This window comes from Akebia trifoliata, chromosome 9, assembly GCF_017979445.1.
Source record: "Akebia trifoliata isolate Shusen 1 chromosome 9, ASM1797944v1, whole genome shotgun sequence".
In the NCBI taxonomy this organism is placed as follows: domain Eukaryota; kingdom Viridiplantae; phylum Streptophyta; class Magnoliopsida; order Ranunculales; family Lardizabalaceae; genus Akebia; species Akebia trifoliata.
In genome coordinates, this window is record NC_141383.1 from 22,150,240 (window position 1) to 22,282,560 (window position 132,321).

The 132,321-nt window shown below is 34.3% G+C and overlaps 14 protein-coding genes and 2 non-coding genes across 25 annotated transcripts; 12 read left to right on the forward strand and 4 right to left on the reverse strand.

Annotated features, from left to right (window-relative positions):
• The first annotated feature begins 3,190 nt into the window (after positions 1-3,190).
• Positions 3,191-7,702, forward strand: LOC147394686 (uncharacterized). Its single transcript, XM_086453721.1, has 3 exons — positions 3,191-3,909; positions 5,327-5,488; positions 5,896-7,702. The coding sequence occupies exons 2-3, from the start codon at positions 5,344-5,346 to the stop codon at positions 7,263-7,265; spliced, it is 1,515 nt and encodes a 504-aa protein (XP_086309847.1). The 5' UTR covers positions 3,191-3,909; positions 5,327-5,343; the 3' UTR covers positions 7,266-7,702.
• A 10,095-nt stretch (positions 7,703-17,797) lies between these two features.
• On the forward strand, positions 17,798-20,127 carry LOC147394687 (uncharacterized). The gene has a single exon (XM_086454835.1). It carries the CDS (start codon positions 18,413-18,415, stop codon positions 19,841-19,843), a length of 1,431 nt encoding a protein of 476 aa, XP_086310961.1. The 5' UTR covers positions 17,798-18,412; the 3' UTR covers positions 19,844-20,127.
• A 4,569-nt stretch (positions 20,128-24,696) lies between these two features.
• LOC147394688 (uncharacterized) lies at positions 24,697-29,551 on the forward strand. The gene is made up of 2 exons (XM_086454292.1): positions 24,697-25,184; positions 28,844-29,551. Exons 1-2 carry the CDS (start codon positions 24,771-24,773, stop codon positions 29,411-29,413), a joined length of 984 nt encoding a protein of 327 aa, XP_086310418.1. The 5' UTR covers positions 24,697-24,770; the 3' UTR covers positions 29,414-29,551.
• A 4,726-nt stretch (positions 29,552-34,277) lies between these two features.
• LOC147394689 (myosin heavy chain-like protein) lies at positions 34,278-43,303 on the forward strand. Of its 6 annotated transcripts, none has more exons than XM_086453118.1 (10): positions 34,278-34,420; positions 34,625-34,678; positions 36,424-36,504; positions 36,946-37,005; positions 38,204-38,306; positions 38,801-39,392; positions 40,604-40,736; positions 41,758-41,925; positions 42,021-42,134; positions 42,898-43,303. In XM_086453118.1, the coding sequence occupies exons 3-10, from the start codon at positions 36,424-36,426 to the stop codon at positions 43,060-43,062; spliced, it is 1,416 nt and encodes a 471-aa protein (XP_086309244.1). In that variant the 5' UTR covers positions 34,278-34,420; positions 34,625-34,678; the 3' UTR covers positions 43,063-43,303. The 6 variants fall into 6 exon arrangements, with proteins under 6 accessions (XP_086309244.1, XP_086309245.1, XP_086309249.1 ...); XM_086453119.1 differs by having other exon boundaries at positions 34,625-34,674; XM_086453123.1 differs by having other exon boundaries at positions 34,326-34,349; positions 34,625-34,674.
• Positions 43,304-46,297: 2,994 nt separating this feature from the next.
• On the forward strand, positions 46,298-52,058 carry SNAP33 (soluble N-ethylmaleimide-sensitive factor adaptor protein 33). Its single transcript, XM_086453125.1, has 6 exons — positions 46,298-46,520; positions 47,871-48,480; positions 50,307-50,400; positions 50,485-50,615; positions 50,706-50,803; positions 51,684-52,058. The coding sequence occupies exons 2-6, from the start codon at positions 47,995-47,997 to the stop codon at positions 51,781-51,783; spliced, it is 909 nt and encodes a 302-aa protein (XP_086309251.1). The 5' UTR covers positions 46,298-46,520; positions 47,871-47,994; the 3' UTR covers positions 51,784-52,058.
• Positions 52,059-53,309: 1,251 nt separating this feature from the next.
• LOC147394691 (calmodulin-binding protein-like protein) lies at positions 53,310-55,052 on the forward strand. The gene is made up of 2 exons (XM_086454534.1): positions 53,310-54,030; positions 54,120-55,052. Exons 1-2 carry the CDS (start codon positions 53,443-53,445, stop codon positions 54,867-54,869), a joined length of 1,338 nt encoding a protein of 445 aa, XP_086310660.1. The 5' UTR covers positions 53,310-53,442; the 3' UTR covers positions 54,870-55,052.
• A 10,281-nt stretch (positions 55,053-65,333) lies between these two features.
• LOC147394692 (uncharacterized) lies at positions 65,334-67,360 on the forward strand. The gene is made up of 2 exons (XM_086454347.1): positions 65,334-66,671; positions 66,986-67,360. The coding sequence occupies exons 1-2, from the start codon at positions 65,606-65,608 to the stop codon at positions 67,027-67,029; spliced, it is 1,110 nt and encodes a 369-aa protein (XP_086310473.1). The 5' UTR covers positions 65,334-65,605; the 3' UTR covers positions 67,030-67,360.
• A 2,829-nt stretch (positions 67,361-70,189) lies between these two features.
• Positions 70,190-70,761, reverse strand: LOC147394693 (LYR family of Fe/S cluster biogenesis protein). Its single transcript, XM_086454348.1, has one exon. The coding sequence runs from the start codon at positions 70,686-70,688 to the stop codon at positions 70,407-70,409; it is 282 nt and encodes a 93-aa protein (XP_086310474.1). The 5' UTR covers positions 70,689-70,761; the 3' UTR covers positions 70,190-70,406.
• A 3,015-nt stretch (positions 70,762-73,776) lies between these two features.
• Positions 73,777-80,065, forward strand: LOC147394694 (Leucine-rich repeat (LRR) family protein). Its single transcript, XM_086454402.1, has 11 exons — positions 73,777-74,003; positions 74,616-74,763; positions 75,199-75,270; positions 75,461-75,532; positions 77,690-77,761; positions 77,872-78,015; positions 78,120-78,200; positions 78,308-78,379; positions 78,487-78,558; positions 79,711-79,782; positions 79,866-80,065. Exons 1-11 carry the CDS (start codon positions 73,919-73,921, stop codon positions 79,954-79,956), a joined length of 981 nt encoding a protein of 326 aa, XP_086310528.1. The 5' UTR covers positions 73,777-73,918; the 3' UTR covers positions 79,957-80,065.
• Positions 80,066-83,841: 3,776 nt separating this feature from the next.
• Positions 83,842-92,076, forward strand: LOC147394695 (putative galacturonosyltransferase 14). Of its 2 annotated transcripts, none has more exons than XM_086453631.1 (6): positions 83,842-84,559; positions 86,611-86,666; positions 86,830-86,985; positions 88,555-89,145; positions 90,413-90,715; positions 91,334-92,076. In XM_086453631.1, exons 1-6 carry the CDS (start codon positions 84,349-84,351, stop codon positions 91,610-91,612), a joined length of 1,596 nt encoding a protein of 531 aa, XP_086309757.1. In that variant the 5' UTR covers positions 83,842-84,348; the 3' UTR covers positions 91,613-92,076. The 2 variants fall into 2 exon arrangements, with proteins under 2 accessions (XP_086309757.1, XP_086309758.1); XM_086453632.1 differs by lacking the exon at positions 83,842-84,559 and adding an exon at positions 84,611-85,329.
• Positions 92,077-96,483: 4,407 nt separating this feature from the next.
• On the forward strand, positions 96,484-101,115 carry LOC147394696 (membrane-anchored ubiquitin-fold protein 1-like). 3 transcript variants are annotated; one of them, XM_086454486.1, is made up of 5 exons: positions 96,484-96,738; positions 97,352-97,618; positions 99,371-99,541; positions 100,713-100,807; positions 100,895-101,115. In XM_086454486.1, exons 2-4 carry the CDS (start codon positions 97,486-97,488, stop codon positions 100,766-100,768), a joined length of 360 nt encoding a protein of 119 aa, XP_086310612.1. In that variant the 5' UTR covers positions 96,484-96,738; positions 97,352-97,485; the 3' UTR covers positions 100,769-100,807; positions 100,895-101,115. The 3 variants fall into 3 exon arrangements, with proteins under 3 accessions (XP_086310612.1, XP_086310611.1, XP_086310613.1); XM_086454485.1 differs by having other exon boundaries at positions 96,484-96,734; XM_086454487.1 differs by having other exon boundaries at positions 96,484-96,734; positions 100,713-100,803.
• Positions 101,116-105,911: 4,796 nt separating this feature from the next.
• Positions 105,912-109,113, forward strand: LOC147394697 (heparanase-like protein 1). The gene is made up of 9 exons (XM_086454815.1): positions 105,912-106,170; positions 106,259-106,295; positions 106,537-106,720; positions 106,920-107,071; positions 107,160-107,393; positions 107,691-107,880; positions 107,975-108,100; positions 108,196-108,295; positions 108,386-109,113. The coding sequence occupies exons 1-9, from the start codon at positions 105,967-105,969 to the stop codon at positions 108,713-108,715; spliced, it is 1,557 nt and encodes a 518-aa protein (XP_086310941.1). The 5' UTR covers positions 105,912-105,966; the 3' UTR covers positions 108,716-109,113.
• On the reverse strand, positions 108,992-109,094 carry LOC147394698 (U6 spliceosomal RNA). Its single transcript, XR_015181903.1, has one exon. It is a non-coding gene; the product is annotated as a U6 spliceosomal RNA (small nuclear RNA).
• Positions 109,114-115,579: 6,466 nt separating the features above from the next.
• Positions 115,580-119,266, forward strand: LOC147394699 (heparanase-like protein 1). The gene is made up of 9 exons (XM_086453673.1): positions 115,580-115,828; positions 115,917-115,953; positions 116,634-116,817; positions 117,005-117,156; positions 117,233-117,466; positions 117,965-118,154; positions 118,249-118,374; positions 118,470-118,569; positions 118,660-119,266. Exons 1-9 carry the CDS (start codon positions 115,625-115,627, stop codon positions 118,987-118,989), a joined length of 1,557 nt encoding a protein of 518 aa, XP_086309799.1. The 5' UTR covers positions 115,580-115,624; the 3' UTR covers positions 118,990-119,266.
• Positions 119,267-119,691: 425 nt separating this feature from the next.
• Positions 119,692-119,793, reverse strand: LOC147394700 (U6 spliceosomal RNA). Its single transcript, XR_015181904.1, has one exon. It is a non-coding gene; the product is annotated as a U6 spliceosomal RNA (small nuclear RNA).
• Positions 119,794-120,175: 382 nt separating this feature from the next.
• Positions 120,176-125,030, reverse strand: LOC147394701 (heparanase-like protein 1). Of its 2 annotated transcripts, none has more exons than XM_086453671.1 (10): positions 124,857-125,030; positions 123,921-124,181; positions 123,780-123,816; positions 123,351-123,534; positions 122,518-122,666; positions 122,197-122,430; positions 121,283-121,472; positions 121,078-121,203; positions 120,876-120,975; positions 120,176-120,758 (listed from the first exon to the last, which is right to left on the reverse strand). In XM_086453671.1, the coding sequence occupies exons 2-10, from the start codon at positions 124,134-124,136 to the stop codon at positions 120,363-120,365; spliced, it is 1,632 nt and encodes a 543-aa protein (XP_086309797.1). In that variant the 5' UTR covers positions 124,137-124,181; positions 124,857-125,030; the 3' UTR covers positions 120,176-120,362. The 2 variants fall into 2 exon arrangements, with proteins under 2 accessions (XP_086309797.1, XP_086309798.1); XM_086453672.1 differs by having other exon boundaries at positions 124,848-125,030.
• Positions 125,031-132,321: the final 7,291 nt, after the last annotated feature.

Genomic DNA, 132,321 nt, shown 5'->3' on the forward strand with positions numbered 1-132,321 from the left:
ACGATAGGAGTGTGATCACAAATGAGATTGGGAGTTGCCAAATGCACCATATGGGATTGTGTTTGAGAAATTTTTCCATCAATAGTTGCACTCCTTTAAGCCACATCTCAAAAATTAAAAATAAATAAATATACAACACAAATTCATACAAAATAATCAAAATTAGAGACCCATTGAGAGGATTTAGTTACAGATAAAGCCAAAGGAGCCCGGATAATTGTTTGGCCGAAGAAATCTTGACAAGAGGTGAGGGGAGTAAATTTTTTATGTGGGTTGTGTTTTCAAGGAAGACATGGAGACCCATTGAGAGGATATGGTTTTCTTAAGCATTAAAAAGAAAAGTGTTCCCTTGCTTTGTAATTATAGCATTTGGATAGTGTGAAAAAAATGAAATAGCAAAGAGACAAACAAATACACAAGGATTTACGTTGTTCAACAATGTGTGCCTATCTCCATGGAACAAAATAAGAACAATTACTATTTTCTCATAAATTTTACAGTCCTAGAGATCTCAAGTTATAAAATCGGGAGTTGCCAAAACATGTAGACTTCCCCCAAAGTAGATATCCCTTAAGAAAATATTACACGATCACCCTTTTCATACTCCTTAAAAAGTTCGGGCCGTGGGCTCTACCCCCACAACTTAGCGCAACATAATACAAGGCATTTACACAACATATAGTATGTCTTTTACATTTTTTTTTTCCTACAATCGATATAGATTGCATGCCTCTTATAATCCTTCTAAAATGTAACTTTGAGGATTATTGACCTCTTCAAGTGTTTCTATAATAGAAGTATTGACCTTAGATAGAGTGGAATGGAGGAAAATGATCATTTAGCCGACCCCAAAGCTTCTATGATGGCTATTTAGCCTAACTAAGGAAATGATTTTTCTTTTAAAACCATTTTTTAAAATATTTTTTCTGTCATTTCGATTGCATTCATATTGATTCTCACTACCTCAACTCATGTTCTTTTTGGTATTCTTCTTGCTCTTTTAGAATTTTCAACTTGCACAGCTAAGCCTCAGATTACTATTGTTATATATAAGAATTTCTCGTTCAAATGGTTTCAACGATTCCCAATTTTTGAAATCCCAATATAGAAATGATAATATCCTAAAGCAAGTGCTCACAATTATCAAAAGCATGACGAATCCTCTCCTTAGGGATTCCTTAACAAGTAGCGAAAGGGGGTTAAATTCCATAACATCCTCTTTGAGTTAGAAAGAAAATGAGACTAGACTTCACAAATTAGCTTTCAATGAATCAGGAGACAATCTACCGACTCTCTCCATCTCCATTACACATAGAGCAAAAATTTGAGACAAATGACATAGTCTAATGTAAGGATTTTGATCGCTCCTTGAAATTTTATGGAATTTGAGAATTTTTTATTTTTTTTGCTGAAAGATAATGAGATGTTGCTTGCAATGTGGATGCTTTATGAAAAATCAGTTTTTTGAATTTGTAGAGTGCTCTATGCAATTATGTTTTGAAAAATAATATATGATCCCCATTTACCCCTCAATTTCAATTGTTTTGGAAAACAATAATAATATATTTTATCTAAAACTAAATAAAAAAAAATCTTATTCAAATGTTACAAAACTTATAGCTAAAAACCCTTGATTTTTCTTTAAAAAATCTGTCATCTTAAAACTCTTCGATCTCTGGGCAAAAATTATTTTTAGCCTATTCATCCTGGTTTTCAACCCATAATCTCCAACCTCAACCTAACCATCTCTTTGTCAAAGATTGTTGATTTTTATATAATTTTTTTTTTAAAGATTGAAGAAACAAAATTTTACAGGGTTTTGGCTAAAGATTGAGAACGAGGATACCTCAAATATTCATCGAAATGTGGAGTGGTATGTTTAAATACCCTTATATAATCTATGGCTTGATCTTGAAATTACATTGAGTTATTTAATGGTCAAAGGGCATAGCCATCATAGTTTTTTCCTTGGGATACACAACCGCACATATTTAGGGGGAGTCAGAAAATCACGATTCATTAAGAATAATTATAAAATGACTCCCCCCTCTGACAAAATCCCCCCAAACTCTCCTGACGTGGTTGTGCATAAAATCATAGATTTTTTCTTCAGGATACACAATTGCACATATTTATGACGATGTGCAATTGTATATCCTGAGGAAAATATATGGTTCTATGCAAAACCACGTTAGGAGAGTTTGGGGGGAGTTAAAAAATCACGGCTCTATCATTAAATAACTTATGAAGAGCAAGGACCATTATTTTCCAAAAACAACTATAGTTATAAACAATAAAATGACCCAATATTGGCAAAAATGTTGCACCATATGCATTTGAGAGAATATTCCTCAATTTAATCCCTTTCATTTACATAATATATTTTGGGTTGGGATCCGTTGACTCGTAAAAAAGATGAAATCCTGGCAATTAAAATACAAAATTCAACGGTCACGATAAATTTTAGGGATACATGATATATCTTAGGATACGTATTTTATCTTGACAGTTGGATTTCACATTTTTTCATGAATCATTGAATCTCGATCCATTTATTTAATCCAAAATACCTTCTAAATTAATTCTCTCTTCAAACTATAATTTGTTGAAAATGTCCTTAGATTTGCATATCGAGCGAAGTCTTGGAAATCATAATTCACATTTAAATTGTTTTACAAATGAATGAGAAATTCCATTCATACAAAACCTATTTTCTAAATAAGTCCAGATCGTATACACCCAGAGAGGAAGATTTAAAACCCTATTCCCACACCTTAAAAATCTAAGCAATTTCCATTTTTCCTATTATATACTTAAGTGCAAAAACATCATTTTGACGGAAAAAAAATGCAAGAAACAAATTTTTTTTTTTTGTTTGTTCCGGTTGATTTCTGATTCTGATTCTGATTATGGGAGAATCACTTTTATAATTCGAACCAAATACAATATGGATAAAAAGACATTGCATCATTTTATTTTACTCGATTCTGATTATGGGAGAATTGCTTTTATAATCTATAAATCAAATGCATCCTAAGGATGGCTCATTAGCCAAATCTCTGTTTTCCGGCCTAATTAATATCCACGTGGCAAAATTTAGGATGTGAAGCACCGAAATATTCAGTAGTCCGGGATATTTTCGTAATTAAAAGAAAAAACTGGCCGGTTTGGGGGATTTAGGGTTCAAGAACATAATATCCGGCTTTCTATCCTCGGTCCGCCCGTTTCAGAATCGCGAACCCTAGCTTTACCCTTTTTGGCCTTTACATCCCTTCCAATTTCCCGGATCTTGATCTGGTTTTTCTTTCGATCTCCAAATAATTTCTTTTTTCGATCAATTCTTGTTCTCCTCTACGTTTTAGTCCCCATTTTGATCTCAATTGTTTCTTAAATCGTGTTCTAGGGTTAGGGTTTCGAAAAATTCCCGTCTTTAATCTCTGATTTGTTTATCCCGATTCGATAAATTCGCTGTTCCATTTTTTTTCGTATTTGTTTCTAGATCGGTTCTTATTGTGCTTATTATTTTATCCACTTTTGTTTTTTAGGGTTTCGGGGTTTTTAATTTCGTTAGGTTTCGTTCGATCTGTAGATCTTGTTGGGGAAAAAGGTGTTTTTGCTGGGTTGTAATTGTTGTCTATTAGGATCGGTCGTAATTTTGCTGATTTCGTGAAGTTTTGAGAATCTAGGGTTAGGGTTTGGGATAAGTGTCAGGTTTCTTTCTTTGCTTGAATTAGCTGGGGGAAACATTGAATTTCATAGGGAAATTGCTTTAGCGTCTCTTGATTAGTCTTAAGTCAGCGTCTTTTCACGAGAATTTAGAGGATCTAGGGTTTCGATTTTTGATCATTCGACCTTCCGATTTTCTTATAGGGTTCGTCTTAAATTCCTTATTTTGGCAGTTTATTGGAGGTAAAATCCACCTCTTGTAGCCAATATTTGTCTACTTTTTCTTATTTGTCATTAATGAGTTTTTTTTTTTTTGTTATTTGGCATATTTTATATTTAATTATTCTGTCATTTTTATTTTATTTAGCCAATACTTCTGTTTAGCTAAATTCTTGCATTTATGAGGCTTTGTGTTATGTAATGAATGATTGCATATTTAAAGCAATCCAAGAAAGTTTGATAAATTTTTCTCCTTAAATTGTATTTTGGATGAAATTTTGGTTCTGTTTTTAAATGGGGTCTCTCTATTTCTTTGTTATTTTGACTCTGTAAAGGTCATGAATTTGTTTAAGAGAAAATTTAAGACTTTTTTTGAGTTTTCATCTCTGGCAAAATTGTGTAAATTATCCTTGATTGTATTACTTGAAAGTGATGTTTGAAAATAGGTTTGGTATTGTCTTTGTTTCATGGGCTCTTCCATAAGGAAACGTATCAGACTAATTCTAGTGCTTGACTTTTGTCTTTTTTTTTTAAAACAAAATATCGATTAACACATAACATGATTACACGTTCTAACATTTCCAATTCAAATTTTCTTTTTAGCAAATATATCATTAATAAATAATCTCTTCTCTATGGGTATGTTGAATCTGACACTTTATAGCTGTTTCCATGCAACGTAAGATATGGATTGTGTTCTCTATGATGGGTTGTAGTAATTTTTTTTTTCAAGATAAATAGTTATTAATATTTAAAGACATTGACACGTGTGACAGTGTCCCGTGTAAACACAATTTCACACACGCATAGATATGTCCATACAGTTTCGTCCATATATTCATTATCTACTGATCATATTTTTAAAACTATTTAGTTCATATTTAGCATGCAATATAGAGAGAATGTAATCAGATGAGCTGATATACATTAAAATCTTGAGAAGGTTTCAGCATTTGAGAACACGGTGTTCGATGCTGCAAATTTTTTAGAAGTGTAATGAATTTCCTAACTCCCCCCTCTGACACATGTCCCCCTATGCCCCCATCACAGAATCATAGATCAGTTGCATTGGGATGCGCATAGCCATAAATCTTTTTCTTGTGTATCCCAAGGCAAATGATCTATAGTTCTTTGATGGGGGTGTGTGTCAGAGGGGGGTGTCATATTATCACGACTCTTTTTATAAAGTGAAGTTTCCTTGTTACATTGTTACATGGTTAGCGTTAACATTGGTTTCAGTCAAGTGGAGATATAAAGAGTACTGTTCTTTATGAAGATGGTTAGGTGGGAGCACCTGAATAAGTGATTTGATGTCTTCTTACACTTATTTTCGTAGACTGTTCTTCATATCGATGTTTCCTTTCTTAACACAAGCTGTAGCCTGCATGATCCCCAAACTAAGCTTTGCCCCTTTTAAGTATGTGACTGTTCCTTTTCGCAGAAAAAAGGAAAGAAAACATGATGTACAAACGGCCTCTTGAATGTGATGAGTCATATGAGATCCCTTCCAAACACCCAAGACAACTAGAGTGTGTCAAACAACTGGCTTCGTTTGTTGAAATTCATCCATGTAATGCTGCCCATCATAAATCTTACACTTCAGGTAAGAAATAGTTATTTTGTTTTTTTTATTCAAGAATTTCCACGTGTCTGACCTCTGTTGGCGGTTCCTATGCTGCTTATGGGATAAATGAATGGTTTTGCTCTAAGCCTCCAACCCTTTGATGGGTTCAACATAGAAGAAACCCCTAATCCAAAATTGACTTGTTTGGATTATCTCAACCATCTGATCTGTAGACTTTGTGCTGGATCACGCATCTTTCTGACCATCCACAATATAATTGGTTGGATGGTTGGGCGCAAATGATGTTGTTGAGTCTTGACATAAGAAATTTCCTAGGTGGGAATAACCGATTGGTTGCTTAACCTCTATCAGTTTGGAGGTGAATACACCGTGTCATTAATATTTTTCTTTGGTTTTTACTGATCGACTTAGCTTTACCATTGAAGTTGATGAAGGTGAAGAGGACTTCAATAAGTCTCAAGGTGAGGATACTGTATTAAGTGGTGACATTACTGATCTTGCAATTGGCGCTTTCGAGGGGTTTGAGACCAATGCTCTTGGCAGCATTTCAAGTCTGTCAAGAGTCGCCGGTAGTACCAGTGCAGAAGATTCCAAGGTAGAGGCAACGGATAACTTATCTTTTTTGCATGGTGTTTTCGAACCGGCGCTATTGACAAGGACATTATTTCGTGATCATGAGATATATTCATCGGTTTTTGATTTACCCCCTCGAAAAGTTGGACCAGATCATCAAGCTGATGTTCCAGCATGGGGCCTATCAGGTATCAAGATCACATCAAACCAAATGGTTGATGATTACAATACGAAGCAGTTGATGGGGACTTGTATCATTCCGATGGCCGATTCCGAGGCGTCTGATCACAATGATAACAAAGTGGGAAATGGTACAGCTGATTGTAGCTGCAAGGATAAGGGTTCTGTCAGATGTGTGAGACAGCACATTGTGGAAGCAAGAGAAAAGCTGAGAGGAACTCTTGGAGAGGAGCAATTCATGGAGTTGGGATTCTGTGACATGGGAGAGGAGGTGGCAAGGAAATGGAGTGAAGAGGAAGAAGAGGCTTTCCATGAGGTTGTCTTCTCTAACCCTGCCTCATCGGGTAGGAATTTCTGGAACCATCTGTCGGTTGCGTTCCCTTCCCGAACCAAGAAGGAGATTATCAGCTATTATTTCAATGTCTTTATGCTTCGGAGACGTGCTGAGCAGAATAGGTTGGACTCATTGAATATTGACAGCGACAATGACGAGTGGCAAGATAGTGATGATGGAGATTACGAGTGTGGAACAACAGAGGAAGATGAAGACGACTCGGTGGTGGAGTCTCTCGATGATCAAGATAATTCTGGTTATGATAATAATGATGATGGTAATGTGGTTGATGAAGGGGGTGCACATAGTAGGAAATCGCTAAATGGATGCAGCTTTGATTCTGAATTTGATCTTTTTGGCAGTAATCCACAGAAATATGGGGAAGATCACGATATTCAGGATGACTCGTGCACCTCTTACGAGTGTCAGCCCAGCAAGGCCAACTCTTGTAGTCCCGTTGTTGTGGTGGCTGCAACACACGAATGTCGAGTTGAGTTTGACCATGACAAACGTCTTCAAGGTAGCTACAATGGGTTAATCAATGGACATGAAATGGAACCTTGTGATGATAAAGTTTGGGATGTTGGATATCATTTCATGGGTCCGAAAACAGATGACGATCTCTTCTCCACGTGCAACATGATTAAAGAGGTGTTTGGGGAGGAAGCTTTCAATAACAAGGGTAGGGATGGTAAAGACATCAACTAATTTTCTTTTGGTGGGTCGGAGGGGTCCACCGGATGATTATTCTTTCTTTTAGAGTCGTAGAAGAGTCGAATTTTCCTTTGTACATTAATGGTGGAAGGAAGATATGGGGGGGACCCTGCCTTGACTGTAAAGAAATAGTGTTTTAGGAAGGGAAGGTGGTTTGGTTGGCTTCCATGATTGTTTAAAAGGTGCTCTTATGGAATCTATCTGCTGTTATTTGTGACAAACCCCCTTACCCACCCCCCATTGTTAGGGCAAATACACACTTTGTGTGTCTTTTTACAGTGACATTTAACTGATTGGAGGGACCATGGGGTTATTACTATTGTGATGGGAAATTTCTCCCTAATGGAAGGTTTATTGTATAAGAGCTTTAATATGTTCTTTTGTTGGTGAACAGTTATTTCTACTTAAAATCATAATTTCTCATTCAATTTGACGATGGGCATCACGAATTCTTTTATTCTTTTTTTTGCTCATTTTGTAATCTACCCACAATGCCTCGGGAGTTTGAAGGGTCATTTCCATGGATAATAATATATGAGTTCTTGAAGTCTGGAGTATGATTCTTTTACAAATTTTTATTTTTATTTTCTTTTGATGCAAACTCCTCAAGGAGATTCTATTTTAGAACTTTTATTTTTGGAGTAAGAGCCTCAGTGGGAAGAGTTGTAAGAACTTCTTCATTCAAGGTTTGCCCACACCCTACGGCAAGAGAGAGCAAACCAACGCTTGTTACTAGTTTTACCGTTGAATTAACCTCCTAAGGATAGTAGGTCTCTTTTTCTATTGGTTTGGGTTTGTTAACTCCTAAGAGTGACTCATAAAAAATAATAAAAAAACACATGATCTCAACCCTTTAAATACGAAACCCCACCTATAATCTAATGGTTGGGATCATGTGTATTTTTTCATTAGTCATTCTCAGGAGGAGTCGAGGGATCCGGACTCTTTCTCTATCATATGATGGGCATTTTTTTTTTTATAGCATAGCCACATTAATTAATATTTTGAAGTTATAAGAATATCTTTAATTAGATTTGTTAATATATTTAAAATAATTTATCATACTAATATAAATAAAATAATATTTTTATTTTTTAAATTTTCTTTGACATGTAACAAAATGTGCAATGCCAGGAGCACAATTTTGAGGAGTCTTACTAGTTTTTGTAATGAGAGAACCATTAGGATTATTAATTGAAATTCACATTAAATATATTTTTTAATATTATAAATTATACATAGTTATTACATTAATGTATTTGAAGTAATTTATTTATTATAAGATAAAAAATGTTTTAGTTAACTTCAAACTTCTTGATTAGGTTACTCCCAAGGGATTGGCTCAGTAGTAAAACTAGCGATAGGGGTTTTCTTCCTTTGATTGTGTCCGAAATTGGATGCCCTCTTGAAAACATTCCAAATTAATTATGATAAAATTCCTGAAAATGTTGCGAATTAATAATGAATTATTTTTAAAAAATCTGAAAATTTTGTTATTGTGCTCAATAGTCTTTGCTCCTCTAAGGTTCAAAAAGGTGTCTATATATATATATATATATATATATATATATATATATATATATATAGAGAGAGAGAGAGAGAGAGAGAGAGAGAGAGAGAGAGAGAGAGAGAGAGAGAATTAAATGGTGTGACCATATCTTTATTTGGTGTGTTATTTGTAATTTTATCAATTGGAATCATAGTAACCAAATTCTATGATTATTATTATTTTTTTTAAATTCGTAAAATTCACCAAACAAGAGACCAATCGATTTAATTGGTGACTTGACGAATTAATCTGTGATTATATAATCATCCTAATATTGTAATAGTTTTATCCATCAACCTTAAAATGTTATCTTCTTCAACCTTCAAATCTCAAAAACGATATAGGGTTTCTCACGAGGTTGAAGATGACTAGCCTGGAAAAAAAAAAAACCTAAAAAACATCATTTGTATAATTTCCGTTTTTTTATTTTAATTTTTGTTCTTCCCTTTCCCGAACTTATACAAACGCGGATTAGTTGTCGTTAAGTGGTGTGGCAATAGAAGCTCTCAATTACAATTATTAGATCAAATTATGGTCCCACACTTGATTTCTTATGGGATGGAAAAGCTCTCTCACATTAGACAACCTTTGATTCTTAAACCCACTTGTCTATGGTCTCTAGGAATGCTTCAAACCCTAACTTATTAGACTAAAGAAAGAAAATAAACCAAGTAGTGATGGTGGTACATAGTGCTCACCCAAACCAACTCCACCTATCCATAAACAAGGTGAGAAATGGGCCCACATCACATAAAGATTTGATTTGAATTTCATTGACTTATTTGAGTACTCTCCAAGCATTTCTGGTGAGAACTTTGCTCACTAACACATGCACCATTATTACTTGTACAAAGGAACACATGCATCTTTATGATTAGAGAATATTTGAAAAAAAAATTAAAAAAATGAGATGGTGGGCTTGCAGTCGCTTGCACATAGAGCTTTTATGTCTCCTTGTACCTACCCTTCTCTTTAAAGAGCATGTTAGTCCTCTCCCCCAAAAAATGCCTTGTGGGACACTCAAAATGGCCTACTAGCACTACTATAGGGACTTTGTTATATTTATACATATATTCAGCTCTGAAAAATGAACAATAATGATGAGAAAAATCGCACAAAAAACACAAGGATTTACTTGATTTGGTACTGTGCTTACGTCAATGGATCAGAACAAGAGCAATCACTATTTTTTTCTTAAGTTTTAGATCCCTAGAGAGCTCTATTTATAGATTTGGGAATTGCTAAAATGAATTTTTCTCCCAAAACAGAACCCCCCTCCTCTCCCAAAATAAAAACTATTACACAATTGCCTTTTTCATATCCTTAAAAAACATAGTGCAACAAAATACAAGACATCCCATACACAACATCAACTTTATTGAAGATTTATAATTATTAGATTTCATAGTGATTATCATTTTTTTTATATAATAGGTATATATCATTAATCGTCTTTTGTAAGTCTATTAAGGTAATGTTTGAATATCATGAGATTAGTGGACTTGATTGAATGAGTTAGAATATATTTTTAGAGCGAGTTTCAAACTTTCTTGTATAAAGAGAAACAAGAAAATTATCTTTTACATTAATGAATTTTTCATTGGAGTTCCACTCTGGGGATTTGTCTCTCTGTTGATTCTTTGCATTTGTTTTCAGTGTGAGGAGCTCGCAATATGCTTGTTCTTGTGGTAAAGATCAATAGTCACATAAGTTCTTATTTTCTTAGAGCAATTCCAGCACACTAGGGTTCGGGCTCTGTATCTTCTCCCAACTGTTATTTTATTAAGTCAGAGCACTTTGAATACATTCTAATGCACTCGAGCACTAGCCATCTAGTTTCAAATATTTTGGAGAGGGAGAAAGTGGGAGGCAAAAGAAGAGAGTGAGTTTCTCTCTCTCTACCGGTTGGTGGTAAAAAAAGATGGCAATTGTAAAATATTTTACTACAATTGAATTTGTGGAGACTCATTTTGGCTAATACGATTGGAGTGAGGATTTAGGTTCCTATAAAGAACCAATTAGACAGGGATTCAATTTGAACTTATCAAATTAGTTCTCAATCATGTATTGATCCAATAGGGACCCAAGTTGATAATATGTAATTCTCTCTCTTTCTTTGGTTGGAGGAGAGACTCCTTATTCTTATTCCCTAATTGTACTCTCGCTTGTGGATAATATTTCAAACAAATCAACCGTACAATGAATTAATTATGCCTCGAAAACCAACCCAAAATTTTTTTAATCCAATTTGGAAACCTTACTTCACTAAAGCTTGCTTGTTTCTAAAGACTCAAGATTGTTTGTTAAAATATTATTTTACTGTAGTTTTTTTAATTTAGTTAGTAATATCAGAATGTACTAATTTTTAGTGACAATGATTTTCATATTGAGAATGGTTCAAGGTATTGTCTTTGGATCCAAATATTGAGATCCAACAAGATCCGATTTGGAACCATCAAATCCTGGATCTGAATTGAGAGAGGTTAAGAATTCTCACTATTTCTTAGATTCATAGACCAAATTCAATTCACCAAGAACATTTTATGAAACTCTTTGACCCTTGAATTTGGAGTATCCTACTTTAAGGCGATTCACTGGGTTCAACAAGCAATCGGTATTTTACTAGCAAAGATGTCTTCTAATTTTGCTTATATCACATTCGGGTCCAAAGATTGAAATCCAATAAGTCGTCAAACTGTCCCAATCGATACCAATGGTTAACAACACCTTTAAACACCCAAATCTATTCTATTTAGAGCTAATAATTGACCAATCTTAAAATTAACACATTAACCAATTAACTTTCTTTTACTACAACTTTTGTTTTCATCATCTTAAGAAAAAGGCCCATGGTGTTGGTGACATGTTGCGTTTTCAAGCATGCTTCCAATATTATATAGATTTGTTTTTTTTTAATTAGGTTGGTCAATTAGGATTGAACCCACGACGACATAGTTGACAACACATGGCACTAACCAATGCATTTCTGACACCACGCCGAGGAAAGATACTACACAATTAGCCATTTGGTGAACTATGGGAGGATCTAATCATCTAGATTTAACTAGAAAAGAAATACAACATCATTGTCATCATCAAAGCTTTATGTCAAATAAATTTAGGCCAAAGTCTTATTCCAAATAATTGATTTTGGTTGAAGGAATCATTTTCCTCATATCAATTTTGTCTAAAATTATATCTTTTGTTAATTCAAGTATTTTCATATATGATTTCACTATCTCAACCCATATTCTTTTATAATTTTTCTTCCCTACATTTAATTTAATTTTTTAAAAAACTTACAGGCTCCTTTTGATCGATATTGTACTCAGTCTATGAATATATGAAGTATTGGATAAATTAATAACACAATGTGAAAAAAACCCATATTCGACGGACTAAGGGTTTGAATTATTCATCAAAACCGTTAAATTAATAGAGGATGGAAAAAATTCGATGGCTCTAATTCCTTGAATCTGAGGAACATTAAGAATTTCGACATCCCTAGACCATCAAAATTCGATTTTCAAAATTCTTAGGTCTTGGCCTGTCAAATTTTTCTATCAAATTCTACATGAGTGGTTAGATTTGGCTAAAGAAAAAAACCCTAGGTGCTAAGAGGAAGAAAAAAAGATAAATTAATATTTGGATAAATTGGTGATAACTCATGCCCATGGTGGTCCTAGGGTTAGGTCAAGGAGGATAAAGGGGTTGAGAAAGCAAGCATAAATGCATGATCCAAGGTTGGGCCTTTTATCTTAGAATCTTATTAGTGTGAAGGGGCATATAGGAGAAGAAGACAAAGGAGTAACCAACCTTTCCTTCCAAGGGTTCATCCTATCAATTGAAGCATCCCTTTTAGAGGGTCTCAACTATATTTAAGTAAAGTTGTTTTATATCAACGTTAATGTATGAAGGAAGGAATTGTATACTTTGACATATAGCTAATTTTGTGTGTTTTTATGCTGATGTTTGCCACATGGCACTTCTTGTCGTCAATCCAAACCTTCCATCTGTTAGTTTACCTTTCGACAAGAATTCTTTTATTTTAAAAATGATTTGAAACTTCTAAAAAAACATTATTATTTTTTTGCTTCTAAATTATATACTTCAGACTTAGATGATTATGGCATAATTAAGATGACGTTTCTTGACGTTCACTGTCGCGATGATGACCAAGTGTGCCTTGTATCAAAAAGTTTGTCTCACACAAAGAGGAGGCCACATGGAAGTAGAGCATAAAGTTTCATATAGCCTCAAAATAAAATCGAAAAAAGATTTTTTTTTAATCGTTGGATTTAAATTTTAAATTTGAAAGTTTGACACCCCCCTTCTGACACACGTCCCTTGACGTGGCGTGTGCTAAAACCATAGATTCTTTTTCTCCTGATACACAATTGCACATATTTATGGGGATGTGCAATTATGTATCCCGAGGAAAAACTATGGTTCTAGCCCATGCCACGTCAGGGGGTGTATGGAGGCGTGTGTCAAGAGGGGTATCAGTAAACCATGACTCTTAAGATTAAGCTAAAGATAAATATTATTTATTTATTTTTTAATGGAATTTTATTTTTGCAAACCTAATCTAGACTAAGGGGTATTTGAACCTACGTGATAGTCCACATGTTCAGAAAGAAGAGCTCGATCTCTAGCTCTACATGATCCTTCGGTCCATGCAACCTTTTGCCATGTATCTATGGTCACTCTGAGGGGCATGACCACATTTTGCCTCTTCGATAAGGCAAAATCATTTATTAGTTGATTTCTCTCTAAATATTTGCCTCCTAATCTAAATTCTTAAACTCTTCTTTGTAGCTAGCTTTTCAAATGTGATATAGAAAATTAGATTATCATAATCAATTTAAATCAGTTAGAATTCTCATCTAATTAATTGAATATGTCTTATTAGTAACCATTTAAAATCAAATATAAATTCTAACTATCTAATTGGATTCTTAACATACCAATTAAATGTGAGGTATAAATGTAGGGTTTTTATTTTTATTTTTTTTCTACTAAATGCCATTTAATTAATTATTAATGTTATTGTCAAAAAGAGAATTAAGTTGAAATAAGAGCCTACTTTAAAATTTAACTACTCTTAAAGAAATATAATTTCTAAGAATAATGTGACTATCTCACGTGGCAAACTCAATCGACTACCTTGATGTGACAAGTTCGAATCGTAGATCTGCACTCCTCGGGATGCATGGTTGCACTTCCCCATAAAAAATATATCTCAAGGAAACTGTGTATCCCAAGAAGCGTAGATCTACGATTCCTGAACTTGTCACGTCGATAGTCGATTGAGTGTGCCACGTGGGGTAGTCAGATTATCACGATTCTTTTAAAAAATTTAAAGAGGAAGTAAACATATACTAATATTCCTCATGAGTCCATATTTGATCAAATGTACAAAGAAGAAGGTAAAATATAAGAATTTGTGCTAGACTTGTGATAATATGACACCCCCTTTGACACATGCCCCCACGGCCCCATCACAGAACAGTAGATCATTTGCCTCAAGAGACGTAAGAAAAGGTTTATGATTATGCGTATCTCGGGATAAATGATCTACAATTCTAAGATGGGGGCGTTAGAAAATCATAACGCTACGCTAAGGATTTTCTAACTTGAAAATTTTCACTCGATCTGTATTCGGTTGACGTGGCAAGGGCAAAAAATCATTGATCTTTTCCTTGTGTATCCCCAAGAAAAAGATCTATGGTTTTGTGCCCTCACCACGTCAACCGTGTAGATCGAGTTAAAATTTTCGAGTAAGAAAATCACGTCTCAAAAATTTAACCACTTAACTATCTTCTCCCACAATTTGCTCTCCACCAAACCAATTGGGTGATGGTGTTCGATACACATGGCGTCATGCAGTCATCCCATTGACTTATCATCTCCAACACATTCTTTCGTTAACAGCAAATATCAATTATATTTCCTTACGTGACTTCCGCACACACATACCCCTAGATTTTGCCTTATTAAACCAACTTCGAAATCACTAAATTATCATTAAGATTGACATTTGGAGATATTTAAACTGATAATCTTTATGCACGCATGCAAACACATACACACACACATAATACAAATGTTCATCAATATGTTGTGCACATTATGATGATAAAAGAAAATAATAGTAATAATAATAATAAAGGAGAATTTAAGCTGACAAGGTGGCTCAATGGCAATTTCGAATCCAATAAGTGGTGAGAGTTCGTAAGTTGTGCATTTAAAACCCAGTATGAGCAATATTTCCTCGGGGCCACCCACGAGGGCATTCTCTCACTTACCTGGTGTGTGTGGCGTGCGGGCATTGCACGTGTCAAGATTGGGGGAGGGTCCCTTATGCCTTGGTTCTGGCCCAAGCTCATCCGCTCCCCCTAGTCAAACGTAAGTCCAGACACGTCATTATAAAATAATAAATAATAATAAAGTAAATTTTGTGCCGCCTAAAGGAAGTCACACAAAATATTTTGATGAACAGTTTCTAATAAAATATTTGCATTAGGACCACGGCAAAGAAATCTGGCTGGATCTCATACAAGGCCGGCAACGTCCCTTGGTGTCATGTTGGCCAACCTGTGACAAGCTTTTAGTGAAGCATATATCAACATCCAAATCTCTTTTCAACACTAAAAAAATAAAAACTTGTCATCCCAAACTCCCTATACAGCAAATGTCCATAAAGTAAGGAAAATCCTAGAGGGATTTTGTTTGTCACTGTGTTTCACACTGCATTGATGTGGTGGTTATATATGTGTTTCTCCGAGATTTGAGCAAAAAGCATCTACGGTTATGTGTGCACCTCATCGTCAGTGCAGTGTGAAACGCAGTGTAAAAATGAAGTCCCCCCCGCATGACTCATAAAATAACTAGGATAAAAAAGTATGGAGTTCAGTGATTCAACTTCTAAAGTACTTAAAGCGCATATGTGTTAGTTATATATAATTAATAGAGCAATAGAGTTTAAAGTGTTGAGGATGTCCATCAAACAAATATTGGTTGGGATGGGAGAATATTCCCTAGGAATTTCCCAATGAACAATTAAGAAAATATCCAAGCCCTAGGTAATTTGTTTCTTCTTATTTGCACCCATCTCGACAATATGTCGTTTGTTGTGTATCAAATAATAGTTTACGATTAGAAACGTCCCTACAGTTGGATTAGATTATGTTTGTCGAATAATTTTCTCTTGTGTATGCTTATGGATACCTCTTGAATTTGGGAGTATGAAGTACGTATATAATTTTCGCAATGGAGAAGAGAAAAGGGTTCATGGGAAATATCCATAATTTTATGTATCGGGATCTAGTAAGGTATCCCGTTCCTATTCGATACGAATGATGTTTACATGGCACATTTTGGTTAGAGTTTAAAACACATCGAATTCCTAACCAAAACATGCCAAATAGACATCATATGTCGCTATAGGAATGAGACACTGCTTTGGATTGTGACTCAATTTTTACATTGTAAAATTTCTATGGTTTCCAAGTAGTATATATATATATATATATATATTAGGTTTTTATTTTATTTTTTAAGGATTTCTAATGAAAACTTAATTTATTTTGGACTTATTTATACATTTTCAATATTAGAACATTAATTTGAAAGAGATGATGGAAGTAATTTATCTTTGTCATGATACTAGGTAGGACTGCAACCTAGGTGGCTGGAATGGTTGGAGGGTGAACCCAGACTCAACCCAAGTGAGAAAACCCTCAAACTTAAGTTCAACTCAACTCGACCATCGGGCCAGAGTTTATTAACCCAAGCTACTAAAATCGGATTGAGCTCGGGTTATCCCGGGTAATTTTGGTAGTTTTAGGATGATGCTTCTCTTCACGCTTTAGTCCTAAATGTTAATACCATTAATTAAATTACTCTTCACTTCAAGAAATCTATGTGTGCTATATATGAACATATATAGCAATGGATTCAAATAAAAAAGAAAAGCGAAAAAGCATACCCTTAGTTATAGTAAAGAATAACTAAAAAATTCTTAAAAATAAGTAAAAATATATAATTAATATAAAATATTTATATATGAAAAATGCCAATGTCCAATACTTCATGGGGACATTAGTATTGTCCAACACTTTTTTCCCAATAATACCCCTCTTCGTTTTGTCTTTTAGTGAAAAAGACAAAGGTGTATTGATCTTTTACACAATAAATATTACAATCATTTAAGTATTTTGAATTAAATATATATATATTTTTAGTAAATACTTTGATAATTAATACCAAGATAATAAATGTATTTATTGTTTAAAAGACTAACATGTCCTTATCTTTTTCACTAACGTCCCCATGAGGTCCTGGACGTTAGCATTCCCTTTTATATATTAGTATATAGTATATAGCTTTGGGTTCAGGTTGAATTGGATTGTTTCAACCCTCAATCAAAATTGAGGTCAGGTTGAGATCTTCCTACTCAGGCTCAAGTCATTTTCTACATAATTCAAGCCAATCTCATCCATTAATTGGGTTGGGTTCAAACCAGCCCATCATAGAGTGCCACCTTATATCTTTACCAAGTATGTGCGAGTGCCTGTACTCCCGTGGTATATTATTACCTCCCACCTTTTGATTATTTTCTTCGAAATTTTGGTCGACCTCTGAATTAATTTTTAATTTAATGAGGTTTTGGCTCAAGTTCTAAGTAAATAACATACCTCTTTATTTGTTCTCCCTCTTTTATGCTCACATTAATTATTTATGGAAACTATACTATCTTGATTTCATATATTTTCTTATAATTAAATAAATAGCCTTTAATTTTTTCAATGAAAATGAGGATTTATATTTTTTGTCATTTTCCTATATTTATAAATGAGAAAAATCCAAAAGAGCAGCGGTTGGAGATCGGAACCTTTCACCTTTGTGTGGGGATTACCTTTGAAGAAGGACAAAGGAAGGAATAGTTAGGGACAGTTGAGTTTTTGTGGGGCTCCACACACATAGGGATGTTCAGATGGACAAATCCTGACCATTGGATGGGTTGGCTTACATTTCTCAGTTGAGTACACTTTGCTTCCTTGCATGGATTTCTCCTCCAAATAGAAGAGAGAGAGAGAGAGAGACCTTTATTTTTCTTCTTTGCCTGTTCATCACTTCATTGTCATCATCATTAACAACAAAGGTGACAACTCTTTGAATTTGATTTGCTTTTCTTGCAAATTTAAACTACTACTCATAAGAGAGAGTGAGAGAAGAGGGACCAAAATCAGTGGGTTTTCTTACTTTTTTATGAATCAGATCTAGTTCTGGCTCAAAAAAAGGTTTGAAATTTAAAATGGGTTCTTCTCTGATCACCTTTAACATCAAGAAACACTACAATTTGATTGAATTTTCTTGTCAGATTTGAGCTTTTACTTGATTTTGTGATCTGGGTTTTTCTTGCTTCCTCTGTTTCTTCATCATTTGAGATGTTTTGATGGAATGAAATCTAGAACCAATCATTCTTGCAGATTTGACCATCAAATTTGAGGGTTTTTTTTTTTTTTTTTTTTTTGGGGTTTTCTGATCTGGGTTTAGTTTAATTTTCTTTGTTTTTAAGTAAAGATCCATGGAAAAAGATCAAGAACTGAAGCATGTATGCAAGTTCTGCAAGAAGAGATACCCTTGTGGAAGGTCTTTGGGAGGTCATATAAGGTCCCATATGAGCAACAACACTTCAACTGAAACAAAGAAAAAGCTTTCCAAGAGGAAGCTTTCATCTTCTGTTAATGGTGAAATCAACAATAACAACACTCACATGGCGGGTTATGGCCTTAGAGAGAACCCCAAGAAGACTTTGAGGTTCTCTAATTCCATTAATGGCACTTTGAGGCAAAAGAAGGTTTGTAGAGTATGTAGTGAAGGGTTTAAGTCATGGAAAGCTCTTTTTGGTCACATGAGATGTCACTCTGAGCCTCAAAGAGAGAAGATTTTCCAAAGCTTGGAGGATGATTCATGGACTGGTGAGGAACAGATCAAGCTTGTCATCGATACCCAATCCGATAACGAGGTTGTTGTGCCTAATCGAAAGAGAAGAACAAATGCTTCTTCTTCTTCTTCTTCTTCTTCTTGTTCTTCTATTTGTGAGATTGAGCAAGAAAAAGAAGAAGTAGCTATGTGTTTGATGATGTTGTCTAGGGATGTGAGGTACTGGGATCGGTTGAATTTTGTTGCGGACTCTTCGGATTATAATTCTGAGGTTTTAGAAGCTAAATCATTGCGAATGGATAAGCGAATTATCGAAAAAGAAGGTAAAAATTTTGTGTGTAATGTTGATGAAGTGATGAAGATGAAGAAGCCAAGAAGTAAGAAGTTGGAATTATGTGTTTTGAACTCGGGAGATATTCGATCTGATAGAAAAAAATCTGAATTTGGTGGTTCTGGTTCTGGGTTTTCGAGGAATGGGATCAAGAAGGCCGAATCAGAAGTTTTTGTTGATGGGTTTATTGGGGATGATGAGTTTAAGAAGCCTGAGTTGGATTATGAAACTGAATTAGAGGTGTTCGATGATGAATTAGGGAAGAATTTTATCAAGGAAGCTGATGATGCTTTGGATTCTCCAAAGAAAAGCAAATACAAGTGCACGACGTGCGACAAAATCTTCCACTCTTACCAAGCTCTCGGAGGTCATAGGGCGAGCCATAAGAAGGTCAAAGGATGCTTTGTTTCGAGGATTGAGAAGAGTGGGAACGGCATTGAGACTGATGTTTCTCCCGATCCTACCAATGACAGTAAGCATGAGTGCTCAATTTGTTTCAAGGTTTTCACATCCGGCCAAGCTTTGGGTGGACACAAGAGGTCTCACTTGGTTGGGGGTTCTGAAGGCAGAGCTAATCAAACAATCGTAATTCAGCAACAACTCTCGGAAATTCACGATCTACTCGATCTCAATCTCCCGGCTCCTAGTGAAGAAGACACCAATGGCAACAACGAGTTTAAGCCGTGGTGGGTTGGAAGCAACCACAAGCGTGTGCCGCTGATGGGTCTTATTTCTAACTGAAAAATCTGTTTGTGGTGAATGAAGATGCAAGAAATGTACAAACAATTTCGTGGATATTATTTCATTAATTCTTTACAGATTCAAGGATATATGACATATAGAGGTAACAGTTCTGTTTCTGCTTATAGCTTCTAAGTAGTAGTGTTTCCATTTCCGCTCTTAATTTCTTTTCTTTTTTCTCTTCATTCTGAAATAATCACAACTGTCGCAAAATTTAAGTTCATCAATTGGTTTCACTTCTGAACTTCAATACTATAATTGAATTTTGGGTTTTGTCTTGCATTGTTTCTTTTTCTGATAAATCTATCAATATGTCAACATTGAATTAAATCACCTTTTCTACCTGGTGTGGATGCATCTCATCGAATTTTAGTTCTTTGAAGTGTGTCTTTGTGTGTGCGTGGTAGGGTGGGGGTCCTCAAAATAGAGAACAATGTTAGATTTCTTTCAAAACTTCTCTATTTTGGTAATTTGATTTTCTTGTGATTATAGATAGATTAGATAGTTATTGGGTTACTTCTAGTTTAAGATTGGATGAAATTGTTTAGCTTTGAAGTCATGAATGAAGTTGGAGATCTTCAAACCATTTTTTTTTAAAGTAGAAGATGGCATGTGAGCCCATGGTGGTGTTTTAGTCACCTAACATATAACATGACAACTCATCTCACTTCTATATGTTGGACGTATTTTTTGTTGGAAAAAATCTGCAGATTTTGCAGATTTCTGTGACCAGGTGGCGTCCACTTGGACACTTAATCTCCTCATCAAAGAAAATAGTTTTAGTTAGTTAGTTGTTTAAAGCCCTTTATGGGTGAATGAGAAATCGGCTCTAAACAATCCCTACTAGTCATGGTTTGTTTTTACGTGGTTTGTGAAACTCTTAAGTTTTGTTAATGAAACTCTTTAGTCGCACATCAGATAGGTAGAAGGAAAGTGTCTAGTTCTTATATAGAATTTCTCATATCACGTAAGTGAATATGAGAGAGAGAGACTTGGTTAAGCTCACAGATGCACAAGGGGCCCATGAGCTCAACAACCCACGGTCTGAAAATCCTTAGTGTGTGAACGGGTGCAGACGGTGCAAATCTGGCTTAATCCAAATCCTACCTTGGTATTGGTGCACCCCTTTAATTCCATCCTTTTTGTTGTTTGTCAGTCTAGAAAAGGGTGTCTCTTAAGAGACACACCTTGGATTTGATTTTTTTTTATTTTTTATTTTTTGCTCTTTTAGTGAAACCAGATTCACGGGTCCTTACATTTTTTTCTTCCATCTCGTTTTTCTTTTAATTTGTAAAGTATTACTCATATATACTGAAAACTTTGGTCCAATATCAAAGACGAACGCACGAATGTACACACACATACGTCACGTGGGAATAATAACATTCAACAAGAAATAGTACAATCAGGTATAAATTCAAGAATTCGCTCGTACTCATGATCTGATGAGCCAACTGCTCCATCGTAGATAGATCTCTATGTTATCAACCTTGGAATTTAATTAAAACCTTGTTTAGGACTTAATCTTCATCTTTTTGGTAGGTAAGACATAGTAGGAACTTCATATCTGACTCTTGTTGGTTGTTTCACTTACTCCATTTTACTTTTGTTATTCAAAATTAATCAGGATTCTTGTAATAATAGAGGTTGTTTGTCTTATAATTTATAGTAATCTCTTGTTTACAGGGATCCACATCTAACTTGTTTAAATTTTATTAGAAAGATGTATCTTTATATCATCAAACCAAAACTTCTCTCATCAATCAATTTTTCTTTTTGTTCACTTCGTTCCTACGCTCCTTTTCGAACCAAAATCATACATACATACATATGAAATGATTAATACTTTTGGTATAGATAGTTGACTTTAATTATATTAATATTACTTGATGTAAAAAAACTCAAGGGAGTCCATTGGAAAGATATTATACTCAAATCTAATGTAATAAACTTATACTTGATCAGATGCTACTATAAATTAATATTTAGGATGTGTGATGAGATGCACCATAGCAATGATATAGTGCATCTCATATGAATTATCATAACGCATCTATAACCAAACAAATTAATATTTGGGTGGCTATGAACAACAACAATAAAGTCTTTTTCCCGACAATGTGGGGTAAGCCAAATGAATCTTGTTCTTCCGATTTATTCTCTCAGGAGCCCAAGTCTTCTATTATGGAAAATGAGTTCATATATACTTTCACTATCTCCATTCATGTTCTTTTGGGTCTCTTTCTTATTTTTTTTAGGACTTCGATTTAAATATTTGTTCTAATTAGAGTTGTAATGGACATTTATTCAACATATCCAAATCATTTTAGTCGACTTTCGTTTATTTTATCATCTATTGGAGTTATTCCTACATTTTTTTTTTCTCACTCATCATATCCATCTCAACATTCTCATCTTTGCTATGCTTAATTTATTAACATGATGATGCTTCTTGACCGTCCAACATTCTATTTCATAAAGCAGAGCAAATCTTACTACCATTTTATAAATAAGTCCAATGGTAGGTGCCAACTTACTTAATTGGTTAAAGGGGTAAAAAAAAAACCTTTGAATAGAAAATGTTTTCTCAAGAAAAATGCGCAATCATACACTTGAAGATCATATTTTTAGGAAAAATAATTTTCTTGACCATTTTGGCCAATATTTCTTTACACACCAAGAATCAGATAGGAATTTGGAAGTGAGGATTCAACTATTCATAATAAAAAGAAAAAAAAATTTGTTCGAATCCAACGTCCAGAGTTCATTATTCAAGCCAAATTTTAGAGGCTACATCCACCAAAGGGAGGAGCAAAAATTAATGGGATTTTTTTCAACTTCTTGCCAAAAATCCTTGATTTATCTTCTCTTGAAAAAAATATGTTACCATTGAATAAGTCTATTTTTAATAGTTGTGATTTTCTTACTAAAATTTTTTCACTCGGTCTATATACAACTGACAGGCAAGGGCACAGAACTATAGATTTTTTCTTCGAGATACACAAGGAAAAAGATCAACGGTTCTATGCCCTTGCCACATCAGCCAAGTACAAACTGAGTGAAAATTTTCCAGTCAGAAAATCATTAGCATTTTTAATAAGATCAGTTACTCCATAAAGACGAGATTGAGACTTTATTTGCTTGGTTAAGTAAGTTGAATAATGAGATTTCATCCTTATTTACGTATGAGCAGGATTACAAATTACTCAATGCAAATCATCATGAGCACTAAACCTAAATGACCACATTACAAAGTAACTCCTTAAGGGCGAATCATTTTGCTTATCTACTTTTGAAGGTGCGAGCTAGATTACTTAGTAAAGTCTACGAGTGATAATATCATAGACCTGGTTTCTTTCCTCCATCACCGAGTTATTGATCACAACTAAAACAAGTTTACAAACAATTTTTTTTTTTGTTTGCCCTGATCATATATAAGTATATACACACTCATAGGGCACACACAACAATATATCACTTTGGGTCAAGTTGGATCGGGCCTAGATGACCACGTCAAACCCTAGCCCTAGTCCAACCCAATTTTTCTACGAGTTTGAGAATTATGAGCTCATTCGTAATTCGAGGGCTCAAGAAAAAGGTCTTCACCTTTTCTAGGGTCAGCGACCGGATCAGTACCACTCCAATACCAATCCAAATTTTTTTTAAACATGTACTCGATCTGATCCGATCGGATTAATGCATATGCGAATCGAATCCGATTTGTTTCATTTTTTCCTAAATTTGAAATCAATCTGATCCGAACACATGCCTTATTTTCAAATTATCAATGTTCAATTTTTATTTTTTATTTTTTTAAAATCCACTTTTCAACTACAAATATAGAAGTAGACCAAAAGACTAAAATGTGTTATCCATATGAAATTAAAATATGTTCAGATCGGATTTTTTCGAAGCGAATTGGGGTAGATCTGATCCATTCTTTCATGTTTTTCAGATTGGATCGGTTCATACATTGGGTATATTTCGAATCATTGCCAGCCCTACACCTTTCTTTTTGAGAGTAGTTATTCGCACTCTAATTTTACTTATTACACCCCAATATCCTAAATTTATTATCACACCTTAATTAAAGATTATAACACACCATTCGAACATTGCCAAAGTTTAGTTCAAGTAATTACCTCAACATTATGAAGCATTATATCACATTCAAACAACTTCAACAACTGTTGACAATTAGGAAGGCCTCTATCAAATCCTAAAACTAGCAAATAGAAATATAAACGAAAAAGAGGGAGAGAGAGAGAGCGAGAGAGTTTCTATTGGCACCCAAACCTTTTTTTTTTTTTATCAGTCACCCCAACCTTTTCTTATTCAACCATTGATTTATTTAGGGATTTCCCCAAAACATGTGCAACTTATGTCAAAAAATTTATTCCAATACAATTTTAATTCTCAAAACATGTGTTTTACAGTGATTTCGTCATTTTTATAATCAACGAATTCGCTGATAAATTACCAACAAAATCATTGATATGGAAAAATCACTGTTATTTTATTAGCAAATTTGTTGATAACAAAAATGACGAATTTGTAGATTATAAAAGTGACGAATTCACTCAAAAAACATGTTTTGGGAATTAAAATGAACAGTACACTAAACTCGAAAATTCGTCATATTCAACGCACGAAATGGAGATTCACCCTTTTTGTACTAATTTAAGTGAAGTAACAAGTAAAAGTTGGAGTGCCAATAGTAGTTTTTTTTTTTTTGGGTCGGGGACAAGGTATTTAGGTCATTTTATAATAGTCCTTAGAGAAGACTGATCAAAAGGTATAATCACCACTTTGTAAATATATGCGTATCTCGAGAACACTTTTGAAAACGTTGGAGATCAAAGGGTTTCACCTGCAGCCAACGAGCTGAAACCCCAACTGCGCAACTCTCTCTCTCTGATGCTCTTTCATGGATTACAACAGATGGGTTGAAATGCAATCAAACCCACCAAAACCCAACCCTGCAATCGATCCGTACGCCCAATACTACAATGCGCAGGCGTTAACCTACACCCAATACCCCTACTATCCTCCTCAACAACCTCAAATCCCTAACCCTAACCTTGCCAACCCCCAAACAGCCCCAGAATACCATGGAATCACACCAACCCAATACCCAGCAACAATGAACTTGTACCACCATCCTCATGTCAGCATCGAAGCCCGACCTATAATAGCATATGGTCATCAGCAGCAGACACAGGTGGGTGCATTAACTGCATCGACGACGACCTATTATCAAGACCCGAACGTCGTCGCGCAAAATTGGGCACCAAAGGAAGTGATTCACCAATATAGAGCTGACCCAGTTAGTTACGCCACTGTGAGTCCTCCTTTTTTAGCTGAAATTTTTAAAAATTTTCTCTAATGTTGCAAATTTTTTGGCTCTGGTGGTATTTGTTCTCCGGGTTTTTAGATTGAGATTTGGGGATGTGTTGTTTATGTATCTGTGAGTGATATTTGCCTCATTGCCTGAAAAATGCTCATATTTATGAGGCTTAATGTGTTATAGATTAAATTTAGACCTGGAGTTGAAAATTTTATAAATTTTTTTTATGGGCTTTTGTCATTTGTTAAATTAATTTTAACACTAATGGAAAGGTTTCTTGCCTTTAGAAAGTGATTGGAGTAAATGGGTTCTCTGGTATATATGTTACTTTTACTTTCTAATATCATTGGTTTATTGGTAATTTGAATCCTTGTATTAGTTCTCTTGTTTTTTATGTAAAATAAACGAATTTTTCATGTCCCACATACTACTTCAAAATTTCGGTAGAACCCTCTCCTTTGGATTACACGTGGCATATCCTAGGAAGTATCCCAAATATTAACTAAAAAGTAGGGGCGTGAAATAAACACAAACAACCACATGTCATTTTACCAGGAGTTCCTTTAAAGTCGGACTCTATTAAGTTCTATGGTTTGAGTAGCTGCTTGTTTGTCTCATTCAAAATAGCAATTGTGTGCGGAAAATGTGATTGGTGGAGTTGGATCCATGGAGGGTTTAGGATTGGGAATTGAGTGAGCCTATTTCTCATTTGCAGTTTGTGGATGATATTTTATAATCGTTTTTGAGGCTTCATATGACCAGCTCAACTCCTTGATTTGCATTTTCTATGTTTTGAGGTAGTTTTAGGCCTTCGCATAAATATGGTGATGAATCAAGTTATTGAGGTTGGGGAGGTTGCCAGATTGGAATGTTATATTTGTCAACTTATGATACCTAATCTAATTTTTCTTCTTGGCATTGACTACATATCTAAATCAAACTATTTTGGATTTAACAGTTGAAAGTATCAACAACAAATTGATTTCTTGCTAGAGGGTTTTCTTGTTCAAGGGAGATAAGGTTAATCAAAAGTACTTTATCAATGTTTGATACCCAATATGAGCATTAATTCCTTAGGGGCCACCCCGCGAGGGCACACCCTCACTTACCTGGTGCATGTGATGTGAGGGCGTTGCATGTACCCTGGGACTAGTCTTTGGACAAGACCATGGTCTATGGATTGGGCAAAGCTCAAATACTGGCCCGGTCCGCTGTCTACTGGGATATCTGATTATAAAAAATAAAAAAAAAAGGTACTTAATCGACCATTTCTACTTATTTATAATCTTCATTATCTATTCCTATGACTGTGGTGCATAGAATACAAAGGCCCATTTGAGATTTTTGTGGGGACTGGTGAGGGAGAGAACATTCTTTCAAATTCCACTGAGTCGAGTGGACAAGGGCTTTGTCTTCCCAAGAATGTGGGCAACCCTATGTTTCATCATTTAGAGGATAGAAATGTGGTTTTATTGAGGAAATGGATGTGGGTGATAGCTAGAAAATATGGGGCTTGGGATATAGGGTTGAACACTTGAACTCCATGTTGTGTCATCTTATGGATCATGTTTATGGAAGGTTCTCAAGGTGCTGAATCTTTCAAACTGGGAAGTTCTTTTTTGGTGGGTGTTGAAGATTCTAAGTTGTTTGGTTAGCTTCCTTTGGTGCAAGATTTAAATCTAAATCTATTCGGAATCCAATGGTTGAAAGAATCAACAACAATCTGGCTTCTTGCAAGAGGATGTTATTATCTAGAGGAGGCAAGATTACCTTACTTTAAAAGTATTTTATCGATAATTCCTATTTATCCATTATCATTAATGCTCTATTCATGTGAGTGGCACACATAGTGCAAAAGCGGAACTGAGGTTTTTGTGGGGAGGAAGAGAAGATTCTTCCAAATTCCACTTGTTGAGCAGACTGAAGTTTGTCTTCCCAAAAATGCGAGTGTTGTTGATTTTTTGGGGGAAATTGTTGTAGGTGATGGTCAGGAAAAATGGGGTTTTGGATTTTTTGTGGAACTCCTAGTTGTCTATGACATCTTACGAATCATATTTATGGAAGGGTATCTCTAAGGTGTTTGAGCCTTTCAACTCGGGAAATCACTTTGTGTTGGGTAGTGGAGATTCTATGTTGTTCGGGATGATGCATGGTGTGGGATAGATCATTGAGAGCTGATTTTCCATCTATCTCTACGAGTAGCAGATCATCTCATATGCCTTATCACTATAGAGTGTATTTCCGCTAGGAATGCTACCAAGAATTAAGGTTTAAAATCTCGAGTCGAGGCAATGTTTCAGTTGGGAGAAAAATCGGACAGTCTCAACCGAAACATTCCTAGATGATACAAAACATCCTGAAATTCTGATCTCTTGCTGAAACCGGAGTGCCTCAAGGTCAAACCATCTTGAATATATCTTCAACTAGATTCTGTCTTGGCCTTTAGATGGTAACCTCAAATACATATGTATGGGGTGGATATAAAATAAAATTTGGTTCTATTTTCTGTTTTGCTTGTGGTTTTTATTAGTAATTTTTTTTCAATAAAAATGCCGCATTTCTCTATGTTTCTACAAACCTCCCTATTTCATAAGTTAGTCCTTCACGATCTCAATTTTCATTGTATCTATAATCTCTTCAATGAGAGTTCTTGTATTTAAACCGCGCAATCCTTATTTGTATGCTTATGGGAGAGATCGTGATAGACATGATCTAGTGGGCCACCGACTCCGACTGACTCAAAAATGAGCGGGATGCGACAGTGATGGACTTCACAAATAGGCGGTGACCACCATCAAGCTTGATTGTTCATTCGCGGATATCCATCATAAAGTATTTCATGAGATCAAGAGGAGTTATTCAATTAAATCAATTGCATACTCTTTCTTCAAAAGACCACGCAATTGTGGGAGGATGTAAGAGAATATAATGCATAAGATACATTGTATCATTATCAATGTATCTCATCACAAAAGGAAGGTAGTGATGGAAAACAATATATGTAGCAATATTAATTAGGATATTCTACATTAGGAATATTAATAAAGTAGAATATTTATATATTATGCTAGTTTTCATATCTTGGTTGATGTAATTTGTATAAATACCCTCTTAGGGTTCATGTAATATTCATTCAAGAATCTCAATAAAATGCAGATTTCTACATGAACATCCATTCGACCTTCACAGAAGTGATCCTTTCACAACATTCTTTAGGATTCCATCCAATTGCGACATATTCTTCATGATCAATGGTAATTGTGGCATTACACAATGAGTATATCACTAAACATTATATTCTTATATAAAATGTCATTATCTGTGTTCTTCTAAAATTTCGGAACCTATATTGTATATGTAAACTTGAGAGTGGCCAGGCATCAAAAATGGCTTTGAATGAGAGGGACTATGGTGCATAGGAAGAGTAAGTTTGGTGAATTTTCTAATGATTATATAGCCATCACTCTGGGTTGTTTGCAATTAATGACTGGAACTTCTCGTAAAGGTAAGAAATTTCATGTACTACTAATTGGTAGTTATTTCTATGAAGGGGTTCATCCCATTACATTACTATTTTAATGTACACATGCATGCATGTCTATTTGTTGTACTTTATCATCTGTCTCGAAATGAAACCTTCATGGTTAATGCAGGCTGGCATAAGGCCTCCAGCAGTAATTGACCCTTCGGTGCCTACAAATCCAAATCCCATTTATTGGACCAGCCCAGCTGTTCAACAACCCAATGGCACCATGAGAAGGAAAGCTAAGAAAGTCAAGGTCAAGGTTGTACAATCCGTGTGGTGCGAGGTCTGCAAGATTGATTGTAACAGCAAAGATGTCCTCGACCAACACAAGTTGGGAAAGAAACACAAGAAGAACCTTGAGAAACTAGAAGAGTCAAAGAGAAACACCAACGCCCCTCCTCCCGCTCCCGTACCTATGATGAACCCAATAATTGGCCCCCAAGAGAACCCGTCAGGTGACAAACCATCAAAGAAGAAGAAGGCCTCCTCAACCGAGGACCTAGAAACAAAGAGAAGAAGGCTCATGGAAAGTGGAACAGCAGTAGATGAAATGAGGGTCTGCGTGATATGCAACATAGCATGCAATAGCCAGACAGTTTTCAATTATCATCTCGCGGGACAAAAACATGCTTCTATGATGAAGAAACAAGTAGAAGGTACCGCAGCTCCTGGCCCTCAAGTAGTAACTGCAACCTGAAAATAATTAAATATTGGGTTTAGGGTCTGAATGTGTTTCTTAGATCTTTAATTTGGTACATTTACAAATATCCAATTGTAACATTTCACTGTTTGTAAGTTTATCGAATGTTTTTTGAGTCCCTTTTTTATTGCAAAATTTCTCTAGATGATTGGAAGAAATTCCTGGTTTGCTTACAATCTTCCTCAGCTGACACACATTCACTGTTCCATTGATTTTAACAATTTGAACAGTGCAATATTGACCATTGAGTCGGACAGATCGTTGGTTGAAGTTTGAATTGGCATCTTTCAATAGTTAAGGTGGTTGGCCTGTTCAACTGACTGCCGATGGGGGCACGTGTCTGGGCTAACCCTTGGGAATTAGGTGAATATGGATTCTTGAGATTTCGGCAATGGGTTGAAGGTGTGGGCATTTTACCTTAGTCTCTCATGTAAGGTTGAAGCCAAGAGGGTACATCATCAGTTCCAAGACCTTGGGCGATTTCTAGTTTTGCCCAAAAAACCAAGGTTTCCTAAAAGTTTTCAGTCCGCCTAGCCTTACTAAGTTAGTAAGAATTTCCCCCTTACTAGGTCCTTGGGCCCACCTTGTGACATCGAAAACCATGATCGGATTGTTTAGGGTTACTAAGGACAAAATTCTATGGACTGTGAAAAAAATTAATTTTTCACCATTGAATTTTAATTTTAAATTTTGGAGTTATGTGGAAGTTCACTAGCATCCATTTTCAGAACCTTGGATCGAACCCAAAAGAAATTGCTTTTCGATGAAACCTAGAGGGTTGGGGTATTGGATTTGCTAATATGATAATCCATATTAGCAAAATGTCCCTTAGTAAGGTTTAAAATCTTTACTAAGTAAGGAAATTGTTTCTCAAAGTTTTCCCTTGTTTTAGTGGTTAGTATTTCCTAAACATTTTTTGTTTGGAAGATTATCTAGGTTAAGGCAAATCCAAACCAGCTACAACCTCAAGAATCGTGAACCACTACGATCTTGATCAAGGATTGACAAGAGATCAATAGGAATAGAGCTACAGTCCAGCACATGGCAGCCAACAACATATTGCACAGACGCAAGGAGGTCAACAACCCTATTAGTTTCTTTGAACACGTAGAAGAAAACAACTTCATGGAAAGAAAAGATTAACTTTGAGATAGCCAAACATAGCTGGTGAACATGCCAAGGTGGATTCCAAACTTTGTTAAGGATGCAAACAACAATAAGTGAATTAGAATGAACTCCAATACGAGAGCACTGATAAGCGGCAGCTAAATGGATTCCTTCAAGGATTCCTTGCAGCTCATAATGTAAGACTGTTTTAGGAAAGTCCATTTCAGTATTTCCTAAACATGTTTTCTTAAAAAGTATCTTTTGCTGTTTAATAACAATTATATAAAGGGGAATGCTAACATCCAAGACCTCATAGGGACGTTAGCATTGTCCAACACTTATTTTTTCCTACAATACCCCTCCTCGCTTTGTTTTTTAGTGAAAAAAAAGACATTTTTGTCTTTTATATAATAATATATTTATTATTCCATTAATAAATACATTTATTATGTTGGTATTGATTGACAAAACATTTACTATATATATATATATATATATATAATTCAAAATACTTAAGTGCTCATAACATTTATTATGTAAACAAATATTTATTGTATTAAAGACCAATATATATTACAAAACAAGGAGTAGTATTATTGGCAAAAAAAAAAAAAAAAAAGTGTTGGACAATACTAACATCCCTATGAAGAATTGGGCGTTAGCATTCTCCTTATATAAATTACTCAAAAAATGTTCTCCAAAAGACTTATTGTTTGAGAGTGGTGGCCACTATTCTAGTCAATCCAAGTATTGCCATGTGGCACGTGTTTCGACCTGTTACCAATAGAAAATGAATGAGAAAATTATTTTGGATTGTGTATCTTATCTGAAAAATTATTTCCCATCCAAGACAATTTTCTTCTTAGTCATATTTTGTTTTCCTGCCTCTTAATGTTATTTTCTCACAATTATGCCACTCTAAAATATACAAAACCCAAAAATCAATTCTTGATTTGACAATTCCAAGTGCAATCAATCGATGAAATTCATTTTTCCATGATCATTTATTGGAGGGAATTATATTCTCCTTAAAATGAAATCCTCGAAAAATCTTAAAAGTTTTGTTTTATGTTAATTCAAACGTCTAGTTATCCATCTTCACTGTCTCAATTGATTTTTTTATAGAAATATTATTGATCTTCATTGCGAAAGATCAAAGTCGTTGTCGATCACTTAATGGGATCACTCCTAAAATTTCAGAAACAATCATTTAAATTTAAATAATAATAAATAATAAAAAGTTGATTAGGCCTAACTCATAAAAACTCTGGTAATATTTTTAAACTATCAAATGAGTCAACTTGGATCTCAAACAAATCAATGCATGATTTGCATTTTAAAATCATGGACTCAACTTGTAAATTATTAATTGATTAAACTATTATAACGAGAGAAGGCCAAGTAGAGTGACTTGACCCCAAAATTTGGAGGACCAAAGCTATCCCCACATTTATATTATGAATGATGATTTTTTGAATCCTCAACCCCCCCTCTGACATACGACCCCATCAAAAAATTGTAGATCATTTGCCTCGAGATACATAAAATTATAAGTCTTTTTCTTGTGTATCCTGAAGCAAATTATCTATGGTTCTGTGATGGGGGTGTATGTCAGACAGAGGGGGGGGGGGGGGCGTTAGATTATCACGACTCTTACATTATACCTTTGAATTATCAAAGGTTATTCACATTAAAACCAATAAAATTACAACCCACGATCCCTCGGTGAAGTTAGGATTTTCATGTAGGGGAAAACTATAGCTAATCAATAATTATTTATAACACTTTTTCATTAGTTAGTATAATAAATAGAAGAGAATTATGTTAAGTCATTTTTTTTTTCATAAATAAGGTACCGTTGAAAAGGGAATTAAAAAAGAAAAACGAAAAAAAAAACAATAAACAACGTATATCCTAATTCTTAGGCAGTAAGTGTTAGTTTTTATGCATTCAAAACCTAGAATATTACTTTAATATACTGTTCTTTATTCCAATAAGATTTAATCTATCGCATATCTCAAATATACTATTTATTCAATATAAATGGAGTTGATAGTACTTACCTTGTGCCATTATGAAATCGTTGATGCAAACGTTGGAGGTGTGCCTTTCTATTCACTTGTTCCTCAAAGATTTCGAAACCCCAATCAAATTGATCCCTTCCTTTTAAACTCACATTTTCCCTTCTCTCTATGTGGATCAATTGGGTATTAGTGATTGATGGATATCACTTTATTAGAACTCTCTACTTGGTGTGTTTTCCGCACTTAATTCTTTATATTCCTATATTCCAATATGGGGTAACCGATCCCTTTTATAGATGAAGGTTGAGGGCCTAGAGTTATTCTTTTACTAAGTTTCCTATCCATCAAGGTCTCAATCTAACTTTAAAGAATATTAACAATTCTAATGATATTGAGACTCTTTAATATTAATATTTATTATGTATATATAATCCTTTTGTAATTAAACAACCAAAAACTGTGAAGCCGATTGAGCCACACGTTATAAAGTTCTCAATAAATATATACTATAATCTCTCTCTCTCTCCTCTCTCTCTCTCTCTATATATATATATATAATATATATATATATATATATATGGGGGGCGTTCAATGGCCAACTTTTTAGCAAACTTTTTGGCAAAATATTTTTCAAAACATGAGTTAGAGGTTTTGGAATAGGCTGATTTTTGGTGAGGATGATCTCTACGGTGAGGAGATCATCATCACCAAAAATCAGCCCATTCCAAAACTTCTAACCCCATCAAAAACAGTTTACAAAAAATGGACGGTCCACGATTTTTCAGCTGGTAAACATGGGTTAGAAGTTTTGGAATGGGCTGATTTTTGGTGAGGATGATCTACTCACCGTAGAGATCATCCTCACCAAAAATCAGCCCATTCCAAAACCTCTAACCCATGTTTTGAAAAATGTTTTGCCAAAAAGTTTGCTAAAAAGTTTGCCCTTGAACGCTACCTATATATATATATATATATTTCAAGGATTCGGTTCTCAATTTTGTTTGGTTCTATACAAGTCTATAATCTAGAACCGAACCAACCTGACTTGATCGATTTTACATTTTTTTTAATCTAGAACCAAATCGGAATTTGTTCCAAATTAAACCAAACCAGCCCAAAACTATCATTTTGATTTGGTTATCCATTTGAACCGGACAAGGTGACAAGGATTAGGTTCTCAATTTTATTAGTTCTATACAAGTCTAGAATCTAGAATCGAACCGACTTGATCGATTCTACATTTTCTTTATCCAGAACCAAATAGCAATTTGTTCCAAACCGAATCAAGCCAACCCAAAGTTATCATTTTGATTTGATCATCCGTTTGAGTCAGACCAAGTTGCACCAATAGGTAGGGATGTCAATGGATCAGATCAGACCCAAAACCCGATTCAATAATTTCGTGTCTAATTCGAGATTTTGAAATCATATAGGGATCCAATCCGATAAGATTTCAATCTAATATTTATTGGATCGGATCCTAATCAACCATGTCCCAATCCGATAAGGAACTGATCTGATAATATGTTAGAAAGTATTTAAATTATATTATATATTTATTGAGATGTACGAAGTTAATTTAGATTTTGTATATAAAATCAGATTTGGACTTATCCGATTGTTAATGGATCGGATTTGGATCTTGATATTTATTTTCGATAAAAATCCGATCCGATATAAACCAAAAAATATTTTAAAGTGGGCAGTTCCAGAAAATCTCTCATATAAATAAAAATTCAAAATTTTTAAAATAAAAAACCTAATCACGCCTTAAGCGCTAACAGGTCTCCATCGTTTCCGAGGTTCCTGACCAAAATCTACCATTTTGTAGTTTTCTTCTTTAATTGTAATAGAAATCCATCGTAGTAATAATGTAAGCTCTCGAAAGACAACCCAATCGTTTATCTCTCTCTGTGTATTTTATTTTATTTTCTGTCTATTTTCTCTTGTTGGATTCTGAATTCTAACATTTAATCTAATCTGCATAAAATTGGTATTTCGAATTGAAATTCATGTATCGTATCTCTTTTAAATGCTTCTTTTCTTCGCTATCTGATGGTATTTTTAATTGTTGCAGAAGATTTAATGGAAATCTACATCGATTGAGAGGTTTTTCAGCCATTTGAGGCAAGTGGGTATTCTTCTTTTTTCACAATTTTTTTTTTAATTTCTATATTGGTTTCAATTATTTGAGCATAGGGACTAATGGTTCGATCAAATTCTGGGTTTTTGTTGGATTATGGCTTTGTTATCTTGTATTATTTGGGATTTGGTATAATTGGTATCTCATGATTGTGCTTATTTTAATTATTAACTATTGAATTTTTGAGTCCCGGCAGTAAAGTTTAGAACTTTGCTTTCAGGTGCACCTTCTACTTATAAAATATATTAATGTTGAGAATCCAACAATAGTGAAATTGTGAAAGAAATTTTTTTATTCCCTTTCCATTGTTTTAGCAACCTTAAATTTTAAATACAAACCCAAACTATCTATCAAATCTTGTTCTCTAATGTTACGACCCCGAAGTGATATGAACTTAAATTTCCACACTACAAACACCTAAATATTTTTAGATGGGTTTGTTTCATTAGGTATCAGAGCCAACACCACGTTTAGGGTTCAAACCTTGAGAGGATGGGGGGAAAAGGCTACCCGGGGCCCGAAAAGAAGGGTACCAGAGTTATAGCTGCCACAAAGTGACACCAGGGGTGTTGGTGGTGCGGAAACTTTGGGGTCGTAATGTCTTCCATCTCGTAATAGGAAAAATCCCTCAATGAAGGCCTAATGAAATAATATTCATTAAAGGTTCATTAACATGGTACATTTTTCATCGAGGTTGTGAGGAAGAGCATCGGGTAGTAATTAGTAAACATCTGTTGTTCATCAAACATATTGATTTGTTTCCATAGATCCTATAATTTCTAATAGGCCCCAATTATAAATCATTTTCTATCATCACTTCAGAAATATTCCATGATGTACCGCGAGTTTGCAACCATGTCATCACTGCAAAACTTTCACACCTTGAAGGATTTGAGGACTCCTTCAAATCCTTGATTTATTGTACCATGTCATGTTTTGCTTAGAACGATGAAGGGACAATGTTCAATATTGCAGGATTATTGTTTGTTTGATTATTTTAATCGGGTCTTTTTACTTGGACTAAGAAAAATGTGACTGATACTATTTTGAACTAAACAAATCCTCCAAGTATTCGTTAGGTGGAGTTGTTTGTAAATAGGCACTTTATGACCATATAATATGAAGATCTTATCAAATATTTAAGGAGAAAATCTGGCTTGTTATGAATTAAAGAAATTAGATGCAGGAAATATACGTCTACTTGATTAATCTAACAAAGTGACTTTTAGGACTGATTAACCACTTTGATTGGGAAAACCTCCTTCCCCCAATATATTATCTTCACCAAACCTATTTTTTCTTTCCTCTTTTTTATTTTGATAACCACATGGAAAAATATGGAATTCTTTTCATTTTAAGTTTCAGAGTTGGACTAGTACCTGTCCCCAATTGTGATTAAAATCCCATAATAGTAACTTCTATTATACCAGCTCTAATTTAACACTAACCAGAAAAGTCCATTATGGCAGTTTTTGTTTTTTGTTTTTTGTTTTTTTTAATTATTATTTTAAATTTGGGATAATAGGTAAGCAAAATTCATATTTATTCTTTACTGTCAGATAAGCGAGATGGATCCTGGAAATTTCTCTTAAAAGCAGCGTTGGTTCTTTTGTTTTGTTTTCGATGAATTTTATCATTCTTAAAAAATTATGATATATGGGAATCTCTACTTGATAATGTAATATTAGCGATGAGATGTTAATTGGATCCTCATTGTGTCTATTTCTTTGCAGATGTCTAGTGGCTTCAGGAGTAATAATGATTATTCTTTCAATGTAGATGAACTCTTACAGTTAGGGACGACGTGTAGCGAGGTATATCTATATCTCTCTCTTGGCAAAAACTATACCTTGAGGAGCTATTTTTGAAAGTTGCAGGAAACAAATGAAGTCCAGTATTACTGTTCTTCAATACGAAACTTTTTCTGAAAATTATAAACATGAACAATACATCTTGGATGACTTGGTAAAAAGAAGTGGACGATGTACTTATGTCTGCTGTAGAATCCATATAGAAATGAAAGTGTTCAATCATGATGCAAACCTTTCAAAATTTGTGTTCTACCAATTTCTGTAATACTTCTAGAAATTTTAGTTGAATAGAGTACAAACGTGTTTTTTTTTTGTTTGTAAATAATAATCTTGATTTTCATTTTATTTGTTTAATGACAGTGGATATACACAAATACAATAATTATCTTTAATCATATTTATTTTGTTGTTTGAAGAATCATCATTTTATTTTCCTTTGTGTAGCTCCGAAAAGAAAACAACATGCTAAGAGAATCACAGTCCAGAAGCACCGAACTGATCAGAGTAATGTTTAATTTTCATACCCTTCTCTGTCATTTAAATTTGTTCATATTTTATATCTGCAATGTTGTGGAAACTCTAACCACTTATTGAAATCTCAAATGAGGAAATTTCTAAACTATATTGAGTTTGGCCTCTTATTGTTTGTTCTATTCTATTTAACAAGGAAGATAGGTAGTGTGGCGTGTCACCCTTGCAGGAACAATTTCCTGATCTGTACTCTTATCTCATTAAAAAAAAAGGGCCCCGCTGAAAGTTTTATGTTTCAAAATGGGAATGGATTATCTTGTGACTTTGGATTCAGAAGGCACCATGATGATTGGGAAATCCCTTTTGTGATGGATCTCATAAGCCAACTTTCAATGATATCCACCACCCCAGTAGATGAGGATTGTATGTTATGGGAAGGTACTCGTGACAAGGTTTTCACTGTTAAATCTTTCTATAGTACTCAAAATATAGAGTACTGTGGTTCCTATTCTATGACTCCAAATGTTTAGCTGGTAATCACGGCCATCTTGGGGAGAGAAAGGGTACTTTGGTTCCTAACCTCTTATACTATGTGTTGGAGCCTATGGAAGGAGAGACATAACTGAGTCTCTTACAACATTTGGTCTCTTCATTAATAAACAAGTCCTATTTTTCATAAGTTATAGTTTTGAATCTGTTATGATTGAGCTTTCGTCATGCTAAGAAGATAATTTGAAGCTTAATGCCATTAGCGATCCTTTGGGGCATTTGGTTAGAAAGAAATGCTAGAACTTTTCAAGGAAAGTCAAAGTCGGCATGTGAGTTGATTAGATCAATTCTTGGGCTCTTATTAATTTTTTTTTTTTTTATGCAAAATCTTAAAAGAGTTTAGAGGGGTCTTTTTTCAAGGATTTTTTTGTCTCGGTGGGATTTCGTTTGTAGCATTGAAATGCCTTAGCGGGTCATTGTCTTTTGGTGTTCTTTTTGTTTATTTTCCTTTGGGAGGGTCATCTTGACCTTCCCCTTTGTATCTTTGTTCCCTTTTTTATCTAATCTATCAAAAAAAAAAAATCTGTTATGAGAAAGCGGTCAAATAAATTCGCTTCCCTGTGTCCCTAGTTAACCAGTGAATTTTGGAAAGTGAGTTTTACAGAATACATACTGCAGATAGTTAAGGCATTTAATGCCGATGGAGAATAATCTTATTTCTCTGGATGTGTGTTCATTGCAGAGGCTAGAATTGGATGTAAAGTTGCTATCTGAAGCTCGCTCAAAAGATGCAAAATACATTTGGGAGTTGGAAAATGATCTCAAGAACTTTTCTCAAGAAATAGGTAGTTATTCCCATTTCAAATACATTTTGAGCTGTCTTTTACTCAGAATCTGATTGAGATTCGAGTGAAACTTATGTCCATATAGTCTTCCCTTGTACATCGGAAGCGCTAGTATAAAAATGGCAACATTTGGATTAAGGTATGGGAAATTTTGGATATAATATGCTTATTATATGGTTTTATTAAAAATACTTATCTCATCTTTGAGAAGTTTGCCTGCATAAGAATTTTTTTTTTTGGTAAAAACCAATGCCAAATCCACTTATTATACATATAAAGTACCCAAATTTCTATGGATGGATGGTTGACCCACAATTTGGAGCAAAAACGGAAAATGTGTTGTGGATGGGACCCATCAAACTATAGTTCCTGAACACATAATGAGTGGTTCGTTGCCGTCCTCCCATCCTGACTTGTGGTTATTTGTTCTGATAATACATCTCTCTTTCACCAAATTATGTAACTTGGTGTAAACCTATTCCAACCTCTCACAGGATACCTGCAGGATCAACGAAACCTGAGGAATATAGAAGCGAATTGTTTGGGCGAGCATGTACACAGCCTTGAGTTGAAGCTAGCGGAAGTCGGTAAATTACACCAGGAGATTGGCCAATTGAAGAAGGAATTAGCTAAGTCCAATTCTGACCGATTTTCCTTAATGCGGGAATTAGAGAACAAAGAAATGGATTTGCAAAATTCAATTTTGTGCATTGAGAAACTAGAGGAAGCAATTTCATCTATTGCATTAGAATCTGAATGTGAAATCGAGAGCATGAAGTTGGATATAACAGCTTTGGAGCAGTTGTCTTCAGAAGCAAAGAAATTCCAGGACAATGCTGCTCATGAAAAGTTTAGGATGGATGAGTTGGTTGAAGAATTTGAAGTCCAGTCTCAGGATTCACAGAATATGATTAGATGTTTGGAGAAGGAAAACAATGAATTGAAGGAGAAACTCGGGATTTCTGAGAGGAATGCCAGAACCTTATGTCGAAAGGTTGAAGAGTACCTCGGAGAGTGGTTGGGGAAACATGCCATATTTGACATTCCTTCTTGTAGAAGTGAACTTCTAGTGTCAAAAGAAATTGGGTATGTTCCAATAGCTTTATTATCTTCCACTCGGCTTTTTTTCCATTTTTCTCCTGACATGTAACAGGTGGAAGGTGGGCTTTTGATCCCAAGTCCAATGGTATTACTAGTATTTGTAGTGAACTATGTTGAATCTTGCAATATAATGGGAAAATGGGATGTAGTTTCCTGTCTAACCTGGATCATCCTGCACATGACACCATGCATTGTTTTGTTGTTTGTTTTTCTATGGGTAAGCTGGACTTGAACCCATGACGTCAAAGTTGCTTTGCAATGTACCAAACCAACTGAGCTACGGGTCTAAGCACACATGTATTGTTGTTGAACCTACCATCTATTGTTTATTTGAAAAACCCCACCTTTTATTCGGTCTTAGTTGGAGATTCACCTGTGACAACAACAACTCAACCGATTGATCCCAATCATCTGACTAGTTGTGTTCTTTTGAATGGTCTAAAAGAATATATTTGTGGTCTAGAAAAGGCATGCACATTGGGTAGTTATCTTTATATGGGCATAGTCTTCTACCTAGAAGATCTCGATGATTGTTTCCCCATCTATCAGTGTTTCATAACTCCATCGATGTGTGCCACATGTATGGCTATTGGCAGGGATGCTTCTTCCCTTCCTCTCATCGTAATGCAAGAATAGCTCTTGAATGAAATATGAGAGCTTCTATTAACACACCAACTTTTACTTATACACACCAATCTAATGAAAACAGCTGTTTGATTTCAAAAGGATTGATGTGTTGTAAGTAAAAGTTGGTGTGCCAATAGAATGTCTCCTTAAAAATTTGATTATGGTTTAATATGTAGCTCACTAGGGTGCTGCTTTGTGTAGCAACTGGGCTGCATATTTAACCCCAGCTTTCTTTCCTTGTGTGCGTGATGGATTCATTTTTCTACATATTATTATTCGAAGGGGGAAATTCTTAAACCCTAAACCTAAATAAATACAAGAAAAAAAGGTGCCAGACTATTCTTCATTAATCAAGATAGTGGGAGTGGAAGCAGGAGTAAGGAAATGGTGCCTCTCACAAATGTTGGGTGTGAGTATGCTGTAAATATACTTTGTTTTCTGACTTGGTAATGTGATACATGTGTGCATTTATTCCCACTCAAATATGTCTATCAAGATTCACATACTGAAATTGACCTTCAGGAATTCCATATTTACATCCTTAGTAATACTTGGTGATATTTCTGAAGCACTTGTGAGGAAGTTTTGGGCCTGTTACTGTCAAAACTGGAAATTGTAGCAGAGGATAAAAATACGAAGGATGAAAATGAGAAGATGTCGCATAAGATCCTCAAGTACGAACTTCTTGTGAAGCAGCTCAAGGTATGAGTTTTATGTCCACTTATAGAAATTTATTTGTCTCTCCTTGAACCGGTGTTTGAGAAATCAATTGGTGCCTAAAACATTGCCTTGTCAATTCAATTTGGTCATTATTTGATTAGTTCAAGACTTGAGGGCAAGTTAAAACTAAAAAGTTGCAGCTCAATTCCTTTAGAACCCCCAGAATAACTCATGAAATTCAATCAGTTTCTTGAAAAACTCGATAATTTTATTGTACCGAGTTTCAAGTCAACATGGTATGGATTCCTGAAGGTGCCAACCTAGCTAAGCTGGTAAGGCATGTGGAGAAGGGGTACATCTTGGTTTGGTTTGGGGCCAAATTGGAACCAAATAGAGATAGGTTGGTTCCATGAAATAAGAACCAGAACCGCAACGAAATGCCAATAGAACCGAACTGAACCAAGCAAAACCGAGTAAGGTTGGTTTGGTTTTGTGGGTTGTCAATATCTTCTAAACTTGCTTGGAAGCAGTACATCTTTAATGAAAAAAATAAACAAATAAATAATAAACGTGAAATTTCATATAATTTAATCTATCCATAAAAAAGTCATTAATCTATGTACTAACTCCTAAAATAATTCATAATAATTTATATATTTATTTATTATATAAGGGGGTTTGGTTCTATACAAGCCTTGAACCGAGAACCAAACCAAATTGATCAGTTCTCCATTTTCTTAACCCAGAACCGAACTGCAACTTGATCCAAATCGAACCAAGCCAACACAAAGCTATCAGTTTGGTTTGGTTCTTGATTACTTGGTTGAACCAAGTTGCACCCTTAGTGTGGAGTGTTGATCCCACGACCTTAGTTCAAAATCCATCGAACCCATCTTCACCTCTGTTGTCCGCTAACCTTGCTTGCCTAGCAAAAAAAAAATAGAAAAAAAGGTGGCATGGGGGTCCTCTATTCAATTTGAGAGCCTTAGGATTTTTTAGCTTGTTTATAAGTCAAATAAGCTTAGCATGCATTTCTTAAAGCAATGATCTTAATATTTATTAGGAAGAGCTAAGAGAAGAAAAGTTGAAAGCAAAGGAAGAAGCTGAAGACCTAACCCAAGAAATGGCGGAATTGAGGTATCAAATCACGGGAATGCTTGAAGAAGAGTGCAAACGCCGTGCTTGCATTGAACAAGCATCTCTGCAGAGAATATCTGAGCTAGAGGCACAGGTATTGATGTTTGGATTTGGGGTATTGTAGTGTCCATTAGGGGTTTCTTTTTCTTTAAATTCCTCAAACATTTTCTTCTCTTCTTTGGGCACAAGGTTGGTAAAGAACAGAAAAAATCCTCGATTGCTCTCAGGCGTTATCACGAAGCACAAAAATTAGCTGAATCAAGATCCATGGAGGTCCATCAGTTAAAAAAAGTGTTAAGGGAGGTAGATTTCTCCTTATTACTATATTGATTCTTAAATTATTAATTTTTATTTTCTTTTGCTTTCTCTGATCTCACATAAACGATGCTTCTTCTTCTCATCCTCAAAATTCAAACTTCTTCTAACATGGATTAAATATTATCCTAGAAAACATCATGTATCACTTGTTTTACATTAAAGTATATTTACGAAGACAATAATTTCTAGGGACATAGGGAAGGGCCCTGACCCATCTCTGCAGTGCACATGGCCAGTCTGGGTATGCCCTTACAATGATACCACCTTGTATTATTTCCTCATCAAAACCCACGATACGAGTGTAAAACAATGCGATAACTCAATTGCTATTAATCTTAACTAGAAGGTGGCATGTGCAAGCTCACTTATATCAAAGGGGCTTATTTGTAATTTAAAATATTGATTAAATATTTGGCAACTTTGAAAAACTAACCATGGGTTGCAATTTCCTTGGTTTTTGACCAAAATGACCCTGATTATATTTAGTTTTAAATGTAAAGGCAGGGGCATTTGTGAGATCTAAAATTTGGTGTCGAACTACTTCTATTCCACCTTCTCTCATTATTATAGTAAAGATGACTTCTTCTGATCGATCTTGATGGCTTTATTTTCTTTGATTCCTTGTTGACCTTGAGCAATGTCAGCCTAACAAATAAATTTCATTGAATCAAATTGTCCAATTCTTGTTTTATAAGTCTACAGGTTTCGGATTTACTGACAATCACAATATCTATAAAACTCTTTCCAGGGACCATGCAAAGATCCTAAGAGAAATGAACAATGCAGCTGCGGAGAGTGCATAACCTTGAGAACAATAGACCGTGTCGATGAAGGGCTTGTAGAAGGCGAACCTATAGAGTTGGTTTCCTCTGATGATGACAGATCACCTCTAGCAACCATAACATGGTCTTAGAGAGGGAAAGAGAAGCTTTGTAACATCGGTTGAGGAATCTTTTATAGGGAAACTATCGATCAGCTTTGTTGTAGATGGGTTATTTATTTTGGTGATTCTATTGTAACCATTCATGAAATTTACAATGTGTGTCCTTTACAAGAAAAAATGAAAAAATGTTGAAATATTACGTCAAATTGAAGAATCCATTGTTGCAATTGATACCAGAGATTGAAAAAAGTTTATTTCTTCCTTTTCTTCATTTGGGTTTGCTTGGTATGATAACTAGTCTGCCTCCTTGAATTGGCTTGTGAAACAAAACTGTCATCTGGGGTTCTCGAAAATATTCAAATACATATCAACGATCCGTGGCTTATTTGCTCCAATTTAATTTTAAAATAAATTTTATTGCACTAATATATCATCATCAGCATCTATACAAAATTATAGTTAAATTTTTAAACCATGATTTTGAGAATTTTACATAGAAATTCTGGTAAATTGGTGAAATAAAATTATTATCAAATTCACACTATTTTCTGTAGCAAACACTATTTTCGAATGAAGATAAAGTGGGGTCTGTTTGGAAGACGAAGTTATTTTCTTGATCATGTTTCTACGATTATGACACGAAATATTACACACAAAAATGTTAAAAAAGACGTCAACTTAGCGCAAAATGCAAGAAAACATATTTCAAAAGCGTAAGAAATGGATCCTACCTTGTTTCGGATTTTAGCCAATTTTAAAATTTAAATATGAGAGCATAAATTTTGCATGTAATCCGAATTAAGCGAAACATCAAACTCTAGAAATTGATTATGAGCAAAAATTGAATTCTTGAATCCAAAGCAAACACCTTTTATAAGTCTTACTTTGTTTTGGATTTTAGTTGATTTCTGATTCTAAATATAAGAGAATATTTTTTATAATCTGAACCGAACATAACTGATTATGGGCAAGAATTGGATTCTTGAATCCGAACAAACACCCCTAATTCTATAAATAAACTAAAACAAAAAATAATGGACTTGAAGTTGGTAGGCTTCCTTTTGACCAACTTTTAATATGGATAAAGTAGATAGCTTCTATTGCCACACCAACTTTTGCTAATGCCACCTTAAGATGTGTGCTAATTTTGGTGACTCCAAATAAAATTCCGTTTTCGATACACTATTCATTTTAATCCTCAAAACATGCTGTCCACTTTTTACGTATCTACGAATTCGTAAGTTTGTCATTTATAAACTTTCGGCTTTGTAGATGCATAAATATATTTTCGTAAATAAAATAAACAATGTATCAAAACCGTAATTAGAACAGAAGTTGTTCATGTTTTCGTAAATAAAATAAACAATGTATCAATACCGTAATTAGAACAAAAGTTGTTCATGTTTTTGTAAATATCTCATTTACATATGAATTGGGGTGGCATTAGGAAAAATTGGTGTGGGAATAGAATATACACTAAAGTATTTCATATTAAAGCTTTTCATAGCTACTTTAGGTTAAGATATGAATCATCCTTTAGTGTAGGGTGGCCCCCAATTGTCAATTGGGTTTGGTCCCAAACTTCGTCTACTTAGGGTTTTGAAAAATAGAAATTGCCTTTGAAAGGGTCTTCTACTTTGTTAGACCAAGTCAAAACAACTACCAAGGAATAAATATTCAGGCTCACGTATGTTTGCGTGAATTTATTAGAGGTCTTGTTAAGCAATAAATCCACTTTGAGATTTTATATCGAAAATACCCTTAATGTCTTTTTACCAAAATACCCTTAGATTCCAACTTCCAAAATGTATTTATTGCACACGTCAAGAGAAATCCCATTTATTAGAAAGGAAACTTTTATAGTCTCACCAACTTTTTCTTATAACCTTTATTATATGGTCCCAAAATTTTTATTATCACACCATACCCTCACTCTCTCTCTCTCTCTTATTTGGATCCTAGTAATAGAAAAGAGTTGTAGTGGACTGACCTCAGTGAGGGACACATTGACATGGTGGCATGCACATGTTCATAAATGCATGTTACTTATATCAAAAAAGAGTCATATTGGCGTGATACAAAGGGAGAGATAGGATTGACACAATGACGTGATGTTGTGCACATTATCGTAAATGCTCTTTATTGTAAATGTTTTTCTGCGAGATATGAGTAAAAAACATTTACGATTATGTGCGTGTCACCACATCATTTGTGTCACCCTTGTGTCTCTGTTTGTGTTATTCCAGCATTTTCCTTCAAATAATGATATTCTAACTTGAAAATTTGCTATAGACTAATGATATTTTGACTCGAAAATTTTCACTCGATCTGTGCTCGATCGACATGATAAGTGCATAGAACCACAAATCTTTTTCTTTGGGATTATCTTTTTCCTTTTGTATTTCAAAGAAAAAGATCTATGATTTTATGCACTTATCTGTTGACCAAGTACAGATCGAGTGAAAATTTTCAAGTTAAAATGTTGCAACTCTTTATCATGTGATCCCTAAATTTTTATTATCACCCTTCTCTCTCTCTCTCTCTCTCTCTCATATTTGGATCCTAATTATGGAGAAGAGTTCTTCAAAGAAATTAGGGTTTCCTTTCTTAAACAAATTGAATGTAATCAAATTGAAAATTTCAATTCCATTATATATAACAATTTTGATTTCATTAAAGTTTAAGTACCGATATGTCCATAATTAGAACTCAAAACTCGGAAAATCATTTTCACTTATATTGAAAAGTAAAATGAAATAAGTATCCAACAACACCCCTAAAAAACTGACCTTAGTCGCGTTGCCCATTATCCCATTATGTAGGATGGTTCGGGCGACTTTGTTTTGATTTTTCAAACAAATTTTAAAGAATCAAGAACATGGAAAAACAACATTTTCTTTGATAATTGACGAAATTCGTTGTAAACAAACATAGATTAAATGGGTTGAAATTTTCAATCGAAGTCACTTTCATTGTCGGCCCCATCGGTCATGAGGTTCTATCAACTTGTGAATAAAATTGGGTCAATTCGATCCAGACCCATTCATATATAATCTTAAGCAGACTGACCCATCCCATCCAAGATAAACTAAGATCCATATCCAACTCAGAATCCAGATATGTTACAGTTACACCAATTGAATTCAACACTCCTGATCCGATTACTAACCCGAATGAGTACGGTTTGGGTCGTATTTGACCCGCTCCATTTCATGCCTTCCTTCCTAGAAATAGAAATATATATCTACGCGTCTCCTTCCATCTGTTTGATATGTTCAAAGAGAAGAAAATATAATAAAAATAACTCTCTGTCTTTCTCTGACAAGTTTTCAACCGTAGACTTGGACGTAGTTTTGTAGACATTTGCGCGTCTGCTCTTCCATTTCTAAGGAGAAGAACCAAGAGACCTTATATGCTTCTCTCTCTCTGTCTTTGACGATAACCTTAGCTGCTCCTCTTGTTCTTTGGTTCCTCAAAGACTCTCTCCTGTAAGAATCTCGGTTACCCTTTTGTTCTTTCGCTCTAATTCTGTTTATTTAGTTATTTATTAATATTTCTTTTGATGCTTTGTACATAATTTGATGTTTTAGATTATCTAGACAAAAACCCACTTTTTGTTTCATAAGTGTTTGATATGGTCTGTTATTTTTCTTGATATCGTCTATTTTTTGAATTTTAGGTACTTTTGTGATATTTTATTGGATTTCTGCTTATTTTTACTTCTGGGTTTTGAAGGTTTGATGTTTTGGATTATCCAAAACAAAGCCCACTTTTGTTTGATAAGTTTTTGATCTGTTCTGTTATTGTTCTTGTTCTTGATATCCTCTATTTTGAGAATTTTAGTTACTTTTGAGATGTTTATTGGATTTCTGCCTTTTTGATTTCTGGGTTTCGAAGGGGTGATGTTTTAGATTATCCAAAACAAAGCCCACTTTTGTTTAATAAGTTTTTGATCTCTTCTGTTATCGTTCTTGTTCTTGATATCCTCTATTTTGGGAATTTTAGTTACTTTTGTGATATTTAATTGGATTTCTGCCTTTTTGATTTCTGGGTTTTGGAGGTTCATTGTTTAAGATTATCCAAAAACAAAAACCACTTTTGTTTCATGAGTTTTCAATCTCTTCTGTTATTATTCTTGTTTTTTATATCTTTAATTTTGGGGTATTTTAGGTACTTTCGTGACATTTTATTGGATCTCTGCCTTTTGATTTCTGGGTTTTGAAGGTGATCCCTTTTCTTCATTTTGGGTTATGTAAATTTGGTATCTTTGTTGTTTCACTGTTGCTTGTATCTCTTATATTTCTAGATTTCTCTGAAGGGTCTGATATCTATTGGATTGATTTTAAATTATCCAATCCAAATTCCAAAACCCCTTTTCGTTTTTTTGGAAGAAAAGCCTTTTTGGATTAGCTTTTTGTTCTTCCTAGTAAACCTCCTTTTCAAAATTTAAAAAAAAAACAAAACAAAAAAAAACAAAAAAATAAAACAAAACAAAAAACATTTTGAATCTGTTCTTGAATTACTGCTCTCTTTTTTTAACCTTTTTATGGGTCCTGATTCTCATTGCTTTGTCTTGTTGTTGTTGGTTTCTGCAATTGATCGTCTTGTTCTTGATCTTACATATCCTTAATGATAGGGCATATTTGGATGGTTGTTTTCTTTTCGACAAACTCAACACCTATTCGGTGCATAATACAGCAATCCAAACAGTCCCTTATTGTTTCCGATTTAACAGTCCCTTATATTTTGGTTCTAGTTTTGAAGATCTCATTAATATACCTTTTAATTTATTGGTGTTTTTCATTATCAACATCATCTCTCATTTTATTCTTGTTTAGTGTTTCCAGGTAACACTACTGAATCTCTAGACATATATTCCATCTTTTCCCTCTTTTGGGTTTCTTTCACCACCAACCATTCCTATTTCCTAATTGATTCTTTCAATCTTTGTTACCTCCCAAAATGTTTGGATTTAGAAAATCACCTGCGACTAAGGTTGCCAAGCAAAACTCGGTTGATGTTTCTCCTACTTCTAAACCTTTTGATTTTGGCAATGAGTCTCATACTAAATCGACCCTTAAGCCCTCAAGACGAACCTCGTCTGAACCTGACCTTCTTACGCCCAATTTAAATTCCAACCCTTTTGATGATGATAATGATGATGGAAGAAGTGCCCCTTCTTCATACTCGGCCGCTTCAGCTGCAAGAAACAAATACAAGAATGACTTCCGTGATTCAGGAGGATTAGAGAACCAGTCAGTGCAGGAACTGGAGGGCTACGCTGTGCACAAAGCCGAGGAGACTACAAAGTCGGTCAACTCTTGTCTAAAGATTGCCGAGGACATCAGACAGGACGCTAGTAATACTTTGGTCACCTTGCATCAGCAGGGTGAGCAAATCACAAGGACTCACATGACCGCTACCGATATTGACCTTGATCTTAGTCGGGTATGGCTCTTCTTCCTTTCTATTGCCATGTTTTATCTTTTAATCGACAAAACTGACAGAGTAAACATAGGGTCAAAAGGGTAAAAGTTAAGATGATAATATATGGGAGCTTCTTCTGCTACACCGATTTTTACTTAAGGCACCCCTTTTCATAATAAACAAGTGCAGCATTAACACATCTCTTGGGATGCTCTAAGTAAAAATTGACTTGGCGATAGAATCTCTCTAATATATACATCATAGAGATTCGGAGACAATTTTCCAATGTGGCTTAAAAGTTTCAGATTGGGCTGATTTTTGGTGAGGGTGAGATCATCCTCACAAAAAATCAGCCCAATCTAAAACTTCTAACCCCATCAAAAGTGATTTACAAATTAACGGTCCACAATTCTAAACCACTTTTGATAGAAGTTTCAGATTGGGCTGATTTTTTGTAAGGATAATCTCCTCACCATAGAGATTATCCTCCCAATGTTGTCTCCTTAATGTTGTTTGCTGAAGGGGACCCTATATATATATATTTGAGAACTAATGCTCTATTCAGACCTCGTTGCATTGGAAAAAGCATGAGCTGGTTCTCATCAATTAGGAAGTTGGATATTGGTTTAGGTCTTCAGATGTTGTCTTAGTTTATTGTATTCTTAATAACTTGGGCAACATGAAAATTCTTGATTCAAAGCATTAGAGCTCCATATGTGAAGATTTACATGTTTGCTGTGTTGGGGAAGCTGGTTCTTTGCTCTCTTGGTGATGATCCCAAGCATGTGACATAAGACGTCTGGGGTTACCCACCTCAAAGCAAGGCATATGGATGGATTCAATTTGAAACTTTTACCTGTTGTATTTTGATGGTCACCTTGACCACTATTAATACAAAATGCTTTTACCGATAAAAAAAAAAAAAAAAAAGAATCTCCCATAAATGAAACACTTCTTATTCAAGAAATAGAAAAACATAGTGAAGGGACTTGGATCCCCAAATAGTAGGGCTGCAACTTGGTCTGGTTCAAACCGATAGCCTTGGGCTGATTTGGTTCGATTTGGAATAACTTGTGGTTGGGTTCTGGGTCAAGAAAAATGGAGAACCAATGAATTCTGTCCGGTTCTCGGTTCAAGGCTTGTATAGAACCAAACCAAACCGAGAACCGAACCTGTAATGACTTCCTACTTTTTAGGGGTTAGGACATAGATTAATGACTTTTTATGGATAGATTAATCACTTATTATATAAAATTTCATGTTTATCATTTACTTTATATTAAAAATATGTTTCTTCCAAGCAGGTTTACAGGATATTGGCAATAGCCCATAGAACGGAACCAAACCAACCTCAGTTTTATGGGTAATTCAGTTCAGTTCTGATTCTTATTTGGTGGAACCGACCTATGTCGGTTTGGTCCCGATTTAGCCCCAAACCAAACCAAGTTGCACCCCTACTAAATAGACATAGCAGCTGAATCATCATTGAACCACAAATAGTCCTTGGCCAGTTTATTTAATGACACCCTCTTTTAGTTGAGTCTCCAAGTCCATTGTCCAAAGTTTAGGTAAGTCATGCCATATTGGGAGCCATTGCTTGATGAGTCAGAAGTCAGACCTTGGAGATCTCCTAAGTTAAGAATTAACCCAACAAAGCATTCATGATTGTGATAATTGTAAATATTATTAAAACACTTATTTAAACTTTTTGGATGGGTTTAGAAAAGCACTCATATGTTTGCCAAGAAGTTCATTTTCTGTGCTCTTATGCTATAATTTTATTTTCTTAAGCGGACTTTTAATTTTAAAAGAGAAACCTTCCCTCATCATTTTGGTCTTGTTATCAGGGTGAGAAGCTTCTGGGAAGTCTTGGGGGAATGTTTTCAAAAACGTGGAAGCCAAAGAAGGGTCGTCCAATTAAGGGGCCCCTTATGACAAGAGGTAATGATTCAAAATTACCTTGTGAGTGGTCATTGGTCCTGGCCTACTTTATTAATTTCTTTGCTTTGTTGGGTTGGTTTGTAGATGATTCATTCATAAGAAGGAGCAATCATTTGGAGCAAAGGGATAAGTTGGGTTTGACACCAGCTCCCAGGGGTCGTTCAACCCCTCGACAATCTCCTTCTGAACCCACTACTGCACTAGAGCAAGTTGAGGTACGTACTAGTTATTACGGATTGAGGATATATGTATGTGTACACATTTGAATTCATAACGTGTATTTATCTGGGATTCTTCTAAAACAGGTGGAAAAGACAAAGCAAGACGATTCACTTAATGATTTAAGTAACATTTTGGGTGAGCTGAAGGGTATGGCCATTGATATGGGATCTGAGATTGAAAGGTCAGTAATTGTAGTCTTTGAATATGAACTCTTTATGTCGTTTGCATCTATATATCTTAGTACACGATCCTTGTTTTCCTCCATTACTTTTAAGAGAGAAAATGACAAAAGTACCTTATTTTGTAGAAATAAACCAAACTCTTGTCAAGATTTCTATATCCATCCTGAATTGCATGCCCATACCAAGATAGAGAGCTGCTATCGGCACCCCTACTTTTACTTATTACACCCCACTTAAAAAAAAAAAGTGAATGGTTGAGAGTAAGTAAAAGTTGGGATGCCAATTGTCTCTCTCTGTCATTGTTAGATTTCTATTTTGTAGGTTTATGATTTTATATGAGCCTAATCCTAATTGTAAACAACTACTGAAATTGTTTGAATGAGTGTTATAATGTTGATTAATAACTTGAGCCCAATCTTTATGATGTCTGTACAGTGTGTTTTAATCTTTAATTGGATGTGCTAAATAATTTAAGAAATTGGGGTGTAATTAGTAAAAGCTGGGGTGCCAATAGAAGATCTCTAAATTTTATTAAAGGACCTTTTCTTTCATTCTTTTACTGAGGCAATAGTTCAGTTATGATATTACATTTCGATCTTTTGATTGCTGGACCCATTGATGGATTTGCTATAACCAAACATTGCTTCAATTGGATGATCTTAACCATCAGATAAATTGCATGGACTCTCAAAATTTCCCTTTTCTTGTTAAGTCAATGAGATTCTCGTTTCATTTGAGAACAATGATTGGAGTCTTTTAGAGCAACAATTTGGCAAGATCTTTCTAAAATGAATAGAGCTCTCGAATCTGTTATTAAGTTCCATTGTTTTCGTTATTCCGAGTATTGTTCTAATTATGTTATCGTTCTTATCAATGCAGGCAAAATAAATCTCTGGATCATCTTCACGACGATGTGGAGGAGCTCAACAACAGAGTGAAAGGTGCCAATCAGCGTGGGCGTCGTCTGCTTGGGAAGTAGAAGAAGGCCTAGGGGGGGTTGTCTTGTCTACTATATGGTTTTTCAACATGACCTTGTTTTCATTCTCCTTATATTCTCTTTCACCATTTCTTTTCCTCCTCTATGAGATTAAAGAATTTGGATTTTTTTCTTTGGTTTTTTTTTTTGATTGAATCAAACACCTTTCATGATATCTTATGGTTTTTTGTACCCTCTGTGTACATATGTAAGAACAATATGAAGATTGTTTTACTTCTTATGACATTATAACAGATTGCTCTTTTTCATGCATTAAATGATTATTAAAATCTTTAATGTTAAGGAATTTTTACCTAATAATTGCACGAGTTTAATGTAAGGGACTGATTAGTTGCAGAGAAATCATAATCAATTACACTCCATCACTTAAAAATTCCCCTTTGCACTGCATTTGGATGATTACACTCTAAAAATAATTTAAGAAAAAATGTTTCACTCTGTATTTTTTAATAATTTTTTGTTTTTGTTTTTGTTCTTCCTCAACTATCAACTGTACCCACATAAATTATTGTTGATTCAGTCATTTTAGCAATAAATATTTTGTCATTTCGGACTCATGTTTACAAAGTTACATTCCCCTAAAATACACAAGTTCACATTAATTTTAAACTAAATTAAAAAAATGGAAGTTGGAGCCAAAGAGATCACGATCAAAATCAATCGTAAAACACAAGTAAAGTAGAGCATGAGTCTAGAATACAAAAGCTATTAGTTAAAATAAAGGTTAAACCTAATCTTTCACAAGTAAAGTAGAGCATGAGTCTAGAATACAAAAGCTATTAGTTAAAATAAAGGTTAAACCTAAAAGATTAGGTATTGGAGTGCAAGCAATAGGTTAAAATCAAGGTTATAAAAAAATAAAAAGGATTTTTTAAGATTGATGTATAACCAATCGATCCATTGGACCCCTTTATTTTTAAATATTCAAAATAAGTGCAATGCTATCGTAACTTGTGTGAAATGGCCAATGTACCATTCTCCTTAAAAAAGATTAATTTTTAAATTGAATTTTTTTTGATTTGCAAACTCCTCCCTCCTTTCACCAAAGGAGATTGAGCAAAAGAACTTTTATCTTTTTTTCATTATTTACTAGTTAAGAGGGTCAAATCGACTTCTCCATTTTGTTCTATCAAACCCTCATCCTTTGCATTTTACGCAATGATAGGTAAGATTTTATACTCCCTATTTGTTTAGGTTATAAAATAAATAATAAATTTTTATCTATAAAATTATTAATTTTATTTTGAATAAATTCTCAAAATAATTTTAAAAGTTTTCGATATTTTTCAAATTAATGTTGACAAAATCTTCAAGTAATATTTGATAATTTGATAATATTTTGTCAATATTAACAATATTTTGGAAATATCAAAAATTTCAGTAATTATTTGAAAATTTACCCCTTTTATTTTTACATCAAATCTTACATAAATTAAAATATTTCAATATAATTCATAAAGTAGATTATAAAGAAATATCTCTAAAAAAAAATTGTTACAACAATACATGGGCTACTTTGTCTGATGAAAAGAAAAAAAAAAAAGAAGCCATTAAAATATACCCATAGTGTTACCCCTGCTTGCCCTAACCCCTCTTTTCCATTCATCCATTTTCTTCCATTACTCTGCTCCTCTCTATCTAATGGGGTCTCATCACCACCACCAACACCACTACCAGAACCACCAACCCACTAACTATTGCTGCTGTTGCAGCTGTACTTCTTCCCATCCCTCTCCACTCTCTCACTCTCAACCCCAAATCACAGACTCCCTTCTTCTGCAAGCCATTGCCAACCATCTCCTTCAACCCTCACAAACCCATCTCTACCCTCAACATCTCAAACCCCAACAACAACAAAAACATCAACATCAACAACAACAACAACTCTACAACCAACGTCAACAAACCCAATCTCTCATCATTTCTCTCCACAATCGCATTAACACCCTTGAATCCTCTTTTCTTCATCTCTCTACTTCCAAACCTTCTCCTTCTCCTCCTCCCCCTCCTCCTTTGTCTCTAAGGGACATAGCTGCTCGAACCATCCAAACCCACTTCCGTACCCTCCTCGTTCGCAGATCGCGTACTCTTCGACACCTCAAAGATCTCGCCTTTATCAAATCCTGTCTCAATGGTCTTAAATCCTCTCTTTCAGAAAATACCCATATCAATTGCGAAGCTCTTTCGCAGAAAGCTATGGATTTGCTTCTCAAGCTCGACTCTATTCAGGTAAAATCGAGATGAATTCTTCGTGGGTTTATCCAGTTTTGGCATTTTCGATCTGGGTTTTGAAGATCTGATGTGGGTTTTGTTTGCAGGGGAGTGATTCGATGATACGCGATGGAAAAAGGTCGATTAGTAGAGAATTGGTTCGGTTCTTGGAGTTTGTTGATGAGGTTTCTGTGAGAAGGCGCGATAATTATTCTAAAGCAACAAAGAATCTGAGGGAGAAATTGAGTGATCAAGTTCAAGAAATTCAGGGTTATGTTAGGGTTTCTGAGGATGATGAGCAATCACATGTGGAGCTTGAAGGATTCCACCACATTGATGAAGATGATGAAGAGATCCCTATAAATCTCAATTATGGGAAGAATGAGATTTCCCAAGCTAAAAATGGGATCTTGGTGAAAAGGCAGTTTCTTCACCCTAAAGCAAAGAAAAATGTGAGATTTGCAGAGAATGGGAATATTTCTAGGGTTTTTGTAAGCACCCATGAGCCATTTTCAAATAGGGTCATCGGCATTGATGATCCGCGAGTTTCAAGTGAGGATCAAAGAGAACTTGTGGAGCATTTATGCAGAGAAGTTGAAGAAATTGGGGGATTTTCTAGGGGCTCTGAGGATGATGAGGAAGAAGCACATGAGGAAAAGAGAGGACCACCTCCTCAGCTCAGTGATGGTGGGAGAAACCCTAGAAAAAATATCAAGACTCATGTCAATTATGGAATTGGTGAGCATTTTCAGGGTCAAAATGGTAATTTTGTATTCTCTGCTCCAGAGCCTGTGAAGATGGAACCTAGACAAGATGATTTGAAGAGAAAGAAGACTGTGAGGATGACTTCATTTTAGAGTTATGAGTTTGACCATCTTATGTATTAGGTGATTTGGCTTAAATGAGTTTATATTGTAGTCTCTTTCCCTCCAATTGGGGAGAGAGAGATTCAACTTAAATGGCTTCATTTGTTGTCTAGAGAGAGTTGTAACTTTAAATTTCCTTTGGAGATATCAAGTGAATTTTGACTTTTTTGACAAGTTCTTTTGTTTGGGTCCTGATGGTTTTGACTTACTGATCTACTGTAACAGATTGGGTCGTGGTCTTACTAGGAGTAGGAAGAGAGTTGTGTTGTTTGAACTTCCTTTTGAACACAAATTTCCACTTTTGTTTGGCTTGCATTGAGAACCAACCAAACAAAGAGAGTATTGTACATAATTCAAGCATGTTTGAGCCCATCTTGACCATCTGCAGTAGTTATATTGTTCCACAGCTTATGCTTTGAGTTCATTAGAAGACCTTTGTCAATGTTCTCCAATGTTACATTAAGGTTGGACTCTCACCTCATATGGCTACTAGTACTCGTTCTTCCCCGTTGAAGGTCAGTCCTTGACAGTGTCGAATCTGTACTACACTTCTCTCTTGTTTCCTTGTATTTTGCTTACGCTTCGTTTCAAAATTATCTAGGAAAATTCGACAAGACAACACCTCACAAGGAAATCATGCATCTTGTGCACCCAAACAAGGCTCAACACTCCTATCGTCTTCTTGAAACTCCTTCCCTTATCCTTCCTTCCAAGTAATTGAAGCTTTGCTTTGTTGGTATTACCTATAGAATTTCATAGGTGAACTAATTTCCCATTAGCTTTCCCCACCACAATCGTCGTGTCAGCCAGCCACATATGCATACGTGTGTGTGCGTGCAACCATTGTCCCATATGGGCTACATTTGCTTCACACGTTCTGTTTATAGACTAAGCGTCTCTTGCAGGTTCTGTATCGTCCAAAGATAGTTTTTCTCGTGATGAATTGTTGGATACCTTATGTTAATTTATTTCTTCATCTAGTTTGATCTCTATTCCTTTTAATTTATTGTTATAGACTACGATTATATTCAAATGTCTTTTGCAGTAAAGCACCTAAGGATCACTTAAACAAACAAAACTATACAAAGCTAAGAGTTTTCGAATCTGTTAGCTTCACAACATGATTTGTTGTAAAAGTATTTTGGGTTCTCTTCTGAATTTCTAATTTACATTGAAAAACACACATATATATATTGGTCACTTGAAAGACCAAGATGGTTCGACCGAGGAAGTACTAGTCGACATGAGACAATGGCGATAGAAACTGAACATTGTATGGAAAATCGAAATAAGCCTAAAACAGTCCCCTAATGTCTTGTTTCAGTCTCCTAATAAACCATCCGGTGATGCACATAATGGACCTTGGCTGCTTATTATTATTAAGGTCATATATAATGCATGTTATAATCAATGCTTTCCTTCTGAGTGAAACCCTAACTCACTAATCTGATTTTAAATCTGATTTTAAATCGTTCAATATTATCTTTTGTGTCAAACTTAGTCTCAAAGATAATCATTTATTATTGTAGTCAAGTGTTTGTTACTCTCTCAAACATCAGAAGAAAGAAAGCGAAAGAAAGTGGAATATTGTCTCCGGTGGTCATCGTAATAATTACTAATTAGACTATTAAGATACCGCCCCAAAAGGTCGGGGCTAAATGAGGGTCCATTAAATAATTTTCTCTTTAGTTTGAAGAGAGGAATTTTTTTATAAAAAAAAATCAGTCTTTATTTTTATTTTTATCAATCAAATCTTTAGTGTTATATGCTCTCCCATCTGAATAGTTGTATCGATGGCCCAATCTTCCGTGTGCCATGATTGAATTAACATGTAATATATGAAGGCCATGTTCTTGGCAAACTACAAATATGTGAAGAATAGTCTCTCTCCCTCTTTTATTATTGTTTTTCAATTTTATTATCAAATTATAAACTATATAGTCTTCACATTAATAATAATTATAACAATAAATTAAAATAAAATATTTCGTTCACTCACAGTTCCTCACATTTCTCACGATTGAATGTCCAAACAGTTCGAACTCATCGTTTTCATCTACAAAAATTGCATTTTGGCATTTCAATCGAATTTCAGAAACTCCATTTCATCATAAAGGATTTTAAAAAGAAGAAGTCATATTCAAAGATTTTTTCAAATATTTTAAAGATGAATATAAAAAACTAAGGGTCTTTCACTTTTTTCTTAGTTTTTGAAAGAAAATCAATCAAGAATGATTTTTTTGGGTTGAAATCATCTAAACAAGTCATTCTCCCAAATTTTTAGTCAATTTTTCCATATATTTTAGTCGGGAAAAACTCGAAAATTGAAAATGGGTGGATTTTACCAATGCCTTTTTTATTTAAAAAGTGATGAACACGACAATAAACAAAAAGTGGTGAGTTCTACAGTAAAATTGTGAACTCAACACTAAATAAAAAAGTATCAACTTCTACAATATATAAAAAGTGATGAATTCGACAATAAATAAAAAAGCTGTGAGTTCACTAATAAGGAGGGACCATCAAGAAATAAAAAGTTATCTAAATGTCCTATCAAGCTACCCCCCAAATGAAGAATTCCCTTATGTAAATTTCACCACACATTTAGGTTTCATCAAGAAAATCCAAGAAACTATACAAGGCCCACAAGAACTGTTAATGGTCATCCAATTGTCCTTATGTGGGTCCTGTACTCCTGATCTCCTTTGCATATCACGTGGCACAATCTCCAAAGTCCATTGACCCATACCAAGAATCATCCTGATTGAAGATTTGTAACCATTGGACTTCAGTTTTTTCATGCTCGATAATGAAATTGTTCATAAAGATCACCCTAAACAGTTCCAATTCATTGGATCGGGTTTGTTTGGATCATGATCGACTGGGAGCAACCCATTAAGATTTGAATTGGATCTTGAGCTGATCAAGTCCTTTCTCGGGTCAGGTTCTATTGAATATAAAGTAGTAGATCCAAATCCAATTTGATGACACTTGGACCTCAGTGTGTCCCCATTGAGATCACTCCAGCATTAATCAAAATGAGTCGTGCTGGAGTGATCTAACGGGGGACACACGGGGACATCTTGACGTGATGGAGTGTTTGTCCATAGATGTGTTTTCTTCGAGATACAAGTAAAACACATCTACGGATATGTGCATGCTACCACGTCAAGATGTCTCATGTGTATCTCCCATCGAGGTCACTTCAGCATTAATCAAAATATAAATCCCAAAGCCATCCATTAGGTTATCAAATCGGGTCATTATCATAATCAAATCATCAATCCGAACCTAAAGTTATCAGAATGGATCAGATCTTGATCCCGGGTGGGAAGATTGGGTCAGGCAAATTCATTTAGGGCAGTTGGCATGCAATTGTACCACGTGTTACACCAAATAGGGTAGAAGTTGGATCTCAATACAACTCCCAAGAGCACAGTATTCTAACTCATGGCCTACCTAAGTCATATTGTTTTCAAACAATTAGTACTTGTTCATGGGTGTCTCGCCTTGCCTTGCCTTGAATTTAAATCATCTCTCTCTCTCTCTCTCCCTCCCTCCTTTAACATCTCTAATCTTTCTTTCTCTTTTCAAACCATTAACGGCATGAAGAGCTCTCACTCTTCTAAAACCATCTTTGGTTCTTGGATTCTCATCTTTGTAGTTCTTCTCCTCCTCTCTTTAACATCAAATATCCAATTCTCTCAAGCTTTTCCTCAACAAATCCCTTCAACCCATCACCACCACCACCACCACCACCATATTATCAAATGTCTTTCCTCTCGAAACTCATCTCCTTTATGTCTTCATCTTCAAAGAAATCACCATTACCCACCACCAACACCATCTCCTCTCGACGAAATTGATCCAAGATATGGCGTCGAAAAACGACTCGTGCCCTCTGGACCCAATCCCCTCCACAATTGAAGATCTTCTTCATAGGTTTTACACCTCTAAATCTAGTCATTATCATCTAAATTTGGCTAGATTTTTTGTTATTTCTTGGTATCTTTGATGAAGTATATATATATATGTTGCAATGTTTACTAAGAGAGTATAGAAGAGAAGGGGTTGAAAAGCGACTCGTACCCATTGAACCCAATCCTCTCCACAATTGAAGATCTTCTTCATGAGCTTTACAACTCTAAATCTAGCCATAATTTCATCTAAATTTGGCTAGATTTTTTTAATTATCTTTGATTTTTCTTGGTATCTCTGATGAAGTATGTGTTGTAATTTTTACTAAGAAAGTATAGAAGAGAAGATTTTGAATGGATAGAGCTATGAAAGGAGAAGAAGAGCTTAGTTAGGTAGAGAAGGATGTCATAATTCAATCCAACAAAAGTTGTGATTTTCTTGTGAAGGGTTTTTGGAGTTCAAGGGAAGCCCATGAATTTCATTAAATTTGAAGCTGCTTGGAGACAATAAGTCAGCATTTCAGTCAGGGTAATATTGTCTTTTTCTGATGTTATCTCCAACTATGCCATCAATATTCATGTGTATTTCTCTTGTATGTATCAATATCAATTAATACTATTGTCTCTTTGGGTTCTTGTCTCTCTCTCTCTCTCTCTTTTTGGTACAATGGTAAATTATCAAAAATCATCGTAAAATTTTCCCTCGTGAAAAATTGCTGTAAAGTTTTGCACGTTCCTTCAATTTTCTTTAAGATATTGCAATATTTTTTCGATCAAAATCAATGCAAAAGATAGTAAAACCATGTGAAATATTTTTTTTTTTTTTCAAATTTAGAATATCAACAGTTTATTTTATTTTATTTTTTCCTGTTTTTGCTAGGCAAAGATCACTTTTCTTAACAGTTTTCGCCGCTTATCATGGGTATCCCCACCCTTCAGGTGAGACTAATCCCACGCTCTCACACACCACCCCCTTGAAAAGTCCTACGTGCAATGGATTAAGTCGAGGGTCAACTGGACCTGAAGGGTGGCCGCAAAGAATTCATTGCTTTGTAGGGTTTTGAGCAGTTGACCTACCCTTCCTAAGGAGCTTATCAAGGCTCGGCTTGCCACTATTCCAACCCCTTGGGGTTCACTTTTCTTAGCATGGGATTGAATTACAAAATCAAATAAATTCATGAATTAAGAGAGTATCAAAAAATAATTGTACAATTCGAGGATGACTCACGAGTCAACTTGGATGAGTCAAATAAAATATATTAAATTTACAAATATTTAAAATATAATTTTTATTATTTAAAATAAATAATAATATTTACCATTAATTCTCCCAGAGAATTATTAACTCAGTCAAATTTTGACTAACTCAACGAGTTTGAAAACTATCGTCAAGATTCAAGACTCAGTATCATTAACTTAAGAGCAATGATTTTAATTTTACTTTAAATCCCAATATTACTTTGATGGGTTTTGATGAATAACTTTTCTTTCACAAATGGTAGTTGATACCCACAAGAAGTTTATCTTTGACATCTATTTCTACAAAACTCCCTCATAAAATAGAATTATATTAAATATTTTGAGGGCAACTTAGACTTTTCACATTTTGTTTTAGGAAATATTATTTATTTGGCTTTGCCCCAGATAAAGATTTTTTCTTCTTCTTTTAGTTAGGGTTCAATAAGGTCATAAGTCAAAACCATAATGGTCACACCCACTCACTTCCACTGTCCACTGGAATTAAAAGAAAATGCACTAAATTAAACAACATCCGCATACCCATTCTGATAATCTAAGATTCAAAATAATTAATGACCCCCTCATTATTTTTTAATATCTCCCCCCAAACCCTACCACCATCACAAACACATCAACATTTCGTTGTTTTTTTTTTTTTTTTCCAAAGAAGAGCCTTGTAATCAAGACATGGCTTTCCTAAGTAATAATTTACGCAAATTTATCAAAACATGCACCACATTTCGACTATTTACCAAAATGGTAAACTATAGCAATTAATTCTGAAAATGATAATTTACCATTTTCGAAATTAATATTTTTTATCAAAACGGTAAAAACAATAAAATATAAATTTGTTTTTATCGAAAATACCCTTTTTTATTTTTTGACTAAAATTATGAAAAAATCCTCTCTTCTTTCATATTTTTATTTAGTGTTTGGAAGATTAAAAAGAAGAAAGATTTAGTTGGATTTTAATTTATTTCTAAGGTTAAAATGGTAAATACATATGTAAAACAAAAAAGGGTATTTTCAGTATAAAAAAATTACATTTTACTTTTTTTACTGTTTTGGTAAAAAATATTAATTCCGAAAATGGTAAAATTACCGTTTTCGGAATTAATTGCTACAGTTTACCATTTTGATAATTAATTTCAAAAATTGTACCATTTTGGTAAATTATTCAATAATTTATTTGTTTCTTATAAGAAACTACTAGGGTTCTTTTTTCTAGAGTCGTGATTTCTTGACTCCATTTTTTTCACTCGGTTTGTACTCAACAAACGTGGCAAGGGCACAAAGCCATAGATTGTTTTCTTTAGGATACACAAGGAAAAATGATCTATGGTTTTCTTCCCTTGTCACATTAGTCAAGTATAGACCAAGTGAAAGAAAATCGGGTTAGAAAATCATTAGCCTTTGTTTCATCAGTAACAAGGGCTATGAAGGGCTCCACCATTTTCATTAATAGGAGGTTAAAGCCGAAGAAAATTACAAGTTAGGCCCTCCAACAACAATAAAGACAATTCAAGAGAAAAATTAACTTGGTCAATCAACAAAGAAAATCCTTGCGAGAAGACCTGACTAATCCTCTGGGCACGTGGAGTCTCCCCATTCCCACACATACACATACACCATATAATTTTTGCAAAAACTGCACACAGGACACAATGATTTATGTGGTTCGGCAGTATGCCTACATCAACAGATAAGATCAAAATCTGTTTTAGTCCGAGCCCACTCCACTTCGGAAAAGGTCCCCTTTGAATTTACATCTTGAAGCCCAAGCCCAAACATGAATGCATGACATCCAACATAACAGGAGGGTCTATTAAATATTGATTAGTTGGTTCTCTTGAAACAGTTCTACCCCACCAAGTGCATCAATGCAGATGACATACAAGTTGGATTGAGTGTGAGGAGACAACTCTCTTATTCTTTCTAATTCCTTTAGGTTTCAATTACTATTTCTTGTCTGGGTTTTTTGTTTTTTGAGATTTGGAAGTTGAATATGATCTCACCTAAGAATTGTGAGGTTGAGATTCTTTTCAGTCCTTTCTTATGGATTTATTTTCTTCCATTTTTTTATTTTTTATTTTATGTTTGAAAGGCTCCTTAGGGAGACACTAGTACACTTCTTATCTCTTTATTCTCAACAATATAGTACTTGTGTACTCTTTTATATGACCTTAGTTTGTTCCTCACCTATGTATATATGCACCAAGCTATTTTAATTCTTAGTTTCTTCTCAAGAATCTCCCTAAATAGTCTATTTCTACCATCACTTCATGTGTCCTCATGACCTCCAAACATTAATTTCATTATTAATTTGAAGGTTGGATATTGTAGATAAAAGTTCAATCATCTGATGTTCAAATATTTCATAATAATTCTAGCAGGGCTACACAATAAATGTGATTGGTTTCTAACTCGGGATATGTATAATCATAAATCTTTTCTTGTGCATCCCGAGGCAACTGATCTACGGTTCTGTGATGGGGGTGTGTGTCAAAGGGGGCGTCATATTATCACGACACTTTTTTTTTTAATATTAAAGAGATAAGGTTAAGAAGTTTTACATTGTCTTTACACAACGCAATGAGTATTACACCAAAATTGTAGACGTCAGAACTCCAATGGAGCGATTTTGTCATTTTGTACCGAGGATCTATGTATAAGTTAGTCTCCAAGACTTTGGTCTGCTCACCCGATCGGACTGTCGCCAATCGAAAATCAGCCAATTAAGCCTTTGACAACGATGATGACGACGACAAGTGAATATCCTTCCTGAATAACCAAAAGTTCTATATAACCCGAGGGAAAGCAACTCAACATAACACCTTCAAAACACAAAGGTTCGCCATTTCCCACATATACTACACCTAAAATCGAGTTCTCTTCTAAAATCCCTCCCAACTTTACTAAAAGCCCTCCACACCACTAATTGCAGCTATTTATTTGCGGTCCCATTCAGTTACATTGGTCTCACACTTAAAACTACAATTATCTCGGTACATGATTCCTTCTGTTCTCCCGAGTCTCCAAAGCTATTTGCTCTTTACTAGAACCATCTTGTTAGATTCACATACCGTCTAAACTAGTGATCTGGGATACTCAATCTTAAGGGTGAAACTAGACACATACTTGATCATGTTAAGAGTAACATATTTAAGTTTTTGCTAGAAATATGAAAACAGTGAACATAATCAAAGAGAAACATATCAAAAGACTAAAATAAGCATCTGTGCTGAATTTTAAAAAAGAAAAAATACATGGTGATATTTGTACAAAACCAGTCAAAAATCCAAGAAGTAGAAAGAAAACCTGTAAGTCACCAAAACTAGAACAGACCACAAGTAGTGAAATTAAATACTAAGCTTTACGAGCTAGTGAAGTGAGAACCAAAAAGTGCATAATGTAAATCAAAACATGATCATGGGCTTCAGGGAGAGTAGAAGGTGGTTCTGGAGTGGTACTATGCTGGACTCAGCCTAAATGCAACCTCTCAAAAGTGTGTTCACAGGTTTTGTTACATAATTTTTCGCAGCATGGTTTGGTGAAGAATAACTAATAAAAGTAAAAGCTTGATGACTTTGAGTCAACTCAACCAGTAAACTCTTTTTGGCACTAGTTCAAAGTTCTATACAATGGCTGATACTGTTAACTACAACTAAAGCATCATGCAAAAGTTAATATTAGATGATGGTGACACCAATTCAATCCATTAGGTTGACGAATAAAAGAAAAAAGGATGGTGGTAAGACAATGTGTTCATATAGAACTCATCACACACAAGGATTTTCTGATAAAGGCATTTAAAACCTCAAAAACACTTTGACTTAGTCTTGCAATCTTATGGAAGCATGACCTAAACGCCGGTAAGAGCAATCAAAATCTAGTCTACTAAACCAAACAATGTAAAAGATGTAAATGACTTGTCAAATAACAAGAGATTTCAAACTAGGATGAATTAAAATTATCTCGTTTATTCACTAAAATGTACACTACACCCAAGGTGGGTATGCAAAATCCATCCTTACATTCATTCTTCGGTCAAAACTAGATAATTTTGTAAAAGTATAATAGAGGAAGTAAAACAAGGTATGAAAATACATTTAAGTGATATCAGAAAGCATGAAGGAGGAGCTTGACAAAGAATTGGCCTCAACCAAGAAACACAAAATTGGACCGAAAAGAACCACCAAAAGGACTAATTCGTTCTTGAAATCCATTCTGCACCAACAAATAGAAATCTGTGGATCGAAGGACTGTCAGGATCATTCACAAGTTAATTACATGTTCTAATTCCCCTTTGTAGAAACTAGGAGATCCTCCAAGGTCCTAGATGAATAGCACATACAACGAATGCAAATGAAAACCACGGATTCCATTTACGGAGTAGGTGTGCCTCAGACAAGTTTTATCAACTGAACCAAATTCAATCTGAGAGGCAGAGAAACGCGCCAGTCAAAAACAATAATCTTAAGCTAAAATATCTTATACCCATGAAGTATAATCATAGATTTTCATTCTTTGCAACTAGGGTATGCATAAGCATCATCAGAATTGTTCCATCAAATTCAAAAGTTCATAAAAATTCTAGATGAAACCATTAAATTAAGAACATAATCAGAATCTCTGATAAGAGCCACCAATATCATTAAAAATAGTGTAACCAAACTACTCCATAAACCTCAAAACCTAATGTGTACTAAAACTCACATTTCTCAACATGGGTACTCAATATAATCTGTAGAAATCCAACACCCATTAAACCAAGTAACCAATCTTTCTCTACAGACAAAAAAAAATCAATATGGTTTCCATTGTCCTGCTCTGAAGACAACCGTCAAAATGCTTCCAACTATTAAATAAACTCAAGACAAATAACAATTCTAAACAAAACCCAGTAGACAAACTCAAGAATCCATTGAATGAGAACCAAATTTTTTAATTTTCCATAACATGGGGTGCAAAATTTTAGTAAAGAAAGTAGATAGAAATGTGAAATTCAATTCAACGCCTAATTTGCACTAAAAATGACATTTGCTCTTCGTTTTTTTAACATGGGAATTTATTCTAATTTGTTGAAATTCGACACCCTTTTTTTATCGGTATGCTGGGGTTAGTGGGGGAATCCAATACCGATTAAACCCCATAAAGAATCAAGTAACCAATCTTACACTAAATACTAAAAAATCAAAGAGATTTCCTTTTTTTCTTCCCTAAAAACAATCATCAAAATCCTTCCAACAATTAGTAAACTCAAAACCCACCCATAACTGTTAAGATTTGCTAAGATTTGTTGAGATTTGGTTAACTATAGTTCTGGAAATAATCTTTACTGTTTATATTTAGGAATTTGTAATCCCTTCATTCAAGGGAATTAGTTGAGATTTTATTTTCTTTCCTTGCTGTTCAGATCATGATTTGATCTTATATATGTGTATATATTGTAGTTTTTTGACAGAGAAACAGAATAACAAAAACACAGCTTTCTCAATTCTTATTTTGTCATGGTATCAGAGCAATGATCTTATTGCTTCTGTAAATTTCCGCATACTCTGATTAAACATGTCTACAACTGCGATTGATTCAGCAGATCCTCTGTTTCTTCACCCTTCTGATCATCCCGGCATGATTCTTGTTTCAAAGGTCTTAGATGGAACAAATTATGCTATGTGGAAACGATCGATGCTGATCAGCCTTAGTGCCAAAAACAAATTGGGATTCATCAAAGGAACCATCATCACTCTAGATGAAGAGGATCCCAAATACTCTTTATGGCAGCGTTGCAACGATATGGTACTCTCTTGGATATTCAATTCTCTAAGTCAGGACCTTACAAACAGTGTTCTCTATGCTGAAACTCCCTCAGAAATTTGGACAGATCTTCAAGAACGATTCTCTCAAGGTGATTTTTCTCATCATTATCAAACTCAACGATCTATTGTTGAATTGAAACAAAATCAAGAATCCATTTTTTCTTACTATACAAAGATGAAAATGTTGTGGGATGAGCTAACCACTTGCAGCCCCTCAATCACATGCACATGTGGAGGACAAAAAGATCTAAAAGAAAAGGAAGAAAGAATTCGGCTTGGTCAATTTCTTATGGGACTCAATGAGACATACTCTGCTGTAAGAGGACAGATTATGCTCATGCATCCTTTACCAACTGTCAAAAAGGCATATTCACTTTTATGTGAAGAAGAAAAGCAGCGAGGTCTCACTGAAACAAAGAGCAGTGATCTTATTCATGCCATGAGTATCAATACTTATGAAAACTCCAAGGAGTCACAACTTGTGGCTTCAAGACAACAAAAACAGCGGTCATCCGCTCATTTCAAGCCTCAAGGCAATCGAAAACCTCTCCATTGCTCTTATTGTGAAGGCACTACTCACACTGTGGATCGATGTTACTTTCTCAATGGGTTTCCAGTTGGTCACAAACTTCATGGCAAAGAAGTCCAGCCACCCAATCGAAGTAGAAAAACCATTGCTCATCAAGTCAGTGCAGAAATAATTTCAGACTCACACAAGCCCTCTATCGAACCTACACCTCAATTCACCTCTGAGGAACTTGCTCAAATCAAAGCCTTTTTTAATGGTAAACAATCTGCCCAAGCAAACTATACAGGTACTTCTACCCCTTTCTGTTCTTCCTTTACTACACAAAAGACAGCCTTGAGTCACTGGATCATTGATAGTGGCGCCACTAATCACATAGCCACATCCGTTTCAATCACCTCTCCTCTCTCTTCTCAAGTAACCTTACCCAATGGTGCTTGCTCTACCATAACTGGCATAGGTTCCATCCAACTTTCAGACCACATGCATGTTAAAAACATACTTTGTGCCCCATCTTTCCATGTCAATTTACTGTCAGTTAGTCAACTCACAGCTACCTTAAATTGTTCTGTTCACTTCTTTCCTACTTTTTGTGTATTGCAGGACCTAACTTCGAAGAAGATGATTGGTTTGGGGAAGCAACTTAATGGCTTGTACTACTTTGTGCCACCAATAAAATCTACATCACCTACCAAACCGATCACTTATCATGTGGATTCCACACCAAAAATTCCATGGCACCAGCGGTTAGGACATCCCTCCAAGGCACCTTCACAGTTTTTGAGTCATGTTATTCCTTCATTTGTATTTAAGTCTCAATATTCTTGTGAAACTTGTCATTTGGCTAAGCAAACACGGCTATCTTTTCCTTCTAGTACTATTCAAACTTTACAATCTTTTGATCTTATTCATTGTGATATTTGGGGACCCCTTCATACTGCAACTCATACAGGGGCACATTATTTTTTAACCATTGTCGACGACTACACTAGATTCACTTGGACATTCCTAATGAAATTCAAGTCTGAAACACAAGGGTTATTAAAAACCTTCATTTCCTTTGTCAATACTCAGTTTAATTGTCAAGTTAAATGTATTCGAAGTGATAATGGTTTAGAATTCACATCCATGAAATCATATTTCTTCAATCTTGGCATATCATTTCAAAGTTCTTGTACATCAACACCTCAACAAAACGGTGTAGTTGAACGAAAGCATCAACATCTCTTAAATGTTGGCAGGGCCTTAAGAATTGATGCTAATCTTCCATTGCAATTTTGGGGGGAGAGTTTGCTTACCGCCACCTACCTTATCAATCGTCTTCCTACCCCTGTGCTACAACACAAATCTCCCTATGAAATGTTGTATAACAAGCCACCCATTTACTCTAACTTGCGAGTTTTTGGATGTCTTTGTTATGCAACAAATCTACACCCTACTAATAAATTTGATTCTCGTGCTAGAAAATGCATCTTTGTTGGCTATCCCATTGGTCAAAAAGCTTACCGCTTATATGATCTCAAAACTCACCAATTTTTCACAAGCCGAGATGTCATCTTTCACGAGGAAAATTTTCCTTTTCGTACCATAGAACCCTCACCAGCTACAAACATTTTCCAACCTCAGATAACCGAATATACCACTGAGTCACCCTCTCTTATAAATCCCCATATTTTTCCATTACCCGAGACCACTTCCACAGAAAATTCCTCCTCTCCTGTCTCATCCCCAGCACCTACTCTTCGTAGAAGTGAACGCACAAAAAAACCATCCATCCTTCTTCAAGATTTTCATTGTGGGCAGGTGAGTACAATGCCATCAAATGCAATCTCCAACCAGGAATCTTCAACCAAGTCAGGTACTCGATACCCTTTAAGTAACTACATTTCATATGATTCTTTATCTTCTAATCATAAACACTTTGTCAATGCTATTTCAAGTGTTCTCGAACCAACCTCATATGCTCAAGCTGTATTAGATCCGAAATGGCAAGAGGCCATGCAACGTGAACTTGATGCCCTCACTACTCAAAAGACATGGTCTTGGTTCCTTTGCCTACTGGTCATCGTCCCATTGGCAGCAAATGGGTATATCGTATCAAATACAATTCTAATGGCACGATTGAACGCTACAAAGCACGATTAGTTGCCAAAGGATTTTCTCAACAAGAAGGCTTGGATTACACTGAAACATTTGCACCTGTTGCCAAGTTAACAACTGTTCGATGTATTCTTGCTGTTGCTGCCGCCAAACAATGGCCATTACATCAAATGGATGTGACCAATGCCTTCCTTCATGGTGATTTAGAGGAAGAAGTATATATGACTCCACCACCGGGTCTTTGTCGACAGGGGGAGAAGCTTGTATGTCGACTACATAAGTCCCTCTATGGACTTAAACAAGCTCCTCGAAATTGGTTTGCAAAATTCTCTCATGCGATCAAAAAGGCTGGTTTTGTTCAATCACATTCAGATTATTCTTTATTTGTGAAGACTAAAGGCCCATCTACAACTATGGTGCTCATCTATGTAGATGACATAGTGATAACAGGCAATGATGCAACTGCTATACGAAGTCTCAAAGATTTTTTGCATCAACAATTCCATATCAAAGATCTCGGTTCTCTAAAATTTTTTCTTGGTCTGGAAGTTGCAAGGTCAAAAGCCGGCATTGTAATCTCTCAACGAAAATATACCTTAGAGATTATAGATGATGTTGGTTACTTAGGTGCTCAACCTTCAAATTTCCCAATGGAAGTAAATTTAAAGCTCACGGATGATCAAGGTGATTTGTTACATGATCCAGAGTGTTACAGGAGATTAGTTGGAAAATTAATCTATCTTACAATCACAAGACCAGACATCACATACTCTGTCAATATCCTAAGCCAATTTATGCATGCACCAAGAAAGCCTCATTGGAATGCTGCTCTTCGCATTATTAAGTATCTTAAAGGAAGTCCAGGTCTTGGCTTGTTATTTTCATCAAGCAATTCTTTCAACTTGAAGGCTTATTGTGATGCAAATTGGGCAAACTGCCCTATGACTCGAAGATCAACTACAGGTTATTGTGTGTACTTGGGAAATTCATTGATTTCATGGAAGGCTAAGAAGCAAAAAACAGTCTCAAGATCATCTTCAGAAGCTGAGTACAGGTCCATGGCAGCAGCAACTTGTGAGTTAACTTGGCTCAGATTTTTGCTTAATGACATGCAGATTTCCACAGGACCAGCAAAGTTATTACGTGATAATCAAGCTGCACTTCACATAACAGCAAATCCAGTATATCATGAGCGCACCAAGCACATAGAACTCGATTGCCATGTTGTAAGAGAAAAGATACAAGACAGTCAAATTGTTACAGAATTTGTTCCATCTCATTTGCAGTTGGCAGACATTTTTACAAAAGCCCTCGGAGGAAACATGTTTAAGGACTTAAGGAGCAAGTTGAACATGCTGGATATACATGCTCCAACTTGAGGGGGAGTGTTAAGATTTGCTAAGATTTGTTGAGATTTGGTTAACTATAATTCTAGAAATAATCTTTACTGTTTATATTTAGGAATTTGTAATCCCTTCATTCAAGGGAATTAGTTGAGATTTTATTTTCTTTCCTTGCTCTTCAGATCATGATTTGATCTTATATATGTGTATATATTGTAGTTTTTTGACAGAGAAACAGAATAACAAAAACACAGCTTTCTCAATTCTTATTTTGTCAATAACAATTCTAAACTAAAACCCAATAATCTTACACTACAAGTTCACAAACCCATTAAATGATAATCAAAATTTCCACAACATGGGGTGCAAAAGATTTTCAATTTTTTTCCCCTAAAAACAATCATCAAAATCCTTCCAACAATTAAGTAAACTCAAAACCCATTACAAATCTAAATCAGGCCCATCAATCTTACACTACAAATTCATAAACCCATTAAATGATAATCAAAATTTCAAAGTTTAAACAACATTGGGAGCAAAATCTTATTAAAAAACTTAAACATAATCGTGAAATAGAACTATCACCGCGTCTCCATCTCCATGACACTTTTTACTTTCGGGGCGTACAACGAGTAAACTACTGCTTGTCTTTTCGCTACTTCGAGCTGAGATTTCGCGTACGAGAACGCTTCAGAAATCAAAGTAGGGTCCGAAAGGTCACGTTTTTGACGGAACCCATCGATTGTTCTTCGCTTAGCGTATTCTCTGATGTTGTAGTCAGAGAACTGTCGAGATGTTCGTAGGAGAGATCGGAAGAGAGAGAGGATTTCAGCTTTCGAAGGAGCAGAAGCAGCCATTATCATCGCACAGAGAGAGAGAGGATCTTATGTTGAAGACTAGGTTGTACAGTTTGACACAGTTTGGGGGATAAAAGGATTTGTTTTTTGTTTTAAAATGTTTTTTGTTTTAGATTTTATGTTATTTTTGAGACTTTTATTATGTACAATCCCAAATAAGGGTTTTCTTAAAACCCTACCCTTTTGGGGTGCACATGGTTAAGATTGATTCGAATTTTGATAAAATTGAAATCAAATCAAATATGATAAATTCTACAAATTTGGAATCGAACCAATCCAGTTACCCTATAGAATCGAATCAATCCAAATTAACCTTGGTTCGGATCGATTTTTGATTCTCATACTTTCAAAATAAAAAAATTAGTATTTTTTTTATTTTAAAAAAAGACCCTTTTTGAATCAGATCATAAATAATGACTATTTAAAAAATGAAAATGATTTTATGATTAAATTTTGATTGAAATTTGTATAAATTGAAAATTAGAGGAAGCTTAATCAGACTAAAAAAAAAATTACAATTTTTAAATTGGTATTTTGGATGGATTAGTAAGAAAACTAATCCATTAATGGTAGATTAGCGAATCCAAGTCTAAGTTTATATAGTATATTTCATCTAACAAATACAGCAAAAAGGTTCTCATAAAAAAACATAGTATAAAGGTTCTCGTTAAAAAAAAAGGAATCAAACTCTTTAAAAAAGTTATTATAAATAGGCTAATCTATTTAAGAGTTGAAAGTTGAGAGAAATATTTACATACATTTTTTATGAGTTTTTGTTATATATAAAAAATAAAAATAAAAACAGAGAAGATGAAGTTGAAAACTTTAATGAGTTGCCTTTTCGTAACATACTAACACAGTTAAGAGAAAGAGAGAGAGATGGGTTACCTCTTCATTTTTCGATGAGGTGGCAAGTAGTGAGGTGAGAGAGACGAACAATGACTAGGTTTTTTTCAAACTTGAAAAAGAAAGAAATAGATAATAGAATAACAAAACTAAGAAAAAAATTTATTTTTAAATATATATATAAGAAAACTTGAAAAAGAGATAATAGAATAACGAAACTGAGAAATTTATTTATTTATTTATTTATATATATAATAGATACTTCGAATTGGTTCGATTCTATTATACCCCTAATCCAGAACCGAACCAAATCAATCGGATTTTTTTTTAACAATATGCACCCAAACCAAACCATTCTCAATCCGAACAAATCCAATCCAAAGACTTCAGATTGGTTCGGTTCTCGAATTTATCCAATCCAATGTGCACCCCTACTACCCTTACCTAATTTTATGTGGCCCCACAATATTATTTATTTTTAAATTATTAAATTATCATATACATTATTTTATTTTTAGTGAAAGAATAATGAATTTGACATAGGCAACTCTACTTGCACCCACCTTTTGTGCTTAGTGCACCAATTCCCTTTTATACAATCTACTCCAAAATGTGCTTTTAAGTGGGTGCAGTGAGCACAAATTGTGGGTGCAAATAGTCTAACCCAAGACGTACCGCGTCAAGGATTAGATGGAAGAGGAAACCCAAATCCGTCCCAATAAGAAAGAAGAAGAATGTGATATCAAAGGTTCACTATGGTCCCGTCTCATCCCATTCTAAAGAAAATGACCTCATCTTCAATTTATGATCAGAAACCCCATCTTTGTCTTCCTAAAATCCCTCATCTTTAACTTATAAAAGTTTGTTACCTTCATCTTCAACATTGAGATTTTACATTTACTTCAACTTTCAAACGTTAAAACTAAGATAAGATTTTTGGATAAATAAAATACGATAGAATTTTGGGTAGAAAATTCAAGGATTATTTATATGGAGTTAAGGTGGAGTTGAAAACTAGATGAATTGAAATTGTGTTTGAATAGATCAACTACAATTTACCGTACGAATGGAAGAACTTGAAGACGACAAATTTTTGAGAAAAAAAATTTAACGGAGTTTGACTACATATCATCAGTTTGAAAACATAAGGGTATCTCAAATATTTACCAAAACATAAGACGAGTATGTTAAATCACTCCAAAAAAGAATGGTCTATCTTTGCTTGATAGATTTAAATGAATATAATCCCCTAATTAAATAGTGTCTAAGAGTATCGAAAATACTTCAAAAAACCATTACAATATCCTACAATTGAACACTAGATGATCAACGACATTGAACTTTCAAACAAAACGTCTAAACTAATTCGAACAAGCCAACTTGATCCAATTTTGCTAAAAATGTTTGCACTCCTGAGATTCAATTTTGTATTGGAATCCTCTCAGATTGGTTATCTCAATAATACTAAGATGACTTGGAATAGTCATCTCCGTATCTCTACCAAAACAATAGTTTTTCTTTTTTTCATCCTATGTCTAAAGAAGAAGAATGGAGATCTGGGTGATACCATCTCATCTCTGTAAATTTTTTTGGGATGGTTTAGACATACCCCTCCATATTCGACAAACATGCTATCGTCTTCAACCTGTAACGAAAACCCTCGAATTTTTTCCTCAAAATCAATAATCTTCAACTCTTATTTTTTAATGTTCAAACCAATCATTTGCAAACATAGTAATCTTTCTACTTCAAACCTCAAGGTAGGATGGGATTTTTGGTTAAGTAGGAAGTGAAGGAATTTGGGAGAAACATCAAGGATTTTTTTTGTTTGAGGTTTAAGATGAGGGCATTTAGGTCATTTAGCATTGGTTTATAAGAGAAGATGAAAGTCAAGGAGGGAAATCTCAATAAGTATGAAAACACAAGGGTTTCTCAAATATTCACCATAATGTGGAGGGGTATATGTCAAAGACGGTGGAAAAGAAAAAGGAATAATTAATGGAATCGTACCAAAACCCAAGGTTGAAAGACAAAACAGTTTTCTGGAGTTTTTTGGCAAGAGATTGAAGACAGTAATATTTTAGTCATTTTGTATTAGTCTCTCATGGAATACTGTCGTCAAAGGGTATCTCAGCAGTTTGAAAATGTTGGGTTATCCACAATATTCACTAAATTATAAAGGGCACTCTATAAATTATCCAAAATTATAAGTCCAACAATTACTTCTTTAATGGAAATAATAACTAAATTACGAGGAAGTGAGGAAAATAAACAGAAAATCGGAAATTTTGTCCAGATCAGAAAATGGAGTTTTGGGATCTCGAAATCGAGGGTTAGTTTCTTCGATCTGCACTCAGAATCGATTCCTCTCCGCAGAGATCCCAGTTTCAATGGCGTCTCTAACGGTATTTGCTTTGATTTGCGTCCTCTCTCTGTTCCTCAACGTCGCTCACTGTAAAACTCTTAAACGAGACGGTAATTTCAGATATTTCACTTCGATTTCTTTCTTACATTTTTTTTTTCCAGTTTAATTTTAGGTTTTAGTGAAGTACTTGACAGAAAGCTAGGGTTTTTGCTATGTAGCTGACAGTTTCTTATTATTGGTTTGATTTTCGATCCAGTAGTGTTGGTGTGTGAGTAAATCTAGTTTTGTACTTCAATTTGAAGATATTTGGTTAGATTTTGAGACCAGGGTTCGTTTTGTATGTTAGTTTTAGGATTGTTCTGATTTTTTAGCTGTAATCGACTTGAAATTTTCTGTTTTAATTGTCAATTATTGTGGTTATGGTTTTAGCATTTGAGTGTATCTTGTTATGTTAGATTGAAAATTGAAGTTAGTTACTTAAACTCTATGTTAGATCTTAAAATACCTCTTGATCTGATTAAGTAGAAGTAAAAGCGCTGCAATTAGTGAGTGCTATTTGGAAATTCTCAGCCACAAATTAAAAGGATTTTTTAGCTTTTTTTCTAGTGAATGCAAAATTTTCAGTTTCAGAATTAATGGTGAAGTGGACTTGATTTTGTTAACGAGAGACAAGTTAAAGTCTTTCCCAATGCTTTCTGATAAGAGTATAAAATGATATTCAGTGAAGGCCTTGAATGAAATAAAGGCGTCTCTTGGATGGAGGGTGGTCTATGCTTGGGTTGGAGATGATCCTTGTGGAGATGGTGATCTACCACCGTGGTCTGGCATCACATGCTCCACACAGGGTGATTACAGGGTTGTCACAGAATTGTAAGCATTACTGTGTTTTATTTTCTATGTTGTAATGGCTAAGGATTCCTTTTATGATTTATTTGTCTATGCTTGCAAATATGTGCCTTTTTTAATTAAAAAAAAAAAAAATGGTAAAATTTGATTATGCGTCTCCATCCATGGGACTTCATTGTTGGAGTTGCTCATATTCATGCCTGAATTTTGGATGCTATCAAATTTATCCAAAATTGATAACTCCATTCTGATTGTAAGATATCTAACAAAAGAGTAGGAAAAAATAATAATAAATAAATGATTTGGGAGCATGCCTTTAGTTCAAGAATAAGATGCTACGTATATCATCTTCATAAGGATAGATTTCATGGTGGACGTACTCCAAGATTAGAATTGATAATTGTGAGAGAGTTTTGGAAATGGTTTTTGCTCATTAGTTTGGTCATTCTTCACTTGCAGGGAAGTTTATGCAGTATCAATCGTTGGGCCTTTTCCAACTGCTGTGACCAATCTGTTGGATTTGACAAGGCTGTAAGTTCCCTCCATTTCCATTGTATATTGGACGTGTTTACGTTTTTTAAGCCTCATGATTTTTTAAACTAGCTAAACTACTTTATAGCATGTTCATGGAAGTATAAGAATTTGAAGCTGTTTTGTGCCTGTCAAATGGATTTCTTCTTGAAGACAGTACCTAATTTGTGTGATAGTTTTCAAATTTCAGGGATCTCCATAATAACAAGTTGACTGGGCCAATTCCACCTCAAATTGGACGGTTGAAACGGCTTAGAATATTGTACATTCCTACACTCACTTCTAAGATGTTATTCATTTGGGATAATTTCATATTTAACTTGGTCATGTAGCTTAGAATTGACTTTTCTGTAAGGATTTTCTTTTGGTTTTATAATATTGCAATTAAATAGCATAATTTCAGTTTCATGATGGTGATGAAGGTGACTTGGGAAATCTCCTGTTTTTGTAACATCAATCTTTAAGATTCCAATATTTCGCTACTTGGGCTGTGAAGACCCAGATATCATTCTCCGATGGTTGGATAGAAAGAAATTGGTGTATTTGTTACCTTGGGATACTATTTGCATGTCTAGAGTGGAGGTAGTTGGATATTATAAGCTATATTATCTTTATACTACGATTGGTTGACGTAGCCATATTGGTTATCTACATTTTAAGTGTAAATGTCATGTAGATGAACTCTCACTCCTATACCAATTTTTTGTTTCCGGGTATCACATATTACAAGTCTCTCTTTCATTTGAGTGTAGGAAGTAGGAGCAGAAGTTCATTTGGGTCTAGGCCCGAGAATAATGTCACTTGGATACCTCAAAATGGGTGCTCTATGTCCATGTTGGATATTTCAATTTTAAATGTAAATGTCATATCCACACCATATTAGTCCCGTGTAGGAAGAGAACCATGGCATCAAAAAGTTCAGGAAGCCATAGTTCTTGTTGTATTTCTCTCACTTATTGTATCTATTTTTCTTGTTTTAATGCAATTTGATCTTATGTATCATAAAATAACAAGGAAAAAAAGAAGAAAAGAAATGGTGGATTTTGAAAGAAATTGAAAGCTCTCATATGCATATGGGAAGTGAAGGAGGTGGCTTTCTTGTGGTAAAAACTGGAAAATGGGTGGTCCCAAATTAACTTAGAAGCAGCCTTTTAGGCATGCACAGCTGTGAGATTCCATGCATTCTTATATACAATTATGGCTACATCTCTATATATTATATTAGGTTCAATTGAGCAAGAGATTCCAACAAAGAGGAGACTAGATCTCTGTTGCTGACTCTATAGTTTTACTTCTCCTAAACAAATCTTTGTTACATATGAAAATTATAAGATTGAGCAAGATTTAGGAGAATGGAAGCTCGGTATTGTTAAGCTTGGCTAAGCAATGGGGCTCGTCATCTTCTTTTCTTTATCAGCACCAGGAAAATTTTGGTACAGGAAAATGAAGATATTGTTGGCTGCTAATGTACAATGAATGCCTTGATGATGTACCTTAGCCAATGGGTTGACATTTGCTACGATTACATTTGCATATCTCCATGTCCTTTTGATATTTCCAATGCCTAAGTGATAATATTTTTGTACCCCCCACTACCAGAGGGACCAATAGAAATGGTTATAACTTTTTATCATTTTAGAAATATTGTCACCTTCACCTCATTTATGTCATATAAGGGAAAGAAAAAGTTAGATTAATAAGCTAATTTTATGGAAGGTAACAAAATTAAAGGAAAGGTAGATAAAGATTAAGTGTTTTCTTCCTATCAAAAAAAAAAAAAAGATGAATTGCTCCATCAGGAATTGAACTTCTAAGGAATTTGGAGAAGTTGCTTTCGAGAATTGAGGACTATAAGGGATTTTGGAGGAAAATAATTTATGCTAAACATGATAGGAAGTGTAGGAGGCGGGAATGGAGGGAATTCCATTGGGAAGAGGGTCTGGAATACTTTCCTATCCCCCTCTCATACTTTTTAATGTTGTCTCTTTTTCCATTTTTGATAACTGTCATAGGAATAAGTGGAGGAAACAAAAACTGTCATGTTCAAATATGTAATTTTCAAGTTTATTGATTTTCTTAGTTCTATGGTTGTTTTCAAATGTTGTCCCATCGAGTGGTTATAGATGCACTGGCTTCTCTCGATGATTACCACACAAGAAGTAGAATCAGCTTGGCATCATCTCTTACAGAATGAAACTTTTGGTCCACCTTGAAGTTGAACCATGCCATTGTTATCCAGACACATCTGTCAATATATCTCATATCATCATATAGTTTTTCAGGCATGTGTTGCTGTCAAATTTTAATTGGCAGGAAAAGCTTCTTTTGCATTTTTAAGATTCTTTTGATACTTCTGATTTTTATTTGTTTTTAATATTTTGTTGCATAGTAACTTTTTTTTATCCTTTCTGTCCATTAGAAATTTGAGGTGGAATAAGCTACAAGATGTCATTCCTCCTGAAATTGGTGAACTGAAGAGACTAACACATCTGTGAGTTGTTTTTGGACATTTCTAATTATGTTTAAATTTCTTTTTGCCTTTTTTTTCGAGATAATTTTTCTTTTTTCCAGTTAGGTGGTTTTTAACTAAAAATTCTTCAGGTACCTGAGCTTCAATAGTTTCAAAGGGGAAATTCCTAAAGAGCTTTCAACTTTACCAGAACTTCGCTATCTCTATCTTCATGAAAATCGCTTTATTGGGCGAATTCCTCCAGAATTGGGCATGCTGCAGAACCTTCGGCACTTGTATTATTCCATCTTTTCTTCGTCACTCTAGTTGTTTTTTTTTTCCCACCTCACTTACCTTCAACATTTAATTTTCTAATCCATGTTATAATATATGTTCTCAGGGATGTTGGTAACAATCATTTGGTAGGAACTATAAGAGAGCTCATCCGTATTGAGGGAGGCTTTCCTGCTCTGCGCAACCTGTAAGTATATTCAATTTTTAATTAGTTCTTATTGATTTCGTGCAACCAAGACTATTACCGTGTGTAACTACTTCTGAAGTGATTCTTCTTGGATTTATGATATCTAGGTATCTGAATAATAACCTTTTGACTGGCGGGATTCCAGCTCAGCTAGCGAACTTGACAAATTTGGAAATCTTGTGAGTACAGCTAATTCAAATAACTTTCTTATTCAGTATTATTTTTAACTGGACTTCCATTGCTTTTCTATCTGAAATTTGTAAAGTTAATTGCAACTTCATTATAGGTATTTATCGTACAACAAGATGGCTGGAACAATACCTCCGGGACTCGCTCATATTCCTAGATTGACTTACTTGTGAGTCTTAACTTGTCTCTGAATCTAGTTTACAAGGTTTGCATATTGATTTCTCGTCCGAGTAATACTCGAGTCAGGGTGGGGTGACAGGGAACAACTGTTCTACCTGTCAATGATTCTGCCTGGATGAACTTTTGCCTCATTTAATTGAGTTTCCTTACTGTCCAAACCTATGTTAACCCAATCATTGCTACTAGTCCGAACCATGAACCGGTATGAAGCAAACCAGTTCCAACAAAATTTGGTTCGGTGAACCAAACCAATTTATTATATTTTTGTCATTGTTCATATTTAAAATTTGGATTCTTTTAGTAATTTATTTTCATTTAACTTAGAACTTTTTAACACTATAATTGTACTTATAACTTATATGCTTGAATTATATATATGCACTAGCGAACTAAGAAACGAATTTTCTCTACCTAAACCCCCCCTACGAACTGGGTTCATTCTAGAGTAGCGAACCTTGAACCCCGAACCTGAATTCGAACCAAGCAAACCAACGAACCAGGTAACATAGGTCCAAACTATCATATTCCTTCAATCAGACAGAAAACATGGGAATTGGTCAAAAGAAGAAAATGAAGGAAAGAAAGAAAGAGAGGCTTAAGATTTGATGATAAAGGATTCTTTAATGTATCCCTTAACTTTATCCAATGGGTCCAATTTGACTTAACTGGTCTACTTTTTATTAGACTATCGAATGGTGGAGCCTAACCACCTTGGATGTCTGCTACATGCATGAGCCAAAGAAGACTTTTCTTCTTTCTTTTTTCCTTTTTTGGGGTTCTAGAATTAGATTACCAACCACCTTGAATGTGCCACCAATGTCTGTCAGCAGTATACCACAAACCTGGGATCAAAACCATTCCTTCACTTACACCTATTGAGGAAATACCAACCACCTTGGACATGTGACGAGAATTTCTATTTTCATCTTAGGCCCGTGTTTTGAGGAACCGAACTTGTTTCTTTCATGTTTCACTCAAAACTGCAATTCATGACTACTTACTACGCACAAATTAGTGACGAGATGCGAAGCTTATTTCTTGAATCCTCAAAGTCACACGTAATGTTTGTAGTATTTATCCATGTAAATGTATTGAAAATGTTTTAAAAGTGTACACTTATCCCTCCTTGATGTAATTTCAGGTACCTGGACCACAATCAATTTACTGGAAGGATTCCGGACACCTTGTATAAACACTCATTCTTGAAAGAAATGTGAGATAACTTAAAACTGGTATTTCTCGATACTACACAGATAATCAAGAATATTTAATTCCAACTCTAATGCTCTGATGCAGGTACATTGAAGGAAATGGATTCCGACCAGGTGTTAAACCCATAGGCGCTCACAAGGTCCTTGAAGTTTCTGACACGGAGTTCTTGTTTTAGTTAAAACACTACCTTATTCTTTATTTATTTAGGGATCATCTCTGTGTTTACTGAAATAGCTTACATTTCATATTATATCTTCCAATGAAATTGGGAAGTTTTTAGTTTATGTTGCTCATCTTCTATCATCGATCTGCTGTTATGTACATAGTTCCAAAATCTTCACACATTTGTTTTTTTTTTTTTTTTTTAAATCTCTTCTTGGGTGGCTTATTATATGGCTTACATTTGAAAATTGGTTTTTGATTTCGGGTTGAGATCTATCCCAAAATTGATTAAATTAGACGTCATTCTAGCTTTCCAATTTATCGTCATTTCTCTGCATTTTCAAAGGCCTAAAATACTGCATCAAACTGTCCAAATAAGATAATTGGAGAAAAATCTATATACAAATCAGATGGTTATCTCATCAAAGTTGGATATTACGTCTCACACCTTTGATCGTTATCATTTTTTAAGTTTTTATGAAAGCTGTTATTGCCACACCAACTGTTACTAATGCCTCACCAATACTTATGTAAAAATTGCACACAATTGGTGAGGTATTAGTAAAAGTTGGTGTGGCAATAGTAACTCTCTTTTTATATACGAAATGCCTGGTAAACTCAAATGAATGCTCATCCATGTGACACACACATGAATGTAAAACATAAAATTTTAAGAACACTAAACAAGTAAAATTAAAAAGGACTATTTTTTCACTCTTGGTATGAATTTTAAATTTTCAAGGCCAATGGCTGTCTATTTTCGAAACCTTTGATTAGGCAAAAGAAAGATTCTTATTTCTTGCTAAATTCCTTTTTGAGGTCCGAGTTTTATATGACCCTTTAATCCATATAATTTTGAATAATGCTAAAGTGACTCAAGCTGAAATCTCACATCGCACTTCTTGACGTGAAAGTGTAACAGAATCATAGATGCTTTTCATCGAGAAACAAGTGAAAAAGCATCTATAACTCTTATCCACTTTCACATCAAGAAGTGCAATGTGATGTAACGTTCCAGCTTGAGGTCACTCCAGCACGACTCTTAACTTTTTCATAAAATCTAAAACTCTATTTGACTAAATACTATGAATGATTGAAATTAATAATTTGGAACTAATTCAAAGATGAATAATGCTGAAGTGACCTTAAGATTGTACCTCATATCGCATATCCTCGCATGAAAGTGTGTAGGAATGATAGATGCTTTTTGACTCGTATTTTGATGAAAAACATCTATGATTTCTTACACGCTTTCACGTCTGGATGTGTGATGTGAGGTACAATTTTGAGGTCCGTTCAACATTATTCTTTTATTTAATACTCATCTCTTGAATTGATTCCAAGCAATGGATTTCATCATTCATGGTATTTGGTCAAATGGAGTTTTAGATGTTACGAAAAAGTTATAATCGTGCTGGAGTGACCTCAAGCTGGAATCTCATATTGCACTTCTTGATGCAATAGATGCTTTTTTTACTTGTATCTCGATGAAAAGTATTTATGTTTTACACTTTCACGTCAAGATGTGCGATACAAGGAGGAGTTTGATGTGAGGAAGCCACTTCATTGGATCATATAGCATAAGAAAGTAAAATGTGAGGATTGTCAAAAATTGAATGTTCATATATCATGGGGTATTTTAGAAATGCCCTGTTTAAAATTGGTGATATTAGGGTTAGCCCCTTGCAAAATGCAAGATTAGGTTTACCCCCGTTGGCCCTATCTCTACGTTGAGTTTTCTCGATGATTTAACTATAAAATTTTGATTTTCTTTTTCTTTTTCAAAATGCTTATTAACTATTTAAATTACTAAATCAAAATTTGGAAAAGATCAAAATTTCACAGTTAAATCATTAAAAATAAAAAAAAAAAAAAAAATAAAAATAAATCAACAACAACGTTGACTTACGGTCAAGGGCAGTAAACCTAATATCACCAATTTTACAAAAGGGTATTTCTAAAATACCCTATACTATAAGTATTTTTATCCCAAAAAACAAATAGCTTATATACAATTTTAATGGTGGTGGACATTTTGTTTCCAACACAATTGAAATTATAATTATCTTTTTGTATTTTATCTACAATAAAGCTCTTTCTATTAGGGGTGTCAATGGGTCGATTCCACATGTACTTGATCTGGATCCTAAATAAAATCTCGGTTCTTGTTCTTATTCATTTTGGTACTAGGTATGAGATTCTTGGAACCATAACCAACCTACAAATACTACATACCCATTGAGTACCCACTAATAACAAAAATACTTTTTTGAATGAGAAAAACATATGAGTATCCAATAAAATATATAATTATTTATAAATATAACAATTTAACTTATAATTTATCAATTGAAAGTTAATATCAATAATAAATTGTTCAAGCAAAACAAACTTTTGTAGAATAAAATTATAGCAAATTATAGTATTAATTATTTATTTGCTGTTGAAATTGTATAAAATGTAGGAAAGAAATGGAGGCTCATGGAGAGAAAAGGTAAAAAATTAAAGACTTCCCTTTTTTTTATTATATATATATTTTAGTTTTAGTTCAATTACATTTACTTCAAGATATATCTTCGTAAGAATTCATTTGACTATTAATTTTATTATAATGTTATACATTTACTAGTCGGGTACTCATCGGATATCCATCAGGTACCCAAAAGAAATCCGATTCTAATAAGATCCTTTAGATAGCTTCCCAGAATCAGACCTGAAAATGAATATATCTAAATTAATAGACCCAAAATCGCTTAATCAATCTCTTTGAAATCGGGTAATTAGGTACCCATTGACACCCTTAATTTCAATCATTTAATAACATATAGTATTGGTCAGGTAGATTCGGTGGATGAGTTCAAAAAATAAGGTTGGCGGAGAGATTTATAATTTTAGGAAAGAAAATATAAATTATATTTGGGTTTAGGTTTGTATAAATTCTAAATTATTAGACATATACGTGCCTCAACCTTTTGGTGAATATTTGAGATATCCTTATGTTTGCAAGTTGAAGACATGCCCCTTACCCTAATCTTACATGTAATTATCCAATGAAAATGACTCAAATGCCTTCTTCCTTTCCAAAGCCAATCATCTTTAACCCTTGGATAAATTTTTTTCCTATCATCCTCAACTTTCAGATACCTACTTCAACCTTCAAGTCTAGAGAATAAGATAAGATTTTTGGATAGTAAAATTAAGAGTTGTGCTACATTGAGTTGACCTGATAGTGAACCGATAATCATAAATTTATTTTTTCGAGATACAAGTTAGAAAATTAATGGTTCTCTATGCACTATTAGGTCAACTCAGTGTTGGACCTAGCGTCCAAGACAAGCATTATAGCACAACTCATAAAATTAAGTCAAGGCCAAAAAAACGTGCATTGAATACAAGGTTAAATACATTAAAATAAACTTACCATAAAAGTTAAAAGAGCTTTGAAGTTCATAAAAAGCTAAAAAACCAAGGGTTATTGGCCAAAGCCAAAGATTGAAAATGAGGGCATTTATATCACTTTTTATTTGTTTAAAAGAGATGACCAAGGTCAAGGGGTGCATACAATCACATTGAAGACACAATGGGCATCTCAAATATTCACCAAAAGATGGAGGGTTATGGCTAAACTCCTAAACTCTTAATCACTCCTTTAACAAAACCCTAAATCTAATTACAATTACATCCACATAATCCTCTCTCTCTCTCCAATGTTTTCCCTTCAACTTAGGAGACTTCTCAAATTAGTTCCACACACTCCCTTGTCCCCCACACCAAACATCCCAAAGTCAAACGTTGCCCTAAAATCTCTCTCTCTCTCTCTCTAAAATACACGCTTTTGACTAAAAGTATTGATTTTTTTTAATCAAAATTAACAATTCTTATTTTTTACATCATATAGTATTTATTTGTTTAATAAAAGTTACCAATTCTTACATCATTTCTTCGTAAAGTTTATACTGGAAGCCAACAATCAGATCCAACTTTGATTACTGTAAAAGCAAAATAAGATCCAATCTCATTCGATTAATCCAACCCATTGAAAGTTCTCTGTCTGTCTCTCTCAAACAAACTAATCCGTCTCATTCATTGCAGTTCTTTTTTTCTCCTCCATGGGAGAAAAACTAAAAGAACCCAATTCGATTTCTTTGTCAAATCGTCATCTCTGCAACTGAAATCTATTAAAAAAATCATTTTATAATCTCCAATGCCGGATTCGAAAAGACCCAAAGAATCCAATACGAGAAGAACCCAGAACAAAAGGGGATCTAATCAGTCTCTGTTGTGGACCTGTTGTGGATCTGATGGTGATTCTCGTGGGGTTCTCTTGGAGATCTCAGTCTCTGAATTGGGTTTCTAAAAGGGTTCTTTTTGCCTTGAAGACGAAGATACGTAGGCAGAGACGACGATGCAGCTCCATTTCTCTCCTAGCATGAAAACTATAACGATCTCGAGCACAAATGGGTTTTTTGACTTCATGAAGATCAAGGTCGGAGCTCGCCACATCTCTAATCGAACTCTCTTTCACACTGTTCTCGTCCTTGCTTTTCTATTGCCTTTCGTCTTTATTCTCACAGCTGTCATCACTCTCGAAGGCGTCAACAATTGCTCCTCCCTTCGTAAGATACAAGCAATCTTCCTCTCTTTTTTAATTTAGCTCTATTTTGATTTAATGAGATTGAGATTTTTTTTGTAATTTTAAGTTTTTGTTGTGGGCATTATTGGGTTTGATTTGATGGGTTCTCATTTGGGTTGAGCTGTTTTGATCGATTGGGTCCTCATCTGGGGGACCATTTTCCTCTATCAATTAAGTTCTGTCTTGATTTAATGAGATTGAGATTTTGTTGCAATTTGCATTTTATGTTGTGGGTATTATTGGGTCTGATTTGATTGAATTTGGATTTGAATTGGTGGGGGTTGAGTTGTTTTGATGGATTGGGTTCTCATCTGGGAGACCATTTTCCTCCCACTATCAATTAAGCTCTGTTTTCATTTAATGAGATTCGGATTTTATTACAATTTGCATATTATGTTTTAGGTATTGTTGTGTTTGTTTTGATTGAATTTGGATTTAAATAGGTGGGTTCACATGTGGGTTGAGCTGTTTTGATCGATTGGGCTATCATCTGGGAGACCATCTTCTCTCTCTCTCTCTCTCTCTCTCTCTCTTATATATATATATATCAATTTAGCTATATTTTGATTTACTGAGATTGAGATTTTGTTGGAATTTGCATTCTATGTTTTGGGTATTGTCGTGTTTAATTCAATTGAATTTGGTTTTGAATAGGTGGGTTCTCATTTGGGTTGAGCTGTTCTGATTGATTGGGTTCTATCTGGGAGACTGTCTTCCTCTTTCTATCAATTCCGCTCTGTTTTTATTTAATGAGTTGAGATTTTGTTGCAATTAGCATTCTATGTTGTGGGTATTATTTTATTTATTGAATTTAGATTTGATTTGGTGGGTTCGCATTTGTGTTGAGCTGTTTTGATGGATTGGGTTCTCATCTGGGAGACCATCTTTCTCTATCAATTTAGCTCTATTTTGAGTTAATGAGATTTGATATTTTATTTCAATTTGAATTTTTATGTTTTGGGTTTTGTTGTGTTTGATGTGATTGAATTTGGATTTGATTAGGTGGGTTCTCATTTGGGTTGTGCTGTTTTGATGCATTGGGTCCTCTTTCCTTCAATTCAGCCATGTCTTGATTTAATGAAATTGAGATTTTGTTGCAATTTGCATTCTATGTTATGGGTATTATTGTGTTTTATGTGATTAAATTTGAATTTGAATTTGAATAGGTGGGTTCTGATTTTGGTTGAGCTGTTTTGATGGATTAAGTTTGAACTAAGGTCTTTCTTGCTGTTGGTTTGCTGGGGGACCTATAGGAAGAAAGGATCTATTGTGTGCTTCCTACTTGAATCTGATTTTGATTGCTTTATGTTTGTTGGTACTGGTTTTCTTTGTTTGTATGCATATTTGTTGGGATTTTCTGTGGGTTCTGCTTATTCCATTTCAGTTCGAATTGTTTGGTTAGTTTTAATCTGAAGAGTATTCCTTTTCATTGCTGTTTTGTTGAATTTGCTCACTGGTTGAATTCTATCCCATATTTTTGTACATGGGTTGTGATCCATTTTTCATTGGTTATGCTCTATTTCCATGTTGGTCATGTCTAACTGATTGGATTTGGCTGTGGATTGCTTGTTTCATGACATTGGTTTCATGTGTTCTGTTTGATAGTTCTTTTTTTCGCTATCGTGATTTCGATCAATTAACATTGGGGTTGGGTTTGAATCATTGGATTTCCACCATTTGGTAGGTAATTCTCTCATGCAAACTTGGCAGCATTAGGAACTCAATTTATATGCGTTGCTCAGCCAGATCTTAAAAACAATTGAGTGCCCTAAAAACCGAGATAACTTGGCCTAGCATTTAAACCTTGACATTCGATGTGCATATATTTGATTGTAAGCTTCTTACTAATTTCTTTCCCGCATTCGGTCTTCCTTTAATGTGTTGTGTATTTATATTCCCCTTTTTTTCCTCTTTTTTTATTTTTTCAATGTCTATGGTATTTTGATAAGAATACTTTCAATTCTGTCATATCAATTGGGTCTCTTGTCGGGTCATTCCATGATTTTCATTCCATCTTTAATTTATGTGCTTCAGATTGTTGGGGACGGCGTTGGGGACCAAGGCTTCTTGGTAGGACTGATGATTCAGTGGTAAATGTCTCTCTTATTTTATATAGTTGCTTTGATAGTCAATTTATAAACATTAGCTGGATTTAAAGTTCTCTTTTTTTTTTTTGGGTCTTTTTTCCCTTTTTTGTGGAAGCTTTGTTTGTTTTGTTTTCTTAAGCTGGATCTTCTGGTGATGACTGTGCAGAGGCTGGTCAGAGATTTATACAAAATACTCAACCAAGTGAATTCTGAAGAAATACCAGATGACCTAGAACTGCCGGAGTCATTCAATCAGCTTGTTTCCGAAATGAAGAACAACCAGTATGATTTCAAGACATTTGCTTTGAAGTTAAAGGCAATGGTATGTCAGTTGATTTGCAGAATAACTCAATTGATTGCTCTAGAATCTCTATGTGATGGTTCCCTATCTTAATATATAATATAAGTGCTAACAACCGTGTTGGTTTTGGAAACTGACATGAAGAAGCTTTTTTAAAACCAAGTTTGAAAACTAACCTTTTATGGGAAAATTGAGTAAGAAAATTACATTTATTAGTGAAGATTTATGAGACCTAATTTGATATTTTCAATTTTCCGTGTCTAAGGAAACTAGTGGCCATAGTAACAAAATTCGGATTCGGTTATTATTCGGCGAGGGTGCAGTTTGGTTAGTTCAGAAAAGAAAATCAAGAAAATTTCACACTACAAAAATTACATTTTTTTAGTATATTTTAAAATAGGTGTATTTTTCATATACAGTACAATTAAATATGTGTCCTAAAAATAAACATACTTTTATTTATTTATTTATGAACTTTAAGATATTGATTGGGAGAGTTAGGAATTTAAGTATGATCGTTTGGATGGTTTATCTGACTGATTTGAATCTTGATCATTTGAGTTAGCACATTTTATAGGGTGAGAGGTATAAAAAAAAGAAAAAAGGTGAGGAGCATCAAGAAAAAACAATATTATGGGGTGTGAAGACATTAAGAAAGAAAAGTGGGTAATTTTATGGGGTGAGAGGATGGATGTTAAGAAAGAAAGATGTTTATAGGGGTGAGGAAGAGTTAAGAAAAAAAGGTGACGGGGTGAGAAGGGGGGGGGGTGAATTTAAGAAAGATTTTTAGGGCTCTAATGCCATCCCAAAAATTAGGCTACTTTTAGAAGTCCCTGTCACAGGGTTATGAAGGAAATTTTGTTTACTTTTTTACACGGAAGCTGCCCAACTTTTGGAAAAGCTGAACCACATTTCAAATAAACTGGCGAATCGGCAATTTAATGATTTATGCGATTAATTCGCAGATTAAAATTGGTGAACCCTTAAAACTGCGAATATTACCAAAATTTAAGCAAATTTTGTGACTATGTTAGTGGCAGCACTTGTTACTTCAATTCCATGAAAATTAGGTTTGATTATTTAAACTAATGTTCTGGTTTGAGATAATACGTACCCCACTACATTGTCTCCATTCCTTGCTGGAATGAACTCCCCCCCCCCCCCCAAAAAAAGGAAAAAAGAAAAGAATCCTCAAGAAAATCCTTTTTTGATACCCAGTTTATGCCAAATACTTCTCAAAGCACAAACAGTTATACATATCATGGAATGGACTTTGTGATGTTTTGCACTAGTTCACCCCTTCTATATCTTGAATTGAAGCCTGCCTCCAATAGTATAATTTCTCTTCTTTAAGTAAATGTTGTTATCTTTCTTTTTCAAGCTGTTAAATTTAGAAATTTTCTTTGGATATACAAATATTTGTTATCCTTTAAGTAAACAGCATCATACACCCAAAGGACCACATATACAAATTTTGGGTTGTCTTTTGGGGTGCATATTTTTATGCTCTCATGACAGTCAAATGTAATTCTGTCGGGTATAGTAGCCGCCTTGAAATGCATTTTTGAACTAAAATAATTATTTATGCAGATGGAGAAATTTGATAGGGAGCTCAGGGAATCCAAGTTTGCAGAACTGATGAACAAACATTTCGCAGCGAGCGCTATTCCAAAAGGCATACACTGTCTCTCTTTGCGTTTGACGGATGAGTACTCATCCAACGCTCATGCACGTAAACAGTTGCCATCTCCCGAGTTTCTCCCGTTGCTTTCCGATAACTCTTACCACCACTTTATTGTGTCAACGGATAACATCCTCGCAGCTTCTGTTGTGGTCACATCCACCTTCCAATCTTTTCTAAAACCCGACAAGATGGTTTTTCACATTATCACAGACAAGAAGACATATGCGGGCATGCACTCATGGTTCGCACTGAACCCTCTCTCCCCAGCCATTATTGAGGTGAAAGGTGTTCACCAATTTGATTGGTTAACAAGAGAAAATGTGCCGGTGCTTGAAGCAGTAGAGAGCCATCTTGGGATCAGAAATTACTACCATGGAAACCACATTGCTGGGGCGAATCTCAGCGAGATCACTCCACGAATATTTGCTTCAAAACTGCAGGCCAGAAGTCCAAAGTATATTTCATTACTCAACCATCTGCGCATATATCTCCCTGAGGTAATTTGATGTGACCAGAACTTTTCTTCTCATATATATGGAAGTCCAAGGCATTACGTTAGAAATATATTTCAAATTTAGCCTGATTTGGCTGAGTCAATGAGAAACTTGATGAATCTACAAAGAAAATACTAGAGAACGATGAAAACCCAAATCAAGGGGGTCATGAAAAATTAAAATAGACAAAAAAGAAGGGAAGGATTGAGAGAAAAAAGATAGCAAAAGTAGGGAGGATGAAAGAAAAACTTAAAGAAAGATGGGTGTTATCTTTTTTTGTATCTTTAAAAAGGATAATGGGGATTTACAAGTAGCATTACTTGCGATTCATGTACATGTTTTAGTGAACAGTGATAGGGAGGAAGTTGGGGAAGAAGAGAAAGGAAGAGTAATGTGATCTTGTTTGCATCTTCGGCCCTGCTTGGTACACTACAAATCATTTGCATTTGTAAATGTTTTGCAATGGAAAACTTACAAGTTCTTGGTAGCCATTAGGAAATCTCCCATAACTTTATTTCCTTTGCTTGATTGATTTTTTGCAATTAAAAATTTTAGTTAAAAAATTTTGTTGTGATTTCTTGTTAAAATAAAAAAGTTTTTTTAAAAACTTATTCGACTACATTTAAGAAACTATTAAAAATACAAAAATATCATCAATACTTGCTACAGTAAATTTGAATTTACGAAAATACCTCAATCAAAGATATAGCAACATATATTGAAATTGCATAAATACCCCTCATCAAAGAAACTATTTAAATTACAAAATACCCTCGTTACTACCTATTGTAAAATGCATATAAATTTACGAAAATACTCACATAAAAATTTAGTTGCATATCAAAATTAAAAAATACCCCTCATAAAAGAAATTATGAAAATAGCCCTCTAAGTACTATAGTAACATGAATATGAAATTAGAAAAATACCCCTATAGACACCTCAATTTTTTACTCATTGATGTATAAACTTGTCACCCCATTACATGTAGTGTTTCTGAAGGCCTTTTGCGTTATTCTGGGTCTTTTCTAGAGCTCTGAAGATCAATTTTACAGCCATGATTTATTGACAAAAAAATGTATCTTTAAAAAGGATAACAGGGTTTTACTGGTCACATTTCTTGTTCCTGTCCTGAAAACTTTTAGATTGTTTTGTAAAACTCTGAGATTTATGAGATACATTTTTGTTTCATTTTATTTTTTTTTTACCGTTTTTTATATGGGTAGTTTTGCAAAAATATGCTGATCGATCAACTTGAATGTATGTGTAGCTTTTCCCGCACCTTGATAAGGTGGTATTTCTGGATGATGATGTTGTAGTTCAGCATGACCTGTCACCTCTATGGGAGATTGATCTTGAGGGCCAGGTTAATGGGGCTGTAGAAACCTGTAAAGGGGAAGACAAGTGGGTAATGTCCAAGCGATTCAAGAACTACTTCAATTTTTCTCATCCTCTAATAGCAAAGAATTTAGACCCCGATGAGTGTGCATGGGCTTATGGAATGAACATCTTCGATCTAAACGCATGGAGGAACACAGATATAAGACAGAAATATCATTCATGGCTTAAGGAGGTAATGATTAAAAGAACTCGTACAAACCTTGTCTAAAAGTTTCTGAATTCTTTCCTCATTTGTGACAGTAGGTTGATTTTGAGGTAAGAAAGGCAGTCATCCTTGGTTGTCAAGAGTGCTCACAACTCTCTCCTGGAAACCAAATCTCCTTATCACATCCCTTCTTGGGTATGGGACCCATCAAGGGTTGGGTCCCAACCATTTTTTACGTGGTACATTAAGGCATGGGAGCAAGGATGATTGGAAGTCTGATCTAATTCAGGTTAATCCCAGATTTCCATTTTTATGTAAACGATCAAGTAGGAATCATCCTTCACAGCCAGCCAAGCCTTAGTTGATCACATGTTTTCTGTAGAGAGATTTTATTACCACACCAACTTTTGCTAACGCCACCCCAATTCATATGTAAATCACCAAAGAATTAGCACACATCTTGGGGTGGCATTAGCAAAAGTTGGTGTGCCAAGATAATTTCTCTCTCTTTTTGATTCATCATTCAAGCACTCTTTAGATTTGATATATTTGGTTTTACTATATTACCGATTAGATAGTTAAGAGGTTAAAATGCTTCTTCATTGCTTTTTTGGTACTCATCCTGGGACTTTCTTCCGAGTGCAGAATCTGAAGTCAAACTTGACAATGTGGAAGCTTGGGACGCTACCGCCTGCTCTAATTGCATTCAAAAGCCACACTCACCCAATTGACCCATCTTGGCACATGTTAGGTTTGGGCTACCAAAATAAAACTGACGTCGAGCGCGTTAAAGAGGCTGCAGTGATTCATTACAATGGTCAATCTAAACCATGGCTAGAGATTGGCTTTGATCATCTCCGGCCATTTTGGACCAAATATGTCAACTACTCCAACGACTTCGTAAGAAACTGTCACATCTTGTAGTAGTAGTAGTGAATCAACTCGAAGACAGAAAGAGAGAGGAAAAGAGATAAAAGGGAGGGAAAAATATAAAAATTGATGGATTACTATCAGTTTTGCAGTTTCAATAGTTTCGTGAGATTCATTATAGAAGAAAAACAAGAAATTTTTGTCGTGCAAATGATGCTTTTGAGATCTGGATACTCTGCCATCCCTCCCACTCGATAGAAGAGTTCCTGCATTACAGGTACGCATGTAAGAAATTCTTTCAATGTGTAATATATCAATCCATGCTTCATTCTTTTTTATAAAAGAATGGTAGTTTTCCAATGTCTTTGGGGTAATCAAAGGTATCTCATTTTTTGCACATCGTGTATTATTCTGGGTGATTTTACAGAATCCCCGTTGACTTGGGAAACTGTTCTTAGGCTATTTGTTACAAATTCATGAGAATATTGAAAATGTGCAGATAATTCATTTTTTTTGCATCCCTCTCTCTCTCTCTCTCATGATGATAGATTTGTGATTCTCCTTCAACATACATATTTTTTTTTTTATATACTTTTGTTGTTATAAGGATATTTATATATTTCTCAATAAATATGTAATTGTTTTGGTGTCGAAACCCATAATAATCCATGCTTGCTCCACACTCCCTTTACTAACATCTAACATATTCTTGACAAAGGAATTGGAGCTTGAATTGACTCGAGATGGCTCGACTATTTGTCCCATTGTTCGTTTATCTTAAGTTGTCGTACTCGTATTGAGTGTTCAAAAGTAAATAGATCGTTTCTTTTCTTCTTTGCAATAATACAATCCCATATGAATCTTCCTATGATCTGATCTAATCATTTCAGGTCTAAGCAAAAGAAACTATTCTTGCAGCCCAATTTGATTCTCTTTGGCCCCACAAGATTATGCTATTTTTGTTGTTGAAGGAAGAAAAAGAAAGGGTGAATCAGTTACCAAAGTATCCAGTATTTTTGGTTGCACGCTATTCTATCACATTCATGTTGAGGAACATTTGCATACTAATAAATTTGGGGGTCCAACACAAAACCAATTGACAATTTGTAGAGTTTATAAGGAGAGAGACAAGGGACTGAGTGTCCAATGTGGGACTAAACTCAACACGGGCACATGTGGGTCGGACTGGGCCAAAGTACACAGAGATATGAACTGGGTGACATGGAGGAGAGAAAGGCCCACTCTGATAACATGATAAATTTGGGGGTCCAACTCAAAATCAATTGGCAACAAGTGGAGAGGCTTAGGAGCTTATAAGGAGAAAGACAAGGCATTGAGTGTCCGATGCAGGACTAAACTCAAAACATACTATCCATCACAATTGGATGTTATGCAGTTGGTGCCCTTTTCAACATCCATTTTGTGGTGACTTTCACTTTGATATCCTTTAGGTTAGGCCGGTTGATTAGGGGAAAGATTCCTTCTTGTCCGTTCTATGCAGTGCTAATTCGAAAACCCCACCCGAGCGGTACTTCTCAATTTAGTGCCTTTGTTGAGTAGTTTTTATTTTTTTGAATCATGCTAGAGTGACCTAAAGATTGTATCTCATATCACACATCCTGATGTGAAAGTGTATAGGAACAATAGATGCTTTTTTGACTTGTATCTCGATGAAAAATATATATGATTCCTACACACTTTTACAATGAGGTACAATCTTGAGGTCACTTCAGCATTATTCTTTTTTTTCCTACGTTCCACCTTCTAAGATGAGTAATGCTGGAGTGACCTCAAGACTTGACGTGAAAGTAAATATGAACCTTAGATATTTTTCCTCGAGATGTGGGATGTGAGGTCAAATCTTTAGGTCACTTCAGCATTATTCTTCTAAGATTTCAACCCAAGATATGGTGTTGGCTCAGATGTCAAATTGCAAAAAGTTGAGCCCAGAACAATTTTCCCTTTTCCCATAACTTGTTTATTTACTCTGTCCAATTTTGATGATATTTAAATTGGGTAAAACGTATTTAAGCCTTTTTTTTTTTTTTCTTTTTTTAAGTAATTTAGTTTTTATTTTGGAAAATTATACATAAAAAAGGGCTAAATTTCTAGTTAATTATTAAAAGGGTAATAATTATTTAAAAAAGATTAAATTACTTAAATAGTTGGACTGTCCAGCATTTCACTAACTCATTGACCAGTCTAGTATTTTATATTATTTTATGAATTTGTATGACGAAAATGCCCAAAGATCTTAGTAGTTAGAGGGGCATTTTTGATATTTTATTTAAAATATAATGTGAAACTGTAGACTGTCTAATGAGTGTATAAAACATTCAATAGTTTAATGATTTAATTCATTTTTAATAAATTTTAAAATTTTATTTATAATTAATGAGAAATAGAAACCTATATTTATTTATTTATTTTTCGTTTATATTTTTTTTTAACTCATGTATCCCTATCCAAACAAGTCAATTACTAAAGAATAATGAGACATAGGGAAGAGATGTTTATAAGAGAGTTTCTATTACCACACCAACTTTTACTAACATTATCCCAATATGTGTTCTAATTCTTTGATGGGTGAATCTACATTGGTATGTTGAAAATGACAACATTTCAAGTTTTGTACACTATTCATTTTAATCCTCAAAACATGTTTTTCCAGTGAATTTGTCACTTTTATAATCTACGAACTTGTAAGTTTGTCACTTTTAATTTCAACAAATTTGTAAACAAAATACTAACGATTTTTCCATATCAACAATCTCACTGGTAATTTATCCGTGAATTCGTTGATTATAAAAGTGACGAATTCATTGGGAAAATATGTTTTGGGAATTAAAATGAACAATATAACAAAATCAGAATTTTATGATAAGTTGCGCATGTTTTGGGAAAAACCCTTTCTTTGGTGATGCGCATATGAATTGGGATGGCGTTAGCAATAATTGGTGTGGCAATAGAATCTCTATATATCTGTTTTTTTTTTTTTTTTTTTTTTTTTAAAGAAAGAAAGGTCCCAACTACTTTTCATTTGGTTGGTAAGCTAAGCATATTATGTCAAATCCTTTAAGCAACAAAAATACTTTTTTAAGTAATCTCCAATACCCTTTTCAATTATTGAAACCCTAATCAATTCTTAAGATCTTCCTCCCATCTTCTCATTGGACAAGTTGCAAATCTCGAATCCTATCCCGACGAGAATCGAATAATCGAATGCCATGATGCACTTCACACTAACTTAATTACAAATCAAATTTGTCAGGTTTGGGTCCATCTTATAAGCTTCAAACACGATTGATGATCGGTCTGACGCCCCCCTCTGACACACACCCTATGATGTGCCATGCACTAGAGCTAAAGATATTTTTTTTCATCGTGATACACAACTATACATATTTATGGGGATACACAATTGTGTATCCCGAGGGAGGAAATCTATGATTCTAGCCCATGCGACATAAGGGGGTGTGTGTTAGAGGGCGTCAAAAAATTACGACTCTTTTTGTTTAATAATAAAAAAAAATAAGGTGGAATCACCCCCTTTTGTTTGAACTATTTTTGGCATTTTTTCTTTTTTAAAATTTATATTATATTTAGTCAGAAATTAATAATTGTTTAGTAATAATTTAAAAAATAAAAAATAAAAAAATAAAAGAAAACAATGGTCACTATTATATTAGTGTCTTCTATTAAATTTTTATAAGCTTTGTCGATTCATTCAAAGCTAATAGAAGAAGCTGAAGGGTTACAACTGGGTTGGGCTGGCCGTCCGGGTCGGTCTTATTAAAAAATTAAAAAAAATAAATAAATTGGGCCCGGCCCATTAGACCACTAATGGGACCCACTGGCGGCATTTGTTCTTGATCAAATTAAACATTCAAATCATACAATATTGGTTTGAGGTTTGACTTGAAAGTTCTTCAGAGATCAAACGGTGTAGCTTGTTTCTATCATTGGAAGATGATATAATGCTATTGGAGTAGATGGTTCACCAATGCAACCTTCGACTTAATGGGGTTTTCAACTAACGATCGAATGATATTAGCCATCCGATCAATTCATCTTATCATCTGGGGTTTTTTGGGCATCAAACTTTGATACATGATATGGGTTCAAACCCATATAGTTCATCAACATTCACAAACTTTAACTAATTTAGCAAATTGACACATTCGTTTTGACATTGTTGATAGTCAAATTTGTGCCCCCCCCCCCCCCCTCCTCTCTAACATACGTTGCCCTCCATCACAGAATCGTAGATCATTTGTCTTGGGATACATAAGAAAAAGATTTGTGATTCTACGTATCTCGAGCAAATCATTATTCTTAAAATTTAATTTTTTTTGGGGGAATCAAGGTATCCACATATAGTACACTCCCCCTGCGTGTACCAGGTAATTTTTGGGATAAATCCTTAAGGGGACCCCTAAAAGGACGGATTCAAATTCAAGACCTCTACTTCGTGAGACGTGATTTTGGCTACCTCACCAAACCCTAGGATTGTACAATTAAGATATTTGTATTATCTTGGTCAAAATCTTATCCAAAACACATTTCTTCTTAAAACAAACCATCTATACCTTATTCAAATTGACAATTTTACAAAATTAGGTCAAAACATTGGTATTAAACAAATCAAATCTTAGATTTATCTCAAAATATATTATCCCAAATTCCAGAACTACCTTTACCAGTACTAGAATTAGAATCTTTATTATATTATTATATAAACCAAATCAGAAATAACTCAAAATTGATGATGATTGATAATTAATTAATTCAAATTGAGAGTTTTTATATTTATTTATTTATTATTATATTAATGTCCAATTATTTCTCGAATCATACCCGACCCGAATCCGACCCGTTTTACACCATCTGGATTCTGGAAGGTGAGAGGTTAACTTGTGACATTTATGCGTGGAAGTTAGCAACAAGATTGTGGATTCCATTGTTTTTGGAGATTGGAAGAAGAAATCAAGGATGGATTAATTTGACCACAGATTTCGATGACTTTGAAAACTCCGTAAATCGATTCGGCTCTCTCTTTGGGGATTTTATTCATCTCTTCTGACTTCTCTCACAAATCCAACTTTTGTTTTTTTTGTTTTTTAGACTACTGAACCAGAATCTAGTAAAGGTGAAGAGACCCATATCAGTTTCAGAGGCAAGTAAGACGTTTTTTTTGGTTTTTTTTTTTAAATTTTTTTAACAATACCCAGATTATGATTTTAGTGGATTTTCATGTTTTTGAAGGACCCAGATGAATTTTTTCAGGTTCTGTTATTGGTTTTGATCGTTTTTTTATGTTACCCAGTTATGGATTTTAGTGGATTTGAAGGTTTGGTTATGATTTTATTTTATTTTTTCAGGTTTTTTTATTAGTTCTGATCGTTTTACATGAAACCCAGTTATGGATTTTAGTGGAATTTCAAATTTGGAGAAGATCTAAGTCAAAATTCACTTTTTTCTCATATAAACAAAAGTGTAGTTTTTTAGTAATTTAGTTTGCTTGTTTGTTTTAAATTTTTGTAGAGGTTCTAAATCAAGATTCTAGCGAATTTTTTTCATATCTGTCAAGTACCCAAATAGAATTTTTGTGTAAGTTTCCAAATTCAACATTTCAATTTCTTATTTTTATCCTTTTTTTTTTTTTTTTTTAGTAAATCCAACCTATGTATTGGTTCCTTCTCCAATTTGCAGAATACCCAAGTTAGGATTTTGGTGTTTTTTTATTTTATTTTTGTTCAATCTTGCTGAAGATCAAATTCAAATTCTTTGTAGGATTTTGATTTGTTCATTGAAAACCCAATTCCTGAATTGGGTTGTTTTTCATCTCTTGTGATTGAATATTTTGGAGAAGTCCCAAGTGGAGATCTTGTGTGGATTGGTTCCAAAAGGCTGTGAGATATCTGGAAATGTCTGGAGTGCAGGATCAGCTTGATATCAAGTTTCGATTGACCGATGGATCGGATATCGGCCCCAAAAGCTTCCCTACTGCCACAAGTGTTTCTACTCTTAAGGAAAGCATTCTTGCTCAATGGCCTAAAGGTAACCACTTGCACTATATATGGTTTTTGTAGGAATTCATGTAAGACTAGCTTCCCTTTTTATTTGATGTTATTTCAATTCTTTAGAAATCTCTGTAGAACTTGTATTTGTGTTAGAAGGAATGGATTAAAGATCCAAAAAAAATTCATTTTTGGAAGAAATCAGACTAGATTCGATGTATCAGATGTTAAGATGATAGATTTTTATTTTTTTTGGAAGGTTAAGATGATAGATTTTCCTTTTGAAATAGTTGAATTTCTCTCTAATGTAAAAGTTGACTTTTAGATAACCTGGCAAAACGTCCATGGTGGTGTATAGTATGTGGCAATTGAGTCCTCTTTTTGAATAACTCATACAAAGAGACTCACCTACAACTGAAGTAATTAGTGAACCTCTGAGAGAGATTTAGAATTCTCTCTCTCTCTCTCTCTCTCTCTCTCTCTCTCTCTCTATATATATATATATATATATATATAGTAATTACTGAACCTCTGAGAGAAATTTAGATTTCTCTCTCTCTCTCTCTCTTTATATATATATATATATATATATATATATATATAAGTACCGAGATGGAGCTATTGAATATGAATAGTTGCCCTTTGTTCTTCTAACATGCATCTGCAGGTTATGTAATTCCTGTTACACTGGTATCCCAGGCTTTACTTGTTAGCTTATTGTTGTGGGTACGCAGTTAGAAAATCTTCTGGTGTTTAGATGATCTGCCTTGTCAATTGGGAAGCAATATCCTCTAAGCCTAAGTTTGGCTACTAGTTAACGTAGGTTTAACTGATGTTCCCTACTTCGATCGGGTGTAGTGTAGTTGTGTTCTTGCCTACTTAAATAGGTTAACCAAGCCTAGTCTAAGAGCTCATGCTAAGAGAGATACTTGGAGATTCTCTCATTATCCTTCAACTCTTTTTTTGTTTGTAATTTTTTCTCTTTCTTTGGTCACTAGGCTGCCTTAGGATCTAAACTTCTTTTATTTTTATTTTTTATCATTTTTCGGAAGTTAGTCAACTGACCAGGACAAAAGATAATAGGATTGAAATAGTGCATGATGAAGGTATTCTTTTGCAGTCTACGGGAATGGGACTAGTTTCCTTCACAGGTTCTATAGTGACTGTCACTGAAGTTGTGATATGCTTACAAACTTGTGGTTCATAGTCTAATCGGTTGGTGGAGGGTGAGAATCCCGATATCATTAGATGGGCAAGAAAGGATATAATATTCCATGCTCCAACAAGGGGATACGACAACTTCTTGTCGATGGGCCTCTTGAAGACCTTAAGTGGTGCAATAGACAGGACTCCAAATAAGGATATTTGGCACCAAGGTTCTTCAGTTTTGATGCGTGTGTGGAGAAATTGTACTACTTCCCAAGTCAAATAACTTAGACGTAGACATACATTTCTTTTTGATATGTGACAAGGTTTAGGGCAAGTCTTAGCTGACTTTGTTTCAATCACGGGTGAGTTGGTGCCCACACTTTTGGACTGTTTTTTGGACTTCTGGCCTCTCAAATTGACAAAGCTTATCGTGTCTTGGTATTATAAAAGTATATTTTCTTTTTTAATTCTTTTGCATTTTTTTTTTCTTTCTTCTCATTATGTACTGCATTTTCCCTGTGAATTTGATCGTTTTTTTTTTCCCTGTGTGTGTGTGTGTTGGATGCTTTAGATGCTAAATTATTTTGCGTTTGAGCTATTTAGTGCTACATAGATCCTCATTGATTATCATTTTTTCTATCAGAGAAGGACAACGGTCCAAGGACAGTGAAAGATGTCAAGATAATAAGTGCTGGAAGGATATTGGAGAACAATAGAACACTTGGAGAGTGCAGAAGCCCATTATGTGATATCCCCGGAGGAGTTACAACCATGCACGTTATTGTTCAAACCCCTTCATCAGATAGAGGAACAGGTACACTCTAAAATGTTCCAAAGCCATCCTTAGTATTTTAGAGAGATTCTATTGCCAGGCCAACTTTTGCTAATGTCACCCTAATTCATATGTAAATCACCAAAAAATTAGCACACATCTTGGGGTGGCGTTAGAAAAGGTTGGTTTGGCAATAGAAGCTCTCATATTATAGTAGAAAATATAATCCCAACCAGAATTGACTGTGCTTTGTACACCCCATGCTTTTACTATACAGAAGTCCAGCTTTGCATCGGTTTGTTTGGTTTCAATAATTGGGTTCTCTTTGGATGAGCATAGGCAGCCAATCCCAAAGTTTTGGGATTAGGCTTCAATGTTGATATTGCACGAACATAGCCCGTAAGTCTGACCAACTGGACATAGCTAACAACCATATGGATTCATCTTTTCTCCTTTCTCCCGACCATTATATCCGTCTTTTTTCTCTGTCTTTCTTTCTGATCCAATTTAGTTTTAGCTCTATAATGGGTCGTTATGATCCTAATTCCTAATGAAATCCCATTTTTTCTCATTTTATCTGAGTATCAATTCACTCGAATCTCAGGTGCTCCACTCATGACTCAAATTTTTACTCTGATTTAAGTAAAAAAATTTGAGTAAAAGCTTCAATTGATATGGAACACTCCAGTGGCAAACTAAAATTTTCCAATGTCAAACTCAAACTATTACTCAAATCTTTTTTAAAATTCCCATCATCTCCCCAAAACTTCTTTTTTTCCTTCATTTTTTTCTCCGAACTTTTATTCAAATATAACCATTGAAGATTTGAGTCAATTTTTGAGTCTCCCTTGATTTGAGTTTCCTTTGATTTAGTATGGATTTGAGTTTCCCATTTTTACTCAAATTTTGAATTTGAGTAAGAGTTTGAGTAAGGATTGGAGATGTTAAGTAGGCCTAGGTTTTTCTAACTGTTCAATGGTGCCCCCACATAGTTCTTAATTTTGAATGGTAATCAAGATTCTCTGTTTTAGATTATCTCCATCTAATTTTTTTTACCATAATGCCCACTAAGAGGCTTTATTGGAAGCATTGTAGAGGGACTATCCGAAGTCCAAACGCCGCCTTAATTCCCACACATTTTTTTAATATATAGATTATGATGTATTCTAACACTTTTTTTTTTATTAAATTAAATATTTTTATAATTTGACAGACAAGAAATCACAAAACCAACCAAAGGAGCACAAGTGTGGTTGTGTTATCTTGTAATTTTTCAGTTTCAAGAGTGGGAAGAAGCTTTATTGGTAGGTGAGGTTAAATTAACCATCCATGCTGTTATTGTTTTTCTCTCCTTTGCCTCTAAAGACTACTCAAACATATTGTTCTCCTTTATAGCATCTGAAGTTTGGGGAATCACCATCGACAAGCAGTTCATACGATACACCTCAGATTGTGGCCCATGTTCTTACACGGTTCAACAATGCCTTTTACTTGTTTGTACATTTTCTATTTATAGATTATTATTGAGTTACAGGTGAATTGATTTTAATGCCCCATGTTTGTTTATGTTGAATTCATGTTTCGCTTCAATAAAATATGCACAGGTTTCGGATTAAGAGATTTAGTCAGTTTTGGATTTGATGATTTAATCTTTAGTGGGTGACCCAAGTCAAGGAGGAATCTTTATTCGGACTAAATATGCTCTCGATTTGATGAGTAGGTAATAGACTTGAATGGGGGAATAGGATTCGTTCAACGTGACGATTTTGACAAGTCCAATTGGCAACATTTACTACTTTTATTGATGACAATATCACAAGTAGTTATGTGGTTTGCCACGACTTTTTTTTTACGTCTCTGTTCAATTCCTAATGATTGAAGCTAACTTTCAGTGGTGAATCTGAACAACCGATAGTCGACAAGTATAATGGCCCCAATGATGATTGTGCGACTTGAGATAGGCATTTAGCCTTCTATGGAATTTGGGACCGACTAGTTGCATACCACCCATTACCAATTGCACTCTATCCCTTAAAAAATCCCCTTTGCACTCCACTTGGATGATTACACTCTAAAAATAATAGAAAAAATATTGCACACATCTTCTTCTTCTTCTTCTTCCCCGACCATCCCATATAAATTTTTATCGGTTCAATCATTTTTGCCTAGATTAATCCGTTCGTAAATATGACAAATCCCTTGTGATCACCATGTATCTGGATTGATAAATTAAGGAAGGACTAGTTTTGACGATTTTAAAGTCATTCTGAGACTTAAGAAACTCGTTGGAATCCAAGTCGACAAGTCAAACTGATCATAGAATTCCAATAGATAAGATCCAAGCATAGGCTTTCATCAATTTCTAAATAAAGCCTAAATTGAGATTGGAAAACCAATACCTTCAATTCATACCAAAGAGAACATGTGAAAAATCAATCACAAAAAAAATAGAAGCCATGGGAAGATGAATAAGCCCATAATGAAGTGCAATTAGTAGGTTAAAATCAAGGGGTTTTTTTATAAAAAAAAATATTTTTTTATATGTTACAATCAACAGCTAGTGGTGTGCAACTGGTCAATACCTAGATTTTTTTTTTCATAAATCTACATCTAAGTTAAAACATGTTTAAAATGTTGTACTTGTTTTATCTCCCTATTTATCTTTTTAATAAATTTTCAATTATTTCTTCTAAAAAAATTTATATTAGTTGCGAGAAGAGAAGAAAATCAAGTAATGAAATAACTTAAGAAACACATTCATGGCCTCATTAATCATAAATAATCCTAGGAAGCTTATATCGAGACACCATTTTTTATGACACCTAATGATGAAATTAAAATGGTGTTTAGGGTGCGAGTAGCCATTCAATTTGTTTGTGACCACACACCATTTCCATATTTTCTTCTTTTGAAGAATCTCTTCAATTTGGGTTCCTACTCGTATGTGAAAACTCTTCGAGTTTTAAAAGAATGGTTTTTCTTAGAGTGGGGAGAATGATCAAGGAAGAAATTGAAGGTTGGCTAGTTGTCGGATTGGCGCAAAAGTTGCTCTTTTCTTCTTCTCTTTTGTTCTTTGGGTAAATTCTCAAATAATTACAAAAATTTTCAATATTTCCAAAGTGTTGCTGATGTTGATAAAATTACCACATAATGTTGACAATTTAATATCATTTTGTCAACATTATGTGGTACAGTGGTAGTTGTGTTAACACATGTGACACTTCCGATACTTTTGAAAACTTTGATAATTATTTGGGAATTTACCTTTGTTCTTTTTGTTTTTCAATACCTTTTTTATTTTTTATTTTTTTTATATTAATTTTAAGAGAGCTTATATTGCCACACCATCCTTTACTTAGAGAATCCTAAGATGTGTGTTAATTCTTTGTTGACATCATATGAATTGGGATGCTCTAAGTAAAAGTAGGTGGGACAATAGAATCTCTCTATTATTGATGGATGTGTAGTAAAAATATTTGTATGCGAATCTATGCTTTCTAAGTTCTACCATATAGTGACTAAAGAATTTTATTTGTAATCAAATATTTGTTGGGCCAGCTCAATCTCTATAAATTGAAAATGATGGATCACCTATCAACATAGATTTAAAACTCGTTTTGACGTCTCGTCTCATCCATGAATGAGATTGAGTCGTCTTGAACGAAATTTCTGATACATTTGAGACATGTCGTTCAATAATGAGAAAAATGAACGTGGGTTTTAAATCTCGTCTGATACATTGACTTGTCCATCCGTTCGTCACGTTGTTGGGCGATACCGAGATGACTCGAGCAATACATCTTGATCTTGGACGAGTTTTGAAACCATGCCTATCAATGAATGATCAGCTATGTTTTATGGAGTTAAATACGAACAATTAAAGAGTATCATATTAATAGAAATGAGGGTGTCCAGAGAGTATATTAAACATTCAATAAGCAATGAATTAAGAAGAATGCTTGAACATGTTGAACAAGGCCAATTACAAATGCAATTAGAAGAAATATTCAAATTAAAAGTTTTAAAAGAGTAGGAGAAAGACCTAAAGAAGGATGAAAGTAATGAAAATATATATGAATACAATTTCAATAACTAAAGATGTGGCTCTGGACCATGGTTTCAAAACTCGTCTGAGATAAAGATGTATTGCTCGAGTCATCTCGATATCAGGTATGGACGAGATGGACAGACAAGTCAATTTTTCAGATGAGATTTAAACCCCCACATTCATTTTTCAAATTTTTGAACAAGACGTCTCAAACATATCGAAAAACTCATCCGAGACAACTCGGTTATCTAGCATGGACGAGACGAGACGCGAAACCAAGTTTTAAAACCATGCTCTAGACAAAGAGGAATGGGGTAACAAGATTTTTTATTTTTTTTAATCACAAATACTTGGGATAAGCGATGAAAGTCCATAGGTTGTGTGTTTGATACCCAGTATGAGCAATATTTCCTCAGGGCCACCCGCGAGGGTCTTCCCTCACTTACTTGGTACAAGTGATTTGCGAGCATTGCATGTTCCTGGCGGAGGGTCCCATATGCCTTGGTTCCAGCCTTGGCTCATCCAATCTCCCTAGTCGGATGTTAATCCAGACACCCCCCATTATCAATAAATAAATAAAAATTGGGATAAGATTTCGATGGTGATGGGATTTTGAGTTCACATGCATTATAATAAATCGTATCAAATGCCTAAAAAATTGGAATAAGATCCTGATGATGAATTAGTGTATGGTGAAGTTAGATGCCTAAAATCTATCAAATGGATTATTCTTATTATTATTATTATTTATATCACATGGTATCCTCACATCCTTTAGGATGGGATTAGTCTTCACGGTTATAAATCTCAACCTCACGGAAGTTTTCCAACATGCAACGGAGTAAATTAAGAAGCTAACCAGTTGCAAACACATGATGAGAGAGAGCTAATAGGGTTGGCAACGAATCGGTTCAGTACTGGATCAATACCACTCCAATATCGATACAAAAATTTTCAAACATGGTCCAATCCGAATAAATTAATAAATATATGAACTTGTAGACATCCCATTTTTGCATGTGCCTCAACAATTTGTCATCCGATTGTGGTGAATTCTTAATGATGAGAGTGAAGAATTAATTTTGAGATTTCATATTCATAATTTCTAATTGTAAAAATTCATATTTATAACCTTCTAATTCGAAAAATTCATATTCTTATTTTTCTAATTTGGAAGTTTATATTCGTAAATTTCTAATTTTAAAATTTTCCATTCATAATTTCTAATTTTGAAAGTTCATATTTATAATTTTTAATTTAGAAAATTTATATTCATAAACTTTTAATTTTAAAAATGCATGCTCATAACCTTTTAATTCGGAAAATTCATATTAATATTTTTCTAATTTGGAAGTTTAGATTCGTAAATTTCTAATTTGGAAATTTCCTATTCATAATTTCTAATTTTGAAAGTTTCATATTTATAATTTTTAATTTGGAAAGTTTATATTCAAAATTTTTAATTTGAAAAGTTTATATAACCTTTTAATATAGAAATTTCATATTCATAATTTCTAATTTTGAAAGTTCATATTCATAATTTTCTAATTTTTTAATTTTATATTCAAAAAAAATTTCAGATCAGACATCGAGTATATTTCGGATCATTGCCAACACTAAAGCAAACCCTAACTATTTTATTATCAATTGAACATGATGTACAATAAAAACCATATGCCATGATCATACATGTGGCTTTCTTGACGTATGGGAGTTAAAAGTAGGGACACAATTCAGTCGGGTCGGGTCAGGTCAATGATAGAATATTTGTCAATGGATCAGGTTGGGTAAATCTGGGACCGAATTAGAATTGGATCAGATCTTGTCAGGTCGGTTTTTTTATAGGCTTTCAATATTAGGATCACAATCAGATCAGGTTCACATCAAATCAAATCCAATTTGATATACAAAATATAGATAAATTTCTTATAAACAAAATTTATATTATAAGTTACATTGTTGGGTTGGAATATATTGAATTTTGGGTATGATCCGATCCATTTCTAGTCATCGAAAATATAATATAATCTAAACCAAACCCAACCCAAGTTTGGTTTGATCCAACAAATTGCACAGCTAAACAAAAGTCCAAATATATATATATATATAGTTACTAAAAATGGGTGTGACAGGGTCTGCTATACAGCAAGGTCCACCTAAATCCAACAACTCATAACCTTCCCAATCATAAAATTTGACTAATCTTATTTCAAACACAAATATCTTAACAGAAGTTATCTAACTTAGACAATTCTTGCATGGGTTACTCTATCCTTATCCTTCTCTCTTAACTAAAATTAGCAGACCATTTAAATTTAGCTTATTCTCTCCTTATATATATATATATATATTCAATCTTGTTTCCATTATTTCAACCTTTTAGAGAAAATTCCTTCAAAGTTCAAAGATTGGTATAGTGATGGGACTCAGAATTCTTCTCCTGACATTACTAGTTTCACAATTTTCGCTAAGTTTGGCAGAAGATGTGACGGTTACTATAAAAGCGGTGACGTCCATTGCTAGAACGGATGATAACTTCGTATGTGCAACGCTAGATTGGTGGCCAACAAACAAGTGCAACTACAATCAGTGCCCATGGGGAAAGACTGGCCTTCTTAATCTGGTTTGCATTTTAATCTGTTTTCATGAACATATGTTTTCATGCAAGCATCATATATTGAAACTTAAATGTGGTATTGTGATCTTTGCAGGATTTGAATAACACTATTCTTCCAAAAGTTATCAAAGGTATGTGTATCATAAACTTGGGTTTTGTTCATTTATGTTTAAAAACTTAACTAGGAATTTGGACTTGATTCAGGTTTCGTGTTCAAACAATTTTTATATTGATTTGGGCTATTTCCTGAACTGGGTTGGTGCTTATAGTTTGCCATTGTTCAATTGTCTTATTGTAAATCTTTTTCTTCTAAAGCGTGTTTTATCTAAGGTTTTTCAGTTTATTAAAAGCTTAAGTGTTGTTGAATTACAGCTTTCAATCCTTTAAGAATCAGACTTGGAGGTTCATTGCAAGACCAAGTCCTATACAAAGTGGGAAAAGCAATTAAAAAGTGCCCCAGCTTCAAAAATGGGACCAAGGGTTTGTTTGGATTCAGCAAAGGATGTCTTACCATGGAAAGATGGGATCAACTCAATAACTTTCTTGGTCAAACAGGGTGAATATTTCCTCCCCACCTTTTGCCTCACCATTCTTTGTTTTTTTTTTTTTTTTTCTTTTCTAAACAAAGGAGGAAAAAACAAGATTATAGGAATGAAAAAACATATCAGAATTAATCATGCATATAAGTCTATAGTTTTCTTTAAAAAGAGGACAAAAGAAGCTATTAAAATGGTGTTCATGATTCATTGTTGCAGAGCTAAAGTAACATTTGGTTTGAATGCACTGTTTGGGAGGAAAAAGTTAACAAATGATGGTCTTTACGGCGGTAATTGGAACTCAAGGAATGCTCGTGATTTCATTGAGTACACCGTATCCAAAGGATACAAGATTGATTCATGGGAATTCGGTAATTAAGAACATAATTTCATTTTGCAAATGGAATGTTCCAACGGCTCTATCCTTCTCATATTAACCCCAAAATGTTTTATTATTAGGAAATGAGCTATGTGGGTCTGGAATTGCGGCAAGGGTACTACCTGACCAATATGCAAAAGATGTAAACATCCTCAAAGCACTTCTCAACGAATTATATCAGAATTCCACAGCAAAACCAAAATTACTAGCCCCGGGGGGCTTCTTCCAACAGGAATGGTTTTCAACCTTCCTTCAGGTCTCGGGACCCAATATTGTTGATGGAATCACTCACCATATCTACAACCTTGGTGCAGGTATGACTTCTCTTTTATGAATATGGTATCATATTTATGTTAAGACGATCACGAGTGTCATTTGAAACATAATCTTGCATTAATATAGAAGTGTTTTATTAACCAACCAACTACTCCAAAAGACCGATCTGTTGGAGAGAAGGGAGAACTATGAAGATAAGAGGGTCACAGGGCTTAACTAAGGTGTGAAACACCCGAGAGTAGAGGAAAATATGCATTCAACATGTTTTGAACAGATTTTCTTAATGGGTTTTTGTATAATTTTGTACTTTTGATGAGACCATTTCATGTGTTCAGGTGTTGATCCCAATCTTATATATAGAATGCAAGATCCATCTTATCTTGATCAAGTAGCTCAGACATATAAGGATGTTGAGACAACTATCAATAAATTTGGCCCATGGTCATCTGCTTGGGTTGGTGAATCTGGTGGTGCATACAACAGTGGAGGCAAAAACGTATCAGCTAAGTTTGTTGATAGTTTCTGGTGAGGATTAATTTCTCTAATGTTTTTCTTTGAATCATTAATGTTCGATTAAATTTTGTTTCTCCATAATCACCTCATATAACATATTGAATAGGTACTTAGATCAGCTCGGTTTGACGTCAACCTTCGACCACAAGGTTTTCTGCAGACAGACACTCATTGGTGGAAACTACGGTCTCCTCAACACAACAACATTCGTCCCCAATCCGGATTATTATGGGTGGGTTTTTCATGAAATCTCTCTCTACAAAGCTAATTTCAATGATCCATCTTAATTATATGTTTCACCATTCTTTTTTTCATTTCTTCTACTAGTGCTCTTTTGTGGCACCGATTAATGGGAAAGCAGGTTCTATCAACAACTCACAATGGTGCCCGTTTCTTGCGTGCATATTCTCATTGTTCAAAGAAGAAGGTAAATCAAAATCGTTCGTTCTTTTTATTATTATTTTATAAAAGGTTATACTTTCTAATATGAATTTAATTTGCGTGCTCTCTATTTCAGCCGGGTATTACTCTACTACTGATTAATCTATCCAACTCTACGTACAATGTTTCGGTGGTCAGTGATACAAACTTGTATCCTACTTCAGAGATCCAAGAGTCTAAAGTGGCAGGAGGACAACAGAGAGAAGAGTATCATTTGACCCCAAAAGATGGTAATCTTCTGAGTGATGTTATGTTGCTAAATGGGTCTCCCCTGGTGCTCACAAATACATCAGATGTCCCTGCCTTGAATCCTACTTTCGTCGATCCCTTGTCCCCTATCCAAATTGCTCCCAGATCAATTGTATTTGCTACTCTGAGGGACTTCGACGCACCTGCTTGTGCTTGAAAAAAATGTTTTGAGTGAGAATGATGGGGAGATGAAACAAAAACTGGATCCCTTCATTCGTATTGGTTTACCCTTCCCAGGTGCTCATAATTGCTTCTAATAAAAAAAATTGTGTGGAATTGTCCATTTTCATAGAAAGCTGTGTAATAACAGTCATGGTCATCTTGCATCTTGAGATGTTCAAGTTCGGTCGTAAAAAAATTTCTAACCTGTAAAATACATTTATGCATAATTTATTAAGTTCCAAACACAGAGCTGAAAGTGTCTTTGTAAGTGAAAAATTTGGTCCATTTCTCGATTTCTGTGTGTAGTCCTTGTGCAGGGGCCATGCTAATCTTCTTTGTATGATTCCAATTTTATCAGATGTCTCCGAAGATACAAATGAGACATTTTTTTTATGGTATACTTCTAACATTCATATTTCAAGGCACTTGAATTTACGGAAAATATGGCATTAGATAAAATTGTGTTGAGGGGTAGCTTTAGCCGACAGTTCAACCGTGTGTGCTTAGTCTGATATGCTTTAAAAGGATACACATCTAGCTTGGCGAATGGAATAATGCACATACACGATAATACGACATAAGGTGTATCACTTAAAAGTGCAAGAAATAGCAATGTGTAGCAACTATAAAACTTGGCATAGGTTGAGAATACTTTAAGAGAAGCTATATGGAATATGTAGGACATTAAATCCATCAAAGTAGAAATTCACTGCAAAGATGCATTCAAACATAGTAACACCCAATTGAAATTAACACAAAATGTGTGGATCTTGAGATTTTGTGATATAATATTTATAAATGTATCGGATTGAGAGATTTAGTCAGTTTTGGATTTGATGGTTTGATCTTTTATTCCTTGGGTAAATTCCAAAATAATTACAAAAGTTTCCAATATTTTCGAAGTGTTGCTGATGTTGACTAAGTTACCACGTAATGTTGACAATTTAATATCATTTTGTCAATATTATGTGATAGTTGTTGTTGGTTGAATCTTAAAACCCTTTAATATTCAATAGGTTTAAACTACAGGGTAAATCAATCTCAACGAAAACATAAAACCTTTTCGTACTAGTTCAGAACAAAAGAAAACGAATTAAAATGGATAGAATTTTAAATAAAATGGGCCTTGATAATTAAAGCAGTCACTTTCTCTTTTATTTATATCATCTTGTTTAGTTGATTTAAAACACTTCATCTATGATCTTTTATTTAACATTTTCAACTATCAGTATATTTTTATTCTTCGTTGTGAGAGGACACAACATCGTCGAGTTCGAAATTACGTTCTAATTATAGTCCCTCTTGGAAACGTGGGTTGTTGTATCTTGGAAAACAAACGCCTACAGACTATGGTACCGTAGCAGAGGCGAATTTTGTTTTAAGACAGTACTTTGTGCATGCCTCAACTATTTATTTTAGGTATTATTTTTCTGTTACATTCAATTTAAAAATCAGAAATTATTTCAAACTTCTTCTCTCTCTTTCCATAAGAAATCAGTACTCAAGAGAATAATAGTTGTGTCAACACATGTGAAACTTTTGATATTTTTGAAAACTTCGGTAATTATTTGGGAATTTACCTTTGTTCCTTTTGTTTCTCAATATCTTATTTTTTTAATTTGTATTAATTTTAAGAGAGCTTATATTGCCACGCCAACCTTTACTTAGAGAATCCTAAGATGTGTGTTAATTCTTTGTTGACATCATATGAATTGGGATGCTCTAAGTAAAAGTTGGCGGAACAATAGAATCTCTCTTTTATTGATTGATGTGTAGTTAATATATTTGTGTGCGAATCTATGCTTTCTAACATATAGTGACGAAAGAATTTTATTTGTAAGCAAATATTATTTTCGCCAGCTCAATCTCTATAAATTGTAAATAATGGATCACTATCAACTTGGTTTTAAAACTCATTTTGACGTTTCATCTCGTCCATGAATGAGATTGAGTAATTTTCCGATAGTTTGAGACGTCTCGTTCAATAATGAGAAAAATGAATGTGGGTTTTAAATCTTATCCGATACATTGACTTGTCCGTCCATCCATCTCGTTGTTGGGCGATATTGAGATGACTCGGGCAATATGTCTCGGTCTCGAACAAGTTTTGAAACCATGCCTATCAATGATTGACCAGCTATGTTTTATGGAGTTAAATATGAACAATTAAAGAGTATCATATTAATAAATTGAACATAGGAAAGATGATGAACGGAAAGAGTAAAAAAGATGAAATTAGAAATGAGGGCATCGAGAGAGTATATTAAACATTCAATAATCAATAAATTAAGAAGAACTATTGAACATGTTCAACAAAGACCAATTACAAACACAATTAGAAGAAATATTCAAATTAAAGGTTTTTAAAAGAGTGGGAGAAATACCTAAAAGGATGATGAAAGTAATGAAAATATATGTGAATACAATTTCAATAACTGAAGATGTGGCTATGGACCATGGTTTCAAAACTCATCAGAGACCGAGACATATCGCCCGAGTCGTCTCGATATTAGGCATGGACGAGATGGACGAACAAGTCAATTTTTCATATGAGATTTAAAACCCCACGTTCATTTTTCAAATTTTTGAACGAAACATCTCAAACATATCAGAAAACTCGTCCGAGACAACTCAGGTATCTGGCATGGACGAGACGAGACACAAAATCGAGTTTTATAACCATGCTCTAGACAAAAAGAAATGGGGGAACAAGTTTTTTTTTTTTTTTTTTGTAAATCACAAATACTTGGTATAAGCAGTGAGAGCCCGTAGGTTGTGTGTTTACCCAGTATGAGCAATATTTCCTCGAGGCCACCTGTGAAGGTGTTCCCTCACTTACTTGGTACATGTGATTTGCAGGCATTGCATGTTCTCGAGGGAAGGTCCCATATGTCTTGGTTTTAGTCCTGGCTCATCCGATCCCCCTAGTCATACATTAGTCTAGACACGCCCCATTATCAAAAAAAAAAACTTGGGATAAGGTTTTTTATGTCATTGTTGTCATCTCAACATAAATTAATATTTTTATACTCTCCTTAGCTTATGGGCAAGTAAGGGATCGAACCCAAGAGCAAGGAGGGGTGCTACTAAGTTTAGCAAGAATGAAGTTAATCTAAGTTACAATTCAAAATCTGTTTTTGTATTTTTGTGAAACAAAATGGAAAGTAAATGTTGTTGGAAAATAAAGCAATATAAGAGAAAATTATACGAAGAAACAAAAGAGATAAAATCATTAGTGATTAGAGTAACCTAGGATTAACCACTAAAACTGCATTTGAGTTTATCCTTCTTTGCACTCAACCTCAAGGGCTTGATGTGTGCTTTTTGGGTTGGGAGATATGGCATGAAGCTTACTGAGAAAACACTATTATTAGGACTTCTTCACTCACTAATGTGTAAAGTCCCTACCACTAAATATATAAATTAAGCATGTTCTATCTTGATCTTATCTAAGTATAAAACATTTAAGTTAAACATGTGAGGTGTAGAGATTCATATAAAACTTTTATCCATTAAAGTTAGATAAAACCTTGAAGTGAATCCTACAAACAATATAAAGAATATGGAAAAATTAAAACTTGCTCCTAGGCTTCCTACTCTCACTGATAGAAGGAGTTAGCTTATGGTCATTGCAAGGATACAAGAAGTAAAAGAAACAATACTTGTATTCATGCTAACCAAGTTACACTATCTTCTTGAGAAATTACAGGAGTTGCTGAAATAAAACCTAACTACAAAATGAAAATTACAAAGAAAATGTCAAGGGCATTGGGGGAGGAGAAGAGAGAAGGGACAAGAACCCAAGAACTAAAGACTCTTTCCTAATTGGGAAAATGATCTATTTATAGACTTGAGGTACTCTCAAAGGATCTAAAAATAGTCGTCATTCTCCTGCATATAATCTCCCGTGTGTAGCAAACTAGAGTAATTTTAAGGTGATTCAACCAAGGTGGACTACGCCACATTGATCTGGAAACATCCAGATCTCAATTTTTGACTGGTTGTTTGATTTAACTTCCTGATTGCAGTACACTCTTGCTTAAGTGATTTTGTGTTCATCTGGATGAGTTGATCATTGACTTGTATAATGAACACACGTGATCAATTTTTCGATATTTACAATTATTTTGTGCAATTAAGCTTAATTAACATGGTATTACATGAAATGTGATAAATTGAGGCTTAACATACTTATTTATTTAATCTAATGAAATTATGATGAAAATCGAGATAAATGCCTGGAAAAGTACATATAAATCAGTGTTTTGAGACACTAATCAGCTTGGACGATGATAATTAAATTGATGGGATTTTGGGTCCACATGCATTTTAATAAATCGTATCACATACCTAAAAAATTGGAATAAGATTTTGATGATGAATTGGTGTATGATGATGTCAGATAGCTAAAATCTATCACATGGATTATTATTATTATTATTATTATTATTTATATCACATGGTATCCTCACACCCTTTGGGATGGGATTAGTATTCACAGTTATTGTGGAGGGATAAATTCTCCAACCTATGAAGTAATGCCACATGTCATTCAAGAACAGTGAAATTCACTATTCTCTTCTTTCAATCGTATCTGAGTAGTCGCTCGATATTTTAATGAGAATATATGGCTCGAGAGAACAAAATTCTATGAATAAAAAGGGATCTAATCCCTGAGATTTCAGGATTTGGTTGACAGAATTAAATAGAACTCTTCAAGAGATGATCTTATACGACTCTAATCCCCAAAAAAAGGAGATAAGGTTAAAAACATGTAAAGTAAGAATTCTTATTCTATAAATAGGGATGGATCCCCATATCAAAGGTACGCAAATTCTATACATAAAATCTTTTCTAAGAATTTCACAAAATCTTACTTAAGCAGCGGAGGCTCTATGGAACAGGGAACATGGACGATTTCTGGAAGTTGCCGTGCGTATCACGGAAAGTGAGATCTCGAGGTAATCACAAAAGATACCTCCATGGTCATAAATCTTGACCTCACAGAAGTTTTCCAACGTGCAATAGAATAAATCAAGAAGCCACCCAGTTTCAAACACACGATGAGAGGGAGCAAATACGGCTGGCAATGGATTGGTACGATACCGGATCAATACCACTCTGATACCAATCCAAAAATATTCAATCATGTACCCGATTCGATCTAAATAGTTTAATAAATATGTGACCGAATCTGATCCGTTTCATTTCATCCTTAATCCAAAATCTATCCGATCCAATCCAAACACATACCTTGTTTTTAAATGATTAATGTTCAAAAAATATAAAATTTTAAAACATATACTTTCCAACTACAAATATGGAGGGAAACCAAAAAGACTAAACCGTTATCCATATATATTTATATAAAATTAAGAATAATAAAATATGCTCGGATCGGATTGGGGTAGATCCGATCCGAAAATCCAAATTTTCATGTTTTTTTTTTGGATCGGTCATTGGGTATATTTCGGATCATTGCCAGCCCTAGAGTTAACCCGTACTTTTACTGCTCAACCCCGACTATTTTATTATCATTCTAAAGCCAATTGAACATGTACAATAAAAACCATATTTCATGGTCATACATGTGGCTTTCTTGACGTATGGGAGTTAAAAGTAGGGACCCAACTCGGTCAGGTCGGGTCGGGTTGGGTTGTGGGTTAGTCCAAAAAAATAGTGTTTTCTAATAATAGAACATTTGTCTATGGATCAGGTTGGGTAAATCTAGGACCGAAATAGAATTGGATCAGATCTTGTCGGGTCGGTTTTTTCATAGGCTTTCAATATTAGGATCACAATCAAATCAGGTCCACATCAAATCAAATTAAATTTTATAAACAAAATATAGATAAATTTCTTATAAACAAAATTTAGATTATAAGTTCCATTGTTGGGTCGGAATAGATTGAATTTTGGGTCTGATCCGATCCATTGACAGTCTTTGAAAATATAATATACTCTAAACCAAACCCGGCCCAAGTTCAGTATGATCCACCCAAGTTGCACTGCTAAACAAAAGTCAAAAAAAAAAAAAAAAAAAAATATATATATATATATATATATATATATATATATATATATATATATAGTTACTAATAATGGGTAGGGGTGCACATGGTTCGGATTGGTTCGGATTTTGACAAAATTGAAACCGAACCAAACATGATCGGTTCTATAAATTTGAAACCAAACCAATCCAATTACCCTATAGAATCGAACCAATCCAATCCAATCTTGGTTCGGATCGGTTCTCGGTTCTCATACTTATTGAAGATAGATACCTTCTTCCTCAATCCAAGCATTCTATCTCCTCCAATCTTCAAACCTTAAAAACAAGTAGGACTTTTTTTGAACGTGGACTTTGGGATAATAAAAAAATTAAAAGGAAGAAGAAGAAATAAATAAAAAATTGAAATTTTTATTTTTTAAATAATTATATATATATAATTGGTTCGGTTCTATTATATCCTAATCCGGAACCGAACCAAATTAATCGGATTTTTTTTATTCGATCCGTACCCGAACCGTGGGTGTGTTTAGTCCGAACCAATCCAATCCAAAAGCTTCGGATTGGTTCAGATCTCGGATTTACCCAATCCAATGTGCACCCCTAATAATGGGTGTTACAGGGTCTCCTATACAGCAAGGTCCACCTAAATCCAACAACTCATAACCTTCCCCATTATAAAATTTGATTAACATCATGATTTCTATTTTCAAACACATATATCTTAACAGAAGTTAACTAACTTTGACAATTATCTTGCTTGGGTTACTCTATCCTTATCCTTCTCTCTTAAATAAAATTAGAGAGCATCTAAATTTAGTGACCTCTCTCCCCATTTATATCCTCAATCTTGTTTCCATTATTTCAACCTTTAAAGCCAATTCCTTCAAAGTGATGGGACTCAGAATTATTCTCCTATCATTACTAGTTTCACAATTTTCACTATGTTTGGCAGAAGATGTGACGGTTACGATAAAAACGGTGAGGTCCATTGCTACAACGGACGATAACTTTGTATGTGCAACGATAGATTGGTGGCCAACAAACAAGTGCAACTACAATCAGTGCCCATGGGGAAAGACTGGCCTTCTTAATCTGGTTTGCATTTTAATCTGTTTTCATGAACATGTGTTTACATGCAAGCATCACATATTGAAACTTAAATTTGGTCTTGTGATCTTTGCAGGATTTGAATGACACTATTCTTCCAAAAGTTATCAAAGGTATGTGTATCAAAAACTTGGATTTTGTTCATTGATGCTTAAAAACGTAACTAGGAATTTGGACTCGCTTTGGGTTTCTTGCTTTAACAATTTTTATGTTGATTTGGGCTATTTCCTGAACTGGGTTGGTGCTTTTAATCTTGTTTGACTGTGTGAAGCCAACGTGTTATTACTTGTTTTTGGGAAAAATTTGCTAATTTTCCATTACAACAACAAAGCCTCATTCCTAAGATTTGGAGTCAGCCAAATGAATCTTATACATCCATTCCACTCTATCCAGAGCCCGGTCTTTTGTTATTAGGACCTTCAACTTGAATATTTCTTCTAATTGAGATTATAATCGGCCTTTGTTAAACCTGCCCAAACCATATCAGTTGATTTTCTCGAAGTCTGTTATCCATTAAAGCTATTCATACATTTTCCTAAACGCGTACATTTCTAATTTCATCGTTCCTAGTCTTTTCACTCATCTATTTCAACATCCTCATCTTCGCTACGCTCAATTTATTAACACAATGTGTCTTGACTACCCAATATTCAACTCCATAAAGCATAGTTGATCTTATTACCATTTATAGTTTGCCATTGTTCGATTGTCTTATTGCAAATCTTTTTCATCTAAAGCATGTTTTATCTAAGGTTTTTCAGTTAATCAAAAGCTTAAGTGGGTTGAATTACAGCTTTCAATCCTTTAAGAATCAGACTTGGAGGTTCATTGCAAGACCAAGTCCTATACAAAGTGGGAAGAGCAATTAAAGAGTGCCCCAGCTTCAAAAGTGAGAACAAGGGTTTGTTTGGATTCAGCGAAGGATGTCTTACCATGGAAAGATGGGATCAACTCAATAACTTACTTGGTCAAACGGGGTGAATATTTCCTCCCCACCTTTGCCTCACCATTCCTGCTTTTTTTCTTTTCTAAACAAATTAGGAGGAAAAAACAAGATTATAGGAATGAAAACGTATAAGAATTAATCATGCATATAAGTATATAGTTCTCTAAAAAGAAGAGTAAAGAAGCTATTAAAATGGTGTTCATGATTCATTGTTGCAGAGCTAAAGTAACATTTGGTTTGAATGCACTGTTTGGGAGGAAAAAGTTAACAAATGATGGTCTTTACGGCGGTAATTGGAACTCAAGGAATGCCCGTGATTTCATTGAGTACACCGTCTCCAAGGGATACAAGATCGATTCATGGGAATTCGGTAATTTCATTATGCAAACGGAATGTCCCAACGGATCTATCCTTCTCATATTAACACCAAAATGTTTTATTATTAGGAAATGAGCTATGTGGGTCTGGAATTGCGGCAAGGGTACTACCTGACCAATATGCAAAAGATGTAAACGTCCTCAAAGCGCTTCTCAACAAATTATATCAGAATTCCACAAGAAAACCAAAATTACTAGCCCCGGGGGGCTTCTTCCAAAAGGATTGGTTTTCAACCTTCCTTCAGTACTCGGGACCCAATATTGTTGATGGAATAACTCACCATATCTACAACCTCGGTGCAGGTATGACTTCTCTTTTACGAATATGGTATCATATTATTGTGTACTTACGGATGACTTTATGTTTGTTAAGACAGATGTCATTTGAAACATAATCTTGCATTAATATAGAAGTGTTTTATTAACCAACCAACTACCCCAAAAGACCGATTTGTTGGAGAGGGGAGAACTATGAATATAAGAGGGTTACGGAGCTTAACTAGGGTATGACACACCTGAGAGTGGAGGAAAATATGCACCCAACATTCCCCCAATCCCCCTCACCCATGACCTATACGAACCTAGTGCTTTGATACCATGTTAACCAACCAACTACTCCAAAAGACCGATCTGTTGGAGAGGAGGGAGAGAACTATGAATATAAGGGGGTCATAGGGCTTAACTAAGGTGTGAAACACCCAAGAGTAGAGGAAAATAAGCACTCAACATGTTTTGAACAGATTTTCTTAATGGGTTTTTGTATAATTTTGCACTTTTGATGAGACCATTTCATGTGTTCAGGTGTTGATCCCAATCTTATATATAGAATGCAAGATCCATCTTATCTTGATCAAATAGCTCAGACATATAAAGATGTTGTGACAACTATCAATAGATTTGGCCCATGGTCATCTGCTTGGGTTGGTGAATCTGGTGGTGCATACAACAGTGGAGGCAAAAACGTATCGGCTAAGTTTGTTGATAGTTTCTGGTGAGGATTAATTTTTCTAATGTTTTTCTTCGAATCACTAATGTTCGATTAAATTTTGTTTCTCCATAATCACCTCAAATAACATATTGAATAGGTACTTAGATCAGCTCGGTATGACGTCAACCTTCAACCACAAGGTTTTCTGCAGACAGACACTCATTGGTGGAAACTACGGTCTCCTCAACACAACAACATTCATCCCCAATCCGGATTATTATGGGTGGGTTTTTAATGAAATCTCTCTCTACAAAGCTAATTTCAATGATTGGTCTTAATTATATGTTTCACTATTCTTTTTTTCATTCCTTCTACTAGTGCTCTTTTGTGGCACCGATTAATGGGAAAGCAGGTTCTATCAACAACTCACAATGGTGCCCGTTTCTTGCGTGCATATTCTCATTGTTCAAAGAAGAAGGTAAATCAAAATCGTTCGTTCTTTTTATTATTATTTTATAAAAGGTTATACTTTCTAATATGAATTTAATTTGCGTGCTCTCTATTTCAGCCGGGTATTACTCTACTACTGATTAATCTATCCAACTCTACGTACAATGTTTCGGTGGTCAGTGATACAAACTTGTATCCTACTTCAGAGATCCAAGAGTCTAAAGTGGCAGGAGGACAACAGAGAGAAGAGTATCATTTGACCCCAAAAGATGGTAATCTTCTGAGTGATGTTACATTGCTAAATGGGTCTCCCCTAGTGCTCACAAATACATCAGATGTCCCTGCCTTGAATCCTATTTTCGTCAATCACTTGTCCCCTATCCAAATTGCTCCCAGATCAATTGTATTTGCTACTCTGGGGGACTTTGAAGCCCCTGCTTGTGCTTGAAACAAATGTTTGGAGTGAGAATGATGGGGAGATGAAACAAAAACTGGATCCCTTCATTTGTATTGGTTTACCCTTCCTGGGTGCTTATAATTGCTTCTAATAACAAAATTTGTGTGGAATTGTCCATTTTCATAGAAGGTTGTGTATAACAGTCATGGTCGTCTTGCATCTTGAGATGTTCAAGTTCAGTCGTAAAAAGTTTGTCTAACGTGTAAAATACATTTATGGATAATTTATAGAGTTCCAAACACAGAGCTGAAAGTATCTTTATAAGTAAAAAATTTGGTCCATTTCTCGATTTGTGTGTGTCGTCCTTGTGCAGGGTGTTAAGATTTCTAAGCAGTGGAATCAAAATTTTCTTGAGCTTTTATTATTGCGGACACATAAAACAAAGAGAAGCACGTCACAAGCTACATCACACGTAGAAGATGGAGGAGAGAAGTTGAGAGAGAACAATAAAATAATATAAAACTTTACTCTCTCTAAAGCAAAATTCAGCACACTCCAACTCATGGCTATGGGTGTCTTTATATAGAAAACAAATTAAACTCCTATCTCAACTAGAATTCTTAAAATAATCTAACTCTATAAAAACAATCCGAATCTAACACAAATAGAATCCTAATCCAACTCTATTTAATTAAAAACAATCCTAATTTAACTAGGATTAAACCACCTATCCTAAAGAATTTTGAGTCAGTGATGACTCTAACACTCCCCTTCAACGCCAACTCTTTACTTGTGCAGGGGCCATGCTAATCTTCTTTGTATCGTTCCAATTTTATCAGATGTCTCCAAAGAGACAAATGGGACTTTTTTTTATGGGATACTTCTAACATTCGTATTTCAAGGCACTTGAATTTACAGAAAATATGGCATTAGCTAAAATTGTATTGAGGGCTAGCTTTACCCGACAGTTCAACCGTGTGTGCTTAGTCTGATATGCTTTAAAAGAATACACATCTAGCTTGGCGAATGGAATAATGCACATGCACGATAATACGACATAAGGTGTATTACTTAAAAGTGCAAGAAATAACAATGTGTAGCAACTATAAAACTTGGCATGGGTTGAGAGTACTTTAAGTGTACCTATATGGAATATGTAGGACACTAAATCCATCAAAGTAGAAATTCACTGCAAAGATGCATTAGTAACACCCAATTGTAACTAACACAAAATGTGTGGATCTTGAGATTTTATGATATAATATTTATAAATGTATCGGATTTTCACGACAATAGCCAGTTACATCATATCCTCAGTAAAGTAGCTTGAGATTTAATACAATTACCATGATCTTGCAACTTTGCAAGCACAGTATAACACAATTAATAAACTAAAGAGGGAACATACATGTCTGCAAGAGGAGTTACGGACAAGCGGGAGCCTTGAAGTTGGGGAAGGCAATAAAAGAAATTGACACCGGAGCAATAGAGATAGGCGAGTTCGCGTCAACAAGAATGGGATCCAATGTTGGGATGTCTCCATCCTTGGTAAGCTCTAATGGAGACCCATTTAATAGCACAGTTTGGCTTCGAAGGTAGCCATTCTCTGCGGATAAACGGTACTCTTCTCTCAATGCTGTCACATCTGACTCTTTTGTCCCAATCCATGCAAACATTTCCTTAAGACCATGCAAGAAAGAAGATCCTTCGTTGTGCATGGTCTTATCTCCTTCATGTCCGTTGATGTTCATTTTGTTTTGAATCGCGACCCTAAATTCGGTCTGGTTGCTCAGATTGATCAGGAGTAGAGTTACGCCAACCTATAAGAGACCAAAGATATAATGGCTATGATTATATGATCTCATAACATTTTTATTTTTTTTAATTCTAAGGTAGTCTAGGAGGAAAACCAAGAAATTTGATAAAATAAGCCTTACTCTTCCTTTTGAACAGTGTGCATAAACGCGTAAAAATGGCGAAGCGTCACTATCAACAGCAAGAACACCTTTTCCCATAAGCCGATTCCATAGAAGTGCACTAATTACAACCAATATATCCAACAAAAGCAAAAGTTTCAGAATTAGACCCTTTTATCTCGCACAAGCATCCATACTTTCGTGATGATCTAAATGTTCTTACATGTAATAATCAGGATTGGGGATAAAAGTAGTTGTGTTGAGGAGACCGTAGTTCCCGCCAATCAAAGTTTGTCTACAATATACCTTAGTGTTGTACTTGGATGACATTCCAAGCTGATCAGAGTACCTGATTTACATTAATAAATATGTGAGAACATGCAAGTCGCAACAAATTTCATTAAGACAAGGAAAATCAAAATGAATACCAGAAGCTGTTTACAAAGGTGTTCGACACATGACGGCCACCACTGTTGTAGGCACCACCAGATTCTCCAACCCATGCAGAGGCCCACGGACCATGTTTTTCTAGGGTTTTTTGAAGATTGCTGAAAGTCCTAGATATTTGACTTAAATAATGTGGATCCATTATCTTACTCACAAGATGAGGATCAACACCTGAAAAGAACGATGGATTATATATCGATATCAGGCCTTGGCTTCACAGGTCCATAGATGATGGTAAACAACGGAGCCAACTATATATAATAACATAATTTATACTAGACCATATGAGGGCTAGCACATGTTGTAGTGCACATCCAAGGGAACAGGACCCATGTATCTAACCTAGAAATTCTTCTAAAGCTGAAATTCTCTAGATAATTATACATCCGATCTCAGATTATATTTTTCTGAGCAAATATATTCATCATAGATTTCAACCATTTGATCGGGTTGATTTTTTTACCTTGGAGAAGCCAAGTTCCGTGAGTCACACATGATATTACAATTTGTCATTAAAGTTAACAAGACTTAGAGAAAGAGATGTCCCTCTATATAATTTTTATGAAGTAAAATAAATTATATATTAAGGATAAGTACAAACTGGAGGAGAGCATTTTTTATTTAAATTGATTGTGTAAGTACACCCTCTTTAGCCAACAATTGCAGTTTTTATCAGTATTGGGCAACATCTGACCATAAAAAAGTCAGTTTCCCAACTAATTTATAAGGCAACTGATCATGTTGGAAAGTCTCTATTTTTGTAAAATCTTAGTATCTACTTTTTTCTTTTAAAAAAAATCTGCATTTTCACTTAATATTTTTTTAATAATTAACCTTTTAACATTGTCAAATTAATTGTATAAAATGGAAATCAACCATGTACTACATCACTCACCTGCCCCGAGATTGTATATATGATGTGTCATCACATCGATCACACTCGATCCTGATACCTCAAGAAGCTTAGCATACCATTCCTGCTCAAAGAATCCTCCTGGTGCCAAAAGCAATGGTCGTGAGTGGGAATTCTTGTATAAATCATTGATGATAGTATTAAGGTTGATTATGTCTTTCCCATATTGTCCAGCACCAACGCTTGCACCAATCCCGCCTCCACTCAACTCATTTCCTGGTACATGGAAAGGATGGATAAAGGTGAGTAGAGACACCAAAAGCAAGAAAGATAAAGAGATGTGCTTTTAATAACAAACCCTACCAAATTCCCATGAATCGACTTGGTATCCTTTCGAAATGGTGTATTTTATGAAATCACGAGTATTACTAGAGTTCCAAGGGCCTCCCCAAACACCCTTTCTGATAAAATGTCTCCCATAAAGAGCATTCAGACCAAATGTCACAATTACTCTACAACCATAAGATTCAAACACCAATTAGGCCAGTACAACACATAACCATTACCAATTTTTTTCTCTTTTTCTTTTATTGGCAAAGAATTTCCGTGAAATACTAACTAATAAATTATGTCTATATTTACTTTCAACTAAAAGATGGAAATCTTGTAAGAGCTTAATAGAATATTACAGATGAAAAGTTTTTGCTGCAAAAAACTTGATTACCGCACCATAAAAATATGAACAAACCCCACAAGTGATTTTGTTATAAAATCACACTATAAGTGAATAGATGGTGCAGTCACAAAATACCAATCACTAATGGTGTGATTTTATAACAAAATCACTTATGGGGTTTATTCATATTTTTATGGTGTGGTAATATCATGACTTAAAAAAAAAAAAACTTTCAACAAGTCTTTTGTATACTTCAGGTGATCAAAAAGCTTTCTAAGCACTAGAATTCTAGAAAACCCTTAAACCAACACGATAAAGAATTTGTTATTTCAAATAACACCCAAAATTTGAAAAAGATTTTATTAGTGATAAATATAAGAAAATTACAATATACAGATTATAAAAACCACCTCGGCCTTCCAATTTTCATGAACATAAACTGTTTATATCTAGCTAACATGCATGACACTTTGAATTTGGAAGTAGAAAAGAAACTGAAGACAAAAATCTGAAATCTTACCCTGTTTTATTAAATAACTTGTTGAGCTCATCCCACCTATCCATGTGTAAACAACCCTTAGAATAGTCGAACAACCTCCCTGCCATCTTTCTAAAGGGCTGGCATGGATATGGCAAACTCCCTACATCATACACAACTCGGTCTTGCAAAGAGCCTCCAATTCTAATTCTCAGATGATTGAAAGCTATTGTACCATCAATAAAAGAAAAAAAAAATAGCAGCTTTGAGTGTACTAAGTAAGTCTTAAATAACCCAATTCATAAATTATTTAATGATTGATCGGTCGTTTTTTTTTGGGGGGTGTAATTCAATCATGCAATAAATCCATATGAATAACATCACAAATTTTGCTTAAAATAAAAATAACATCTAAAAAAGGCCACAATCATCCTTCTAGAGGGTACAAATTCAACAACCAAGACCACAAACCTTGGATTGCCTTGGTGAGAAAAGGATGCGACAAGTCCTGAGAAGACACAAAAATAAAAGATATCAGTTTTTACTAAAGCTCCAGAAAATGTGTGTGTGGATTTCTTACAAAAACAAATCAAACTTCTTGATACTCCTTACGAGATATATAGCAGAGGAGTCTCCCCATGGGCATCGATTATAGTTACACTTATCAGGAGGCCACCAATCAATAGTAGCACAGATGAAGTTATCATCGGTCTCGGCAATAGTTGTAAGTGCCCTAACCACAATTGTTGTGTCTTCAGGTTCTTGAGCCAAAATTTTAGGGAGAAAAACGAGATAGAGAAACAAGGAGAGCCGGAACCCCATTCCCATATCAACCAAATGGCTTCAGTGCCAATGCAAACTCAATCAAAATAACTGCAACAAAATGGAGTTAAACAGCAACCAATCTCAATTGATGGAAGAAAGAAAAAACATAATTTGTCTGTGAGCATAGAACAACATTGGTTTCAAATTCAGGTTTAAATAAATAAATAAAATAGAGATTGTGCAAGAAAAACAAAACTTTCAAGCAAGATTGGTGCCATTGTTGGTTGCATTGTACATGCCCCAACCATTCAATCAACTTTCCTTCAATGATTCCATTTCTCATTTTTCTAGAAACAAAAATAATCAAAATATTACAAGATTAATATGAATAATTTTTTTAATTTCTTTTTAAATCTTCTAAAAATCAGACAATTGAGTATTATGAGCTTCAAACAATTTTCAAAAGAGCAAACTTTTCTCAAGTTAGTATCTCAACTCATAAAAACAGAACTCAGATTTCAGACATTTGTTCTGTCTGAAATCTCTGTTTGATACCAACAAAGCCATTTTCTATATGATCTGTTAAGAACAAAATTCAAAGCTACCAACACAAATTCGAGAAATTTAACAACAACCCAAGTTAAAACTAGCCTCAGCAGACTGAAGTTCACCACTAATGGCGCCACTGATCTATGAAGAACAAAAAAAAAAAAATTTTCAATGCTATCAACATAACATTTGAGAAATCTAATAACAACCCAAGTTAAAACAAACCTCAACTACCTGAAATCCACCATTAATGGCGCCTCTAAAGTTCACCAAATCCACAACAACCTTTCTTAGATGACAGTAGAAAGATGGGTCCTTTCAGTCAAAAACTCTTTTTTTCTCTTGAAAATTCTAACATTCCTGCAGACATCCATCAACGACAAGAGAAGTGTGTCTGATTAAATGGGTTAATTAATCATCAAAATTGACTGATCGAGAAAAAAAGTAAATTATTTTTTGACAGATTTCATCATCTCTTGTCGTTAATTTGGTCCAAAACAGTAGTTCACCATTTAGTTGTGTTGTTGTGGACCTTAGATCAACACCACCAATTACATATCATCGAGATGTACGTCAGAAGGACAAAAAAATTATACTAGTGAGAATCTCGAGAATTAATTCAATGGTTTTTAAGCTAATGTGTATCACCTGGATGTATATCTAAGATGTATTAAAAATATTTCTATTCTACATTTTATGGATTCTTTCCCTTATCTTTCCACGGAATCACATCCCCCACTCAATTCGGAACAAAGCAATGGAAAAAGTGAAATGACAGTTCTGCCCTTAAGACATTCAAAAGTGAACCTTTTTCAATGAAGTTGATCAACAATCAATTTTACTTCCATCTTAAGGGAGAGACTATGGGACCACAGTTGAAAAAATGAACTTTTCTCTATCAAACTCATGGCTCAGATGTGAGGAAAAATACAAAATTCCTAGAGATTAGGTTTAATTTTTTTTAGGGATTAGTACAATTCTTCTAGGGATCCGTTATCACTACAAATTTCTTCCACCTTAGTCGTTGGTTCGATAGAGTCTCTGTTGTATGAGGTGAGCATTTTCCATAATTAAGATTTCAATCACGGAGGAAAATACTCGAATCTAATTACTAGAAGAGTCAATCTCACTCGATCTGTACTTGGCTGACGTGGCAAGGGCACAGAACTATAGATATTTTTCTTTGGGATACACAAAGAAAAAGATCAATAGTTCTGTGCCCTTGCCACGTCAACTAAGTATAAAACAAATAAAAATTTTCAAGTCAAAAAATCATTAACATTACTTGAAATACAAACATGACTTATTTTCGGTGTATATGGTGAAACTCTAGTTTTTAAAACTTTTTTAGTCAACTCGATCAATTGGATTTTGGGGTGACTAGACACCAAAACTCATGATCCAACCTATCGAGTCGACTCAACAATCATCAAGTCAACTAAGTTGAGTCTATAATCTTGAAAAATCATCCAAGATTGAGATGATTCATCCTCAGTATGGAGATGATGAATTAAACAAGAAACTACCTTCCAGAGATTATTTCATAATTATATAGTCTAATAAAATTTAAATAAAAGAATAACATCGATATAAAACAAATCCTTTACATTGTTATCCTCTTATGGAATTCTTATATGAATAATGATTTTTTGATGCTCCCCTCTGACATATGCTCCCTGACGTGACATGGGCTAGAACCATAGATTTTTGGGATACACAACTGCACATATTTATGAGGATGTATGATTGTGTATACTGAGGAAAAATCTATAGTTCTAACCTATGCCATGTCAGGGAGCGTATGTCAAAGGGAGCATTAGAAAATCATGGACTCTTATTATATCTATGATTTACAATAGTAGAAATGATAATTGCATACTCATGATGCTCATGTAATGGCCTTGTTTAAGTTATTTATATTTAAATAAGATTTTACGTTAATGGCGTGTTTGATTGCACGGCAAATACCTTGGAAAATCGATATTCGAAAGTGTTTGACACATCCAAGGAAGCATTATCTAAGAGAACTTGATAATCTTGTAGCTTTATTCAAAAGAACTATCATTGCTTTAGGTTTTTTTTTTCTTATTTATGATCTACTCCTCATCCTCATCATTATTTGTCAAACCCTCAACCACCTTGAAAAATAAGAAATACTCTCTTTTGCATTTTATTCAATAAAATTAAAAATCAAGATTATTGTGATTATGTCATAGCTTGTACATTGAAAAGCATTTATGGAATCATAGAACCAACAAGTGAAATAAAATTTTACCCAATAAGAAAACTTCACGAATGTGTCATTTGGGGTATTAATAGCTTTTTTTGTTAGATTTTTATTTTTAGGAATTCAGATTTTATATGAGCCTAATCATAATTATAAATAGTTACCGAAATTGTTTGAACGAGTGCTATACTATTTTGCAATGTTGAGATTATAAGTTGAGCAAAACTTTTGTAATGTTTGAAAAGTATGTTTTAATCTTTAATTGATTTAAAATAATATATTTTCTATTACTATTTTATGTCACTTAAATAACAAAAAATAATTTTCCGTGAAATTTTCCATGATGTGCACAAACAGTTAAAAAAGATTTACCTAGCCAATCATTTGCCTAGCAAATGATTTTCTCAGCAAAATTTTCTCTGCAACCAAACACGCCCTAAGTTATTTATGTGAATATATAACAATAAAATTTTATTCAAAATGATATATATTTCATTGAGATGGTAAATATGGCCATTGAAAATACTGATATTATATCAAATTGGCAACTTCACAAATTCAAATCATAACGGAATATAAGAAGCATCATGAGAAAATATATGAAGTGTTGGAGAGTTTTAGTTGTTTAAGTTCTTGAATGATTTTCGTACTCTATTTTTTTTATGGACTAATATGTCTTTAGGATTCCAATAATTGCTAGGTTTGATTGATGACATCATTTTAAGACAAAAGTTCAAATCTATATGATAATCATTGATAATTGGAAAGACCGAGTGGGGGTTATAGTCCCCACTAAACTTTTCAAATTTTAGTAATATCTTTATTTTTTCAAGATAAAATAATATTATTTTATTAGTCTACGAAAAATTATCAAAACAAGATTAATGTTGTAATTAATTATTAAAAAAATAGTAAATTTTTGAAAAATCATCCTATAATACTTTTGAAAGAATAATACTATATTTCTAGAGACTTTTGAAAGTTTGGCTTAGATACCAATTACAGGATCATGAGGTGGATTGATATTGGACCGATAAGATTGATGTTGTAATTAATTATTAAAAAAAAATAGTAACTTTTCGAAAAATCATTCTATACTTGTTTTTCTATCCTATAATGTTCAATACTTAAATGCCCGTCCCTTAAGATACATACATAAAATTCTAGATATTTTATTCCATCCTTTTTTTTTTCCTCGAAAAAAAAAAAAATACAAATCTTCTTTGACAACGATTCTAAATCAAACATAGTATGTATCAAAATCAACTACAAAATATTTATTTTTTCTTTAAAATCAATACTGAACACCCGTAAATTAGAAACTAGTATTTTTATTTTCAAAATCTTAAAAAAATATGAATTATTAATATATGTATTCGTATATCGTTGATTTATTACTTTTGTTTGATTCTTGTGTACAAACATATTGATAAGACATTTCAGAATTTTCTCGGAATTTTTTCTTCTTGTATACAGTTTAAATATGCTCCTGAGTCTATTAGGGCTACTATTGTTATAGTAAACTCTTTGTTTATTACCAATTATATATTGACGAACCATTTTTTATATTGAATTTTGTTTATTATTTGGATAAAATTTTCTTCTGTTTGTTCTTCTTCTATTACTTCTTTTTGTTTTGACTTATTAAAGTTTAATAGATCTATTTGTTCTTGTTGTCCTTTATTGATTATATGTAGTCTCTTGATTTCTTCTTTTATCTGATTTACTTCTCTTTGTAAATCCTGTATTGTTACTTCCTTTTCTGGTGTCTTAACTCTTTTAAATATTTCTTGTAAATTATATCCTAGAAAGTTTTGGGTTCTTGATTCCTCCTTTTTTATTGTTTCTCTTAATTGTAATAGGTATCCTTTTTGTAATTCTGGGTTTTCTATTTTATCTATATAGTCAAATAGAACTCTTTGTTCTCTAGTTAAGGTATTTATTGACTTGCATTTACAGGTTGTATTGCAAAACTGGAGTGATCCTTTTATTTCTTCTGAGTCACTTGAATTTGATGTTTCTTCAATTATATTATCTTCTTGTTCACTACTGGTGTAATCAGAATTTATCATTAAGTTTTCCAATTGTTCTTTTAAATCTTTGTCTATTTCTAGTTCATTTATTTTTTGTTTAACTTTGCATTGGTTTTTATAATGTCCTATTTTTTCACATTTGAAGCAGGTAGGTATTTTCCTTTTTTGATTTGTTTGTTTTAAACGTTCAAAAGGTTTCTTCTTTGGTTGCTTAGAAACTGTTTTATTGTAGGATTGTTTTGGCCTATATTCTTTAATGTTTTTATTTCTCTTACTATTACTATATCGGGGGCGAAAATGTTTTGAACGTTTGGAGAGTTTGGAAGGTGAGGAACTAAAAGGTGGAGGGAGGCCACATTGCTCACAGAATTGGCCTAATTCTTTTCTGGAGGAGTATCTATCTTGTTTTAACTTATGTTGGAGGCGAAGATCATTACATAGTTTGAGGCCTTCTGCGTGGATAACGCTAATTAACTGGCCATAAGTAAGGTCATCATATGGAATAGTACCATTATTTTGGGATTTGATTCTTGTCCTAACTTTTTCTGTAAATAATATTGGTAAACCTGAAAGGAATTTCTCTTTCCAAAAACTATGTCCACAATCAGTCCTTTGCATTACTTTTGTAAGGAAAATATCTTTATACCATCTAAAATCATGAAGTTTTGGACACCTAAGATTTGTTAATAATTCGGAGGCTCTATCTCTATATGGGTCTGGATCTCCTATAAAATGTCTTGTAATAGCGAGTATAAGAGTATTGACTGCATCTCCTATGTCTTGTCCTTGTTCATTTTTTATTGGGACTCCTTCCTTAGTTGTTTTGTTCTTGGTGAGGATAAAATTTCTTTGATCTGTTGTAACATAATGATCCCACCATCCTTTTAATTGTCCTGTGAATCCTGAAACTAATCTTTGAGCTATTTGATGGTCTGAGGCATATGGTTGTGCAATTGTGCAAACCATGGTCATTTCTTGTAATAGGGAGATAATATTGTATTCGGTTAGTCCGTCTAGGTTCAATTCATATAGGGATTTTCCATCATATACTGATTGAGTCATCGCACTTCTTTCTTCATATCCTATGTCTATGGGTGTTGGTCTATTGTAATAATTGGGCAGATTTGGCCTGATTCTTGGTTTATGTATAGTGGAGGCCATATTGATCTGTTCTTGGAATTGATTTGTGATTTGATCTAGATCATTTTTTGTATAATTTTCCTCATCTTCATTATCTGTGGAATTGGAATTTGTTTCTACTTTTGAATTTTCTATTTTGTTTACTACAATAACTTCTTTTTCTTTTCCTATACTTAATTTAGCTAGTTTTTCACTTATTTCCTGTAACATTTCTTGTTTGTCTGGAATTGTTATTCTTAGTTTTTCTGGTATTTCATAAGGAGTAAAAAGTGGAGTTTTATTTTTCTGTTGATCTGTTATCAGTGTATGTGTTATTTCTTCTATAGGTATAGTTTTTAAATAATTACTTTCTATCCTTGTTAATTGTTCTCCAATTGAATTGAGATACCTATTTGTGTAGTTGTTTTGTTTCATTATATTATCTATATCTCTTCCTGTAGGTGTCAGTTGTTCTATTTCTCGGAATTTTAGGGCTTTATAAGGTGATCCTATGACTGTATCCTTGTCAACTGGAATTACTATTTCATTTATTGGAGGAGGATGGACAGATTTTATTTGTCCTATTTTAGGAACGTCCCATAGATTTGATTTTATTACATCAATTTCGTTTTGTATTGGAATTTTAAAATATTTATTGTACCAGGTGAAGAAAGGAGTTTGTTTCTTTGTTTTGTTCAAGTGATCATAATAATATTTCCAAACTTGTTTTTGAAAGTTTTCTGATTTTTCTTCGAATTCTTCTATTTCTTCTGAAAGGAGATATTTTAATTCTATTTGAGGAATGTTTGGTTTGAATTCGGCCAATTTATTTTGATAGTTTCCCAAATTTCACAGTAGCCCTATCAGACCCAGGAATAATGAAAGTCTTAAGTCTTAACATACAAACTTCTGGATATAGTATGATACCAGGATCCCAACCATTATAACAATAAAACCAGGAGCTTTGTCCAAACCCTCTTTAGAAGGAGAAACCCTTTTATTACAAAGTAACATATATAAGTCAAATAAATTAGTCCCTAAAAGAATTTCTTGGAATGATGTTCAATTACCATCAACATGGAACTTAGCAGGAGAAGGACAATCACAGATACCAGAAAATAAGGAACCAGAGTCAATAATACAATACCCAGATGGAAACATAGAAATAAACTTCCCTTCATTTAAAAGATCAGTCATTCTCACTGATGAAACAAGTTCTGTGACCACCATACCATTAACAGAAAATTTAATACCAGCAAGAACATCCTTGAGTAGAGCCTCCACAAGTAAAGACCTAAAACTCAAAGGAATTAAAGATGAAACAATCCCAGCGGCATATTACCATGACCCCAGGAAATTAAGTATTCAATCTCCTAACTCTTCACCTACACAATCACAAATGCATGATGACTTACCTCAAATACATGTAATAGAAAAAATTAAATAGAGAGGAGTATTGTAGCAATAGAATGAGAATCATTGTTTCAATTTCAAATCATTAAGACGATTCTACGATTTAGAAGAATGGTTGTATGATTTTAACTAAACAATATAAAATGTTGGACTATAATAACGATATAAATACTTTGTTTTTTGATAATTGGGTATCCTTGTAGACAATGGATCAAGCCCACATACAGGCTTCGCTCAGTTCACAGACCATTCTCGAGGCACGTGCAACACCCGCACATCTCACACACTAGGTAAGTGAGGGTGCGTCTTTGCGAGTGACCCTTGAGGAATTAATGCTCATATTGGGTATCGAACTCACAACCTATTAACAGTAACTGCTTATCGGTCCAAAATTACTATTGAGCCAATCCGTCGGGATTATAAATATATGAATACTTGCATATTGAGAAATATAGAAGAATATAAAACATTAGATGATAAAGTAGGGTTATCAATGGATTGGATCAAACCTAAAATCCGATAACTTTGGGTCTGGATCGAAGATTTGATTTAGATAAGGATTGAATTAGAAAAGGTTCTGATCTGATTGATATTGGTTTGATTTTGGATCAACCAGTTCACCATTTGATAGGAACCCAATCTGATAAACTATGAGAAAGTATACAATATAAAGTTAATTTAATTTTTTTTCTATAAAATCGGGTTTGGTCCAATCCAAACATGTTTCGATTGTTATTGGATTGGATTTGGATCATACCATTAAGATCCAATAAAAAACCGATTGGTACCAAATCGATCTGGATATCCGATCTAGTGACAGCCCCACAATAAAAGTATTTTAAATCATTTTTGATAATTTTCAAAAATTACAATTTTTATAATAACTTAAAATCAACCATAATATCGA

Excerpts from the sequence above, each read along its gene's own strand:
- LOC147394696 (XM_086454486.1), top strand. The coding sequence starts at position 97,486 with ATGTCTGGAGTGCAGGATCAGCTTGATATCAAGTTTCGATTGACCGAT. Across the intron at positions 97,619-99,370 it reads TCTTGCTCAATGGCCTAAAG|AGAAGGACAACGGTCCAAGG; the intron begins GTAACCACTTGC and ends TTTTTCTATCAG. Across the intron at positions 99,542-100,712 it reads TTCATCAGATAGAGGAACAG|ACAAGAAATCACAAAACCAA; the intron begins GTACACTCTAAA and ends ATAATTTGACAG.
- LOC147394687 (XM_086454835.1), top strand. The coding sequence starts at position 18,413 with ATGGAAAAAGATCAAGAACTGAAGCATGTATGCAAGTTCTGCAAGAAG.
- LOC147394694 (XM_086454402.1), top strand. The coding sequence starts at position 73,919 with ATGGCGTCTCTAACGGTATTTGCTTTGATTTGCGTCCTCTCTCTGTTC. Across the intron at positions 75,271-75,460 it reads CTGTTGGATTTGACAAGGCT|GGATCTCCATAATAACAAGT; the intron begins GTAAGTTCCCTC and ends TTCAAATTTCAG. Across the intron at positions 78,559-79,710 it reads ATTCCTAGATTGACTTACTT|GTACCTGGACCACAATCAAT; the intron begins GTGAGTCTTAAC and ends ATGTAATTTCAG.
- LOC147394697 (XM_086454815.1), top strand. The coding sequence starts at position 105,967 with ATGGGACTCAGAATTCTTCTCCTGACATTACTAGTTTCACAATTTTCG. Across the intron at positions 107,394-107,690 it reads TATCTACAACCTTGGTGCAG|GTGTTGATCCCAATCTTATA; the intron begins GTATGACTTCTC and ends TCATGTGTTCAG. Across the intron at positions 108,296-108,385 it reads CTCATTGTTCAAAGAAGAAG|CCGGGTATTACTCTACTACT; the intron begins GTAAATCAAAAT and ends TCTCTATTTCAG.
- LOC147394692 (XM_086454347.1), top strand. The coding sequence starts at position 65,606 with ATGTCTACAACTGCGATTGATTCAGCAGATCCTCTGTTTCTTCACCCT. Across the intron at positions 66,672-66,985 it reads TGCCCAAGCAAACTATACAG|GACCTAACTTCGAAGAAGAT; the intron begins GTACTTCTACCC and ends TGTGTATTGCAG.
- LOC147394689 (XM_086453118.1), top strand. The coding sequence starts at position 36,424 with ATGTCTAGTGGCTTCAGGAGTAATAATGATTATTCTTTCAATGTAGAT. Across the intron at positions 37,006-38,203 it reads GAAGCACCGAACTGATCAGA|AGGCTAGAATTGGATGTAAA; the intron begins GTAATGTTTAAT and ends TGTTCATTGCAG. Across the intron at positions 39,393-40,603 it reads CTAGTGTCAAAAGAAATTGG|CACTTGTGAGGAAGTTTTGG; the intron begins GTATGTTCCAAT and ends ATATTTCTGAAG.
- LOC147394693 (XM_086454348.1), bottom strand. The coding sequence starts at position 70,688 with ATGATAATGGCTGCTTCTGCTCCTTCGAAAGCTGAAATCCTCTCTCTC.
- SNAP33 (XM_086453125.1), top strand. The coding sequence starts at position 47,995 with ATGTTTGGATTTAGAAAATCACCTGCGACTAAGGTTGCCAAGCAAAAC. Across the intron at positions 50,401-50,484 it reads GGGGCCCCTTATGACAAGAG|ATGATTCATTCATAAGAAGG; the intron begins GTAATGATTCAA and ends GTTGGTTTGTAG. Across the intron at positions 50,804-51,683 it reads ATGGGATCTGAGATTGAAAG|GCAAAATAAATCTCTGGATC; the intron begins GTCAGTAATTGT and ends TTATCAATGCAG.
- LOC147394695 (XM_086453631.1), top strand. The coding sequence starts at position 84,349 with ATGCAGCTCCATTTCTCTCCTAGCATGAAAACTATAACGATCTCGAGC. Across the intron at positions 86,667-86,829 it reads GTAGGACTGATGATTCAGTG|AGGCTGGTCAGAGATTTATA; the intron begins GTAAATGTCTCT and ends ATGACTGTGCAG. Across the intron at positions 86,986-88,554 it reads CTTTGAAGTTAAAGGCAATG|ATGGAGAAATTTGATAGGGA; the intron begins GTATGTCAGTTG and ends TTATTTATGCAG.
- LOC147394686 (XM_086453721.1), top strand. The coding sequence starts at position 5,344 with ATGATGTACAAACGGCCTCTTGAATGTGATGAGTCATATGAGATCCCT. Across the intron at positions 5,489-5,895 it reads TCATAAATCTTACACTTCAG|TTGATGAAGGTGAAGAGGAC; the intron begins GTAAGAAATAGT and ends TTACCATTGAAG.
- LOC147394699 (XM_086453673.1), top strand. The coding sequence starts at position 115,625 with ATGGGACTCAGAATTATTCTCCTATCATTACTAGTTTCACAATTTTCA. Across the intron at positions 117,467-117,964 it reads TATCTACAACCTCGGTGCAG|GTGTTGATCCCAATCTTATA; the intron begins GTATGACTTCTC and ends TCATGTGTTCAG. Across the intron at positions 118,375-118,469 it reads CCCAATCCGGATTATTATGG|TGCTCTTTTGTGGCACCGAT; the intron begins GTGGGTTTTTAA and ends TCCTTCTACTAG.
- LOC147394688 (XM_086454292.1), top strand. The coding sequence starts at position 24,771 with ATGGATTACAACAGATGGGTTGAAATGCAATCAAACCCACCAAAACCC. Across the intron at positions 25,185-28,843 it reads ACCCAGTTAGTTACGCCACT|GCTGGCATAAGGCCTCCAGC; the intron begins GTGAGTCCTCCT and ends TGGTTAATGCAG.
- LOC147394691 (XM_086454534.1), top strand. The coding sequence starts at position 53,443 with ATGGGGTCTCATCACCACCACCAACACCACTACCAGAACCACCAACCC. Across the intron at positions 54,031-54,119 it reads TCAAGCTCGACTCTATTCAG|GGGAGTGATTCGATGATACG; the intron begins GTAAAATCGAGA and ends TTTTGTTTGCAG.
- LOC147394701 (XM_086453671.1), bottom strand. The coding sequence starts at position 124,136 with ATGGGAATGGGGTTCCGGCTCTCCTTGTTTCTCTATCTCGTTTTTCTC. Across the intron at positions 121,473-122,196 it reads TATATACAATCTCGGGGCAG|GTGTTGATCCTCATCTTGTG; the intron begins GTGAGTGATGTA and ends CGTTCTTTTCAG. Across the intron at positions 120,976-121,077 it reads CCCAATCCTGATTATTACAT|TGCACTTCTATGGAATCGGC; the intron begins GTAAGAACATTT and ends GGTTGTAATTAG.